The following is a 142,938-nucleotide window of genomic DNA, read 5'->3' as shown; positions in this document are numbered from 1 at the left end:
CACACACACACACACGGGCTGCTTTCTGCCGCTCGGTGTGCATTACTGTGGGAATCAAACGAATCTTTGTGGTCGCTATCTTCGCCCCCCATCTCACCACTTAGTGCATACATGTACCTGCTCTAGGGTTACCAGACGTTCGGGGCTCCTGTTACCTGCAGGGTTAGAGGCTGGCGGGGAGTGCTGGGGGGGGGGGAGGGTGACCCCCGAACTCCTCGTGCTTTCTCCCACTCAGCTGCCTGCTCTCACTTGGGTCTGCAGAGAAAATCCTCAGGCCAGTGGCAAAGGCTTACGCTAAGCCTCGATGAATCTACTATCGCTTCCCCCTCTGGATGCCACAGCACACCTCTAGTTAACAACAGATGTGTTCCCCGCCCCTCTTTTCCCACCCTCTGACATCTTAGACACTTCTCTGCGGAACAAAGAATTCCTCCTAAATGCAATTGGCCCAAGTGAAAACAGACCATACTGGGTTGGGTTAGGTTTCCCTACCACCTCCAAGGCTCCATTATATAGTGGATTTGCTCCAATTTACTATGGTTGTTGAGAATAGCTTTAGATAAACTTTGCTGAGCTCTAGTTTAATGTCCAATATATATCTCCTTGGTCTCGGGAATATTAGTGGTCTGAGTGGACAGCACACACACACACATGCCTTTAGTCCCAGCATTCAGGAGGCAGAGGTAGAAGGATCTCTGTGACTTCCAGGCCTCTCCAGGCCTATACAGTGAGACCCTCGTCTCAAAAACAAAAACAAAACAGCCGGGCACCTTTTATTCCCAGCACTCGGGGAGGCAGAGGCAGGCAGATCTCTGTGAGTTAGAGGCCAGCCTGGTCTACAAAGCTAGTCTAGGACAGCCAGGGCTACACAAACCCCGTCTGCAGGGCGAGGGGGAAAGATGTTTTCCTAGCACCCCACTAGCAAAGTGTGGCTTCCATTTTAGTGTGGCACTGTCAATATTTTCTAGCACTGGTCCTAGCCCATCTGCCCACTCTACTAATTTTTTAGACTAGGCTTACTCTAGTTACCCACAAGAGAAAAATGGGCCCAAGTGAGGCTTCCATTTGAGCAGAGTGGGAAGTTATTAAACAGCCACAGGTTCAAATCTACCATCCATGTCCTCATCCTTAAAAGGGATGCTGAAGGCTTAGTGTGAGGGTTACATTTTATTTTTTGGATATAGAGTCTTGCTTTGTAGCCCGAGCTAGTCTCAGTCTTGCTGTCCTCTCACACTTTAATGTGTACTTTTGTTTTGGTTTGGTTTTTGCTTTTTTAAAACAGGGTTTTGTGTGTGTGTGTGTGTGTGTGTGTGTGTCTGTCTGTCTGTCTGTCTGTCCCTGGCTGTTCTAGAATTAGCTATGTAGACCAGGCTAGCCTCAAACTCACAGAGATCCACCTCCCTCTGCCTCCTGAGTGCTGGGATAAAGATGTGTCCCACCACTGCCCAGCCCAAAAGTTTTAAAAATAAACACATTTAAAATTACAATCTGGCAGGTGTACATGAGGCAGAGCACTGTATGCATAACAAATAAATCTTAAAAAATAAAATAAAATAAAATTACAAAGTGAGAGGTGGCTCAGAAGTTAAGAGCACTGGCTGTTTTTCCAAAAGTCCTGAGTTCAATTCCCAGCAACCACATGGTGGCTCACAACCATCTATAGTGAGATCTGGTGCCCTCTTCTGATCTGCAGGCCTACATTCAAACAGAGCACTGTATAAGTAATAAATAAATCAATCTGGTTTTGTTTGTTTGTTTTTGTTTTTTGTTTGTTTTCGAGACAGGGTTTCTCTGTGCGGCCTTTGGCTGTCCTGGACTCGCTTTGTAGACCAGGCTGGCCTCGAACTCACAGAGGTGCGCCTGCCTCTGCCTCCCGAGTGCTGGGGCTAAACGCTTTACTTAGTTCTTGGGTGGTTTATTCCAATTGACATCATCAAACTGGGAAAGTTCTCACTGTGCAGCCCAGGCTGACCTAGAGTCCTCTTTCCTCCTGCCTCTGCCTCCTGCAGGATGGGGTTGCAGGTGTCCTTCAGGAGCCTGCATTCTGTTCCGTCTTTGGTATTCCTGGGTGAATGAGGTGCCTTTCCTCCTTCACAATCCCATAATATTCTGCTTACGAGTTCCTGCGCTCCCGACTGTAACTGCGTAGTCATTCCTTCCCACCCGCGCATTGCCTGTCCGCTATGGGCTGGCTGGGGCTCACCTTCGGTTAGGATCCCAGGCACCTACCACGGTACCCGGCGTGTGTGCCATGGAGCAGGTGCTCAAATGAAGCGTCTTGAACAACAAATTACTAGCAGAATGAGTACTTAACTGTGCATTTATTTTAGTTTTTCTTTTCCATCTTTGGGTCTAGTTCTTATGCCTTTTTAAATCAGAAGACGAGAAAGAATAGAGTAACAACACGTTGTTATTCGCAGAGCATAGGTGTAATGTAATTTATGCCTAATCTAAATTGCATCACGTATCTCTAAATGAGGGCTGGGGGTCAGGGTACACATCTTTAATCTTAGCTCTCAGGAGGCCGAGGCAGGCTGGTCTCTCTGCGTTTGAGGCCAGCCTGCTTAGAGAGCTCCAGGCTAGCCAGGGCTACACATTGAGACGCACCCTCTCTCTCAAAAATGAATGAATGAGGCTGGACATGGTGGCACACGCCTTTAATCCCAGCACCCGGGAGGCAGAGGCAGGTGGATCTCTGTGAGTTCGAGGCCAGCCTGGTCTACAAAGTGAGTCCAGGACAGTCAAGGCTACACAGAGAGACCCTGTCTCGGAAAAAAAAAAAAGAAAGAAAGAAAAGAAAAACCAAAAAAATGAATGAATGAATAAGAAGGGGCAAGCGCTGGGGAGACGGCTCAGTGGTTGAGACCCCTGGCTTTGCTCCCAGCATCCACCTGGCAGCTCATTATCACCTCTAAGTCCAGTTCCAGAGGATCCAGCATCTTCCTCTGGCCAACTAGGGTACCAGGCCTGCATGTGGGACACAGACATCCATGCCAGCAAAACACCCATACACATAAAATTTTAAAAATTAAATGATAATAAAAAACGAAGAGGCAAATCGGGAGGTGTGTGTAGATCCAATATAAATGGATATATATAATATTGTTTAGTTTGGATTTATTTTTATTTACTATTATTGTGTGTATGTGAGTGCACGTGTGGCAGCCTATATCATGGAAGCTAGGTGGCGGCCTCTCTCTCTTCCTCTCTTGTTTGTTTTTGTTTTTGTTTTTGTCAAGACAGGGTTTCTCTGTACATCCCTGGCTGTCCCAGAACTTGCTCTGTAGACCAGGTTGGCCTCGAACTCAGAGACCCGGCTGCCTCTGCCTCCCAAGTGCTGGGTTTACAGGCACGCACCCCCACCACCCTGCTGGCTGAGGACTTTGCTGGAGTAGATTCTCCCCTTCACCAGGGGCTCCGGGATGGAACTTGGGTAGGCAGACTTATGCTATGAGTGCCTTTACCGTAGTGAGCTACGGCAGACCAAATAAGCATTTATCATAGGAAACTGAACGTGCATGCTTGCAAGTAGTTTCCAAGCACAGCGTGTAGCACACCCTTCAACCCCAGCACTCAGGGAGGCAGAGGCAGGTGGATCTCTGTGAGTTCGAGGCCAGCCTGATCTACGGAGGGAGTCTCGGAGAGCCAAGACTAAACAGAGAAACCCTGTCTTGAAAAAAACAAACAAACAAAAACAGCTCTTGGGCTTGAGAGTTGGCTCAGAGGTTAAGATCACTGCCTGCTCTTCCAAAGGTCCTGAGTTCAATTCCCAGCAGCCACATGGTGCCTCACAGCCATCTATAATGTGATATGGTGCCCTCTTCCAATATGCAGGTGTACATGCAAGCAGAACACTGTATACATAACAAATGAATAAATAAAAAAAAAACAGCTCTTGGAAGCATAATAGTTAGAAGAGAGGAAACGGCAAAATTCCGCCACAGAGCTAAGAGGTCATAGCTGAAGAGCAGAGTCTCGGAAGGAGAGGGTCCCAGAGCAGTCAGGGAGCCCTTGCTTTCCTTGTCGTTTCTGAAAGCAGGTGACCAGTGATGCTGAGCGCACCACTAGGGCAAGTCCCCCAGGGCATGGGATACACATCGACCAGCCCCGCTCTGGGGAGGCTGAGGCAGGAGGGTCCCAAGTGTGAAACCAACTATTACAGACATTACTCCAAAATCTGAAAAAAAAAGCCAAAGGATCACACAAACGGGAAAAAAAAAAACGAGAAGGTTGAAAATAAAGAAGACATGATGGAAGGAAAGAGTAAAACTAACGACTAAGGGCAAGAAGTTGTAGGACTTTTTTTTTCCTCCTTTGCTGTCTGTATCATTGAAAAAAACAAAGCAACAATCAAAATGTAGCTGGGCCATGGTGCCTTTAATCCCAACACTCAGACAGAGGCAGGAGGATCTGAGTTCGAGTCCAGCCTGGTCTACAGAGTGAGTTCCAGGACAGCCAGGGCTACACAGAGAGACCCTGTCTCAACAAACAAACAAACAAAAGCTTATATATGGAGATTTGTCTATGGGGAGGGGGCAGGGGTGCTGGGATTACAAACATCCGTACCTTGCCCGGCCAAGTGAAGATTTTTTTTTTCCAAATGAAGATTTTTATGCACTTTCTTCTTCTTTTTCTTTTCCTTTCTTACTTTCTTTTTCTTTTCTTTCCCCTTCTTTTGGTTTTTTGAGACAGGGTTTCTCTTTCTTTTTTGAGACAGGGTCTCTCTGTGTAGCCCTGGCTGTCCTGAACTCCCTCTAGAGACCAGGCTGGCTTCGAACTCAGAGATCCGCCCACCTCTGTGAATGAGTGTTCTGCCGGAATGTGCGTCTGTGTACGACATGGGTGCCTGATGCCCAGTAGATCCCCTGGACCTGGAGTTACAAACAGTTGTGAGCCACCATGAGGGAGCTGGGAATTGAACCAAAGTCCTCTGGAAGAGCAGCCAGTGCTCCTAACCACTGAGCCACCTCTCCAGCCCCTTTATATACTCTTTTAAAGAAAGTTCTACTTATTTTTATTTTTATGTGTATTTGAGTGTAGGTATGTCTGTGCACCACGTGCACACATGGGGCCTGGAGAGGATGTTGGATCCTGGGATTGGAATCAAATGCCTTTGAGCCCAGCTTCAGTGTCCTATACAAGAGCAGTAAGGACTCTTAACCACTAAGCCATCTCTCTACCCGGAAACATGTTAGGTTAAAAATAGTAGGTATGAGGGTGTGGTGACATACACACCTTTAATTCCAGCAACTCGGGAGGCAGAGGCAGGCAGATCAATGTGAGTTCGAGGCCAGCCTGATCTATAAAAGTGAGTCCAGGAAAGCCAGGGCTACACAGAGAAACCCTGTCTCAAAAAAAAAAAAAAAAAAAAAGTAGGTACAAGCTGGGTGGTGGTGGTGGCCGGCACCTTTAATCCCAGCATTCAGGAGGCAGAAGCAGGAGGATCCGAGTTCAAGGCCAGCCTGGTCTACAGAGCAAGTCCAGGACAGCCAGGGATACACAGAGAAACCCTGTCTTGAAAAAAAGAAAGAAAGAAAGAACGAACAAAAACAACAAGCAAACTACATACAGCTAGCATCTAACATGGTTACCATTTATTTCCTGAACTCCCTTCATCTTCATATCTGTGAGACATAATTATGTAGCCTAGGCTAGCTCACACTTGCAATCTGCCCCTCTCTACCCCATTAGGGTTAGAGGTGTTGGCCATCATACCCAGTTTTTCTTTTTTCTTTTTCCTTTTTTTCCCCCCTAAGACAGGGTCCCTCTGTGTACCCTGGCTGTTCTGGACTCACTCTGCAGACCAGGCTAGCTTCAAACTCACAGAGATCCTCCTGCCTCTGCCTCCAAGGGCTGGGATTAAAGGTATGTGCCACCATGCCTGGCCACCATGCCTAGTTTTTTTTTCCCCACCGTGCCTAGTTTTAACATTTATTTTGAACTCTTTCTGATTTAGACACATTCAAGTTCTTAGCTCCAAATATGAGAGAAAAAGATTAGAGCCCGGCGTGGTAGCAGACGCCTATAATCCCAGCACTCTGGGAGGCACGGGCAGGCAGATAGAGACCAGCCTGTGAGTTCGAGGCTAGCCTCGCCTACTAAGTGAGTCCAGGACAGCCAAGGCTACAGAGAAACCTTGTCTCAAAACAACCTCCCCCCCAAAACAAACAAACAAACAAACAAACAAACCTATATGGACTGGAGAGATGGCTCAGTGGTTAAAACTAGAAGAAAAAGATTAAAACAATAGTTTGTGGAATCCTGCCTAGAAGCAATCACCCTAATTTCCACCACCACCACCACCCCCAACCCCAACTCCTGCCATACTGGGCTCTAGTTGCTACTGAGGCCTTTGCCCAGCCTCTCCGCAGGGGACTGCCACCACATCGAACATGAAAGGATGCTCCATTAGGTGGGTGCAGAGACAGACGTGGGAGAAGCGGAGCAGGGTGGCCGAGGGGCAGCTGTGGGGAGCCCTGGAGCCCTCTGGAGCCACCCCAAAGCCTCTGCCATCAGCTGTGGCAGCAGCAAGGCTACCGAAGCTATTTGTGCCATTACTTTCCCTGAAGTAGAACCCTGGACCAGTTAGTAAGGGAGAGAAGATGGGGTCTTAAACTGAAGGGGAAAAAAAGGTTTTATTACACTTATTTATGTTTATGTGTGTGTACACACACAGGTGGAGGTCAAAGATCAACTTGTGAGGTCAGTCCTCTTTCTTCCTGTGGGTCCCAAGGATGGAACTTACGTCATCAGGCTTGGCAGCCAGCACCTGTACCCACAAGCCATCTTGCAGGCCTCTGGTCTTTCCTTCCTGAGATCAGAGGTGTGTGTGTGTGCATGTGTGCGCGCGCGCGCACGTGTGTGTGTGTGTGTGTGTGTGTGTGTGTGTGTGTGTGATTTCTAACAGTTAGTCCAAGACCAGTGGCCATGAAGATTTCGAGACAGACCTCAGCAAAAGTCCTCACGGAAGAGTAATCTAGGCTCAGGAAGGGGCTCGCGAGGTAGCTCAGGAGGCAAAAAAGCACAACTCATGCAAGCCTGACTCTGACTTCAGTCCCCAGAACCCCCAGTGGAAGGAACCATGGACCAGAAAGTTGTTCTCTGATCCACACATGTATGTGCACACTCTTACACCAGCATTGCCTGTAAGCAGGCGCGTGGGAGCCAGTGGGGCTCGGCTCTGAGGTGCCAACCTTTGAAGGGTCTGCCTGCCCCCCCACCCCCACCCCAGCATGCTCTCTGTGATCAGTGTCTCGGGATGCGGCCAGCTTCTGCCTCAGTTTCTCCAGCCAGTAACTCAGGCGTCCCTCTCTGAGGGAAGTCACAGCAAAGCCCTCTGCCCTTGTTCCTGCCAGGCGCTTTAGTCACAACATCACAAACCCAGGGCTGCACGTTTTGAGAAGACATGTCTGCTTATGTACAAAGGTAGCCATAATAAAATAGAGACACAGACAAGTGAGGGCGAGCGTGTGCAGGAGTTAGAATCCGGATACACTGCTGACAGGAAGAGAAAATGACGGAGGGGACTTTGGGAAAGCGCCAAAGCTGGACCTCAGAAGGCTCAACACACAGAGTTAGCGCAGACCCTGGCGCCTTTACTCAGGAGAAATACACATGTCCACACACAAACTTGAACACAAACACTCACTGCAGGTTTTTAATTTTTTTTCTGTTTTGTTTTTTTGTTCGAGGCAAGGTTTCTCTGTGTAGCCTTGGCTGTCCTGGACTCACTTTGTAGACCAGGCTGGCCTCGAACTCACAGCTATCTGCCCGCCTCTGCCTCCTGAGCGCTGGGTGTGCGCCACCACGCCCGGCTCACTGCAGTTTTTGTTGTTGTTGTTTTTATATACCCCGAGGTGAACAAAGCTCACTTGTACATCATCTAATGAGTTGATAAATGTGGTATATTCATACATTTGGGGGTTTTCTCAGTAGATTTAACTTTTGCATGTAGGCACCCCTATCTTTTTTTGTTTTGTTTTGTTTTTCACGACAGGGTTTCTCTGTGTAGCCTTGGCTGTCCTGGACTGGCTTTGTAGACCAGACTGGCCTCTAAAACTCACAGCGATTCACCTGCCTCTGCCTCCTGAGTGCTGGGACTAAAGGCGTGCGCCACCACTGCCAGGCTTTTTTTTTTTTCTATGTGTCAAGGTATTTTACCTGCATGTATGTCTATATACCACATGAGTACCTGGTACCCTCAGAGGCCAGAAAAGGGCACTGGGTCCCCTGGAACTAGCATTGCAGGTGGTTGTGAGCCAGCATGTGGATGCCAGGTCCTCTGTAAGAATAGCAATAGCAAGTACTCTTTTTTTTCTTTCTTTCTTTCTTTCTTTTTTTCTTTCTTTCTTTTTTTTTTTTTTTTTTTGTTCTTTCTTGGTTGTTCGAGAGAGGGTTTCTCTGTGTAGCCTTGGCCATCCTGGACTCGCTTTGTAGACCAGGCTGGCCTCGAACTCACAGAGATCCTCTGCCTCCCTAGTGCTGGGATTAAAGGTGTGCGCCACCACGCCCAGCTGCTGCTGCTGCTTCTTCTTCTTCTTCTTCTTCTTCTTCTTCTTCTTCTTCTTCTTCTTCTTCTTCTTCTTCTTCTTCTTTTGCCTTTTCAAGAGAGGGTTTCTCAGGGGCTGGAGAGATGGCTCAGAGGTTAAGAGCACCGTTTGCTCTTCCGAAGGTCCCGAGTTCAATTCCCAGCAACCACATGGTGGCTCACAACCACCTGTGGCTCACAACCACCTGTCATGAGATCTGGTGTCTTCTTGTGGTGGGAAGGCACACATGTGGGCAGAATACTGTATAAATAATAAATAAATCTTTTAAAAAAAAAAAAGAAAGAAAGGGTTTCTCGGGCCGGGCGGTGGTGGCGCACCCCTTTAATCCCAGCACTTGGGAGGCACAGGCAGGTGGATCTCTGTGAGTTCAAGGCCAGCCTGGTCTACAAAGCGAGTCCAGGACAGCCAAGGCTACACAAAGAAACCCTGTCTCAAAAACAAAAAAAATTAAAAAAAAAAAAAGAAAAGAAAAGAAAAAGAAAAAGAAAAGAAAGGGTTTCTCTGTGTAGCCTTGGCTGCCTAGGTGCGATTTGTAGACCAGGCTGGCCTTGAATTCACAGAGATCAGCTTGCCTCAGCCTCCCCTACTGCTGGGCTTATAAAGTGCGAGCCACCACACCTGGTTCAACAGGTATTCTTTCTTTGTTTTTGTTTTGTTTTGTTTTTGAGACGGGGTTTCTCTGTGTAGCCTTGACTGTCCTAGACTTGCTTTGTAGACTAGGCTTACCTTCAACTTACAGTGATCTGTCTGCCTCTGCCTCCCAAGTGCTGGGATTAAAGGTGTGCGCCGTCACTGCCCTGCTCAACAGGTGTTCTTAAAACACTCTAGCCCCTATTTTTGATTTTTTGAGACAGGACTTTCAGGAAGGCCTGATTGGCCTGTAGTTCACTGTGTAGACCAGGCTGGCCTCAGACTCACAGAGATCCCCTTGCCTCTGCCTCCTGAGTGCTGGGATTAAAGGCAGGTGTCACTACACCTATTTGTCTTAACAGTTTTAAGAGAGTGAGAAAAAGGCTCAATGAAACCTCATTTCAAACTGCCTCTCCTCTCGAGCAAAAATTAGTTTTTTTGAGACAAAGTCTCCCACAGGAGGTTACGAAGGCTGGCCATGAATTTATAAACCACCTAGCTCACCTGTTTAAGAAGCTGGGTTTATAGGCCTCTACCATCAGGCTTACCACAGTCAGTCAAGGGCAGCAAGGGCTGAAGAGATGGCTCTTGGCCTACAACAGTGAAGGCCACAGTTCACTCATGTAGAAAGCTGGACTGGTGGAGTGTGTTTATAATTGCAATGCTGGGGGCAGGAGGTTCACTGGGACTGTGAGAAGGTTAGCCCACCAAGCCTAATCAGCAAGCCCCAGGCTAGTGAGAGACTCCCCAAAACAAGGACACTTCTGGCAAACACCCAAGGGTGACCTCTGACCTCTCTGTGCTTGTGAACATGTGCATGCACACACACATTCATACATACACAAGCCAGGCGTGGTGGCACAAGACAAAAAACAAACAAGCATACATACACAACACACACTACACACACACTAGGGCACATATACACACCACACTAGGGCACATACATACACACATCTGAGGGCACACATACACACATGAGGGCACACATACACACATGAGGGCACACATACACACACACTAGGGCACACATACACACACGAGGGCACACACACATGAGGGCACACATACACACATATACACACACACACGAGGGCACACATACACAGAGGAGTAAAGTCTAATATAATCCAGAAGGATAAAAGGTTTTGTTGTGTGAAAGAAGCAGACACAAAAAGGACACAAACCACGTGATCGCCTTTAGTTGTGCTAACCAGAGTAGGAAACCAGTGGTTGCCTGGGGTTTGGGGGAAGGGGAGCCCCTGGACTGAGTATGAGGCTCTCTTCAGGGCGACTTCTGCAAGAGTTCTAAAATTAGACTGTAGTAATGGCTGCACAGCCCATGACCCTGCCCCAGACCGCAGACTTGTGCGCTCTAAGTGGGTAAATTGTATGTCCTGTGAATTACATCTCAAGGAAGCTGTTTCTTAAAAAGGAATGCGTGTCTCCTGAGCAGTTCTGTTTAAGCATGCAGTCAAAGCTGGGGGGGGGCATCAAGATCCCCAATTGACAGTTTTCCAACAAACAAACAACCCCCCCAAACAAAACAAAACCAAAACAACCCCTGCTGTCTGGTACTTGACACTGTGTGAAAAACACTGGGTACAGATTTCACCTACGATTGGCGCTTGGAGCTCTGTGCGTAATCTATATATTTGCTACAAAGCAGTAGTCCTCAGAGGCACCCATATCAGGGACACTTTGGGAGATTTTCCATGAGAGCTGGGGCGACCCCAAGAGCAAAGTTAAGTGACTAAGGGTCAGCAGAGACAGTACAGACATGCACCCTCCTTTGTGCTTTATTTGAATAAATGTGGTTTGGTCTCTGTTGTTGGTTTGGTTTGGTTTTGGTTTTTCCAGACAGGGTTTCTCTGTGTAGCCTGTTCCTGGTTCTGGCTACAAAGCTAACGTTTCCATGCCTTCTCCATGTGACCTCACAATTGCATTTCCCTACCCAAATATATAGCTCATCTCTTCATAGGATGTGCACATGTGAATACAAGAGACGCAGCTTTGGGCTTTGTGATTTTTCAACGTGACCCACATAGTTTGCAAAACAACCCTAAAAACAGCATTGACTGTTAGTTCTACAGAGTTGGTTGTTTGCTGTTTTGCTTGTGTGGCTGTGTTGTCTGCCTGTCTGTCTGTGCACCACTTATGTGCCTGCTGCAGGCAGAGGCCAGAAGAGGGCATTAGATACCCTGCAACAAGGAGTTGCGGATGGTCCTGGCTGCCATGCTGGGTTCTGGGACTGTGCCTGCCATACACCCAGCCAGTCTCTTACCCCAACAGGCTGATTCTCCCCCTGCTAATATTCACGTTTACTTTCTGACCACCAAAGGGTTGTGCACTTTGCCAAACGCTGGATTACAGTGGTAGGAAAGCCTTGCTTCCTGGCCCGGGGTAGGATCAGCCGAGGGCTATGGGATGGGGCAGTGACCGAGGACAGGAAGCTGCTCAGTAGTACCCAGGCCCACACTGGCTGAGCTTCAGGGCACATCACCTGAGGCTGCTGTAGGTTGGTCCTGAGGCAAGGGAAGGGGGGGGGGGGCGCGGGGGCTTGCCTCCATGTACCAAGGAGGCTGACCACAGCAGGCCTGCTAGGCCTTCAGGGCTATGAGAAGACCCCACTCACTGCCCCAGCAGCCAGAGAACTCCCCACTCACCCGGCCGTGCATTCCCCCAGCTTGGATTTGCAGACAGCCAAACTCACCAGTCAGCAATGGAGGAGTCTTGGCTAGTGGTTCAATGGCCTCATCATGCAAGGTACCAGGCTTTTAGTAAATTGAGTATCCCCAGCCCTAAAGAACAGGCGGCCAAAGGAGTTTAAGGTCAGCCTGGACTACCTAGTTAGGAGGTCACAAACTGAAACAAAACACACATCCCTAATGAACAAACAAACAAACAAGCAACCCACCCCACAGATACCAAACAGACAAACAGACAAAAAGCCTCAGGGCATAGTTTGCACTGGCCCAGCACTGCAGAAAGCAAAAGAGAGCAGTAACGCAACCCTGAACTATGGCAGGGCCCAAAGTGGCTCCGAGAGAGGCGGGGAGGAAACGGGCAACCAACCGGGGTCCTGGCTGTTTATAACGGTGTTAGTGTGGAGGGAAAGAAAAAAAAAATCACAACAAAGCTCGCCTGCCTTTTGTAAAATACTGCTGCACATCCAGTTCTGAGGTTTCCTTTTGACTTCCAAGAACGGAAATGAGGAAGTAGCAAGGCTCCGCGCACTCTGGTGGGAACACACCCGGCAAACGGCTCATCACCTACAGACCCGCCACCGGTGACTTTGTGTCTGGGAAGCACTCAGAAAAGTATCGGTAATTTTGGTCCCCACCTCCGCCCCCGCACACACCCCCTCCGCCTAAGATGTGAACCTGTTGCTGTGCTGCTTGTGGTCCATGGCTCTGCCGCTAGAGCCTTCTGAGTTCTGGGAGATGGGGCTAGCTGCAGGCTCTTCAGGGTCCCACTATGGACATGTGTGTGTGTGCCAGGGGTGGGGGAGATTTTTATTTATTTATTGTTTATTATTTATTTTTACTCTCCACATTTATTGAGGTGGGTTTTTTTTTTCTTGTCTCTATCTTTCCGGGTCAGTTTAGGAACGCCAAGACTTCAGATGCCCACCATGCCCACCACCACCACCACATCTTGCAGGAAGATGAACAAACCATCTCCCTGGCCTTCCTATATTTGAGACAAGGTCTCCCCTCCCCCCCCCATCCCCCAGTGTGGCCCAGGAGTTCAAGGGTATTTTCTATTGCATAGTAAAGCCAGCCTAGGTTGCATATGACCTTGCCTCAAAACAAAGTAAAATGAAGTTATCTTTTAAAAAAGAGCTGGGCCGTGGCGGTGCATGCCTTTAATCCCAGCATGTGGGAGGCAGAGCCAAGTGAATCTCTGAGTTCAAGGCCAGCGTGGTCTGCGGAGTGAGCTCCAGGACAGCCAAGGCTACACAGGGAAACGCTGCGGGGGGTGGAGAGGCCTGTGTGTGTGTGTGTGTGTGTGTGTGTGTGTGTGTGTGTGTGTGTGTGTGTGCGCGCGCGTGTGTGTGTGTGTGTGTGTGTGTGTGTGTGTGTGTGTGTGTGTGTGTACTGAGGCCTGAACCCAAGGCCTCAAGCTAGTTTTCTACCATTCAACCATACTCCTAGGCCTTTGATCCTTCTTAATGTAATTTAATTTAATTTTTTAAGGCTTGACAATTTTATTAGCATTTAAAGGAAAACCCCCAGGGCAGGCAAGCTGTAAGTCCTGGTTGAGTGTCTGGGCATTCCAGGCTGACTCACTGGGTGCTCTGCAGTCCAGGGCAGAGAGTTCCGAGAACTAGACCCTCGCAGCTTCGAACCCTGAGACCAAGGTTTCCCTGGCCCTGCCACCCCTAGCAACGTGTAAGGAGGCATGTGTTCCTTCTCCAGCTCTCCTGGAACTCAGTGCTCATGAGGCAGGAGGATTTCCAGAGTTAGAAGCTAGCCTGGGCTACATACAATGAGTTCCAGGCTATCCTGAATACAGTGAGACCTTGTCTAAAAAAATAAAAATAAACAAGCAAACAAATGAGAAAACAGACACAAAAGTCAACAGTTCTTTTAAAATGGATATTTTTTTTTCTGCTGCACAGAACTCTTCTGCTTTAGAACTTGTTTTATTGCACTGTGCACTGACAGAGCATTCCCTCTCTCCCTCCCTCCCATTCCCTGCCCGCTCCCCACCCCTTCAGCGTCTGCCAGTGTGGACCTTGTATTTTCCTGCCTTTGGTTCCGGGACAAGCTGTCTCTTTGGACTATGAATGTCCTTTCCCCATCCTGGGGCTGCAGAAGTCCAGTCTGACCTTTGACCCTCCCTGACCTTTGTAATTGTCAACTCAGTAAGCTTTCCTTAGTTTTGAGTTTCCTGGGTTTTGTTTTGTTTGTTTGTTTTTTGTTATTGTTGTTGTTGTTGGTTGGTTGGTTGGATGGATTTCTCTAAGGGCCCTAAGGGTGTTGTAATAACAATTTACCATTACACATATTATAACTATATTAACATCTTATATACCTTGCTCTGATCATGTTTCTCTCTCTTTCTTTCTTTCTTTCTTTTTTCTTTGTTTTTGAGACGGGGTCTCATTGTGAAGCCCTGGAGGCTGGTCTTGAACTCACAGAGAGAATCTACCTGCCACGGTCTTCCCTGTGCTGGGATTAAAAGCATATGCGGGTGTGGTGGCACACACCAGCTTAAAAAAGAAAAGGCATATGCCACTAAGCCTGACACTCTTTTTTGTTTTGTTTGTTTGTTTTTGTTTTCAAGACAGGGTTTCTCTGTGTAGCTCTGGCTGTCCTGGACCCTCTTTGTAGACCAGGTTTGCCTTGAACTCACAGAGATCTACCTGCCTCTGCCTCCCAAGTGCTGGGACTAAAGGCGTGCGCCACCATTCCCAGCAAGTGTGACACTCTTTACAATAGCTGCTAATGATTGTAAAGGTGATTTAAACTTTTTTGTGACATATCCATTGGATTATTTGGTATAAAATTTGTTTTGTTCTGGGTTTGTGCTTTGTTTGTTTGTTTGTTTTTTTTCAAGACAGGGTTTCTCTGTGTAGCTTTGGCTGTCCTGGACATGCTTTGTAGACCAGGCTGGCCTCAAACACAAAGATCCGCCTGCCTCTGCCTCTGCCTCCTTAATACTGGCATTAAAGGCGTGCTATTCAATTTAAAAATTATGTCTAGGAGCTAGAGAGGCAGCTCACAGGTTAAGACAATCCAGTGATCTTTATAGAACCTGGGTCCAGTTCCTAGCACCCATAAGGCAGTTTGCAATCACCCATGACTCCAGTTCCGGGGGATTGGAGGCCGTCTTCTGGCCTCCTGAGGCACCTGCATGCATATAGTGCACACACAGATAACCAGGCACAAACAAGTATGCAGGGAAACAAAATTTAAAAATTATGTCTAGGGCTGGAGAGATGGCTCAGTGGTTAAGAGCACTGCCTGCTCTTCCAAAGGACCTGGGTTCAGTTCCCAGCACCTACATGGTAGCTGGCAAGTCTGTAACTCCAAGATCTGACACCTTTACACCAATGCACATAAATTAAAACTAAATAAAAATATTTTTAAAAAATTATGTCTAGGGGCTGGAGAGATGGCTCAGAGGTTAAGAGCACGGACTGCTCTTCCAAAGGTCATGAGTTCAATTCCCAGCAGCCACATGGTGGCTCATAACCATCTACAATGAGATCTGGTGTCCTCTTCTGGCTTGCAGGCAGGATACTGTATACATAATAAATAAAGAAATCTAAAAAAAAAAATTATGTCTACAGCAGGGTAGTGGTGCTGGCGCATGCCTTTAATCCCAGAACTCCAGAGGCAGAGGCAAGAGGATCTCTGTAAATTAAGGGCAGCCTGGTCTACAGAGTGAGTTCTAGGACAGCCAAGGCTACACAGAGAAACCCTGCTTGGGGTAGGGGGAAGGCATCAGACCTTCTGGGACTGTCACACACGGTTGTGAGTGCCATGTAGTTTCTGGGAATGGGACCCATGTCCTCCACAAGAGCAACAAGATCTCCCCACACCTAAAACAACACAAAAAAACCCAATCAGAAGCCGGGCAGTGGTAGCACACACCTTTAATCCCAGCACTCGGGAGGCAGAGGTAGGCAGATTGCTGTGAGTTTGAGGCCAGCCTGGTCTACAAAGTGAGTCCGGGACAGCCAAGGCTACACAGAGAAACCTTGTCTCAAAAGAAAAAAAAACCCAATCAGATTTATTTATTTTTATGTGTATGAGCATTTGCTGGCATGTCTCTGTCTGTCTGTATACCACGTGCCTGCCTGGTACCCAGCGAAGCCAGAAACGGACACTGGTCCCTGGAATTGGAGTTACTTGGAGGTGCTTGTGAGTCACCATGTGGTGCTGGGAATTGACCCTGGGTCCTTTGGAAAAGTAGCAAGTGTCCTGAACAGCTGAGCCATCTCTCCAGGCCCTCAGCTCTCAGTGTTTTGAGGACAAGGCCTCCCTTACAGCCTCAGCTGGTTCTGAGGCCTGTATGTCGCTGAGGCTGGCCTAGAATTCTGGGATTATAGCATGCCCCACAATAGCTTTCCAAATGATGTCATCTGTGTAGCAACAAAAATGCTTTCTCAGGTTAAAATACATTTTTTTTTCTACATACCAGATATTTAAAATAAAATAAAATAAAATAAAATAAATTCCCTGCATGCATTGCTTTTCTTGGGCAAAATATTCACTTTGAATTTAAAATGTGTTCTTGGATTCAAAGAATCCTATCCACGTTTTGGATTCGGATAAAACCAGTTTAGACCTGCATGAACACTTCCCAGCCCGTTGGGAATTGGCGAGTGGGATGGGGCTCCCAGGCTGGACCTGGCAGAAGTTGAGAAGGAATCTGCTGTCCGGTGTCATCTGCTCCCAAACCCTGCTGGCTCTCAGAGTTGAGGGGCCAGGCTGCAGCTTGCCACCCCACCCCCAGGACTGGCTCTTGCTTTGTATTCATGGAGCCCAAAGTGCCCATGTTCTTGGAATTACGGGAACTGAAGTGTTTGGGGAACATTTTTTTCCTCCCTCTCAAGTCCAAGCACCAAAAGGCATTTCTTTCAACACTCTAGGGGGAAAAGAACAACTAAGAAAATTAATAGTCATATCTCAAGCAGAAGAAGAAATTTGGGTGAGGTTTGCCCCCTACAGACTCCATCTATCTTTTAAAAAGAGCAACCATGGCGGGAGGCAGAGGCAGGCAGATCTCTACGGAGTTTGAGGCCAGCCTGGTCTACAGAGTGAGTTCCAGGACAGCCAGTGAGTGACTTTCTACATCCAGGTGACAGTGACGATGATGGATCACATTCCCGTTTCTTCAAGGGTCTCAACCTGGCTCCCTGTGCCCCTCGTGACAGTTCAAACTCCTTAGCACAGGTCGCAGGCTCTGTGTGCACAGGTTTGCTGTGCTCCCCCACCCAGGGTCAGCTCCCAGCAGCCACTGGGAGTGGGGTGGGGTGGGGTGTCCTAGTTGTCCATTCCTTTGCCCCCTCAGTTCCTGAAGACAACCATTCTCCCACCCGTCCCGCTTTTTCCTCCTGGCATCAGCGCTCAGTGGCAGGCTCTGAGGACAACCTTCCCCACTGTGCCGGGCACTCTGAAGCCACTGCCTCCGTGTTTTCTGTGGCCTTCCGTTTGTGTCTGCTTGCCATTCTGCACCGAGCCTGCCACCTGGCCTACAAGAGTCGCTTGATCCACGAGTAAACGTTTAAACATCATAAGCAGAGATAGTGTTGAAGAGGTGAGAGTTTCACCTCGACCTTGCTCCCTACTACCCCCGCTCCCCACGGCTCCAGACGCTGTGTGCCTTTGCTGAGGTAACACATGGCACCCAATGAGTATGTAAAATTATCACATGTTAAAATAAATAAATAAAGGGCCGGGTGTGGTGGCGCACGCCTGTAATCCCAGCACTTGAGAGGCAGAGGCAGGCGAATCGCTGTGAGTTTGAGGCCAGCCTGGTCTACAAAGTGAGTCCCAGACAGCCAAGGCTACACAGAGAAACCTTGTCTCAAAAAAACAAAAACAAAAACAAAAACAAAACAAAACAAACCACCAAAAATAAATAAGCAAGGAGGGGAAGGAAACTGCAGAATCAAGCTCATAGGAAGGTCAGACTCAGAGTTTCTCACCTCTTACACAGACGTTTGTCATCTCCTGTTCCCTGCTGTCACTCTTTCCCAAGGACCAGGACCTATCTAAGAGTTTGGCCAACATTTGCTTGATTGCTGGGCTAAGGTCCAGCCCAGGGAAGTAGCATGCTAGGCTAGGACCTTATCTCTGAGCTCCAGTCCGAGACCTGTCTTGTTTTGTTTTGTTTAAAAAAAAATATATATATATATATATATATGTGTGTGTGTGTGTGTATTAATGTATATGAGTACTCTGTCTTCACACACACACACACACACACACACACACACACACACACACACACACACACACACAGAAGAGGGCATCAGATCCCATTACAGATGGTTATGAGCCACCATGTGTTTGCTGGGAATTGAACTCAGGACCTCTGGAAGAGCGGCCATTGCTCTTAACTACTGAGCCATCTCTCCAGCTTCTATCTGTTTTGTGTTGTTTTTTTTTTTAATTCGCTGCTCAGCCCTTAGTTAAGTAGATGGGTTTTCTTCCAGGAGACAACACAGTAATTAGTCAAAAAGATCTCTTAAAACTGCTGTCCGTGTTGGGTGTCTGAGGTGTTCAGTGGTGCGGAGCTCTGGCCCAGGTCCCACCTGCCCCAGCCCCCATGCCTCAAGGGACTTCACTATGACCAGACAAACTTCACGTAGCAAAGAGCAGAGGGCCTGGGAAAAACAGTTAAAGGCACCTAGAGGAGGACAGAATTCAAACTCCTGGTCACAATACTTGAGAGGCGTTCTGAGATACGTTGGGTTCGGCAGTCCAGGCTGCTGCTGTCACCTGAGAGCCACTAATCAGTGGGGGCGTGAACAGGCAGTAGGCAGGAGCCCCACTGTCCCACCACGAATACCACTTTCCCCAGAGCCAGGGTCTCCCTAGATACGGGGCCAATTATGCTCTGGAACACAGCAACTCTCTAAGTACAGGCAGATTAACAGAGGGGCCAGGACGGACGGAGGTGCGGAGGCCAGGAGAGCTGAAGGGCAGGCACACAGCAGGGCAACACCCACGAACCCTCAGGCAGCACAGCTCCTCAGCGCTTGCTCTAAGCAGCTGGAGGGAAGTTGTATAGAAACTGCCATGCCACAACAGTTCTGTTCCTTCCTTTGTTTATTTTGTTTTTAAGGACTGGAGATAGAAGCCAGGCAAGTGCTCTCCCACTGAGTTACACCAACATTTAAAAGATACTGTTTGTTGGGGCTGTAGAGGTGGCTGGGCGGTTAAACACAGCCAGCTTCTTCCACAGGACCACTTCGGTTCCTCGTACCTGTGCCAGGTGGCCTGTCATCTCATTTCTAGGAGAGCTAATGCCTCCAGTCTCCTCAGGTATGTGCAGACACACATAACTAAAGTTAAAATGCTTTTTTTTTTTTTTGAGACAGGGTTTCTCTGTGTGGCCTTGGCTGTCCTGGACTCACTTTGTAGTCCAGGCTGACCTCGAACTCACATTGATCCGCCTGCCTCTGCCTCCCGAGTGCTGGGATTAAAGGCATGCGCCACTCTTTGAAAGAAAATACTATTTTCTTGTTCTTACACTATTAAGTGGTAGTTTAAGAACGCTGTGGAACGTCGGAACACAAGGCCAGCGTTCTGTCAGAGAGAAAGCAGATGCCAGTTCATTACAGATTCCCTGGAGCTGGAGTTAAAGGCAGATGGATGTTAGCTGCCTGGTGTGTGTGTCTTCCGACCCGAACTTGAGGTCTCTGCAACAGCCAGTAGAAGCTTTACATTTCTCCAGGCCACTATCAAGGTAAGCCAGTAACACTGCAACACTGCCTGTTGAGACATTTCGGTTTATACACTGAGTCTCTGAGAAGGGGGGCGGAAGCCCCGCCCCGAGGTGGAGGGCGGGCCAAGCCGGCCACGCCCTGCAGCAGGACCTACCCCGGGGTTCTGCAGCCCGGCTCACCCGAACTCACTTGGGTTTCTTCCTCCGACCGTCTAGTCCCTCGGAGCTCGAGTGACTCATGGCCAGCCTCACTCGCTGCATTCCTTCCACACTGACTAGTCAGGCCAACTCCAGCCACTCCAGGAATGCTGAGGGCCGTGGAATCCTGCAGCGACCGTTGGGTGAGGAGAGCAGCTGCTCCTGAAAGTGGTTGTGGGCCCTGGGAAATCCTAGGACATCCTCCCACGGTCCCCATCCTCCGGCTGCTAAACTCCCAGGAAGGCGGGGTGTGGGCTTACCCCAAACATTCCCTTCCTGCCTCTCGCCATTATAGAGGCTCAAGAACCAGCAGGAGTTCCCCTAACCTGTTGGACAGGAAGGGCCAGGCGGCTTGCGTTTGCTTCAGGCCTCCCGCTACCAGGAGCAGCTTAACGGGCCCTTCCTTTCCCACGGGGAGGGTGGCGCCAGGGCGAAGGGACCAGAGGCTTGTTTGACAAGACCTCCCAGGAACGCAGCAGTGAGTGCAGACTTGAGCCGTGGTTTTTCTGGGAATGGAGTGGGGGAAAGGGGAGGAGGGAATTACCGTCCTCTTCAAGGAACACAGTTATACTGGGCGTGGTGGCGCAGTTTTGCTCACAGCACTCCGGAAGCAGAGGCCGGCAGATGTCTGTGAGTTCGAGTCCAGCCTGGTCTACATAGAGTCTGTCTCTAAGCTGGCAAGCAGGCAAGGAAACAAACAAACACGGTTACTGGAAGAAAAGGAGGTTTCTCTGATGCCACTGCTGAGGGCGGGGTGTGAGTGTGTGTGTGTGTGTGTGTGTGTGTGTGTGTGTGTGTGTGTGTGTGTGTGTGTGTGAGTGTGTGTGTGTGTGTGTGTGTGTGTGTGTGTTACTAATGCTTCTTGAGGCAAGGAAACCCTGGTCACCCTGTCGTCCATGCCAGTGTTTTGTACTTTAGGGTTTTCAGCAGGATTTTGCCATTCTCCTGCCTCAGCTCGCTGAGTGTCGATGTACAATGTTTGTCTTCTTCCTGTTTGGTTTCAGGCATCCCAGGATCCCTACCTGCTGCTGCAGGGCATGGCTGGCATTCCCCGCCCTGTACCCTGACTTCCCTAGTCCTGGGCATAGGCTCTTCACTATACAATCCAAACATCTCTCTCTCTCTCTCTCTCTCTCTCTCTCTCTCTCTCTCTCCCTCTCCCTCTCCCTCTCCCTCTCCCTCTCCCTTTCCTCCTTCCTCCCTCCCTCCTTCCCTTTCTTTGTGCAGCCCTGGCTGCCCTGGACTCACTTTGTAGACCAGGCTGTACTTGAACTCACGGAGATCCGCCTGCCTCTGCCTCCCGTGTGCTGGGACTAAAGGTGTGTGGTTTTTGGATCATTTGTTCCTAATTATTCATTTTTAAATTATCACCATAGCAATTTTGGTCCATATTTTATGCTGGAGTAAATGATATCCAAATTAGAAAGGAAAAACTAGTGGTAATAAACATATTTTGGTTTTTTTTAAGTGTCTCATATATTATTGCTTTTACATGATTGTATTAGTGGGCCATAATGGATGGCGGCCATGTTGGACACATTTGGTATATAAACCATCTGGTATATACATTTCTGTAGACAAACCGGTCCATGTGGTTGCATCCAAAGGAGGTTATAAACAAGGCTTTGGCAAAAACATTCTTCATTAGATTTTAAATTATTGTTTGTATGAAAATTTGATTAACAAAAATGTTTCTTTTCTACGTGAGGCCCATCCATTGAGCCGATAAAGAGTTTGTTTGGAAATAATTCACAGCTTCTAGAACTCCAGAGAGTATAATTTTTCCCCTTTAATTAGTAGCTTAGATTTTTTTTTTTTAAGCCAATGCCAAATGCAATGTGAGCTCGAGTTTTTCAGATCATCTCTAAACTTAGAACCCGTGATTTTCAAGTGGGTTCTAAATTTGGCAAAATACTTCCCCCTCGCCACGGTAGCTAACGGTTTCCCATTCTTAAGAATTTGTTTGTCTCATTTTCCGAGCAAGAAACACTTCTTCTTTTTTTTTTTTTTTTTTTTTTGGTTTTTCGAGACAGGGTCTCTCTGTGTTAGCCTTGGCTGGCCTCGAACTCACAGCGATCCTCCCGCCTCTGCCTCCCGAGTGCTGGGATTAAAGGCGTGCGCCACCACGCCCGGCTACACTTCTTTATTTTTTAAATAGTTGTTTTGGGGCCGGAGAGATGGCTCAGTGGTTAAGAGCACTGACTGCTCTTCCAGAGGACCTGGGTTCAATTCCCAGCACCTACATGGTGGCTCACAACAGTTTGTAAAGATATGACATCCTTACACAGACATACACACAGGCAAAACATCAGTGTATTAAAAATAAAGTAATTACAAAAAAAGAAGTAAATAAATATTTGTTTTTACTTTCCCTTTGGGTAGGGAGTACCAAATGCCACACAACCTCTTTTAAATCATAAAATCAATAATATAGCAGCGTTTGAAAAAAAGGGGGAGGCAGGAGGAAAAAAAGTCATTTACCTCTTTCTCCTTTTTTGGGGGGCCCATAAAGCATCTCACTAAGAAGCCCCAGGGAGGCCCGGGGGATGACTCAGTTGGTAAAGTGCTCACTGTACAGACGTGAGGACTTGAGTTCGGATCCCATGACCTATGTGAAGAGCTGGGCATGGGGCACAGGCCTGCGCTCCCAGCACAGGAGACAAGACAGGAGGTCTCTCTAAACTCACTGATCTCAGCCAGCCCAAAGCACTGAGCCTCAAAATATAATCCCAGCACTCGGGAGGCAGAGGCAGGCCCATCTCTGCGAGTTCCAGGTCTACAGAGCAGGTCCAGGACACCCAGGGCTACACAGAGGACCCCTGTCCTGAAAAGAAAAAACACAAGGTGGAGTGTTGGAGGGAGTACATATGGATATGTACAATATGTGCGTATACCACACACACAAACACACACACACACATCACACATTCATATCACACACCCACACATACACATCACACACCCATCCCCACACATTCATCATCACATGCTTATCCACACATATCTTTCTCCACATACACACACACACACCTCACACACACACACACACACACAAATCACACACACTACTTGTATCCACATATCACATGCACACATTCACCACACACACACTTCACACACCTATCCACACATAATACACACACACACACAAATCACACACAATACATGCATAGACATATCACACACACACACACACACACACACACACACACACACACACACACACACTCCAGACTTGATAGCTTGAGTGACGTCAGCACTTCTCTCTCTGAGGAAAGTGCACCGCTAATACTTAGGAAAGTGGTACAATCCTTGTTCGTTTGTGGGGCTTTTTGTTTTTGTTTCTGTTTTTTTTTTTTTTTTTTTTGAGACAGGGTTTCTCTGTGTAGCCTTGGCTGTCCTAACTTGCTTTGTAGACCAGGATCGCTTTGAACTCATAGAGATCCTTCCTCTGCCTCCGGAGTGCTGGGATTACAGGCGTGAGCCACCCTGCTGGGTGACATCTTTAGTAATATGCCTGTGGGTTCAGTGACTGTCGCTCCTGGCAGGAGGGTCAGGCTACACTACCTCCCTTCAGACTTTCCTATCTGCTGCTCCCCAAAGGCTATATTTAAGGCTATATTTCAAAATTATTAATGGGCTTTCCACCAGTCAGCCTGGGCACAGTGTGTCACTGTGACAACGGGCCACCTCCTGCTTAGTCAGCCCTGTGGGCACTGGCGGTAGTTAAGAATGGGCAGAGATGGGAGGCAGAGGCAGGCGGATCGCTGTGAGTTCGAGGCCAGCCTGGTCTACAAAGTGAGTCCAGGACAGCCAAGGCTATACAGAGAAACCCTGTCTTGAAAAACCAAAAAAAAAAAAAAAAAAAGAATGGGCAGAAAAGCAAACTTGTAAACACCCTGAGGCCCAGATGCAGATACACAGGAGCCGGTGACAAGAGGGTCTTTGGCCGACCCATCTCCTCAGTGCCCTCTTTGGAGACAGGATCTTGCTATGTAGCCCCAGATAGCCCCAAAGTTGCTATCCTTCTGCCTCAGCCTTCAAAGTGCTTGCATTACAGGAAGGTACCACATATTGGGGTCTTGTTTGTTTTTGTTTTTTGTTTTGTTTTTCAAGACAGGGTCTTATATTGGGGTCTTTATTTTCATTAAAATGAAATATATATATATTATTTTCATTAAAATGAAATACACACACACACTTCTAAGGCGAATTTAGAAATTTTTTTTTTGCAAATCTGATCATCTTTAAAAGTTGTCCTTACATGCTTAAAAAAAAAAAGCCAATGCTGGGGCTGGTGGTGCACACCTGTAATCCCAGCACTCAAGGAGGCAGAGGCAGGAGGATCTCTGAGTTTGAGGCCAGCCTGGTCTACAGAGAATAGTCTAGGACAGCCAAGGCTACACAGAGAAACCCTGTCTCGAAAAGCCTAAATAAATAAATAATGGTTTATTATTAACTACACATGTATGTGTGTGTCTGTGTGGCAGTTCTTGGAGTCAGGAAGGTGGCAGATCCCCGTGGGCTGGAGTTGAATGTGGTTGGTTGTCAGCTACCTGGGGTGGGTGTGGGGAACTGAACTCAGGTCCTCTTCACCGCTGAGCTACCTTCCCAACCCCCACATATTTGTTTAAACATACACTTATGCTGGATGTGGTGGCGCACACTTGTAATCCCAGCACTTGGGGAGGCAGATCGCTGTGAGTTGGAGGCCAGCCTGGTCCACAGAGTGAGTTCCCAGACAGCCAAGACTACATAGAGAAACCCTGTCTCGAAAAAACCATAATAACAAAGCAAAAAAAACCCCATTTGTTTATTTATATTTATTTATTATTGTGTATGTAGGATGTGTGGGTGGGTGCTTGTAGCATGGGGCAATAGGGAGGTCAGAGGTCAAGTCTGGGGTTGGTTCCACCTTTTGCGCAGGCTCCAGGTATTGAACTCAGATTGCTAGGCTCCATCTGCCGAGCAGCCCCCTGACGCAGTCTCCCATCCTCGCGCTGCTGCTGGAATCTGGGAAGAGTGGGCAGAATTGTAGGAAGCGAGTGCTGCTGCTGTGGCCTTGGAGAGCGCTGGGCTCTTCAGCATCCTCCAAGTTCCATGCAGGGTAAGCTTGCTTCCCAGGGTGACACTTTTAGGAGGTGAAGCCTAGATGGGGGCTCTTAGGTGTGTGTGTGTGTGTGTGTGTGTGTGTGTGTGTGTGCGCCCGTGCGTGCGTGAGTCCATGCGTGCGTGAGTCCGTGCGTGCACGCGTGTGTGTCCCCTTGAAGAGGGCTGGCTATGTCCCTCTCTCTGTTTAGTGCCCATGGTCTTCTCTGGGTGCCACTATACCTGCTCCTCCTGCCACTAGGTGGGGCCTGCCTTGTCACTAGCCCAGCAGCAAGATGCAGGGGACCATGCAGCTGTGAAACCCTGGGACCAAAGATACCTTTTCTTTTTCTTTACAGAGACAGGCAGATCTCTGAGTTTGAGGCCAGCATGGTCTCCGGCGTAAGTTACATCCAGTTCACCTGCCAGGGTGAGACAGAGGGACCCTGTCTCAACACACACACACACACACACACACACACACACACACACACACACACACACACAAGAAAAGAAAACATTGATCCCTGTTCTTTACATACCTGCCGCCATGGTACACACACATATATCACACATGAATACGTACCACACACGAATACACTGGCACTCAATAAAATTAAAAGCTTTAAAAAGATATTTTATATATTTATAAGGATATTAAATAATAATAGTAAATACTTTTCATTCACTTATGGATAGCATGTCAGATTATAAATGATCATCACATGTTTAGTGACCAGATTCAGTCACTGAGATGAGCAACACATATTTATCCTCATGGGTATATAACAGTAATACAGACAGGAAAATGATGGGAGTGTTCAAACAGATTTTAAACTAGGGTTGCAAACCACCAATAGAATGACCTTCACCACTGTCTAGGAAAACTTTCAGTTAGGTGATTTAAAAAGGATGATAAATATGAGCCAAGCTGTTAGTGAGCATGGCGCTTTGGTTCCAGCACCTCTTTATTTTTATTTATTTATTTATTTATTTATTTTTGTTTTTTCGAGACAGGGTTTCTCTGTGTAGCCCTGGCTGTCCTGGACTCACTTTGTAGACCAGGCTGGCCTCGAACTCACAGTGATCCGCCTGTCTCTGCCTCCCGAGTGCTGGGATTAAAGACATGCGCCAAGACCGCCCGGCCCAGCACCTCATTTTAAAAAAGGTTTATTTCATTATTATTATGTATACAGTGTTCTGTCTGCATGTATACCTACAGAAGAGGGCACCAGATCTCATTATAGTTGGTTGTGAGCCACCATGTGGGTGCTGGGAATTGAACTCAGGACCTTTGGAAGAACAGTCAGTGCTCTTAACCTCTGAGCCATCTCTCCAGCCCCCTCATTTTCATATATAAGAAAAAGAAGCTACTGCCCATGCTTTATAGCAGCCTGATTAGAAGACAGACTGTGGGAGCTCCTTTTATATCCAAATTCTGCAGCCAAAAAATCAGAATCTGATCGTGAGCCTTGAAAGCCAGGATTCATTCAGAGCATTCCAAGAATAGTTCTCAAATTGCTGGAAAGCGTCACTTCCGCACGCTCTCCCCGAAATGGATTTTAAAACCGAGAGGAAGGTAGAGTCAGCCTAGAACAACCCAACCCATTTGTGTGCCATGTTTAAAATATAGTCCACAAAAAGTACAATTGACTTATGCGTTTCATCAATTTTCCTTAGGTCTGCAGCGGCAGGCACTGGTCTAAGAGCTGGGAACCCAGCAATGAACAAGACAGATCAAAAATACAGTGTAGGCAGCACTGGGCCCACTCAGATAGAGAAACACACAGTGTAAGACCAGCTTGTGCTACTGTTTTTGTGTGTGTGCACATCTCGGTGTGTGTCTCCATGTCAGTATGTGTGTGTGCTTCTGTGTGTTGGTATGTGTATGTATGTGTCGATATGTGTGTGGGGTGTGTGTGTGTGTGCGTATTTATGTATGTCTATGTCTGTGTGTCAGTACGTGAGTGTGTATCTGTGTGTCGGTATGGGAGTGAATGTGTCTGTGTGTTGGTACGTATGTGTGTCTGTGTTGGTGTGTGTCGATGTGTGTGCATCTCTGTGTGTCAGTACGTGTGCATCTTTGTGTGTGTCTGTGTCGGTATGTATGTGTGTCTATATGTGTGCCTGTGTGCCAATCTGTGTGTGGGTGTGGGTGTGGATGTGTAGCAGCGGGAACAGTTTGCATGCTGTGGCCCGAAGATGACCGCAGGTGTTGGCCCTAGCTTTCCACCCTGACACAGGGTCTCTTGGGTCGTCCCGTCTCCCACTGCCACGTCACTTAAGAGGACGGAGGCCATAGCCAAACCAGCTTTATCGTCAGAGGACGATGAATTCAGGGCCTTATGTTTGTGCGACACATGGCTTTGCCTATTGAACAGTCTCTCTCAACACTTCTCATTAAAAAAAAAAAAACCAGTTTCCTTGTGTGTGGGAGGGGCCACAGGAACCCAGCAATCCTCCCGCTGGGTCTGCTGGATTACAGCTGTGCCCCTTTGTGGTCATCCAAGCTGTCCCACCTCAGGTGTCACTGAATGGAAAACCAACAGCAGTGAGGACATGACTGCTCCCGGGTATGGCTGAGGCGTGTTGTAGGCATCCAGGAAGGTCCAAACTGAAGCAAGCCAGGAGCGGGGAGAGGCAGGGGTGTGGGTGTGGGGGGGGGCAAGGCGTGCTGAGAGAGCCAGGACAGTCACAGGTATTGGTGATGCTGAGCCTGGCTGCCAGACTTTGGTTTGACATGGTGGCTCTCTCCAGTTCAGCAGAAAAAAGACATTGTTTACTTCCAAAGAGGGAAACAATTTGTTCTCAGCGAAAGCACACTGCACAACCACTCCGGGTAGGCAGTTTGCGGCGATCCTGGCTTTCAAAGGCCAAAAGAAGATTTCAGGGTTCACTTAGAGAAAGCCTCAAGAGTTCACAAAATCCAGGTGGTTGTGGTAGTGCACGCCTTTAATCCCAGCACTCGGCATGATCACTGTGAGTTCAAGGCCAGCCTGGTCTACAAAGCAAGTCCAGGACAGCCAAGGCTAACGCAGAGAAATCCTGTCTCGAAAAACAAAACAACAAACAAACAAACAAGCAAAAAAGTTCACAAAATCAACTGGGGGGTAAAAAAAAAAAATTTAGAGAAAAATACTTACAAATCCAGCCGGGTGTGGCGAGCGTGTCTTGTCAATCTAGCATCTGGGAGGCTGAGGCAGGGTCTGTGAGCTCATGCGGATGCTGCCTCAGAAACAGAGGCAAAGTTTACACATGCAGAGGCACACACTTGGAAAGAGGGTTCCTGTGTATCTTGAAACAACACCAACAGCTACAAGTTCTGTGACCTTTGCTAGTGGCAGCTGTGACCCTGGACATAGGTAGTGACTCTTTTATTTTCACAACTCCATGAGGGGTTTCCTACGACGGAGCCCATTTTACAGATGGGAAGAATAAGGCCCAGAAGTCAGGGGATCCACCCAGGAGAGGGCTGCGGGGGGGGGGGGGGGGAGTAGGGGTGGGGACAGCTTGGGCTGGGGCTTTACATTCAGAGAGACGCACTTTGGGGTCCACCCTCTACTGATTCGACAGGAGGCAGGGTGAGTGGAGGAGCAGGGGTCACAAATAAATAGTGCAAAACGCAGTTAAGTGCCGAAGTAGCAGACAGCTTAGTGTGGGGCTCAGCGGGCAGGAGTGCTGGAAGCTTCTCTTGGAGTTTCCATCCTGGGATGAAACATCATGTCTAAAAGCATGTTGGGGGAGGAAAGGGTTAATTTGGCTGACACTTCCACACTGTAGTCCATCACTGAAGGAAGTCAGGACAGGAACTCAAGCAAGCAAGGCAGGACCCTGCAGGCAGGAGCTGATGCAGAAGCCAAGGAGGGTGCTGCTCACTGGCTTGCTCCCCATGGCTTGCTCAGCCTGCCTTCTTTCTTTTTCTTTCTTTCTTTCTTTCTTTCTTTTTTTTTTTTTAGATTTTCAAGTCAGGGTTTCTCTGTGTAGCCTTAACTGTCCTGGACTCCCTTTGTAGACTAGGCTGGTCTCGAACTCACATCGATCTGCCTGCCTCTGCCTCCCGAGTGCTGGGATTACAGGCATGTGCCACCACGCCTGAAGGCCAGCTTTCTTACAAAAGCCAGGACCACCAGCCCAAGGATGACACCGCCCACATGGGCTGGGCCTTCCCCCATCAATCACTAATTAAGAAAATGCCCTACAGCTGGACCTCATTGGAGACCTTTCCTGAGGCTCCCTCCTCCCTGATGACTCTAACTTGTGTCAAGTTGAGGTAAAACTATCCAGTCCCCTACTCTTCCAGAGAACCCAGGTAGGATTCCTAGCACTGGCAAGTTGCCTCACAACCACCTCTGGTTCTAGCTCTGGGGGATCAGGCATTCTCTTCTGGTCCCTAGGGAGACTGATACCTGTGGTGCACAAACATGCATGCAAGGAAAACAGCCATACACATGAAAATAAAATAAAAGCTCAGCACTACAGCGGCTTAAGTAAGCATGCAACAGAAATGCACTCATCAATAGTAAATATATCCCTGGCCTTTAAAGCACCATCCTTCTGCCTCAGCCTCCCAAGTGCTAGGCTTACCAGTGTGTCACTTGGTTTAGCTAGCGAGCTTCATTTGGGGCTGCAATCCTGCAGGGCAGTTGACCCACCATCCTCTTGAGGAGTCGTCTAGGTGGTAAAGCCAGGCACTACCCGAGGCTGCATGTGTGTTCAAAGGCCCTGTAGCAAGGAGGTCAAGAGGGACATGAGACTCCTTGCACAGGAAGGCTCTGGAGGCAAGAAATCAGCCCGGTGGAGAATCCAAGCAGCGGGCCAGGGAGAAGGGCGGGGAGGGGCGAGGCGGGGCAGGGCGAGCTTCCAGGTAGAGGCCCCTGGGCAAAGCAGAGCAGGAGGAATTTTAGATGCATCCCTGCGGGGAATGGGCAGGCCTGAGGGGAAGGACAGCCACAACACAGTTGTACCCAGCCCCAGCCCGGGGCCAACCAAGCTCCACCCTTGGACGCCTGCTGTCCTGGCAGCTAAATGGCTTATCTTTTGACTAACAAAGTTCGTTATTTCCCTGTCACCGAGTGGTCTGGCTCGGGATCACCTTTTCCATCTGAAACCTGCTTTTTCTACTTAACCTTACTCCGCATCTTTCCTAGCAACCTTGTAGCTACTTCTTTTCAAAATGCTTAGGAACTCCACTCCCGGGCCCCTCCTCTTTAATAGGGCACGGAGGGGATCATTTACAAGTGAGAGAATCTGCACACACACACACACACACACACACACACACACACACACACACACACACACACACTCGCCCGAAGTCAGGAGCTGGGAGCAGAGCAGAGCTTAGCTGAACAGAGAAAGGTCATGAAGTTATAAAGTCACTGGGTAAAGCCAGGAAATGCCGCAAGATACTTGTCCAAGCTGGGAGCTGGAGAGAGAGGAGGAAAAACCAGAGATGTTCTGTATTCTTGCTTTGTTTTACTGTGGCAAATAATATATGCTTATTCCATTAGCTGGCAAAAAACAAAAAACAAAAAAAAACCCAATGCATTGAGGAAAACTCACAGCTTAAAAAAAATAATAGCCATTGAGTTGTAATCTGAATAAATTAATTAAATAAAAGAAAAAAAAAAGAAAATAATAGCCTGCGCTTACCCCTGCTTTCTAGACGTCAAACGCAGGGCTTCTTCCATTGGTCCCCAAGAGTTCTTCCTCAGCCCCAAATACTTTCATTTTCCCCCCAACTTTTTCCAAAGGAAGACACATGCAAATGCAGAGAGGGGAGTCACACTTAGGTGCGATGACACCTCCAGGCCTGGTCGCCTGGCTCCCCACCTCCCGCACTGCTCAGAAGAGCTCCGCAGTCACCCTGTGAGGAGAGCGCTCTGGCTCACCCTCCGCGCCTCCCCCCTCCCCTTTTCCCCCTCCCCCGCCCCCTCCACTTCTCGGGAAGCCTGAAAACCTTAAGGAGGCAGAAGTAAGGGAGGGAAAAGCACCAACAGGAGCACCAGAGTACTGAGCAAAGGGAGGGGAGAGAAGGCAGGCGAGGCTCCTGCCCCCCCCCGCCCCGCCCCCGGCGAGGGGCGGGGCTTAGGATCGGGTAAGATCCCAGAAAGGGTTTACTGTTATTTTATCCTTGTGCAAATGCTTCAGGGCACCTCTGCCACCAGGGAAGTGCAGCCTGCTGTACCTGAGGCCCTCTTAATATACACTTCAGTGTAGGAAAATGCCCCCATAAAAAGTAGCTCAGGTAGCCGGGTGTGGTGGCGCCCGCCTTTAATCACAGCAGAGGCAGGCTGATCCCTGTGAGTTCCAGGCCAGCCTGGTCTACAAAGCGAGTCCAGGACAGCCAGGGCTGCACAGAGTAAACAAAACAAAACAGTACTCAAGTAATAGGAAATTTTCAGCCCCATTATAATGTCTCCATAGACTTGAGTTACTTTGGAAGTGTCAGTGGTTTGCCTAATCTTCTGTGTCTCTATACCTGAACATATCTTTTTGTTTGTTCGTTTTCGTTTTTCAAGACATGGTTTCTCTGTGTAGCCTTGGCTGTCCTGGTCTCACTTTTGTAGATCAGGCTGGCCTCAAACTCACCGGGATCCACCTGCCTCTGCCTCCTGAGTGCTAGGATCACAGGAGTGCGCCACCACGCCCAGCCAACTTTTCTTTTGTGTTTTCAAGACACAGTTTCTCTGTGTAGCTTTAGCTGTCTTGAATTAGCTCTGCAGACCAGGCTGGCCTGGAACTCACAATGATCTGCCTAGCTCTGCCTCTGCCTCCCGAGTGCTGGGGTTAAAGGCATACTCCATCACTACTAGGCAGGGAGTCCTTTCTTTTCTTTCTTTCTTTCTTTTTCTTTCTTTTTTTTCTCTTTTTTTTTCTTTTTCCAGACAGGGTTTCTCTGTGTAGCCCTGGCTATCCTAGAACTCGCTCTGTAGACCAGGCGGGCCTGGAACACACAGCTAGCTATCCGCCTGCCTCTGCCTCCCAGGTGCTGGGATTAAAGCCGTGCACCACCACGCCCGGCTGTGAGGGCCTTTCTTAAACACCCCTCCGGCTTCAATTCTGCCCTACTTGCCGTGTGCACCCCAAGCCTCACAGTCACAGGAAACTCATCTGTACCCCAGCTGAGTTCTGGGCGTTTCAACCCTAGTCTAAAGCCCACTTACTGGCTGACGGCCGGGCTGTCTACGTCTTAGTTTTAGTGTCACTGAGAGTTAGAAGTGAACCCTGGGGCTCCAGCAGTCACGCGTTCAGCACCCTCCACAGGCATTCTGAGGGGATGTCTGGACCCCAGGGGCGCCTTCCCCGCTGGCTTGGGAGAGTCCAAGAAGCAGGTCAGGTTTCTCCATTCACGCGTAGTCAGCAGTCAACACAGTGTGGCACGTCTTAGCGCCTCCATAGGTGTTTTGATGGATGACTGAATAAAATATTTGTCCTTTTCCTTGCTGTCACTCCAGAAATACAAATCCGCGGATGCATGCTTCACGGCCGTTGCAGTCTGTGTACTGCGGTGTGAAATTCTGGCATCTCAAGAATTAAAACCACCCCACTTTGTCTTTTTGTTTGTTTGTTTGTTTTTGAGACAAGGTTTCTCTGTGTAGCCTTGGCTGTCCTGGACTCACTTTGTAGACCAGGCTGGCCTCGAACTCACAGAGATCTGCCTGCCTCTGCCTCCCAAGTGCTGGGATTAAAGGCGTGTGCCACACGCCCGGCCACTTTGTCTTGTTGGCAGAGGAATAAGCCAATTGTTAGCGCCAGGAGAGTTTGACAGAGGAATAAGCCAACCGTTAGCACCGGGAGAATCTTCCCTTGAGTTTGACTTCTGAGAGGGGCTGGCTTTTCCCGCCACAGACACCTGCAGATCGAGCCCATCAGTTTATTATAGAGACGGAAAACTCCAGTGGAGGGTGATCGAGCAGCGCTGTGTGGGCACACATACCTGCCACCCAGCACCGGGAGGCAGATGCACGGAACAAGCAGCGCACCCCTTAAACTCACTCAATGAGTGATAGTAACACCGCCCAAACAAATATTGAGAAAGGCACCTTTTGCCTGGTGTGGTAGCAGCGTGTGCCTTAAATCCCAGGGCTTGGGAGGAGGAGAAACATCTCTGTGAGTTTGAGGCCAGCCTGGTTTGTAGTGAGTTCAGGACCTTATCTTGAAAACAAAACAAACAAAAAAGATCAGGCGGCAGGCAGAGGCAGGCAGACCTCTGTGAATTCAAGGCCAGCCTGGTCTACAAAGTGAGTCTAGGACAGTGCTACACAGAGAAACCCTGTCTTGAAAACCAAAAACCAAACAACAAAAAAGAAACACCCTTCCCCCCGCCCCCATAATCACCTTTTACTACCCATTTTTTTTTTTTTTTTGGTTTTTCGAGACAGGGTTTTCTGTGTAGCCTTGGCTGTCCTAGACTCGCTTTTGTAGACCAGGCTGGCCTCCTCACAGCAATCTGCCTACCTCTGCCTCCCGAGTGCTGGGATTAAAGGCATGCGCCACCACGGCCTGTCATTATATACATTTAAAATTTCACACTTGTGCAATGTAGAGCAGGCTGGCTGTGAGTTTACAGAGAACCACTGGCCCCTGACTCTCAAGTGCTGGGTCTAATAAATAATATAGAAAATAAATACTAGGCATAATAATAATAATAATAATAATAATAATAATAATAATAATAATAATCCTAAGCACTAGGCCTAATAATAAACTCTGTGTGTGTGTGTGTGTTTGTGTGTGTGTGTGTTGAAAGGACTGAAGTCAGGCCATCAGGCAGGCATGCCCAAATAAGTGCTCTTCCACAGTGAGCCTCCTCAGGGGCACAGTGGTGATATTTCAAATGTATATAATGCTGGATGTGGTGGCGCATGCCTTTGCTCCCAGTACTTGGGAGGTGGAAGCAGGTGGATCTCTGAGTTCGAGGCCATCCGGGTCTGCATAGTGAGCTGCAGGACAGCCAGGGCTACACAGAGAAACCCTGACTCAAAAAAGAAACAAAGAACAAAGGACAAAGTATTAAACGTATAAATAATAAATAAACAAATACATAAATCATATTAAAGCAGCTGCATCGAAGGCTTATCCTCTCCGCAGAGGCTGAGACAGGGCTGGACGCTCGTGAGGCACAGCTCTGTTTGCCTGTAATCCTTCCACACTGGGGGAGCTGAAGCAGGAAGATGGAATGTTCTAGGCTAGCCTGGCAAACCCTCCCCCCAAGACTATGCCTCCAACAAAAGAACCCCAGCATGGAGATACTGCCTTCATCTCCCAGGAAGATGAAGTTCTGCGCTGCCACTAAGACCCTTCTCCACCCTTTTGTCCGCCCCGGGCTCACGCCCCAGCCCCTGGGCATGCTGGTCAAGCGCTCTGCCTCTGAAGCATACCCTGACTCCTCTGGGGTTTCTTTCACCTTCAGGTTATAGTCTGTTTCTATCCTCAGACTCCTATAAAACAGAAGTGTCAAAAAAAAAAAAACCCAAACAAACAAAAACAAAAACAAACAAACAACGTGTCAACTTTTATTGAGCTTGTTGTTTCGAGATAGGGTCTTAAGTAGCCCAGGCTAGCCTAGAACTTACTGGGTACTTGAGGCTGGCCTTGAACTCTTGATCTTTCGGCCTCTACTTCCTAAGTGCTGGGATTACAGGAACGCACCAAGGTATTCTATCCTCTATGTATCTATCATCTATCTGCTTAGCTACCTGTTATCTGTCTGTCTGTCTATCTGCCTAGCTACTTACCTAGCTACCTATCAACCTTTCAGAGTTGGGAGTTGAATCTACAACCTTTAACCCAGGCAAACATTCCACCATTCAACTACAGCCACAGCCCTAGAAAAACAAAGCAAACTTTTTTTTTTTAAATAAAACGACCTACTTGTCAAGGCCACCTGGGCACCCCATCCCCCAACCCAGACTAACCAGGGTGGGAATCAAATGCCCCAAAGTTTGAACAACCACCTGTGCCACATACCCTCCTTCGGCAGTCTCCCGCTTCAGGCGAGGGTACCGCCACCTGCCTGGTGGCCCCAGCGGGCGGCCTGGAAGCCCAGCAGGCAAGGGCACCATCACAGGCAGGGCGTACAACAGAGCCTCTGCGAGTATTGGCTGTGGGAGTGATTTAAGCAGGAGCCGTGGACCTCAGCCCGTCCCTCGCTCTTAAGCAGAAGATTAATTGTTCATAAAGTCCCGCATCATAAATCTCTCTCTCAAATCCTCTCTCCCTTTCTGGCCCATGCTTGCTCCCCCTTTGCTGGGTTTTGTCAGGGCTACAGAGAGATTAGGACAGACATAAAAACACTTCTGGTGGAGAGGGAGGAAGGAAGGAGGAATCCCCGAGGGACCTGGACTGAACGTACCAGGCCCAGGCGGCTCGTTCTGTTCCAGCTCTGATGTTCCTGTCTTCCTGACTCTTGTTTTCTCTGCCGAGGCTCGGAGATGCTCGTCCTCATTTGCTGGAGGAAAAGCCACCAGGTCTCCCGGTACCTACTGGCACCTCATCACACCCTTTTATGTCACCCACTCCAAGTTATTTCTTGGAGTATGACTCATCTACCAGGAAGACCCGCACAAAAGGTGCGTCTGTTTAGTTTTCCTAGCTCCCAGCGCACCCCGGGAGACCCCACGCACAGGGCGAGTGCTTAGTAAGTGTCTACTGACTGTAGAAAAGAAGTGATGTAATTCTGTAATTTGTGACAACACAGATGGAACCCGGCGGCGCCGTAGTGTTAAGTGAAATGAGGCTCCCCACACGGAGGCAAAGCCGTGCGTAGCCTCACTCACAGGTGGAGCAAAGCCAACTCGGTCTCACAGAAGTCGAGAGCAGAGGTTAAAAGGGGCTTAGGGGAGCAGGAAGTAGAGGAGCGGTGGGCTCCCTCTTTGTGTGTATGTGTGTGTGTGTGTGGCAGAGTCATGATAGGTAAGTCACTGTACATTTTAAAAAGCTACCAAGAAGCGACCTGATACCCTATGAGCATATACAGGGGAGGAGGTCTCCCTCATTCACAGTCATAGGGGAGGGGAGTAAGGGGAAAATGGGAGGGAGAGAGGAATGGGAGGATAGAAGGGATGGGATAACAATTGAGATGTAATATGAATAAATTAATAAAATATATTTAAAAAGAGCTACAAGAGGGGCTGGAGAGATGGCTCAGAGCCTTAAGAGCCCTGGCTGCTCTCACGGGGGGTGCGGGGGGTGGGGTGGGAAGTACAACCTCGGTTTGGTTCCTCGCACCCACAACCGGTTCTAGCTTCTGCTCCAGGTGATCTGGTTCCCTCTATTGGCCGTCTATGGTACTGCAACCAACCAACTGGTACACATACAGACACCCAAACTCTCACGCATATACTGTTAAAATAATAGTTGGGGGGAGGGGGGAAGACTTCCCAAGGTTATTGACTGTAAGAATACTGTTTAAAAATCTGAAGAGCTACTTGATTTAAACGTCACACCCAGATTAACCTGACTCAGGCTTTCCTCCACTCACATGATCCAGCACAAGTGGGTTATTCAGGAATTTCAGTGCGCGTCTGCTCTCCCAGGCTAATCCCCTGATGGTGGTGCTGTGTGTCTTTTAAGACAGGAGTTCTATGGGCACAGAGAACACAGGGGCCATAACTGCAGGAATGCTAAGGGGACATCAGCTCCGTCACTGAGGGTCTGGAGAATGTGGGGTACCAGAAACTCTATCCAAAACCTGGGAGGGGCACCACAGAAGTGAGGTTCAGACAGGCTTGTAGCTTATGCAGCAAGGAACACACACTGAACTTGGCTTAGAAAAGACGTGTAGGGGCTGGAGAGACGGCTCAGAGGTTAAGAGTGCTCTTCCAAAGGTCATGAGTTCAATTCCCTGCATCCACATGGTGGCTCACAACCATCTATAATGAGATCTGGTGTCCTCTTCTGGCCTGCAGGCAGGATATTGTATACATAATAAATAAAGAAATCTTAAAAAAAAAGAAGAAGAAGAAGAAAAGAGAAGACGTATAGCTAGAAGATCAATTAAAGGGAACCCACGCAGTGAGACACACTGAGACAACAGCTCGAGTGAACCAGCTGATGTCTAGCTGGGCCTAGAGGATCCAGGGGATGGTGCTGGCTGTGACAACGGCACACGCTGACACCGTCAACAGCTGCCTTCGCTATGGCTGTCACACGCCAGTCAGTCTACCGGGACAGCTTCCCTTGGCACGGGCTCCAGCTAGCCAGGCACTCCTCGGGCTTCTCTGCAGACCAAGGGCTTGCTGTGTGCCTATGTCATAATCTGCCTGGGGGAGCTTGGCAGACACAAGGCAGCCGCTGGGAAACAACCGTGAGAGTCCAGTTCGGAGCGAGATTCCCCGGAGGGCTTAGCAGCAAGTGCTCAATTACACAACATCTGTGATTTCTTCTTTGGTGAGGCTGAGGCAGGAGGTTGGAGAGTTCGAGGCCAGCCTGGGCCATATAGCAAGACTCAGTCTAAAACAATCAGAGTCTGGAGAGATGGCTCAGTGGTCAGGAGCTCTGGCTGCCCTTACAGAAGATCCTGGTTCAATTCCCAGCACCCACACGGCAGCTCATAACCATCTGTAACTCCAAGTCCGGGGGATCTGACGCCCCCTTCTGGCCTCCTGAGGCACCAGGAATGCACAGGGTACACAAGCATGCAGACAAACACTCATACACATAAGATTAAAAATAAGTAAAATCTAAAAAAAAAAAAAAAAACTACCCAAAAATAAACAAAAAAAATTTATTAGGAAAGAACGACCAGTAATTTCTGAAATTGCCCTAAACACACTTCTGCTATTTTGTATTAGGAATTTATTTGAAGCAATATTCTCAGCATTACTGATTATAAAATCAAAATATTGATCCACTTTGAAAAATGTTGAAGTTCTCCGTGTCTTGCAGCATCAAATATGCAGCCAAGATTTAATTCTTTACATAAAAAAGATGCACAGCTATTTCATTAGTATGCAAATTAGCTTTTGTCTTGAATAAATGTTAAACACACACACACACACACACACACACACACACACACACACACACACACCAGTGAACTGTTATAGAAGTTCTTTTATAACATAGAATTTCTTTAGGGGCTGGAGAGATGGCTCAGTGATTAGGAGCACTGGCTGCTCTTTCAGAGGTCCTGAGTTCAATTCCCAGCAACCACATGGTGGCTCACAACCATCTGTAATGAGATCTGATGTTCTTTTCTCTCTGATGCTCTCTTCTGTCATACAAACATACATAAATCTTTTTTTTAAAGATGTATTTATACGGCTGGGCAGTGGTGGCGCACGCCTTTAATCCTAGCACTTGGGAGGCCGAGGCTGATGGATCTCTGTGAGTTCAAGGCCAGCCTGGACTACAAAATGAGTTTAGGCCAGCTAAGGCTACACAGAGAAACCCAGTCTTGAAAAACCAAAAAAAAAAAAAATGTATTTATTTATTTATGTATAGTGTTTTGCCTGCATGTACACCTGCAGGCCAGGAGAGGTCATCAGATTTCATTGCAGATGGTTGTGAGCCACCATATGGTTCCTGGGAATTGAACTCAGGACCTTTGGAAGAGCAGGCAGTGCTCTTAAACTCTAAGCCATCTCTCCAGCCCCAATTCTTTAAAAAATATTTCGTTAGGATTTATTATTTATAAATGCTTGATCTGAGTCAGGTATGGTGGTGCACTCCTTTAAACCCAGCACTCGAGAGGCAGAGGCAGGCAGTTCTCTTGAGTTCAAGGCCAGCCTGGTCTACATAGGGAATCCAGGACAGCCTGGGCTACACAGAAGAAAATCGTCTCAAAAAGCCTAAATAAATAAATAAATAAATAAATAAATAAATGTTTGCTCTGTATGTCTATGTATACCTATGTACTACCTGGAGTCATGCAAAACTTTCAAAACACGTGAAGAAGGGCCTTGTATGGAAAGAGTTTAAGAAACTGTATCCTAGAGCCGGGCGTGGGTGCGCACGCCTTTAATCCCAGCACTTGGGAGGCAGAGGCAGGCAGATCGCTGTGAGTTCGAGGCCAGCCTGGTCTAAAAAGCGAGTCCAGGACAGGCAAGGCTACACAGAGAGACCTTGTCTCAAAAAACAAAACAAACAAACAAAAGAAACCTTACTCTAGACCAATGCTGTCTTCCTGGTCCTCACTGTGATGTCCCTGAGCAGTGCTCACGTCTTTCCTTGGGGACCTAAGAAAGATTTGTCATGTTGGACTAGGCAAGAAGCACCCTAGCTTGGCTGTGCTATCTAGTGCTGCAAACGTGTTCTGCAATGTGTGAAACGGGCGGGAGACGGGTCATTTGCATAGCGGACAGAACAACAGGAAAAAACCTGTGAGGCCCGCGGTCCCAAGGGGGTTAAAACCCAGCAAAGGCCGGCCATGGCTACCACCGCCTACCGTCTGGCATGCACGGGCTGGTGTGATCGCCTACGTTCCACAGGATCTCTTCGGTCCAACTGTGTCCTTGGATGTCACCCTTTAAAAACACCACAGTGGGTGCTGATTTGCCATCAATGTCCATCCGTCCTTCCTTCCTCCCTTCCTTCTGTCCGTCTGTCCCTCCTGGAACTCACTGTGCAGACTGAGGTGATTTTCAACTCACAGAGATCCATCTGCCTCTGCCTCCTGAGTGCTGGGATTGAAGCCGGAAGTCATCCACCTCCCTCTGGTGTCAAGTTCATTTTAAATTCATATTCTAGTCTAATGTGTACATCTATGTCTCCGTTTTTAAACTTTGAGGACCAGAAAGTGTCTTCTGTTTTACCGTAGGCAGAATTCCAAACCCCGCCCCGACCCAGCGTGGGATGGGGTGAGGGGAGGGCGGGGGGCTGTGCAGGGTGTGGTAGGGTGGCATCAAGCGACTGTAGCGATCAGGCCCACCTCTAGGTTATGTGAGAAGCACAACTGACTGGTGGTGATGGGGCTTTTCCTCTGAGCCCGAATCAGTCACATGAGTCATTAAGAACCCAGAGTTTCAGCCTGGAAGTCGTGGCAGAAGCAGAGGCAGGCTCATCTTCGTGAGTTCAAGGCCAGCCCGGTCTACAAAGGGAGTCCAGGACGGACAAGCCTGTGCCGAGAAACCCTGTCTCAAAAAACCAAAAAATAAAAGAGCCCAGAGTTTCACAGGCAGATTGATTGATGTAAGGTGTAGTTACATGGGAGAAACGGGCTCTGTGACGAAGGGTGATTTAATGATGGCAGAGTGTACAGTTCAAAAAGCTGGAAGAAAGGATTTTGAAATTTTTTTTCTCATGAGAAGTGATAACTGAGCCAGGCGGTGGTGGCATTGGCGCACATCTTTAATCCCAGCACTCAGAAGGCAGAGGCAGGCAGATCGCTGTGAGTGCTGGGATTACAGGTGTGCAACACTGCCACCACAGCCCGGCAGTAGGTACAAATTGTGTGTGTGTGTGTGTGTGAAAAAGCTTAAAAATGGGACCTGGAGAGAGGGCTCAGGTGCATACAACCCTTCCCAAACGAGAAAGTGGACGCGAGTGCTTTCCTCACAGGAAGAAATGAGAGCACAGACGCCCCAAGCCTTTATGGAGGAGTGGGCTGTAGGCCGCTTCTAGGACGGGAGTGTGGTACCGTCCTGCTGACAAGCATGGTGGGCAAGGCCTTCAGCAGACAACAGAAGGGGGCAGCTTCTGCCAACACAAGCTGGAGGGACCTGGGAGCTACCCTGAGCACAGGGGCACGCACACCCACGCTGGCTCTGTCACCTCAGTCACCCCCACAGAGCTGTGCATCCCCGGGGAGCCTCATCTCAAGTCCCTGTAGCCATTTTCCTTGTGTAGAGATCAACAGTGTCGTACATCCTTTCCAGTGCCTTTGGGGGGCGGGGCAGGGGTCTTTTGGAACAGGGTCTTACTCTGTAGCCCAGGCTGGGCCGGATTGCAAAGTCTTCCTTCCTCAGCCTCCCTCATGCTAGGAACACACATCTGTGACCACGAACAGCTCTCCAGTAACCCCTCTATTGCTCAGGACAGCTGTCATATTCCATCACGGTAACCAGCCTTGCCAAGTAAGTGACTCCATGTGGCCACCAGTGAAGCATCACTGTCAACTGGCCTCTGCCACCAACGTCTCTTGACTAATACCTGTGTTGTGCTTGGTTTACCTTTAAATTGCTAAAACAACTCACTGCGGATCTGACACTCCCACACAGAACGGACATAAATTAAAATTAAATAAAATATTTTTTAAAAAGACAGGAAAAGAATCATTTGAAGCAGAAATGCACCTAGCTGCATACCACATATATACCGCATATGTCCGGGGGCTACACTGTAGCCTTAAGACACGGAAACCAGGTAGTGGGATATTTTCCAACCTAATCATCGAATATTGGTAACATTTCTTTTCATAAACTACCATTGCAAGAAGCATAACTCGTCTGTCTCCATATCAATGCCGAAACTACAGCGCTGTGCACTCTGGTTTCTTTCTTTCTTTCTTTTTTTAAAAGAATTATTTATTTATTATTTATACAGTGTTCTGCCTGCATGTGCACCTGCCTACCAGAAGAGGGCATCATTGATGGTTGCGAGCCACCATGTGGTTGCTGGGAATTGAACTCAGGACCTTTGGAAGAGCAGTGTTTTTAACCTCTGAGCCATCTCTCCAGCCCCTGCACTCTGGTTTCTTTTCAGATCCTATAAATGTTTTGTCTTTTCCAAAGATTTCCATGGAAAGAAACAGTGCTTTGCTAGTCACCTTCTCCCACCCTGACCCCCCACCTTCTCTCCCTCAAGACAGGGTTTCTCTGTGTAGCCCTGGCTATCCTGGATCTTGCTCTGTAAACTAGGCTGGTCTTGAACTCAGACATAAGAGTGTCTCTGCCTCCTGAGTACAGAGATCAAAGGTGTGCACCACCACTCCTGGGCTCAAATTTCTTTCTTTTCTTTTTTTTTTAATTAGAAAAAGTCGAGGATCTGCAGAGATGGCTCAGCAGTTAAGAGCACAGGCTGCTCTCTCAGAGGACCCAGGTTCAGTTCCTAGCCCTCACATAACAGCTCACAGCTGTCTGTAACCCCAGTTCCAGGGGATCTGACACCCTCTTCTGGCATTCTCAGACCCTGTATGTGTGGGCGCACAAACCTACACGCAGGCAAAACACCCATACACATAATATAGAAATAGCCTGACAAACGCTTTGTTTTACATACCGACTCTCAAGAGACGCGCAAGGTAAATGACTGCATCAAAACCTGTAAGATGTCACGGTACGACTCTTTTTTTTTTTTTTTTTTTTTAATTAAAAACATTTGAGGGCCCTAGCTGGGCTGCCTCGTCAGGCCCCAGTGGGAGAGGATACATTTAGTCTTGCTGCGACTTGAGGTGCCAGGTCACCTCTTGGGGGCCTTCCCTTCTCTGAGAAGGAGAAGGAAAAGAGTGCAAGGAGGGGCCATGAGTGTGGGAGTGGGAGGAGAGGAGGGAGGGGGCTGGGATGAGGCTGTAAAGAGATTAAATAAATAAATGAATGAGAAAAAAAATCGAGGGGAGAGTGCTAACAAGTCCCCCACGACCACAAGTTATGCAGCGAAGTTTCCTGGATATGGGGCCATTGCCGCAGTCAGCTCATCTGGGGTGCCATGGGTACACCTCGCCCTGGGAAAACCACCTTTGTGGTCGCCGTGTCTCCCTGCCAGGTAAGTATCGCTCCTCGCGTTCCTAACGCAGCATTTCCCAGATACATTTATCACAGACTCTTGTCCTGGAGAAGCAACTTTTGACATCTTGCCAGAGAACCATTTAGGAAATGCTGACCTAAACAAATCTGCTCTCCGCTCCCAAATACGGTCTCCATGAAAATGCTAGCAGGAAAGGGAGTGTCTCGGGCGTCAGGTTATTGAGCTGGGGACGCACTTCCCTCTTCCATCTCTGGCTGCACTAGCTTGTTGTTCGCTGTTTAAACAAGTTAAACCGAGAAAGGGATTTTTGACAGCTGTATTAGTTTTACAAACTACCCACGCAGCGGAAATGAACACCCCAGGCACCCCCAGCTTTAGCCGGTCCATTCATCTAAGTGTGAATTGATCGTTGAGAGATAGGTAGATGAATAAATAAAGTGGCTTTGTAAGTAATGCTTCACAGCTGAATGAAGAAAACACTTAGGGAGCTGGGCGTGGCGGCACAAAGTGTCTGTGAGTTCAAGGCCGGCCTGGTCTACAAAGCTAGTCCAGGACATCCAAGGCTACACAGAGAAACCTAGTCTCAAAAAACAAAAACAAAAACAAACAAAAAATCCACTAAACAACAACAACAAAAACCCCAACCAAGCAAGCAAGAAAGAACAGACTTAAGGCTGACAAGAGCACCGGGTCCGCGCACCAGGGGTGAAAACTGGAGGCCAGGGCTCACGCCTGCCTGTGAGACAACACTGTACCACTGTCCTTGGTCCCTGATAAAGTTTATGAAAAAAAAAAAAACTTTAGTACATGTTAAGAAGAATAAGAGTGTAGCGCTCTTTCTTTTCTTTCTTTCTTTTTTCTTTTTCTTTTTTTTTTTGTTGTTTTTGGGTTTTTCGAGACAGGGTTTCTCTGTGTAGCCTTGGTTGTCCTGGACTACGCTTTGTAGACCAGGCTGGCCTCGAACCCACAGCGATCCGCCTGCCTCTGCCTCCCGAGTGCTGGGATTAAAGGCCTGCGCCACCACACCCAGCTTTAAGTTCTGCTTTTATTTGGGGTGTTTAGGCTTCAACTTCCCTTCCAACCTCCCAACCCTACATAGGAGAGAGAAGGTTAGCGGGGAGAGGGAGCCCCTTCAGTTCTCCCAGCTGCTTAGGGTCAGTTGGGTTCTTTTGGGCTATACCGGTCTCCTCCAAGCTGCTGACCCCCGAAGCGTCTCACTCACTCCACACCATCCGTTTCTGGTCTCTTCAGAGTGCTACATAGCACCAACACTGCATGCCACGCCACACTCTCTCTGTGCTCCTAGACCATGCCCCTCTAGCATGCCACACTCTCTCTGTGCTCCTAGACCACGCCCCTCTAGCATGCCACACCACACTCTGTGCTCCTAGACCACGCCCCTCCAGCATGCTGTAGAAGGCCAGTATCAGCTGGCAAAAGCCACGCCTCTCACGAGACAACAGGTATCGATAAGCTAAAATTCAAAGTAAATTCCACACTCAGGATTAGAACAAAAACATATTTACACAATACAACTGAGTTTACAAAGAAACCAAAACTTGCATTGCATAAGAGAGCCAGGCATGGATGGTGACCCATTTATAATCCCTGAACTTAGGAGGCAGGGACAGGCAGATCTCTGTAAGTTTGAGGCCAGCCTTGTCTACATAGAGAGACCCTCTCTAAGAATAAATAAATAAACAAATAAATAAAATAAGTAAACATTTGTGTAGGAGGGTGGACCTATACACACCTTAGCCTCAGTCCTTTTTTTTTTTTTTGCTTTTCGAGACAGGCTTTCTCTGTGTAACAGCCCTGGCTGTCATGGACTCGAACTCAGGAGATCCGCCTTCCTCTACCTCCCGAGTGCTGGGATTAAAGGCCTGCGCCACCACGCCCGGCTAGCCCTAGTCCCTTCTTCTGTAATGTTTTATACATATATTATACTTTTTATATATAAATATATATATACATATATATTTTTTATGTGCTTGGGTGTTTTGCCTGCATGTTTGTCTGCACACCGCGTGCACACAGTACCCAAGGAGGCCAGAAGAGGGCACTGGATCCCCGGCAACTGGACTTACTCATGGCTGTGAGCTGCCGAGCCGGCGCTGGGAAGCAAGCCGGGGTCCTCTGTGAGAGCAGCCAGCGCTCTTACCTACCAAGTCATCTCGGCAGCCCCTAGCTGAGCCTTCATAACCTCTGAACCTTCTGCAGACCGAAGCTACAAAACATTAAATTACCTTCTCAAAGTCCTTACGGCAGTAACTGACGGGGCCAGGACTTGAATCGGCCTCCTTCAGAAGCGATGGGCGAGGCCACTCAGTAGGCCACCTTCACGTAGGTCTAAGTGGAGTTTAGGGTCCAGCACAGTGCTATGGAGGCAGGAGGGGCAGGAGTTTGGGCTCAAAGAGAGACCTTGTGGCACGCATGTACGCGCGCGCGCGCACACACACACACACGTGTGCACACACGGAAGAGGAGGAAAACGGGGAGAGAAAAGAGAGAAGAGGGTGGGTAGGGAAGCTACATGAGAGCAGCGAGCACCTGGCCTTTCTCTCATCCACGCGGCCCGCTCTGCCATCCTAGGGCCTTGAGACACGCTAGAGGAAAAGTCTTTTCCTGAATTGTCTACAATTCTACAATCCCCTTTATTTTGAGAAACAGTTTTTGATAAATTGCCCAGTCAGGCCTTGAAGGTGCCGCCGCCTTCTCTTCCTCCTCCTTTTTTAAAAAAAGACATTGCAGAGGCTAAGGTGTGTGTAGGTCCTCACAAACTATCTTCAGCAATTACTAAGTAAATCCCAGATGCGACGGGGCTGGCACGCATAAGCTGAACGTCGTAGCTCAGCAGCATGTTCCAGCAGCAACTCTGGTGGAATTGCTGGTCTGCTGAAATCCTGCCGACGACACCAGGGAAACCAATGCCAGGAACTGAGTCTAAAAAGGTCTATCTGCCCGGTTTCCACAAACCTCTTTTCTCTCCTCTCTAGGGTCGGTGGGGTTGGAAGGGAGGTAGGTCTGGCAAAGGTAAAGCCTCCAGTCCATGCTTTCCGACACTGCTGTTTTCCTCCGGTTCTTCCTGCTGACTCTCTCGTGTGTGTATGTCTCTCTCTCTGCACACACGCAGGGGATGATCTAGGCAGGCAGGCTGCGTTCTTCACCTGTCCCTCACACTCAGAGTCCTGCCTCCTCCTGAGTCGCTTGCATGACTCAGAGTTCCTGCTGTTGCTGCTGACTCACCCTTTGTGCTGCCCAGGGTGTCTGAAGCGTACCCTCAAGTCCCTCACGCGCTCCAGTCGGCCTGCTCCCTTGCAAAAGCCGGCTGCCAGGCGCGTGATCATCCATCCATCTCCACAGCTCTTCCTCCAGACGCACCTGTTTCTCAGGAAGTAAAAGACTGCCCCCAGGAGCTGGGGACCTTGGGAGCACACACCGCTCCCCCAGAGGACCCCAGGTCAGTCCCCAGCACCCAAGTCAGGTGGCTCACGATTGCCTGTAACCCCAGCTCTTGGTGATCTGATGGTCTCTTCTGGACTCTGTGGGCCCAGCACACACTCATGGCCTGAGCAAGTGCATGAGGCACAAGTATGCGGCACACACTCTTGGACACACACAGGCGTGCGCACAAGCACACACACATGTACACTCACGCACACGCATGTGCACGCACGCACACGAGGATGCACTGCACACGTATTTGGCACATGCTCTTGGGCACACACTCACACATGAGTGCGCGCAAGCACACACATGCATATGCACACACATGCACACGCACGTGCGCGCGCGTGTGCACACACACACACACACACATGAGGATGCACTGCATTCTTCTTCGTGGCATACTATTCCGAGCAATTAGCAGGCAGTTCTGAGTTTGGACACTGGTGTCTCTGCTGGCCATGACTGTGGCCTGGCCAACAGACTGCGAGACAGCTTCAGTTCCAAGCTGTGCTCTGGATTGTAATGTATCCATTTAAACTTCAGTGTTCTGTAAACTCAACTGGAGCACACCGCTACCCTGAAGCCTGTGGGCAGCTGGTACCTGTTCTAATTCCCGCCCTCCTGGCCCCTCCTCCTCCTCCTCCTCCTCTTCTTCTTTGTTAGCATTATGTTTTCTCTTCCTTCCTGCCTTTCAAGACAGGGTCTCTCTGTGTAGCCTTGGCTGTCCTGGACTCACTTTGTAGACCAGGCTGGCCTCGAACTCACAGAGATCCGCCTGCCTCTGCCTCCCGACTGCTGGGATTACAGGCGGACACCATCGCGCCCAGCTGATAGCATCATGTTTTCAATGCTCATGAGTGTTGTTGAATATATGAGCATTTGTGTAATTTTCTCATTTAAAGTTATTTTTAGGCCGGATGGTGGTGGTGCATACTTTTAATCCCAGCACTCGGGAGGCAGAGGCTAGAGATGCTTTCTTGCTGTCAGAGTCTGAAACAGCTCAGAGGATCACATGCTAATGGGCATCTGTGTGTGTGTGTGTGTGTGTGTGTGTGTGTGTGTTGTGCATGTACCAAATGGATTTATTCCGAGACCTCTGCTCTGAAGACTTTATTAGACCTAATCCTTCCCGAAGGCCGCACCACTGACCCCTGTATTTGGGTTAAGCTTGTCACTCACTCAATACCGCACACTGGGAATTAAGTTTCAGCGTGCGGATCCCTGTGGGAGTAGATGAAACCACATCCCAACCACAGCGATCGGAGGCATGCGCCGAGCTCCTGAAGCCTCATCCTTACATCGGGATAGTTCCAAAAGCTGCGTTCCCACTCTGAGCATGCGCGAGGCATGGAGGCGGCTCTCCACAGGCGGTGGTAGGGCTGAAAGGCCTGCACCCCAGACACCTTCTGCGGACCTCATCACAGCATCTAGGAGGCTTTACATTTTATAGTTTGCTTCCATGTCTTCTGTCTACACGTTATACAGTTGTAATCTGAGCATATACACTATTTTTAAAGTTTGCTTTATTGACCTAATATTGTAATATTGTAAATATTTCTGACTTATTTTCAGAAACGTTATAATGGCTAAGTAATATTTTGTCATAATCTACTAAGTCTTTCCCTGAGTCAGGAGGTCATATTATGGTTCGCCTGAGAAATAGTCACTAGGGGACACACACACACACACACACACACACACACACACACACACACACACACAAAACTACAGCATCAGAGGAACATATAGTTGTGTATTTCTGTACCTTTCTGTTCACACGCTACACAACAACATCTTGGCCAAAAATGGACCAAATAGGACAGCTGCCATAGGAGACTCCACTGCAGTGGCCAGGCTTAGCTTCTGTGAGTGTGCTCTGTGGTCGTCACACAACAAAGTCACCAAACCAGGCACTTATCAGAACCTATCCCTAGGCATTAAGTGTCTCCGTGGTGTCACAGAAATGAGTACTGCGCTGGCTTCCAAGCCTTTCTTCTTTTGTACTGCTTGTAGGACCCCTTTATGCTCGCTGAACACCCACTGGTGTTTATGGGGTTGATTGACTATTTTTCCAGTTTCATAAGGTAATAGCTTTTCTCCCGTGGTGCTAGGACTTGAGCCTGGGGCCGTGTACCAGCCAGGCAGGTGCCCCACCACTGAGCTACATTCCAAGCTCGAGGCAGGGTCTTTGTTTATTTATTTATTTATTTGGTTTTTCAAGACAGGGTTTCTCTGTGTACCCCTGCCTGTCCTGGACTCACTTTGTAGACCAGGCTGGCCTCGAACTCACATCGATCCCCCTGCCTCTGCCTCCCAAGCGCTGGGATTAAAGGCGTGTGCCACCATGCCCGGTGTTTGTTTTGTTTTTGAGACAGGGTTTCTCTGTGTAGCCCTGGCTGTCCTGGATAGACAGGATTTTTAAAAAAATATTTTTAGATCTATTGCAGGTATACGAGTGTTTGCCTACATGCATGTAAGTGCATCCCACGCACTGTCACACCCTCGAGGTCAGGCTGCTGGAACATGGGTGGGTGGCTGTGAGACGCCGCGTGGGTGCAGGAAACTAAACCCAGGCCCTCAGCAAGGGCAGCCAGTGCTCCTCACCACTGAGCCATCTCTCAACCCCATTTTTAAAAAAGTATTTCTTCTTCTTCTTCTTCTTCTTCTTCTTCTTCTTCTTCTTCTTCTTCTTCTTCTTCTTCTTTTAATTTTCATTTTGTAGAGGGGCAATGAAGGCTGTGGGACTCATCAGAAATAAGATTTGTGTTCCCTGTAGGTGCACCGTTTAACTCAGGTCCTTCATCTACAAAACCGAGAATAACAGAGAATTACAGGGCGGCCGGGAGATGGTGTCTGCACAGAAGGCGCCATCGTTTGGACCACAGCAAGATCTGGATACAGAAAGGCAGGGACTGCCACCATTCTGCTAGTCCAGAGACAACGGAGGGGCTCCTGACCTCTGATCCCAATCCCATGATCCATCACTGCACCCTGCCTTCTGGAATATCTGTATTTTCCTTGCCGGTTTCTACGCTTCTTGGAAAGATCTAGAAGCAGCCGGCACCTCGTCGTGTCAGCACCTCAGATCTGGCCTCGGTGTTTGCAACAGGACCTGCCCCTGTCCTTTGACTAGGGCTGAGAGCTGACCTTTCTAACCTGTAGCCCCGTGGCTATGGTGGGATGCTCAAGGGTCCCCACTGGGCGCAGGGACCAAGGTGGCTACGGATCTGGCACCTTCTTTCTCTCCAGGGAGTTAGGGGGAGGAAGCTTGGGAGTAGTGGGGCCTAGAGGAGAGGGCAGCCTCTGTGGGAGGTGGAGGGTGGGGGGATGCAAACTGGGGGACCCAGGCCTGGGGTCTCTTTGTTCCATGATCTAGAAATGAAGAGAATTCAGAGGAGAGGGAGAGAGAGAGAGAGAGAGAGAGGGAGAAAGTGCGGGGGTGCGGGGTGGGGGACAGGGGGGAGGAAGTGCAGGGGGTGTAAGAAGAAGGGCTGGGCTGGTGGTGTTGGGAAGGCATGGCCAGAGGGGTGGCCGACAGTCCTTAACCTTCTTTTTTCTTGGCCTCCAGCCAGCAAGGAAGGGACTTTTTGCCTTTTGTTTCCTCTAGGGAAAGGCTGTGTACGCCCCCACCCCCACCCCCACCCCCACCCCCACCCCAAGGTGGCCTTAGGCCAGGGAAGGAGTCCTGCCTCTGGGGTCTGCTGGGCGCCTGGCAGGGGGTGGGGGTGGGACGGGACAGGGTGGGGAGCGAGGTGATTGGTAAACAGGACTGTTTAAGTACCTGACCTTTCCCCAGAGTCAGTGTCACCATGACATCTGGGCCGATCTGAGCCGCAGTTGGACTAGAAGGCTGCGGTGACACACTGTGACATATAAGTGACCGGAAGGGAGCCAGGCAGCTTTGGAAACAGGGCCTGGCCTGGCAGTTCACAGGGCCTGCCTTCTCCCCCCCCCCCCCCCGCCCCTCCCTCTTTAAAGTTTTGAGGCTCCAGTTGGGCCTGGAGCTGGCTGTTAAAATCCAAGTTACTCTCAAACTTCGATCCTGACTGGACGTTTTTACAGCCATTGTGGCGAGTCACAGGCGGCCCTTTAAGGTGGGTGGCTCCTTCCTAATCCCTTAAAGAAACTGAGAGCCAGGAGTCAGCATTCTCAAGGTCACACAGACCCAAGGTCAGGCTTGGGTCAAATGTGTCTTGCTTTCAAAAGCTTGCATTCGAGTTCGAGGCTGCCCTGGTCTACAGAGAGAGAGTTCTAGGCCAGCTGGAGCTGTTACACAGAGAAACCCTGTCTCGGAAAAACAAACAGAAGAAGTTTGAGTTCTTCGCTCCCTAGCAATGGCCGCCTTCTGTAGGCTCCAAACCGGCGGCCCGCTCCTCCCGCACCACCGACAACCGAAAAGCAATAGGGTGCTTATCCTTTTTAAAGTTTTATTTAAAACTGAGAACACCCGTTGGAAATCATTGGTGGGCTTCCGCGCTCCTGTAACCTTGCGTGGATCAGGAACAGACAACACCCGGCAGAGGTTCCCTGGGAGCTGGGAGCTGAGTGGGCCGCGGTGCGTTTGCGCAGACGGTTCTGACCCAACAGCTGTTGCCAGCGGCCCACGAAGAAGCCCGGGGCTTCCTGCAGATGGCTGTGAGGCGGGCGATGCGGGGCCGCTGACCCTCTCGCACTTGCGTTGCCATCCGCGGAGTAACCAGAAAAAGCAGAGGGGCAGCAGCAAGGAGAGCTCTCCCACGGACCTGGGAACGCAGCGAGGCATCCCAGCCCACGGCTTCCCTTCTTAGGAAGGCACAGGCGATCAAATAATGAGGTGTGGGAGGGAGGAGCCATATTTACCCACCAAAGGACTAGCCTAGGATGCTGCTTGCCCCTCTCTCTCTCTCTCTCTCTCTCTCTCTCTCTCTCTCTCTCTCTCTCTCTCTCTCTCTCTCTCTCTCTCTCTCTCTCTCTCCCCCTCTCTCGTTTTTGAGACAGGGTTTCTCTGTGTAGCCTTGGCTGTGCTGGACTCACTTTGTAGACCAGGCTGGCCTCGAACTCACAGCAGTCCTCCTGCCTCTGCCTCCCAAGTGCTGGGATCACGGGCGTGCGCTACCACCATGCCCAGCTGTGTTTCCTCAGTTTTAACTGCATCGTCCTTGTAAGGTTATGCTTGCTGCCTGGGGCTGATCAGAACACGCTTGTGAAAGCCAGGCGTGGTGGCGCACGCCTTTAATCCCAGCACTCGGGAGGCAGAGGCAGGCAGATCACTATAGTTCGAGGCCAGCCTGGTCTACAGAGCGAGTCCAGGACAGACAGGCCTACACAGAGAGACCCTGTTCCAAAAAACAAACAAGTGGAAACAGGGAACTGTAAAGTCGGCACATTTGCGTGACAGATTACAGTTGTGAGTCCGTGGGGGTAAAGCTAGTATGTTTAAAGGTTTGTTGTTGGGGTTGGGGTGAGGCGGGTGCAGAGATGACTCAGCGGGGGAGAGTGCTGGCTGCTGCTGCTGCAGAGGACCTGGTTTCAGTTTCTAACGTCTCCTCCGTGACTCACAACTGTCTATTAACTCCAGTTCCAGGGGGATCTCTCGCCCTCTTCTGATCGCTGTGGGCACTGCACATGTGGTGCACAGACCTGAATGCAGGCTGACGCTCACTGGAAGTTGTTGATCTTACAGCATTGCGTAGGCTATGTATAATGGCCTAAGGATGGCCACAGTTAGAGTTTCTATTGCCATGATGGTGGGGGGGGGGGGGGGAAGAAAAAGAAAAAGAAAGTCTGATCAACAGCAGCTTGGGGATGGAAGGGCTTGTCCCAGCCCCACAGGCTTACAGCACATTCCCTCAGCAAGGGAAGTCAAGGGACTCATGCAAGCTCGCCCCCCTATGCCTCTCACCTCGTCTCTTCATCCCACCCAGGACCTCCTGCGTAGGGATGGCACCACCCACAGTGGACCTGGCCCTCCCTCATGGATCATCAGTAAAGACCACCCCCACTCCCTATAGGCTTACCCACAGGCCAACATGGGGGAACATTTCTTTTTTTTCTTTTTTTGGTTTTTCAAGACAGGGTCTCTCTGTGTAGCCTTGGCTGTCCTGGACTCACTTTGTAGACCAGGCTGGCCTCGAACTCACAGTGATCTGCCTGTCTCTACCTCCCCCCCCGAGTGGCTGGGATTAAAGGCGTGCGCCACCACCGCCTGGTTTAGACTTCTGTTTTGTAAAGAACAAAAATGCTCTATACTGAAAGTGTATAGCTTTCGTCAATTCCGGGAATTCCTGCTCCGACTGTGTTTTCTTATCAGTAGTAATTTTGTCATTTTTGTTTCCATTTGCTTAGATTTCTACACACTATCCATCGGCAGACCACTCCCCCCCCCCCCCCAGAAGAATCTTCACTTCCCGCAGACTCTGGGGTCACCTGTCAGGAGGCCCCTGGCCCCCTGCTCCATTAGCAAGCCTCTTACCACCATCTTGGAAACTCTTCCCTCTCCTGTTTTCTAGACCAAAAAACACCCTCTCATTTTCATGATATATCGTTGAAAAACTTCCCCAGAAATTGTGGTAAATTTTTTTGTCTCTTACAAAATAACCTTATATTACTGGTCCCCCCCGGTAGGTCAGGCATAACTCTCCAAGCTCCTAAAAGTTACAGGTATTTCTCTCACATCTTTTAGTTTCCAATATCATTTTGAAGAAGTTCAAATTCATTCATTCATTCATTCATTCATTCATTCATTCGTCCGTCCTCTTTCTACTTCCCCTCCCTCTTTATTTGACCAAGATGCTTTTATTCAGTTGCCCCATCCAGCCGTACACACAGATTTTAGTCTCTTTTGTAACTGGCTCTAAATTCTACCACCGTGGGTTGAACTTTAGAAAGTGTAAAGTTTTTATTGAAAAGGCACATGCTTACAGAAGAGAACATAGATCATAAATAGCAACCCAATGGATTTTTTAAAAAAACCAAAACAAACCAAAACAAACAAACAAAAAAAACACACACAAGAGAATGTATCATGTAATTGAATACTCCCGAGGGCCTGTGGCAGCCGCTGCCCACCCCCTAGCAGAAACCACTGTCAGTCATGTCTAATGTTATGGATTGGCTGGTCTGCTTTTGGGTTTTGGTGGACACGGAATTGCAAATATGCCTTTTTCTTCTTGTTTTTGGTTTCCCATTAAGCCTGTCAGATTCACGCAGGGCACAGCAATTCATCCATTTCCCCAATCCATTTACGTGAACATCCTACAATTAATTGCCCGATTTTAATGTTGATGGACTTTTGACTGCAGTGTGTTTTAGCTGGTACACACAGGCTGCAGAAATGCGTTTGCACCTGGTCTTTGAATAAATGTATGCAATACTTCTGGGTTCAGGGGCCCTTTTTTTTTTCTCTCCTCAATACTTCACTGAAGAGTCTAAGACACCCACCCCCCTCCATTTTTTTTTTGTTTTGTTTTGTTTTTAGAGACACTGTTTCTCTGTTTAACAGAGCCCTGGCTGTCCTGGACTTGCTTTGTAGACCAGACTAGCCTCGAACTCACAGAGATCCACCTGCCTCTGCCTCTGCCTCAGAGCTCTGGGATTGCAGGTGTGCGCCACGGAGACCAACCTTGTGTTTATTTTTATATCTGATGTTGGGGATTGGACCCAGGGCCTCAAGGCTACTAACAGGCTCTGCCATTGAACTACACCTCCACCTCCAGCCCATCAATGAACACTCTTAGTCTCCTCCTCCTCCTTCCTCCTCCTCCTCCTCCTCCTCCTCCTCCTCCTCCTCCTTCTCTTCTCCCTGGGACCATGCACATTCCTAGGTAAGCATTTTCACTGAGTTACATCCTTCAACAGGCATTTAAAAATTAAAAATATTTATTGAGGGCTGGAGAGATGGCTCAGAGGTTAAGAGCACTGCCTGCTCATCCACAGGTCCTGAGTTCAATTCCCAGCAACCACATGGTGGCTCACAACCATCTGTAATGAGATCTGGTGCCCTCTTCTGGAGTGTAAGCACACATGCTGACAGAACATTGTATACATAATAAATAAATAAATCTTAAAAGAAAAGAAAATTATTTATTAATTATTTATACAATATTCTGTCTTCATGCCAGAAGAGGGCACCAAATCTCACTATAGATGGTTGTGAGCCACCGTGTGGTTGCTGGGAGTTGAACTCAGGACCTTTGGAAGAACAGCCAGTACTCTTAACCCCTGAGCATCTCTCCAGCCCCATCAGCAGGCATTTTTATTTTTTAATTAAATAACTGTTATTGTTGTTGTTGTTATTATTATTATTATTTTTTTTTGGTTTTTCAAGACAGAGTTTCTCTGTGTAGCCTTGGCTGTCCTAGACTCACGTTATAGACCAGGCTGGCCTCAAACTCACAGAGGTCCTCCTGCCTCTGCCTCCCTCAGTGCTGGGATTAAAGGTGTGTGCCACCATGCTGGGCTAATTCTCTTTTCTTAAAAGTTGCCCATTTTCTATTATTCTACCTTGAGTATATAATATCCATTTAAAATATTAATTTTCGCTAGGTTGTGGTGGCATACACCTTTAATCCTAGCGTTCAGGAGACAGAAGCAGGGGCATCTCTGTAGCTTCTAGACTAACCTGGTCTACAGAACTCGTTCCAGGACAGCCAGGGCTACACAGAGAAACCCTGACTTGAGAAATAAACCAAACCAAAATGAAATATTTTGTATGCATGACTACTTTGCTTATGTGTATGTACGTATCTGCACACCTGGTACCTGTGGGGGCCAGTGGATGGCATCAGATCCCCAGGCCAGAAATTACATACGGTTGTGGGTTTGGGGAACTGAACTCAGGTCCTCTGCAGGACCAGCCATTGCTCTTAACTGAACCGTCCCCATCATCATGCTTTTATGCTCTTTTTCTTTTAGAACCACTTTGACTTCATCTTTCAGTCCTTCTGTTGGTTTTCCTTGTTGACCCTATTTATAATTTCTAGAGAGTTAAAACGGAGTCTGACCTTTAACCCTTTAACTGGCCCCCTTATATTGTCTTGTGGGTGCCACGTCGTCACTCTGTAAGTTTTAAATGACACTCCCATGCCATCTGCTATGCTTTGGTGCCCTCTCTTAGGTATTTGTCTTGGCCGGTTTTCTTTTGCTGGAGTCAGGCACTGAAGCCCAGGTAACTTACTTAGGATGTAGTCCCAGAGCTGGGAAGTCTGTTATCAAAGTGAGAGCATCTGGTGAGGACCCAATACCATGACAGGGGGTGCAGGGGCTGAGCATGGCACCCCTTTCATCCTAGAATAATGGAAGCAGGAGAATCAGGGGTTCCAAAGAGAGGTCCTGTCTCAAAGAAAACACCAACTCCACGTCAGAGGGCATCACATGGCAAAACTGAGCAACCGTGTTCACTCAGCCACAGTTCTCAAGTGCCTTTAACAGGATTTGGGAGTTCTCTTTCCAACTCATGTACTCCTTGGGGGCACAGTCAACCTATAGCAGTGTTTACAGTGCTGACTGAGAGCACTGGGGGAATGCTGTCTAGGATGGGGAGGCCAAGCACCAGCCATTCTCTGGGAGGTTGACCAGATGGCTGCGTTTATACACTCTCTCTCCTTTTTTTTTTTTCAAGACAGGGTTTCTCTGTGTAGCCTCGGTTGTCCTGGGCTCACTTTGTAGACCAGGCTGGCCTCGAACTCACAGCGATCCACCTGCCTCTGCCTCCCAAGTGCTGGGATTAAAGGCGTGCACCACCACACCCGGCTTATATACTCTCTCCTTAAAAGATCAGTCAGCATGCTCAGAAAGGAATCCTCTTATCTGAGTCCTAAATAGTAAGTCCTAAAAGAAGTCAAGCGCTGCACTGTCCAGGACAGCGTCGTCTTGAGTCACACGTGGCCACCCGAATGAAAAGTAGAGATGTAAGCTCTCAGTCTCACAGGCCACATTTCGAGTGGCAGCTCAAGCCACCAGGCAGTGGACATGGCCGACAGAAAATATCTCCTTACCTCAGGATGTTTTGGGGTTTTATTTTGGGGTCAGGCAACAAACTGGAGACCTGGGGCATGGAACCCAGAGGCTCTCCCCCTGAGCCACACCCCCAGCCCTGTCCCAGGGTTTCAGGCATTGATTGTGTGTGTGAGCCCAGGTGCATATGGAGGCCAGTGGTCAATCTCCAATGCTAGCTCCCATGTTTTGTTTTTTCGAGACAGGGCTTCTCTGTATTAGCCTTAGGTGTCCTGGACTCACTTTGTAGACCATGCTGGCCTCAAACTCACAGAGATCCTCCTGCCTCTGCCTTCCAAGTACTCGGATTAAAAGGCATGCACCACCACACTTGGCTTTCCACCTTACTTTTCCAGACAAGGTCACTTTTTGCCCTGGAACTCCCTCATCAGGCTAGACTGACTGGCCAGCGAGCCCCAAGGCTCCTTCTGTTTCTGTCTTCCTTTGTACTCTTAGAATTTCAAGCCTAGGCCAAGAAATCTGCTTTCTTTTAAATGTGGCTTCAGGGATCGAACTTGGGTCCTCGCACCTGTGTGGTGAGCGTTTTCCTGGCTGAACTGTCTTCCCCAGCCTGGTTTTGAAGACAGTGAAATTAACACATATTGCTCAGCTCTGACATCCCTTATGTGGCTTTCTTTATGTCCTAATAAGCTGAGACTGTTATACCAGTTACGCCAAGATCTGTGTGCCTCTTTCTCAAAAGATAATTTGTAAACACCATAAAAAGAGAGTGTATTGCTTCCAGAATGCTTGTGAGAGAATCCCTTCTTTCCCCAAACTCATGCTTGCTTGCATCTCAGCGTTTCTATTGAGTTATGATAAAATGCCACCAGGGGCCTGCAGCTTCTGCGGAGGGATATTGCAGGCATCGCTTCACGGAAGCAGGTGTCCACAGAGCTTGGCTGTGTATTGAATTCTAAGTCCTTGGTGTGGGTGTCAAGGTCAAATGGACTGCTGTCTTGGAAACGCTGACCTTAGGAAGCAAAGAGCATTGTGTAGGGCAGGAAGCAGCCCCTGTCAGCACTTAAACGTCCTTGAGCTGCATGAAACTCGGCAGGTCAGAACTTGCCTGGCGCATGCAAAGCCATGGCCCCATCCCTAGCAGCAGCGGGGGATGGAGAACGTCCTTGATCCAATAAAGGGACAGTGTAAGCATTCTTGTGTGGTGTCAAATTTTAGTGTTGATGGAATAAGAAGACTCAGAAAAGACATTATCACCCAGGTTTGAAATGCCCTCCAAATGCCCATGTGTTCCAGGTTAGGCGGCTGGCGTTAACTCCTCTGGTTGTGCAGGTTTGAATGACACTGGCTCCCAAGGCTCCTGTGTTTGAATGCTCAGATCCTAGTTGGTGCAAGGACTGTTTAGGAAGGAAGCCGAGGTGTGTCACTGAGGGTGGAGGCTCAGGCTTTCTTCTGCCTCCATCTTGTGGATCAACTGCGAGCCTTCAACTACTGCTCCAGCGCCATGCCCCACACCATGATGACCATGAACCAATAACCCTGAAACTGGCAGCAAGGCCCCCATTAAGTGCTCAGAAAAGCGGTGAAGACACAGGCCAACGGAACCCTTAGGAAATGGGATTAGTGGGGAGGTAGGGCCATTTGGGCTGGGCCCTAAGGGAGGATCTGGGGCCACACTTCCTTCCTCTGCTTCTTGGCTGCCACGAGGGAAACAGGCCTCGTCAGCCAACTGGATGTACCCTACCACCGCAGGAGGAAAGCACCGGGGATTGGAACCTCACAAACGGCAAAGCAAACTTTCCTCCCATCTAACGTTGGTTAGCACAAGTGTTCTGCCACTGACAGGGTGCTAACGCAGGCATGGCCACAGGAAAGCTTGCAACCGGCAGATCTGACAACACCACCTAAGCAATAAGCAGAGCCTCAAAAGCATGTGAGGTTAAGTTATTTCTGTTCGTATCCTTGAGACTGAAATGTGCACGTTAGAGTGTGTGTCTGCTCCTTACAAAGCCCGGAGAATAACAAGCCTGGGTGTTGTAGCATGTGATGAAAACCCCTAATGCTCGGTAGCCCAGCCCAGGAAAGGAATTATTTCAAAATAACAGGTGTTGTGGACTTTGAATGTTTCTAACACAAAGTAATGATCAACGTTTGAGGTGATAACTCGTGCTAAGCACCAGACAGGATCATTATATTCTGTGTGCGTATATTGAAGTATGACCGCACCCCATAAAAGCAAAGGCGAGCCAGGATGGTGGTGCACGCCTTTAATCCCAGCGCTCGGGAGGCAGAGGCAGGTGGATCGCTGTGAGTTCAAGGCCAGCCTGGTCTACAAAGTGAGTCCAGGACAGGCAAGGATACACAGAGAAACCCTGTCTTGAACAACAACAGCAACAGCAACAACAACAGGCTATAAATAAATTAAAAATAAAAATGCCATCTGATTCAGAGCCAGCTTCTTGAGAGGCACAGCCTCCTCCTTGTCTGGGTTGACTTCTGCTAACCTGAGCACTCTAGTCTCTTAAAAATGCCATGATTTTTCTCAACATGGTAGGACATATCTTTAACTCCAACACTCAGGAGGCAGAGGCAGGTGGGTTTCTTCTGGGAGTTCGAGGCCAGCCTGGTCTACAATAGCAATTTTTCGGGCCAGTCAGAATTACATAGTGAGACCTTGTCTCACCCTGGCCTGCCCCAACCTCCCCACAATTTCTTTTAAAAAAAATATATGTATATATATATTTATAAATATATATATGTATATATAAAATATGTATATATATATAAAATATATATGTATGTATAAAAATGTATATATATATATACACACACACATGGCTGAAATTCAACACAGAGAAGAGGGTAGAGACAGTTGCTGTTACCATCGTGGGGTGAAGGTAGGGTTGTGATCATTTCAGGGAGCTGCATAGGCTCGTCTGTCTCTGTAAACACTGACCAGCAAGGGCTGTCTTCACGGTGCCACCTACGGGGAACAGAAAGACAGGCAGCAAAGCAGACAGTTCTAACCTATTCCCACGCAGTCCATGCTATGGCCGGGAGATGAGCGGATCAGGTCTCCCTGACATGCTGCAGGGAGGCGGAGGATTCTCTTTCCACAACGACTGCCTGTCACTCACCTGCCCAGCCAGAGAGGGGCTGCTCGCATCACCTTTCCTCTGCCTGAGTGCTTGCAGTGTCTGGGAGAGAGAGCCTGGCTTGGCTTCAGGATGATGTTTATCCCTGTTTGTTTTTGTTTTGTCTTTTCTTCCCTCCCCCGCCCTCTGCCCCCCCCCCCCGCCCCCCTGCCCGAGACAGGGTTTCTCTGTGTAGCCCTGACTGTCTTGGACGTGCTTTGTAGACCAGGCTGGCCTCGAACTCACAGCGATCGGTCTGCCTCTGCCTCCCCGAGTGCTGGGATTACAGGTGGGTAGCACTATGACAGGCGAAATGTGTAGCCCAGGCTGGCCTCGAATTCTCCATCCTCCCGCTTCCGCCTCCTTCAGCAAATCCTACCGAGTGCCACCACAACCGGCTGTTCCTGCCTCGTTCTTGCTCCTGAGCCGGGGACTCGATCCCACGAGGGAACTTTAATGTTTGGAAACTCATGTCGTATGAAATATTAATGCTTTCCTAGTTTTCAAGCTCATTAAATTCATGTTGCATGCATTAAATGTACTGAGAGAGAGAGAGAGAGAGAGAGAGAGAGAGAGAGAGAGAGATGCTTTCCCTCCCTTAAGCAAGGTGATGGACCAGTTGGTGGGAGAAATATATGGTCCTAGATCCTTCCGACGGGGTGTTGGAAGCGAAGGAACGCCAAACGCCATCACCTTGGCATGTGTTCATTTCAGACTGCGGGTGTAAGCCAGCCCAACAGGTGTGAGCAGACAGATGTTCGCCGATCGCTCAGCCTTCAGGGAAGACGCTAACAAACACACAGCATGCTTCCCAGGAGCATTGGCAACAGAAGAGAGAATCTACCATCTAGTCCCGTGGTTTATAAAATACACGCCCGGACTTGTATTGAAGACCTACTGTTGGGCCAGCTGTAAGGGACGTAGAGCTGAGGGAGAAATACACTCGCGCCACATCCCACAGCCTTCCTCATTCATGGACGCAGCCCTCAAGAAGTCCGGTGGCTCAAATCCCTGTTCAGGTCTTCTTCCGTTTGGGTTTTAGAGACTTGCATCTCACATACACTCCAGCCTTCTTGGGAACTTCAGAGACGCATTCTGCTTGCAGGCCCAGGGACGGGACTGACTGAGCGTGACTCAGTGGTTTGGTTGGATCTTTTGTCCTGTGAAGTTTCCGTCCTGTCTTCTTCTTTATATTTGACAGTTTTCCAGGAGGATGACAGGGTTTCTGGCTTTCCTCCTGTATGCCTGTTTGATGTAATCTTCTTGCAATAGTTCTGCTCTGTCCACTTCCGATTGCGTGTGCGTGTGTGTGTGTGTGTGTGTGTGTGTGTGTGTGTGTGTGTGTGTGTATATATATATATACACATTATACATACACACATATATTGCTCAAAAAGTTGTTAAGATCAGTACAGCCAGTCTTCTGTATTCCTGGGTTGCACATCCTCAGACTCAACTGATCTCAGAAAAATAATTCCATTGGTGTTGAACGTGTATAGATTTTTTAAACTGTCTTATTCTGTAAACAACACAGTAAAACAGTATTTAGATAGTGTTGTATTGGGCATGCTAAGGGGCCCAAAGGTATTTTAAAATAGGAAGCTATGTGTCTGCTCTGTGCAAATAGCATCACGTTAAAAGAGACTTGAGCATCCTCGGATCTTGGTACTGCGAGGGTCCCTGGAAGACAAAGGGGCAACTGTCCTGTAGACATTTGTACACCCTTGAACTGCTAATCACCTGCTGACATCGGGCCATGTCAGTGTCCCTTTGCTGAGTCACCTGAGTGCACTGCAGACACGACAGCTCATTTCTCTGAGTTTCCCCAGCATCTGCCTCCTAAAACTAGGACGGCTCCAACACAGCTGCAGCAGGGAGCAGACATCCGGGGAGCCAATATCAAAATATCAGAGTTCCATTTAAGCGTCAATGTCCGCTTTTATTTCCACATCAAGACTAATCTCAGGAAAAAGCGGGACTTTTCAGCACACACACACACACTGCATCCTCGATAAAATGGAGTCCATCCGAGCATTTATTATTATATTAGTTCACTTCCTTTTATATGGCATCTGAAACCTATGACCTAATAAGGTTCATTTTGAGTCCTCAGGCCCCATCTATAACTCCTTGCACTAGCTGGTGACTGGACAGACAGACGGACGGATGAGTGAATGAGTGGCCATGTTGAATCCTCTTTCTCCTTTCTGGTTACAGCTGCTCAGGGTGTGTCTCTTTGAGGTTTTGAACTACTACCCTGCGTTCTCAGGGTTAACCACCTCAGAGTTCCAGGCCCGGCACGGCGTCTCCGAGGCTGGTGCAGAGGCAGCCAGCCAGGCACCCAGCTTTGGGCCCTGGGAGCTCATTTCCAGCCCCAGGACCACTGTCACAGGGTTCCAGGGAAGCACCTGGCACTTGGCCATGCACAAGCTGGAAATGGTCACCCTCAGCATTGAGGGACAGGGGTCCCCAGGAACGTGACCCCAAGTTGGATCCCAGAGTTCCCAGTTCTGAGGTGCGCTTCTTAAAGTCCCTCAGGGGTTCCCTAGGGACCAAGGAGCAGATGTCTGTAATGGTTGCCTTGCCTCGCCTCCTTTGCACGGGCCTTTTTTTTTTTTTTCCTTTCCCGCCCCTCATGATCTGCTCCGGGGCGGCGCTCCCACGCATCTTTTGCCTCTGCTAGCTTTCAGGAAAGCCTGGTCTAAAACCAACTGCAATGACATCAGCCTGAAGCTGAGCTCAAGACGGACCACTCACCAGCCACGACTTTGGGCAGATAATTTAGCTGCTCTCTGCTTCACTCTCAGTACATGAGGAGGTCCACACCTACTTTGTAGGATTTTGATGAGGACGTCTCCGTTTCTGCACACACACACAGAATACACATAAGCTTCTGGAGGAGGGAGTGACTGCATTTCCCCTCAGACCAGGAGCCGTCCTTGCGGAGGAAGGATTTCTCATAGGATGAGTACCCGCCTCTTATTTTCCTAGGGCTGAGCTGAGGTGCTCTTGGTTAGCCATTGTCAACTGTCAACAGCAAGAACTTCCTCTTACAAAACGTAGGCGGTTATTTTCTCCCGCATGTATGTCTGGGATCTTTACAGTGACTTTATTGACATGTGGATGGAACAGCACAGAAGTCTACAGGGTGACAATAAGGGAGCATGGTCCGTCTTTGTCCTGTTTCCCAAGGCCCTGGGGATTTCTTTGCTGAGAGCAGCGCTACCCTCCTACCTGAATGCCCTTTCCGTTGGCTAATTTTAGTGAGCAGCTTCTATTAGCAACGGAAATCCAGGGAATGCACTGAGCATTACAATAAGGGAGTCAACAATGAGTAGATTTATTGTACATCTTTTATTTGGTCCAGGGTCTCCATATGTAGTCAAGGCTGGCCCTGGACTTGCGATCCTCCTGCCTCAACCTCCTGAATGCTGGGGTCACAGGCATGCTCCTCCTCCATGATCAGCTTTGTAATTATTTTTAAAGATAATCATCTTTGATGTAGCAACGGCATCCTCCATTTATATAACATGTTAATCCTCAAATTCAGGGGAAAAAAATCTGGAACCCTTGGATGGGAAAATAGCTAAAATGGCATTACCATCCCACGAAGACTATACACTGTTTTGTTTATGAGTCATCGAAACTGATTTACTCACATTGAATTAAAAACAAATTATTTTTATGCTGATGTTTCCAGACATCTCGGTTTTTATAATCTTAAGTACTTTTGTAAAAAGTAGCAGTGATTCTATAATATGTTTGTACCTTAATAAAGTTGGCACTGGGTTCTGTGTGATTGATTTTTTGTTTTTGTTTTTGTTTTGTTTGAGGCAGGGTTTCTCTGTGTAGCCTTGGCTGTACTGAACTAACTTTGTAGACCAGGCTGGCTTCGAACTCAGAGAGATCTGCCTGCCTCTGCCTCCCGAGTGCTGGGATTAAAGGTGTGCCCCACCACACCTGGCTTACAAGTCATTTTAAAGAGACTTTTTACCCTAACCCCGGCACTGGGGTTGCAGGCCTACACCACCATGCCTGTAAGGCAGTGTTGAACCTGGTTAGTTTGAGAGAACCTGTCTGTTCAAACGATTGGGCTTCTGTCACTGGCAGCCATGGGCTATGAATCCCCGTCCAGACATCATGGCAGGAGCAATCGAATCTTTGCGGGTTTTGCTTTGCTGCTGTTATCTTGTTTGTTCTGAGACAGGATACCCTTTATCCTCTGCTACCAGGAACCCACTTTGTCACCAAGGACAACCTCAAATTCTCAGTCTCCTGAGTGCTGGGATTCTAGGTGTGCCCTCAGGCCTGGCTCTGACAATCAAATCTTTTAAGTGTCCCACAAGTACTGCAAATGCTGACTTCCCAAATCACAGGAGACTATTTCTTCTTCTTCTTCTTCTTCTTCTTCTTCTTCTTCTTCTTCTTCTTTTCCTTCTCTTCCTCCTCCTCCTCCTCCTCTTCCTCCTTCTCCTTCTTCTTCATTTCTATGTGTAGCCCTGGCTGTCCTGGACTTACTTTGTAGACCAGGCCTTGAACTATAGGGATCTGCCTGCCTCTGCTTCCCAAGTGCTGGGATTAAAGATGTGTGCTACCAAACTCTGGTTTTTAAGTATGGCCAGAGCCAGATTCATTAGCACTCCTGGGAACTGGCTGGAAACTCCAAGCTTCCGTACCACCAGGGACTCTGGGGTGGCCCAGAGACCACACCATACGCCATGCCTTCATCCTGACAGGCTGACATCTAGAGAGCATCAGTCCTGACTGGATGAAAACCTTGAGGCAGAACCAACGTTGCTGGAGTTTACTTTGCCCATAGTGGGTATTTACAGCAAGCTGGATGATGACAGCCTAACATATTTTACCTGTGGCCTCTGAGTCCACAGGTTATTATTCTTTTAATTAAAAAACACTTTTTGAAGAATCTTTAGGATGAGAAGAATTTCTTTCTTTCTTTTTTGTGAGACAGGGTTTCTCTGTGTAGCCTTGGCTGTCCTGGACTCACTCTGTAGACCAGGCTGACCTCGAACTCACAGTAAGCCACCTGTCTCTGCCTCCCGAGTGCTGGGATTAAAGGCGTATGCCACCGCACCCAGCTAAGAATTTCTTTCTTACATCGTTGAATTGTTAACATTTTTACTGTCCCTGAGCTCAGGATGTCCCAACCTCGGTGGTGCCACTCTAGAGTGAGGGATGTTGTCTCAGACCTTAGCTGATGGTCAGTGATGCTCCTAGCTAGCTTCTACTTATGAGGTGCTGGATGCGCCAACCCAGTACTGAGAATCAGAACATCACCAACTAGTGGCGGATATCCTAGGATGGGGTGGGGACCAAACTGGGCACTGTAGAGAATCACAGCCTCAGATCGCTTCCAACAAGCTTTGTGTGCCTGGAGGACAGCTATGGGAGCTGACCACGGGAGGGCTTGCCACACTTCCACGGTGGCCCGTGTGCAGACAGACGATGGGCTGTTTAGCTACCAAGCCGCATCAGATGCTCCAGAGTTTTCACGTCTGCTTACTTACTAGCTTTGTTTCTCTGGGAGAGGATTTAAGCAACTCGTGGAAATTGTGGAGTGATGGGAACCCAACCACGCACTGTGTCCAAATGGCACCAATATGGCAAACCAGGAAGGGATGTGCTCATGGGTGTGCTGTGCGTAGGCTGCCTACACGAAACGCACGGCATCTGACTTTAGATAGCTACGGGGGGGGGGGGGAGGGGAGGGGGGGGAAGGGGGCAGGGGAATCTGAGTGTTAAGAAAGTGGGTGAGGTTCAGACTCAAATAGATGGGGTACCTGAGATTCTGTAGCATCTGCGCCTGCTTCAGTCTGAGAAGGGAGCTCAGCATCTGCAAATATGTATTAGAGCCCAAGCCACTACTCAGATACTAATTGGGAGCTAAGGAGACTGTATTATTAAAAGGCTAAAAATATCTCCACTTGGAAGCGGCAGATTGTAGAAGGGCTTGTGACTGACAATGATTAAATAGCTAAGAGCATGAGTAAGACGGATACGTAGTCATTCATCAAAATCGCTTATTGAAAAGAGTCAGAAAGGCAGCGTGGTGTGACAGGCAGGCCGATGCGTGATTTGGGTGTCAGGTGGTCCCTGCCACCAATACGAGAAGCACCTCCCTTGAGGGGGCTCTCACAGCTCTCGTCAGAGACAGCAATTGCGTGTAGCATTTTCTCCCGTGATCTGCTTCTCTCTCCTTGGGTCCTGTGGGCTCTGGGAGGGCACAGCGTGCTCTGTGCCTATCGCTGGAGCCCCAAAGGTCTACATCGGTAAGGATTTCTTGAATAAGTTAGGGAAGTGGGACCTCCAGCCAGGCTTTCCCGGAAAATGCTAGAATACAGTAAATAGAAGGGGCAGGAAGAAGTGGGGTTGTGAAGTCAAAAGACGTGTTGCGGTGAGCCCAGTGCGGTGGCGCACGCCTTTAATCCCAGCACTCGGGAGGCAGAGATAGGCGGATCACTGTGAGTTCGAGGCCAGCCTGGTCTACAAAGCGAGTCCAGGAAAGCCAAGGCTACACAGAGAGACCCTGTCTCAGTAAAGTGTGTCGTAGTGGACCTCAGGATCTCACAACACTGAGACACAAAGTAAGACCTTTTTGTGTGTGGAAAGGCAAAGCATTGGCAAGAACCCCCTCTTGGGGCGGGGGTGGTGGTGGGGTGATCCGCAGTGGGCGGAGTTATCAAACAGGCATTGATTAAGAAGCAAGGACAGGCCTGGGTTTAAAAAAAAGAAAAATGGAGCCGGGCATGGTGGCGCGCGCCTGTAATCCCAGCACTCGGGAGGCAGAGGCAGGCGGATCGCTGTGAGTTCGAGGCCAGCCTGGTCTACAAAGTGACTCCAGGACAGCCAAGGCTAACACAGAGACCTTGTCTCAAAAAAGAAAAAGAAAAAAAAAGAAAGAAAGAAAAAGAAAAATGTAGACAACAATATGTATCTATTCTTCTCACGTATGAACTAACGCACTTGCTAATAAGTAAGAAGAGTGGGGCAGGCAGCGGCGGCAGCCTCCCCGGAGCTTGAGTCTGAAGTGCCGCAGAGTCAGGCCAATTAATGGCTGGAAAGGAGATGCTGGCGCAAGACGTTAGCCCACCCAGGAACGGAATAGATGGAGCCACTTGAGAAGTGAAACAGGTTCCTGGGGGGAGCTGGGAAGAGCCTGGGTGAGGCAAAAGCTCACTTCTTCCCCTGCATGGAGAATGAGGAGCCTGCGGAGGGAAAATCCAAGTGTACGGAGGCCTGGCGAATAGCTGACCTCACTTCCGTTTTCTCCCGGGGAAGCAGGAGCAGCCAGGATTCTAAGTCTGGGCTGGCCTCTGTTCATATAGGTAAACGTGTTGGTCCAGAAACAGGAGGGCAGAGGGGCAGGGTTCGACTTCAAGGAGACGGCGGCCGAGGCTAATGGGCCTCAGCAACTTCTGGAAGTTGAGAAAGAAAAACAAACCAAATCTGTGAAAGGATTTGGGAAGAGACACAAGATATGCATCCTTGGAGAGGTGAGGGCAGAGCCACCACATTTAAAGATGACCGAGGGGCCAGAGACGTAGTGCAGGGCCCAGGGGCGCAGGGGCGCAGGGCTTGCTTAAGGCGAGTGAGGCCCTCGGTCTGACCACTAGCACCGGCTAATACGTAAGTGGATAAAACCGAAGCGCGAGGCGGCGTTCTGGCTGAGGGATACTTGGAAGAGCAGGGCTTGCCCTGGAGCTCGGGCATGAGGCAGGAAGCGTTTGGCCTCCTGGGTTAGCGCCTACACCGCTACATCTCCCACAGGTAAAGCTGCAGAGGTTTCTAGAAAGCACACGACTAGGCAACCACAGGGACTGGCTCCGCAAAGCAGAGACGGCTGCATTGCGTGGTCATGACAAGGCCACACAGAAGCTGCATCCCAGATGCTGACTGTACAGTTCGGGAGATAAACAAACCTCACAGGCGGCGCCTGCATCTGCAAGGAGCCCGCTACCCAGCATTCCAAGGGCAGTTATGTGCGGGATGAAAAGATCTGCTTCACGGCCCAATTCTTGTATTTATAGCGGTATCTAGACGTTTTCTGTTTACAGAGCAGTGGGAAATCCCCACAAATTTAGTTTCTGAAAGGGTGTCTCTGGCTAATATGGATAATTCCTGGCTAGTCATAAATGAAACGTTTTCTTTCAATTGTCGCATTTTAGCACTTCAAAGCGAACAGAATTATTATTATTTTCTATACTTCTGTATTTAGGCACAGAGGCAAAGTAACGGGGGACCCTCGTTTTAGCGCGATCAGTGGCGGTGTTGACCGGTCGGAGGCTGATGAAGTGGAGACTCAGATGTCCCACTGCTAAGACGTGGTCTGCGGGCTTTAAGTATCCAGTGCATCATTAACAACCTGGTTAAGCGTTTTATGAGCTGGCTTCCACTTTATAACAATGCCCTTTCATTTACAAGGCAATAAAAATTAAAAGATTAACTACAGACCTATCTCAGTTTTTCAATAAAGAGCTTATTTTTAAAGCTGAGTATGGTGTGGCTCGTAACTGCGATCCCAGCATTCAGGAGGGCAAGGCGGAAGTGTTGCCTTTAATTTGGAAGCGGCCTGGCTTGCCTCAGTGAGCTGTAGACCTGCCTGAGCTATATACAGCGAGACACCCGTCTCAACAAAACAGAATAAAATAAGGTTTATTTTAGTAACAGGTATAATGTGGCCAGAATAGCTTAGCTGTGGAAACTAATTAACTTCAATTAAAACGTATATATTAGCAGGGCAGTGGTGGCGCACGCCTTTAATCCCAGCACTCGGGAGGCAGAGGCTGGTGGATCGCTGAGTCCGAGGCTAGCCTGGTCTACAAATTGAGTCTGGGACAGCCAAGGCTACACAGAGAGACCCTGTCTTAAAAAAACCAAAAAAACCAAACAACAAAACAAAACAAACAACCCCCCCAAAAAACCCCGTATATATATATATTTTAAAAGATTTACTTATTTTTTATTTATTGCATATGAGTGCTTTATCTGCAGAAGAGGGCATCAGATCTCACTATAGATGGTTGTGAGCCACCATGTGGTTGCTGGGATTGAACTCGGGACCTCTGGAAGAGCAGGTGGCGCTCTTAACCACTGAGCCATCTCTCCAGCCCAAAATGTATATATTCTTAAAGAAAAAGCAGAGAAATGGCCAGGCCAGTGCATGTCCACAAAGCTGGTCACTGTCTAATGCTAAATCTTGGTAGGTTTCTGACAACTACGAGAGATCTTCTTTTCCCTGAGACGTCCCTGTCACAGCCACTAGCGACAGTGCTCCCCGAAGTCGTATTTCTAAGGACCTATCAGCTAGTCTTCTGCTTTTGAAGCTGTGCTCAGAACCTTCTCATAGTCACAGCTGCCTTTTCTCGGTGGACTCAGTGGTATAAACACTGTGCTCTGTGCTGCCTCGAGGCGGCAGAAACAGGAGGCAGGAACGGAAATTGGGCGCCTAGGACTCTGAAACTCTATAAACAACACAGAGTGTTCTGGGAGCCGGCTGTAACAAGCCCACTGCAGGATGAACTAAGGACGGGCTGCACTTTGGTTAACTAAAGCATGAAGTATCAAACAAACCAAACCCAGTGATGACAGCTGTAAGAACGCAGTTCGAGTCCTGCTGGGCGCCGGGGCATGCCTTGCACAGCTGTCCGCCATCTTTATATTAACAACCTTATTTTAGAGATGAGAAAAGCGAGGCCTGGAAGGCAGTCTGGATTTTCACTCAGAAGTCCTAGAGGTGAGCTTATAAATTTATGTCATTTATCTTAGGCCAATAACTCACCTTCTCTCTTTAGAATAATCGCTAGGGGGCTGTAGAGATGGCTCAGCAGTTAAGAGCACTGGCTGCTCTTCCAGAGGATCCTGGGTCAGTTCCCAGCACCCAGATGGCAGCTCACAATTATCTGTAACTCCAGTTCCATGGGATCTGACGCCCTCTTCTGGCTCCTGAGGGTACTGCATGCACACCGTGCCTCGATAGTAGCGGCAGGCAAGCACTTACACACATAAAATAGACATTAACACAAACCTCAACAGGAAACCATTTCTGACAACATAATTGGCACATGCAGGTGGACATTTACAAGTGAGCCACATGTGTGGGCCACTGTCTGCTGTCTGCCTGGGGTTCTGGGGCTGCCATCCGAAATGCTGTGACTGTGGAGATTTTTAATCTGAGGGTTTAAACAGGAATAAGCTCTGAGAAGCAGACATAAACTAGGCGAGTAGGTTCTCAGGCAAAAAACACAACCTACGGTGTCTGAATATTTCCTTTCACTGCATAATATTGCCTGAAAAATAGACAATAGAGGACTTTATTTCAGTTTTTTTCTCCTTTTTCCCCTTCCTTCCTTCCTTTCTTCCATTTGAAACAGGGTCTCTCTGTGTAGCCTTGGCTGTCCTGGAACTAACTTTGTAGACCAGGCTGGCCTCGAACTCACAGCTACCCACCTGCCTCTGCCTCCCAAATGCTGGGAGACTTAAGGCATGCACCACCACGTGAAGCTCACTTCAGTTTGTGTGTTTGGGGGTGGGGTGGGGGGGTTGTTTCTCAAGACAGGGTTTCTCTGTATATCCTTGGCTGTCCTGGGGTCACTTTGTAGACCAGGCTGGCCTCGAACTCACAGCGATCCGCCTGCCTCTGCCTCCCTGAGTGCTGGGATCACAGGCGTGCGCCATCACGCCCGGCTCATTTCGGTTTTGAATACACCTAAGATCACCTGTGGAACTTGTCAAAATTGTCATTCTGATTCAGTGGGTGTGAGGAGGGGACTTCTGAGAAACTTCTTTAAAAAAAAAAAAGAGGTTGGGGGGGGCCCAGGATAGGTGTCCCACTGTGCAGCCCTCACTATGTAAGCCAGATTCGTTCAAACTCACAAAGTTCACTTGCTTGGCTCCTGAGAGCTGGAATGAAAGGTAGAAACCAGTGCGCGCCATCGTGGGAGGCATGGCTGCCAAACCTCCGTCAGTGACACCTGTCACCTGCCGCTCCCTTACCTTCTAAGTACAGAGGTGTGGTCACATGACTTAGGTCTGGCCAACCAGGGACTTCTTCCCAGGGCCATGAGCTTTGAGGCTGTGTGGCAGCAATGCAAGGCGATGTAGACAGATTCTCAGCACCGCTGATGACAGTGTCCTGCCTGTGGCTAGCCGGCCTGGCCCTTTCAGCCATGGGGCATCTGTGTGGGGGACATGTGCCTTGCTCACGGTTCGCAGGAGGAAGCCTGAGCTATTTGCTACAGTGAGCTCCTAATTTCCTCAAATCTAACTAGGGTATAAACTGGGGCATTTTTTTTTTTAATCAAACACTGTTCCACATCTGGAATCAAAAGATGTTTTCTGGCAAGGGCCAAAGAACCAACATTTTAAGTTTTTTTTTTGTTTTGTTTTTGGCCTCGAACTCACAGTGATCCGCCTGCCTCTGCCTCCCAAGTGCTGAGATTAAAGGCGTGCGCCACCACACCTGGCAACATTTTAAGGCTTTTTTTGGACCACAAAATACTATCTGCCATAACTACTTACCTCTGCTGTGGAGAGGACAAAGTGGCCACCGACAACACTCAAGGGAAGGAGCGATGGCCCAGTATAGCTTTCCTTATGAACCCTGAAATGTGCGTTTGGTAAACCTCTCCACAATCAATTTGCTTATTTTCAGCCATGTAAAATGTTAAGAACCATTTTTAGCCTGTAGGCCACGGAGACCATAGGTGGCAGGTCAGGTTTGGCTAAGAGGCCACTGCAGGGTTCAGTTTCGTGGGCAACAGTGACTTGGTCCAGTTTATGCTTTGCTGTCATTTGAATGTGGCCTGTCCCTTCCCGGCTCACGTGCTCAACCACTTGTTCCCAGCTGGGAGGGTTCCGAGGTTGCAGAACCTTTTGTCTCTGGAGGCCACCTTGTGGATGTAAGCCTCTGGGGTACAGGCTGGGCCTGCTTCCTGACATGCTGTGTGTTCAGATGCCAATTTCTGTGCCCCCGAGATCTGGTTGGGCGTGGGCATCGTTCAGATCACTGATCGATGTTCTGTAAACATTGCTCTCCAATCATCTCTGATTGGTTAATAAAGAAGCCTGTGAGCAAGGTCCTTATGAAGAGGAAGACAGAGAAGAGAGTGACGGAGGACCAGTCGTTGACATGGCCAAGGGCGTCCAACAGTGTTCAGCAGCCCAGAGACATGCAAGAGATGTCTCCTCAGAATCTGGAGGGACCAGCCTAGAGTTTGGACCTTGAGTTTGGACTTCTGGCCCTCAGGACATTAAAAAACTGGTATCTCTTGTATAAAGGCACCAAACATAGCTAGAAGCTATGGTATATGCCTGTGATTCCAGCACTCGGGAAGCAGAGGCAGGAGGATCGCTGTGAGTTCAAGGCCAGTCTGATCCAGGACAGCCAGGGCTACAGAGAGACCCTGTCTTGAGAGCACCCCACCACCACCACCAATAAACCAAACCCGTGTGTAATTCATTGCGGCATTTAGGAACCTCTTGCACAGTATGGACAAAGGAAAAAACAAACAAACAAAAAACCAAAAAAAACAAAACAAAACCCAAAACAAAACAGTTCAGCTTAGGCCATGGCCTTGTGTTAAGTAGCAAAAAAGAGGTTGATAAAGGTCTATAATTCTGAATTCAGCAAAACAGTCGTGTCCTAGAAGGTATGTGATTATGGGGTGCTGGCACAGATACACCGGCTCTATCCACCAACTTTGTAGCGCTGCTAACTCTGTAATTAGAGGTTCTGTCCTGACAAACGGGTCTTACTTCACACCTGGCCTTGGGCTGTGGGCATGCTAGGCAGTAACCTGGCCCCTAAAATAGACCAATTTGGGTGGCCTCTACAGATGTTTGTGAGGTAGCTCTTACCCTCGGTTCACAGACGAGGGCCCTGAGAAAACGGTGGCACTGCCTGGGTGCCAGGAGCTGGCCCTGAGCAACCCTGCAAGGGCCCCCGACGCCCCTGTTCTTACGGGGTACGGAGCCTTTCTCTACTTTGATGCGGGAAGAACAGAAAACACGGGTAACTAAGTCGGTGAAAACTGTAGGGGAGGAAAGCATACGCGGAGGCTCTAAGGAACTTTCCGGCCCGAATCAGTACCATGCTGAGGAGTCGCGCCATCGGGCCATTTCGTTTCTGTGAGTTCGGTTTTTCGTGTTCCCGTCTATGGCAGATCCGTAACCTGCCAAGAAGTCTGCAAACGCCTGGGCCTGATTACAAGGAAGAACAGATGATTAGCAAGCCGGCGAGTACCCCGGACGGGTCAACAGCCCTCTCTTTGTGTGCGAAGAACGGTGGCATGCTGGTTCTCATGACTCACGGAGAGTGGGAGGGAGAACCCGGAGGAGCATCGCCTGCAAGCAACCCTTCAGCTTCCACGGACAATTAAAGCAACGAGCCAATGACTCAAACCCTCCTCAGCTAACACGTCACCAGATGGGGCGGGAACTGCTCGGGGAGTAACTGGGGTTCCCCCTTTATTCATCAGTCTTAAGTAACTTTCTCTCATTTTGTGATCACGAGCTTTCTGGAGGAAACTTCTGTGAATGCTAGTCTAATCTGTACCCGCATCCAGACACTTGGGACCCCACCGTGTGTGGCATTCAAGAGGCTGGACCACTCAAACCTTCCTATTAGCATATATTAATTCTACACAATAATATAATATTACTGGGACAGTTTTCACATATGTCCATAACGCATTTTGACTATATTCACTCTCTTTAAAAAAAAAAAAACACCTTATTTTAAGTACAAATGCATAATTATAAGGAAATTCCTTATGTACACAGCATAATATTTTCCTTTGATTTTGGTAGGTAAAAAAGTCAAAGATGCAGGCAGTCTAACAACTTAAATGTGGGAAAGCACTCTCCCACATCATAAACAAAACCAGATTAAAACAGAAAGCCAAGACGACACTTCTTTGGACGATGCAGCCATCGGGTAAAGATCCACTCTTGGAAGCTGGCACGGTGCCTAGTGGCTCTGAAACCACAGAGAGGTTAATGAAAATCTTCCAATCTATCTAAATCTGCAGAAGATTAGGACTGTCAAAGAAGAGCAAAAACAGCTCCTGGGGTAGCAAGAACAACCTGAGGGACACACACACACACACACACACACACACACACACACGCGCGCGCTTTAGTGGACACACATCTGCAATCCCAGCTCTATAAGGGGCAGAGAGAGAGAGAGAGGCGGGGGGTGCTGAGGTTCACCCAGGCTCCAGAGTGAGTTCAAGGGCAGCCTGCGTACCTTAGTGAGATGCTTGTCTCCAAAACTACTAAAGACCTGGGGATACAGCTGAGGGCACTCTGCTTGTGCCCCAGGAACTGGATATAGCCCAGCAGCACAAACACACGCACAAACAGATGGAAAATAGTGGGAGCTACACCTCTCCTCGCCATGAGCCTACCTCTCATGCAACTGTTCTGTTGATACATATCCCCAGATAGTAAGGGATGGGGGCACTGGGGGATAAGTCTTGGGAGCTTCAGACAGGATTCTGGGTGTTAAAACTTCAAGGGTGACTCTAATGTCACCGAGTATGGCGCTGTCTGCCTATGGGGTGAGTGGTGTTCTAGACACTCGGATTAGGAAGTCCCACGTGACAGAGCCGAACTGCAGCAGGGTGCCAAGACCGCCCAGGGGTGCCGTGTCCCCATGGTCGGTTAGCTGTTTAGTGGTGCAGCAGCAAAGAGTACTTCAGTGTGACAGCGATTCTAAATCAGACTTGCACTTTCTTGACAGAAACTGAGCTGTCTGTCAGGACCATCTACAAAGTAAGAATCTACGTAGTGTGATGGCAGCAAAAGTAGAACCCAAGACAAGTTCTCTTTTTTTTTTTTTTTTTTTTTTTTTTTTTTTTAATTTTTCGAGACAGGGTCTCTCTGTGTATCCTTGGCTGTCCTGGACTTGCTTTGTAGACCAGGCTGGCCTCGAACTCACATTGATCCGCCTGCTTCGGCCTCCCAAGTGCTCCCAAGTCCCAGCCCCAACAAATTCTTACTATATAGGCTCAAACTCATGCTCCCTCCTGTTTCAGCCGTGTGTGGCATGCTGGGATTGCACTGTCATGAGAGGCTGTTTCAGCCTTGTATGGCATGCTGGGATTGCACTGTCATGAGAGGCTGTTTCAGCCTTGTGTGGCATGCTGGGATTGCACTGCCACGAGGCTGTTTGTGTGGTTTTGAAATACAACTTTCCGATGTAGCCCAGACTGGCTTAAAACCTGTAATCCTCCTGCCTCAGCCTCCTGGGTGCGGGGGATTAGAGGCGCACCACAGGCTTGGGAGTCCTTTAGCTTTTTATTTCATCTTTCACCCCTATAGTACTCCCTAAAACTTGAGGAAGAAAGGAACCAACAAGCTTTCCTCATTCTTAGGAAGTCTGGCAAGGGGGCCGGGAAAGCTGAATGGAATATCCTCTCACACCCCTGTTCTCTCTACAGCCACACTGAGGAATACGCCTCCGCAGAGGTTTCCAGAGACTATACTTGTGCCTTACAGAGTCTAGCGAAACATAATAAAACCTTCACCAGGCTGCCTCTGCCGCCTTGCAGGCCCTGCTCTTACCAGGAGGGAGCCGGCTGTGAAGGAACCAGATGTTTCCAGATGCGGGGGTGGGGCAGCTGGCACTTTCGCTTTCTGTTTTTTGGGACAGTCTTGGCTTAGCCGTGTGAGTGCGTCCTACCCCTAAGGTAGCTGAAACCGCCTTCTGGTGTGGCAGCTCAGACAACTAACTGCCTCTTATCAGACGGAGTGTGAAGAGTAGTCTGAGGGCTCCCTGAATGTCCGAGAAGGCTCTTTGCAAGCCTGACTCAACTAACTTCAGTATCCTGTGATGCAGGCTCCTCTGAACGGCCGCAGAAACGTACTACTGTCTAGAGACGCCACAGCAGTGCTTAGATGCAGGGCTGTGTAGAGATAAGGGCAGAGCAAGGAGATTCATTCTCAGAACAGCAGCGTTATTTAAAGTAAAAACACAGCCAGGACTGCACATCTAGATAGTTCCTCTGGGTACTAATGCTGTTGCTCTAAGTGTGCTGCTTAAAACAGGAATCGTGTTGGATTCACTGTGAAGCAATGCTTCAAAATAGGGACCTTTGGAATCTAACTGAACAAAACTCAGGTGTGTGACTAGGCTTGTGGCTGACTCAGCGGTTCTTACGTAAATGCTCAGCGTGGAAAGAGAGCTGTAGACCGAGACGCCGTCTTATGCAAGGTCCATGCACAAAGCTAGCAATTGCTGAAACTGGGAACTAGGCAAAACGTCACTACAAAAACCAAAATTCACCAAATTAACACCGGAGAGGAAAGAGGTCCATAGAAGATTCCAGAAAGGTGGCTCTGGGGTGGCGGTCCTCACTCTCAGTCACCATGGTCAACATCTTCAGACTTTCCAGTTGGAGATGAAAGGGAAGACAATGGAGATACATACAGATACGTGAATTTCCGAAGCCAGTGCTATAGCCTTCAAAGCTCCACGTACCACATCCCAGCGCGATAGCCTTTGAAGCTGGACCACGTGCTGTTTCCCAGTGCGATGATAGCCTTGAAAGCTGGACCACGGGCCGCTTCCCCTCTGGAACCAACCAACCAACCAACCGAACCCACCACCTCCAACTGGAATGTCTTTTCCAAGTGCTATAGCACATTGGGTTTTCGTAGACACGTGCGCGTGTTGTTTGTAGGGAGCTCTGCGATTACATCTTTATCTCCTACCTATCTTTCAGCGTCTCGCCTGGCACCGGCCCACCTTTGTCTTTACACGGTCTCATTCACTCCTACTCCACAGCTTCCTGCTAGCTCCTCACTTCACACACCCAGTGTGTACAGACAGAGGCCACGCAGCAAACAGCTGCTGAGTGAGTTAGCTGACAATAGCACAGCCCCACTAATGAACGTTTCTTCCTAATGTGTGGGCAGTTCGACGAGGACACAGCCCCTGAGCTCCATGGACACTAATTCCGATGGACGAAGCTAGGAATCGGGATACAAATATAAGGTTCTTTTTTGTTTGGTTTGGGTTTTTCAAGACAGGGTTTCTCTGTGTAGCCTTGGCTGTCCTGGACTCACTTTGTAGACCAGGCTGGCCTCGAACTCACAGTGATCCACCTGCCTCTGCCTCCCAAGTGCCGGGATTAAAGGCGTGTGCCACTACTTCCAGGCCAAATATAAGGTAAAACAACAGACAAGAGAGTCTGAAAAAGACGTGTGTGTGTGTGTGTGTGTGTGTGTGTGTGTGTGTGTGTGTGTGTGAGCAATCTCTATCTTCTAGAAAGTTCTCTTCCCCACGTCTTTACTTCCTACCTCTCCACATATGATTTCCCTATCTTTTTTAAAAAAGATTTTTATTTATTGTGTATACAGTGTTCTTTCTGTATGTATGTACCAGATCTCATTAGAGATGGTTATAAGCTACCATGTGGTTGCTGGGAATTGAACTCAGGACCTTTGGAGGAGCAATCAGTGCTCTTAACCTCTGGGCCATCTTTCCAGCCCCTGACTTCCCTATCTTAGTCTCCTTTACCTCTCAAGGCTGAGCAGTAAAGGCATGTGGATTTTGAAAACTGTGCTGCAAGACAGGCAATGATTTAATCCCAGCACTTGGGAGGCAGAGGCAGGCAGAAGATCTCTGTGAGTGTGAGGCCAGCCTGGTCTACAGAGTGAGTCGAGGACAGCCAGGACTACACAGAGAAACCCTGTCTTGAAAAACCAAACCAAACCAACCAACAACCAAACAACAACACCAAAGTCAGCATTATAAACCAGATGCTGTGGCACACGCCTGTAATCCCAGCCCTTGGAAGGCAGAGGCAGAGGCAGAGGCAGAGGCAGGAGGATATCTGAATTTGAGGCCAGCTTGGTCTACACAAAGTCCAGGACAGTCAAGTCTACATAGAGAAACCCTGTCTCAAACAAACAAACAAACAATTTTTAAAAATCAGCATTATGCTGGACATGGGAGCGCATACCTTTTTAGTCCCAGCACTTGGAAGCAGGAGGCAGGGGCACTCGGATCCTGCGAATTCTAGGCTACCCTGGCCTATACTGTGATTTCCAGGACAGTCAAGGCTGTGTAAGGAGACCCTGTCTCACCCCTGCCACAGAACCCCTTAAGGTGCATCCTGGTAATTCTGACAACATTGCTATTCCCATCCTTCCCATGCCTGGAGCGCATCCCGCCTCCGTGTCCTCCAGCAGTTCTGTTTTTGTCACTGGTCAAAACCAACACAGTGACTCTCTGCTACTCCTCTCCAGGCACATATAAAAGTATGCTGACACTCTGTTTTCTCCTTCAGCGGTTTGTTTAATTTTTAACAAATAAGGACCACCGTTTCAAACACCAAGACGGAGCCTGGGGGGTGGGGGTGGCACACGCCTTTAATCCCAGCAATCGGGAGGCAGAGGCAGGTGGATCTCTGTGAGTTCGAGGCCAGCCTGGTCTACAAAGTGAGTCCAGGACAGCCAGGGATACACAGAGACACCCTGTCTCGAAAAAACAACAACCTTTCCCCAAAACAACAAACAGCAGAACAGAATGGAACCGAACTCTTATGGCTTGAATATGGGATATTTTGTGCAGGCTCACAGGCTCAAACACTTGCTCTCCTGTTGTAGGAAACTTGATCCCATTGTGATCCCTGAGATTGTGAACTGTAAAACCTGTCTTTTGTTTGGTGCGGTGGAACCCTAACACCCACCTTTAATCCAAGAACTGTTTATTGTAAACAGGTAATTAAGGTATGGATCAGTCCTAGAACACACCTTTAATCCAAGAGCTTTCTGTACCCAGGATTTAATAAAGTTAACCCTAAGTTGGCGGAGCAAGAAGCCAGCTGACGGGGATTAAAGAGCAAGAGGGACTGTGGGTTGGGAGCTATTTAAGACGGCCTGTAGAAACAGAAGTGTTTAGATTTTTGAGCTTTTGGTTTTTTTTGTTTTTTGTTTTTTTTTCCTTTTCCTCCTGGGCTGTCAGCTGAGCCTTTTTGGGCCTTTTCCATCGGGATGTTGAGCTGAGTAGGAAGGTCGGCTGGGTGCTTTCAATGCCTCTCTGAGCTAGTGGGTTTTCACCCTAGCATCTGGCTCCTGAGTCTTTTTTGGTAAAACAGAAGGATTGGGATTTTCTTTTAAAACAACATTGGACCGTGTTCTGAGCCTGGTTTCTCCTTATGTCACTGACCGCTGGCCACACTTTTCAGCTCTCTGCCTTTCTATGCAGAGTCCCTTCTGTCAGGAACACCTTCTCTCTTCTCCTGAGAAAGGCTCACTCACTGCACATGACCCAGTCCCTGGGTCACTCTGCTACCAAGCCCTCTAGGTCATGCTGTGAGCTCCTCTCTGCTGGCACACACTGTCTCTTCCGACAGCACGGTGCCTGCTGAAGTTATTATCTGCCATCTTAGCCACTTGAGTCCAAAAGCTGGGGCTAAATCTTACTGCCTTGGGTCTCAGGGAGCCTGGAGCTATATGCAACATATAAAACCTCAACGCATTTGTCCTTTTCAAGTTAATTAACCTATAGAATGGCTAGAAAAAGTGAGAATCTAGCTGTGCACCACACTGCCACACAAAGAATACAAACTAGGTGGGGTTAAATTGTTATATGCCCAACCATATGCTATGATCCACTTTTGTTTTAAAAGAACCACCGGAAACAGCAGAGGTCGCAATTTTTGCTGAAGTTACGTGTGTGTGTGTGTGTGTGTGTGTGTGTGTGTGTGTGTGTGTGTTGTGTGTGTCTTGCTGAAATGTGAAACACATTTGTCCACCATACTGTGTGGGTTGAAACTTATTGCACGAGTCATTTTTAGGTCAGCACAGCTAATTATTAGGGTCTTGCTATGTAGCCAGGCTTGTGCCCGGCTCCCGTCCCGCTTGCCTCAGCGTTCCAATGCTGGCTCAGCAGGCACATGTGCCACCACAGCTGCCTAAAGTGAGTAAATAGTTATTTACAGTCATATCTCTCTCTCTCTGTCTCTCTGTCTCTCTCTCCCTCTCTCTTTCTCACACACACACACACCACCACCACCACCACACCCAAAATACAGAAGGAACCATTGGAAAAGAGGAGAAGCCCCTAGTGAAAGGCAACCTCGTGTATTATGAAGACTAGCTATGCTCTCTCCACGCAAGGCCTTGCTGACGTAAAGCGGGGGGGGGGTGGGGGTGGGGGGTGGGGGGGGGGGGTGAGGGCCTTCCCTCAAACAGATTCCTTCACTTCTCTTAGATTTCATTTTTTACAACGTCGTTAAAGTTTCCTGAGGGGGAAGTCTCATTCCAGTGTCAGAAGCTGGGCACTTAGTAGGGCTCATAAAATGTAAGAGTTAACTCTTGTTCTCCTGGCTCAGTTGTTGTCTGGGAGGCTGACTGCCTCCTCCTGCTAACTAACCTAGGCTTAGTTCTGGAAGCTTCTAGCTTCTATATGATCTAACCTCAGGCTAGATAATTTCAGCCTCTGAGACTTGCTGCTTAATGAGCTCACCCTTACTTGTGCTTTCTGAGCTCTGGGCCGGCTGGCTCAACTCGGCTGTTCCGGTTCAAACTCCTCTCCCAGCTGACTGACTTAATTTGGCTTCTCTCTCAGCCTGGAATTGCTCTGCTGGACCTCAGACTAACTCAGCAACCTGCTCTAAACTTTTGGCTTCTCATTTTCTGGCTCATTCAGCCTTCACCTGAGTTCTCTCTCTCTGCAACCCATCTCTCAATTACGGTCCTGGTAAAACTGCCTCCCCTCTCTGTAAAACTGCCTCTTAAATAGCTTCCCTTTCCTCTCTCTTCCCCTGAGAGTTGGGTGTTTCCTATTCTATCAAATCTCTGATTCGCCATCTTTTCTGCCACTCAATTGAACATCCTTTTCAAAGATGAGTGCTTCCTTCTACAAACTACTTTTACCTTCGTTGTATGGGATTAAAGGCGTGTACCACCACGCCTGGACCTAAACTTTTCTTTTCTTGATATCTGCTCCATACCAGGCTGGCCTTGAACTCAGATCTGTTTACCTCTGTCTCCTGGATTATAGGCACGTTTGTATTCTAGCTGGATCACACAGACCTAGATGTTTGGATGTGATCTCCTGCCGGAGCAGCCATGTTCTGGATTAGCATTTTTCTATAAAAAATGAAAACAAGTTCTACATTATCAGCCGGCAAACGCCTGCCTGGTTCTAGCCTTGAACCAGCTCCCAATATTTTGTTTTGTTTTTTTCTTTCTTTCCATAAATAGATGATGACATGAGAAAGGACAGAATATCTCACAGTTCTTGTTAAAATCATTAGACGCCATAGGAGGTTTAGACTCTGGTTGGATACCAGCTTTGCCTGTTTTGTTTTGTTTTTTTACCCACTCCTTCATGTTTAACTTCATGAGAGCAATGAGCAAGCAGTAGTATATATTCACATTAGTGGATGGTATGATCAGCCAGATATTTTCTGAGCATTTTCTACATGCCGGGAACGGGCACTCTGTGCAGCAGAATTTAATTATTTCCATTAGACAGGTTTTTTTCCCCCTAGAATAACATTCTGGGGAGAGAATGCCAGCATCAGGCTTTATGCTCGGGAGACCTTTAATAACCTTTAATAACTGGATGAAACCAGAGACTAGGGTGGCATACGGAAGGCAAGGATTACGGCTGAGTGGCCTGGAGCACTTCTAACATGCTTTGACTGACAGGTGGTCTTTGTCCACGGCCGGCGCTGTCCCGTGTGGCTAATTCCACAGCGGTCAGAAGCAGGGCACCTCCTCCTGGGAGATCACCACAGCACACACCCAGACTCTCGGCCTGTGGGGAGGGCTGGGCTACAGCTTTGTGGGGACAGTCCTCCCCAGATTTCACAATACCCCCGCTTTAATGTCTCTTTTATTTTCCTGGTACTGAGGATGGAACCCAGAGCCCCAGGTGGGCGCGGGAGGCAGGCACATCACCATCTGAGCCCCAGCCAGAGATCTGATCACTGCTTAATATTTTTTTCTTTTTTAAACAGTCAGAAGAGGGGCATTATCAAGGAATTGGGATCTTATTTCTCGGATTATTTAGAGCCAGGGGTGGGTAGCGAATGATTCCTACACGGAGCCCACAGACAGACAAGACTTTCTCGCCTCAGCTTTCTGTGACCGCTGAGCCGAATCCCCTTCTGCCTGACACGAGATTCAGGAGGGTGAAGCAGCCTTTGTCCTTCAAGCTGCTGCAGGTTGGGTCACTTTCATCCTGTCGATGGCCACCTCACACTACACCTACAGGGCTAAGCAGCTGTGTCAGGGGCCACATGACTCACTGGGCTGAAAGGACCTCTCATCTGACCGCTTTAGAGCGTATCTATTGTTGGAGAGTCAGGACAGCACAGCCCGTCATAGCTCCACACACAGAGGAGAGATGCTGTCATCGACAGTGGGCACTGAGGTTCCCGGTCGGAACCCTTGCTTTGACAGAAGGTCACGGTTATTCAACAAAGAGGGGGACACCCTACAGGCAAAATCAGGTTTGTCTGCAAGAAGTTCTTGAGTCAATGTCTTTCCAAGGTGCTCTGACATTTAAATTCCTTAACCACTTTCACGGCCTGGCCACCTTCTAAAAGGTGGGGAAAATGGAAAAGGGCAGTAAGAGAGGCCCAGGACTTGGAGTAGAAAATATAACATCACTAAGAAAAGTGGGGTATTTCAGAAGTGAGGACTCTGGCTACCCTGGTGCGTGTCCATGCTAGGGGCTGGACATGCCAACAGCACATGGGGGGACCACAGCGTGCACACTTTTCGGGGAATGAAGCAGCTTACCTATTTTTCACTCTGCAGCCAGAGCTTTACAACTTTAAATTAATCCATTTTACATTACCTGAAAATGAAGATCAACTGTGACAAAATCTAGGTGGCTTAAAAGAAGAAAAGGAAACAAATAAAGCAGCCTGGTGTGCTGGCACACACCTTTATTCCCAGCACTCAGGAAGCAGAGCCAGGAGTTTGAGGCTAACCCGATCTACAGAGTGAGTTCCAGGACACCCAGGGCTACACAGAGAAACCCTGTCTCAAAAGAAAACAAAAAAGAAAGGAAGGAAGGATGGAAGGAAAAAAGGAAGGAAGGAAGAAAAGAGGGAAGGAAAAGAAAGAAGAAAAAGAAAAAAAGCCACTGGGTTCGAGTCCCAGAACCCACTGGGCCTGAAAGGCGACTCAGCAGTGAAGATGGCCATCTGCTCTTGTAGAGGACCTGGGTTCGAGTCCCAGAACCCACATGGTGACTCACAGCCACCTGTAACTCCAGTTTGGGGGGGATCTGAAACACTTTTGTGAACGCCGAGGGCACTAAGCATGTTGTACATATACATCCATGCAGGCTGAACACCCATACACTTAAAATAAAATAACAATAAAAAACCCACAAGCTGGAAAAGCGATTAAAGACTATGTCTGAGAAGGAGGGCTACAGCTGCTCAGTCAGATCGAGGGGGGAGGGGCTGGGGGGGCGCTCAGTCCCCGTGCTCGCCCATCAGTCCAGCCCCGACCGTGTCCCTGCAGCCGTCCTTACCGTCCCACAGAATACCCAGACCGACCTCTCTGATGTCCCAGCCTTGCTTGATTAAACCCTTCAGTGAGCTCTCATTTTGAAAAGACAAAACCAAAACCTAATCCAATACCCTTCCCGGAGCCACAGGGTTCAGGGATACTGTGCTGACGCGCTCTGCCAGGCTCCTCCCATCTGCTCCGGGACCGCCCTGGTCCAGCACACCAACTTCTCTACTCTTCTCCTTTGCCCGGGGACCTCCGCGTGTGGTCAAACTTGAACCCATTCCATCCGAGCTAACAGTCGCCCCCAAGTGCTTCTAGTGTTTGTCCTGGCATTGTATATGGCTCGCGGGACTTTCCAGTGACAAGAGTGGCCTCCTCCGGTGCTTGAGCCCCCCCCCCCCCCCTTCAGCTCCTGCACTGGACGTGGCTCGAGGCAGAGCTGTTTCCACTGAGACCGCAGCAGGTGCCTGGAGAGCAGGGACCGCGCTCTCGGGCCATGTTTCTTGTGCCTTTGTAACGAAGTGCTGATGTTTTACAGGCATTTACTATTTTGATGAAGTATTTCTGTTTTGGAAAGCATTTTAGCAACTGGATAGCTTCTAAACACGTCCCCAGTGCATGCAAGTTTCTCTGGCAAAATGTTTCGCTAAACAGAGTATTATAAACTCTTTCCCACAAGTAAAAAGCAAGGTCCTGTTGGAAGTTTAAATCCTGTGCAAAGTGAGACTCCAGCTGATTCTGTAGAGAATTCTAAAATACAAATCCCTCTGTTAGTATCTTAAAATTTTTTTATTTTTACTTCGTGCGCGCTGGTGTTTTGCCTGTATGAATGAGGGCGTCAGATCTCCTGGAACTGGTTGTGAGCTGCCATCTGGGGGCCGGGAATTGAGCCTGGGTCCTCTGGAAGAGCAGTCAGGCTCTTAACCTCCAAGCCATCTGTTCACTCCCTGTTAGCATCTCCAGGCCTCCTGCTCCTGTTAGCTTGGTCTCATCTGGATGGAAACATGCATTCCATCCACTGCAGCCCCCGAGGCAGGCACTGTCCTGTGGTGTCTCTCCAACCTGCTCCACTCCTTCCCTTTCTCCACACAGCAGAGCCTCTCATAGCTGGGGCCTCCTCCCAGCCACTGACCTTTACAACACTCCCCCACCCAACACCAGCTCGCAGCCATTTCCCACCAATACCAGCTTCTCGGTGCTCAGCAGTGATACCTATGTTGCCAACTCCAGAGGCTGTTTCCTGTCACCTCAGATCACAGAAGCCATCCCATGTGTTCTGTGATTTTTCTCCCAGAAACACACAACTTTTCAGATCCCTAACTCTGCTACTGTCCTCTGTGGCCAGCTCTCGTGTTGATCTCTGCCAGGTAAGAATGCTAACGGGGTGACGTTCGTTACACCTGCACCCGCTCCCTGGCCAGGAACAGGGCAGCTGTGCTGCTTTGAAACCAGGGCTGCCCTTTGTGACCCATTTACAATTATCTCTTTGTAAAAAACACTAAGCCAAATCAGTGTTACTCTCCAGGAACCCATAACCCTGGACCCTTGATAGTATAATGACTAACCAGGGATTTCCCCTCCTTGCATTGTAGTACCCGTTTAATCTGGGCCATGGCTGCTGACATATGAATGCTCAGCTGAGTCACTAAGCTTTGACTAAGGACGTTAGGTGGAAATGCCATGCGACACCGTCACAGCACCTACCCACGTGCACAAGATGCTATTCCCTCAAGCCTGCCTCCATCTGGATTCCTGGGGTGCAAACCCTCCAAGGACCGCACAGCAGTGAGGCAGAAAGGCCGGCTCCCGCTGTTAATGCGGTACAACCAAGCCCACATCACACCACGTCCAGTCTTGTGTGGTCAAACAAACCAATTCCCAGCTTGGTAAGCCAGTGGGAGCGATGGTTTCCTGGCACCCGGAACTGAATCCATCTCCACACAGTGCGATTTGCCTTCCATGTGCCACTGTGACAGGTTAACAACCTCAAAGCAGATATGCTGTCTTCTCAGAAAGAACCACTGCCCACGCAGACAGACAGACAGACAGACAAGACCAAAGCGGCTCCCGTGAGAGAAGCGTCACCAGCATCACTGTGCCCAGCCTTAGCTCTGGTTACCTTGCCTTCTCCTGCTGGAGGCTGAAGCTGTGGTCTGCTGTCCCCTCTGCCTAGTGCTGCCCCGCCTTTTCTTCTTTCTTTGTTTTGCTCCCCCCCCCCCCCCCCCCGCCCCAAGTAGGATATCATGCTATGTTGCCCAAGTTTGCCTCCAATTTATTATGTAACCCAGGCTGGCCTCGAACCCATGACACAGCCGATGATATGGTGGACCACAGCTATGTGCCCCCACCCAACTCCTTCCTTCTCTCTCTCTCTTTTTTTTTTAAAGATGTATTTATTTATTTATTATTATGTATACAGTGTTCTGCCTGCATGTACATCTGTAGGCCAGAAGAGGGCGTGAGATCACATTACAGATGGTTGTGAACATCTGTTGTGAACAGATGCTGAGAATTGAACTCAGGATCTTTGGAAGAGCAGGAGGCACTCTTAACCACTGAGCCACCTCTCCAGCCCCCCCCTCCCCCACCCCCCCACCCCCCACCCCCCCCCCCCCTCCTTCCTTCTCTTAATTACACTCTGAGGCAGGGCCAGCAGAGTGCCTTTGTTTATGTTCCTAGAGAGCCACACACACCTCTAGGCACGCCAAGGCCATTACTTTCACCTCAGGTTAAAATGACTAGCATTTGCGGCTTGGCGCAAAGCTGCACGCACTTGTGTTTCCAGCGCTCGGGAGGCAGAGGCAGGCAGATCTCTGAGTTCGAGGCCAGCCTGGTCTACAAAGCAAGTCCAGGACAGTTGAGGCCACACAGAGAAACCCTGTCTCGAAAAACCAAAACCAAAACCAAAACCAAAAAACCTTGTTTTAAATTAAAAATACTTAGATTTAGGGTCAAGAGTCACAGCTGAGAAGCCTGTTCTTTCATTTAAGGCCTAACAGATTTTAGAGAAAGGCAAACTTTCTATTTTGAGGATGGGGGGAACAGTCTCCTCGCTGTGAGGGCTGTGTCAGGCAAAGCCATGAAGACCGCAGCCTCTGCTTGCTAACACTCCTTACCTTGTACACAGTGCAGTGTTCAGTTAGCTATGAGCTCATCGAGCAAGTCAAACTCAAGAATTAGAAACATTCAGCTTTCTACATTTAATTAGTTAATCAACTCACTAGTATTGTGTGCACGTGGATGATGTGTGTGTGTGTGTGTGTGTGTGTGTGTGTGTGTGTCAGGGCATGCGTGTCCCCTGGCTTGTATGTGGAGATCAGAGTGCAACTTTGTGGGGTTCGTCCTCTCCTCCCTTATGTGGGTTCTGGGGCTCGAACTCAGGTTGCCAGGCTTGAGCAGCAAGCGCCTTTTCCCGCTGAGTCATCCTGCTGGCCTGGCCTACTTTCTTATCTAAATAAGACTGTTGGGATCCTTAAATAAATTCACATTGTTCTTAGCCATCTATTAAACCAGTGGACTTGTGGCTCCCAGAATGTTCTTTGGGATGTGGGAGTATCCTTCACATTTCCTGACAGAGTTCATTATAATGCTGATACTAGGAAATAAACAGGCCCCCATCAAAACCCCCAAACTATCTACTTCTCCATATACAGCTGCTAAAGAGTCAGCTCTGATGTCACTCTGTCCTTAAGAACAAAAACGAAAGGGCTCCCTCTCACCTTGAAGAGCCCGGAGAAATGAGGAATAAACAGATAATGAGAGGAGCCACAGAGCCCAGCACAACACCTTCCCGGATGCACACGGAGGATGACTAATCTCTCCAACAGTGAGAGCGAGGGAAGGGGGAGGTTAGCCCCCCCCCAAACCACGCGAAGCAAGCAAGCCAGCCGAGAGCATCAGTCAGGGGCAAACGGAAGGCCCGTGAAAGTCACCGCCATGTGCTCTCATGCATGTCTGCCCTTCTAGCCGTCATGAATATTATTTAACAAACAAACATTCGTCGGGTGCTTAGCGCGAGCTCAGCACTGGCACAGAGAAGAGGAAACTGCGTAGTTTCTATTGTTACAGGATACCATCAACACGAAATAGAATGCAAGACAAAGTGTAGCTCCATAGTCAAGCAAAGACTCCAGAAGCCGTAGCTATGAGAGACAGGAGAGCTAGATTCTGAAAGCTAAAATAGTCATGTAATTTATGTTTCATCATCGTTGCCATCGTCGCCGTCATCGCTGCCACTACTACAGCGCAGGGGACCAGACCATGCGTCGTCCCTCCCGCCGGCCCCTACCCCTCATCCATCCCCCAACGCCCCCCCATGCGCCTTCTGCATGCACGCTGAGTGTTCTAGCACTGAGCTGCATCACCACACCTGCGTTAGGCTTCAAGGGCCAGGAAGGCAACAGGTGCATAAGAAAGGGAAGGAAGACAGGCTTAGTGATGTGTGTGCGTAACCCTGGTAATGGGAGGCTGTGGCCGAAGACTATGAGGTCCACCTTGGCTGCACAGTATGGCCCTGTCTTAAAACCAAGGAAAGGATGTGGCATAAGATCTGAGAGCCAGGAGGCAGGACTGAGTGGAAGGGTGTGGCAGGAAGGGCATACGGCCTCTCCAGTACACACACAAAGATGGAAGGCACGTGGTTAACTAAACTAACAGGGTAGAGCCACTGACCGGGCAGTGAGGTGGGGTGGCAAGGCCTTCAATCCCAGCATTCAAGAGGCAGAGGCCAAGCTGGCCTTTGAGTCTGGTCTGCTTCACCAGGTGAGGTCCCGGCCAGCCACGGCTACACAGTGAGACCCTGCTTGAAAAGCAACACTGATTTCAGGGAGAAGGGAACCATGACACCATAAGGAGACGGTTTTTTAAAAAGTGGACCCGGGTGTAAGAAAGATTTGTGAACACGGCTCCGTGCAGGGGAGTCGGTGAGAAGAAGGCACACCTGTGAGGGGTGGATTAGGGTTGGGGGCGGCAGGGACGGAAACAGATGGCAAGGGCATGCTGGCTTCCAGGACAGAAGCATGCTGGGAATGTGTCCAGGTGTCTTTTCAGATCACAGATGGGGGCCCCTCTGGCCTCTAAATCGCAAGAGTTCCCGTGAAACTCAGAAGAACTGAGAAGGCAGGCATATTGGCACGGGCCTGGACTCGCAGCTCTCGGGAAGCAGGGGCGGGAGGGGTCGAGTCCTTCTCCGGCTACACAGCAAGATCTTGTCTCAAAAAAACCAAAGATAGACACCATGTCTGTCTGAGTCATCATGTGAGTTTACATCTACAATCCTGGCACTGGCGAGGCTGCGGCAGGAGGTCAAGAGTTCAAGGCCACCCAGGGCTACACACAGCAAAATCCTGTCTCAAGAACAACAGAAGAAACCGAGAACTGGCCTAGTTCTGTGTGTAGGAGGGGTGTGTGGGTACGTGGGTGCCACGGCACACGTTTGAAGGTCACAGGATACTTTCAGGAGACAGCTTTTTCCTTTCACTGTGGGTTCTAGGGACTGAACTCAGGTCAACAGGCTTGTACGGCAAATGCCTTGACCCACTGACCCATACTAATTAGTTCAATACAAACTTTTGTTTTGTTTTGTTTTGTTTGAGACAGGATTTCTCTTTGTAGGCCTGGCTGAGCCGGACTCCCTCTGTAGACTATAGGCTGGCCTCACAGAGATCCCCTGCTTCTGGCTCCGGAGTGCTGGGGTTTAAAAGCGTGTACCACCACGCCCAGCTTCAAGACCAACTTTTAAAACATACGTCAGGAGAAGAAATAAGCCTTATCCTCATGTGTTCCCTCCTTTGGCTGGGCTTTTATCTGTTGGGTGTTTGTACACTTGCAAGCTCTCAACGTCCCTTTTCTAACAAGGTCCCTCACAGAACCTTTAGCTCGCTGACTGCTGACACCGGCTGCCCAGTGAGCACTCAGGGTTTTCCTGCATTAGCTTCCATGGCTGCAACTACAGGACCATGCGCCACACCCAGATTTTATGTGGGGGTCGCATTAGGGACTCAGATCCTTAGTTTCTCACAGCAAGAACTTTAGCCGTCTAGTCTTTCTCCCCAGCCCTGCACTCATGGTTAAAAAGCAAGCAAACAAACAAACAAAACAAAACAAAACAAAACGTTCATTTGTAATTACACTGATCTGGCCAGTGGAAAACACACTGGGAAATGAAAACTTGCCAGCACTAAAGCTGTCCTGAGTCACAAGGACGGTAAGAGGAGGGACCAGAATTTGATCTACTCTTGGATCCCTTTTCTTTGCTTGTTTTTGAGACAGAGTCTCTCTATAAAGCCCTGGCTGGCCTGAAACTTGCTACATTGAGCAGGCTGGCTTCGAACTCCCAGAGACCCACCTGCCTCTGCTTTTTAAGGGCTAGTACCAAAGGTATGTGCCACCGTTCCAGGTCTGTATTTCTGATCTTCAGTTTGTCCCGTTTCTATTATATTTGGAGGGAAGCGGATGGAGCCAAGTGTTTAGAAGGCGGCAAGAGGGGCACTGTCTCAAAGTTAGACGTACAGCAACCTAAATATTCACATAGGCCCAATAATAAAAGTACAAGCTAACAGCCGGGTGTGGTGGTGCACACCTTTAATCCCAGCACTCGGGAGGCAGAGGCAGGCGGATCGCTGTGAGTTCGAGGCCAGCCTGGTCTACAAAGCGAGTCCAGGACAGCCAAGGCTACACAGAGAAACCCTGCCTCAAAAAACAAAACAAAACAAAACAAAAAAATACAAGCTAAGTCATGTAGCCCAGAGAGTGGAAATGAACACAGAGTTGAGCTGTATTCTTCTCAGCAGATTATTGGTATCTTAAATCTTGGCTTCAGTTTTAGTATTTTCAGCGGCCAGTGATGTTTCCCAGCAGGTGCGAGCTAACTCAGGACGTCTTAGTGCCAGGATGAAATGCACTCTGGAGGACCCTACACTAGGATAAAGCCTGCGTCACCATGGGCTGCTGGACTCGCTGGAGAGATGGCTTGTGCTTAAGAGCTCTTGCTGCCCCTGCAGAGGACCAGGATTTAGTTCCCGGCACCAACGTGGCAGCTCATGACCATTTCAAACTCAGTTCTGCGAGATCTGATGCCCTCTTGTGACTCTGTGGGCAAAGGCTTGCGTAGGTTGTATGCATACATACGTACATATGTACATACATACACACACACACACACACACACACACACACACACACATATACATGCAGGCAACAAACTCATTCAGGTAAAATTTTAAAAATCCTCAAATTGAATTTCTTTTTTAAAAGTTGTCTGGCACTCAGACTTAAGTTTTTCCTCCATCAAAGAAGTAGCTCAGGGTCCACATCCAAGCCTGACAACTTGAGTTTGCTCCTCGGGACCCAAATGGAGGAAAAACAAGATTAATTCCTGCAGGATGGCCCCTGACCTCAACACATGCACACACGAGATAAAAGCAAATGCAACCTAAGACGGTTTCCTATCTTACAATAATATTTACACACTAATCCATACCGTTGGGAAAGATGCACAAATAAAGAGACGAACTCAAATTCAGTGCTACCAATTTTCTTCAGACAGTGAGACCCTGCTGCAGATCACAGATCACAGGACAAGTGCAAGAGCTCGGAAATCCCCGGGCTGAAGAAATCTATCTTATCACACCATCTCTGAGAAAGATGCGAGTTAGTCATTTTTAATGCAGCAGAACAGCAAAAATGCCAAGTCCGCATTTTTCTTACAGACTGGCCGCTTCTCTCATAGTGACCATGGGGACGGCCTTCAGGGGATGGGGATGCAGTTAGGCCATTCCCCTAAGGGCACAGCTGCAGGCCACCCTCGGTGGGAGCACCTGCCTGCCTGCCTGCCTGCCCGCCTGCTGCCTGTCTGCCTGCCTGCCCGCCTGCTGCCTGTCTGCCTGCCTGCCCGCCTGCTGCCTGTCTGCCTGCCTGCCCGCCTGCTGCCTGTCTGCCTGTCTGCCTGCCTGCCCGCCTGCTGCCTGTCTGCCTGCCTGCCTGCCCGCCTGCTGCCTGTCTACCTGCCTGCCTGCTGCCTGCCTGCCTGCCCGCCTGCTGCCTGTCTGCCTGCCCGCCTGCTGCCTGTCTGCCTGCCCGCCTGCTGCCTGTCTGCCTGCCTGCCTGTCTCCCTGCCTGCCTGCCCGTCTGCCTGCCCGTCTGCCTGCCTGCCTGCCTGCTGCCTGCCTGCTGCCTGCCTGCTGCCTGCCTGCTGCCTGCCTGCCTGCTGCCTGTCTGCCTGCCCGCCTGCCTGCCCGCCCGCCTGCCTGCTGTGGCAGGCCCGCCACTCTGACTGTCGTTTAATATAAACTGTGGAGCGGGGAGTGTGTTCTAGTCTCCACTGTGTTGCCAGCACCCAGCCCAGCGTCTGGCAGATAAAAAGAACTTGGTAATGTTTGTTGAACATGCTTAGCAGAGCTTGGGAGAAAATCTCCTACTGCTTTCCCATGAAGGCTCCAATGGCATTCTGGGAAACAGAGGTCATGATAGACCCAGAGAAAACCAGTTAAGGTCACTTAAATACCAAGAATTTCTGACATTTTTTTAAAAAAAAATCAGGTGCTGAATCAAACATCTATAACTGGAAAGACTGAAAAATCACTGCACCTAAATTTTTCTTGGAAGTTGATCTATAGCAACTTTTTCTTTCCCATTTCAACTTGTACCAGTTCTTTCAACTTTGACCTAGATTTTCTGTAAATTGATCTTTTGGACAAGATACTAGTTTCACATTTTAAGAACTTTTAGAAGAATTTTTTTAGACTATATAATTCTAACCGAAATTGCAAGAACACAAACCCAAATTCCATTTAAAAGCGGGGGAGAAGGAGGCTGGAGAGATGGCTCAGTGGTTAAGAGCACTGGCTGCTCCTCCTGAGGACCTGGGTTCAATTCTCAGTAACCACATGGCAGCTCACCACTGTCTCTAACTCCTGTTCCAGGGGATCTGACCCCTCACACACGCAGGCAAATGTACATAAAATAAAAATAAATACATTTAAAGAAAGAAAGAAATGGCCACAATGGAAAAGTGAGTGGGTATGGCTTTGTTTTTCTAAAAATAGCAATGCCATAGAGGCCGTGGACACAGTCTGAGAAGCCTGGGGAAAAGACTCCAAGCAGGAGCCAGTGCTACAAGAAGGAAGATGGCATGAAAAGTTGCCAACCATAACACATCGGAGAATTTACAGGTATGGAGGTATAATACATTGAAACTATGTGGAAATGACGTAGAGAAAGTCTTACATATGAACATATATTGCAGGTATATATGCAACGTGAACATATAGCGTATACACACACGCTTGCGCGTGCACGCGCATGCATGCAGTGAAGGAACAAGCAATGCGCTCACGAGCTTAGGTCATAAGGCAGTTAGCACAGGATTTGAGTGACATGAGGATCTAGGGAGAAGGTATACAGGTGTTCTTTGCATGTATTTCTTTCTTATTTTTAAAATTTTATTTATGCTCATTGCGTTTTGCCTGTATGCATGCTTTGCATGTATGTCTGTGTGAGGTGTCAGAAGCCTGGGGGTGGAATTACAGGCAGGTGTGAGCTGCCATGTGCGTGCTGGGATTGAACTCGGGTCCTTAGCCAGTGCTCTTTACCGATGAGCCATCTCTCCAGTACCCCTCTCTCCTGCACATGTTTTTTTTTTTCTTTTCTTTTTTTCTTTTTTTTTTGGTTTTTTTGAGACAGGGTCTCTCTGTGTAGCCTTGGCTGCTCTGGACTCACTTTGTAGACCAGGCTGGCCTCAAACTCACAGCGATCCGCCTACCTCTGCCTCTCGAGTGCTGGGATTAAAGGCATGCGCCACCACGCCCGGCCATGTTTTTTTTTCAAACTTGTAAGTTTTAAATGATTTCTAAGTAAAACACAAAAATAAGGAAGTAAGCTGGGCGAGGTGGCGCATGCCTTTGATTCCAGCACTCGGGAGACAGAGGCAGGCGGATCACTGTGAGTTCGAGGCCAGCCTGGTCTACAAAGCCAGTCCAGGACAGCCAAGGCTACACAGAGAAACCCTGTCTCAAAAAACAAAACCAGTGAGACAAAACAAAAGCAAAGCAAGTATCCAATTTTTCTTGATTCTAGTTTAAGTCTGCTAAGGTTCATATAAACTTTTGTTTCACTTACACACTTCAAATACTCAAAATTATTTTTAATGAAAGTTCACTAAAAATTCTGAGTGTCCTGGTTTTTCTGCAAATGGTGCCTAAAGAACTAAGAACTAAAGAACTAGGTTGTCTTGTGGCCTCTGTGCGCGCATGCACACCCCCCCCACACACCCCAAGTTAGAGGAAGCCTATTCACAGGTTTCAGAGTCCCTTAAAAGCACAAAAGCCATTATAGCCGGAGGGACGTATGAACGCACATCTCCTGCCACACCCAAGTCACAGGGACCTCAGCATCTCAATCCAAGGACCAAGCCGAGCACTAAAGAAAGGCCAGTCTCAAGGCCGGGCGTGGTGGTGCACGCCTTTAATCCCAGCACTCAGGAGGCAGAGGCAGGCAGATTGCTGTGAGTTCAAGGCTGGAGAGATGGCCCAGTGGTTAAGAACACTGCCTGCTCTTCCAAAGGACCCGGGTTTAATTCCCAGCAACCACATGGCAGCTCACAGCTGTCTGTAACACCAAGATATGACACCCTCACACCAATGCAAATAAGTTAAAAATTTTTTTAAAAAAGGCCAGTCTCCAAGTTGGCAGCCTTTCCAGTTTTCTTTTAGCCTCTCCATGAGAGGGATGCCTCTGCAGATGACTCTCCGGAGCCCCTGCTCTCCGTGCTGCCCAAGAATCTCTGTAACAGACCTCCGCCTCCTTCACCTCCCCCAGGGTGCTAACATCTAGAGACTCAAACCTTCTATCAGGCAGTGTGAGCTAAACAGCAGGTTAAGTACAGAGAAGAATAGGCCATGGCCCGAGACGGAAACGTTCTGCTTTTGTTTGTTTGTTTTTTCAAGACAGGGTTTCTCTGTGTAGCCTTGACTGTCCTGGACTTTGTAGACCAGGCTGGCTTTGAACTCACAGTGATCCCCCTGCCTTTGCCTCCCAAGTACTGGGATTAAAGGCGTGCGCCACCACCGCCCGGCTGAGATGGAAAGTTCTAAAGCGAGGCTGCAAGCCTAGCAGGCCACCTTGTAAACTATCAGTGCAGTAGAACAGAGCAGAACTGATGTGTCTCAGACAAGGCAGCGAGGCCTTAGAGCTCTGACCTTTGTGATCTTGGAACTTTCATTCCTGCCACCATGTTTTCAAACCCTGGAAGGGGCTACAAATTTGGCTCAGAGGTAGAATGTTTGCCCAGTGCGTGAGGCCTTAGGTTCAGTTCCAAGTACCACAAACAACAAAACCCAACCCCAACCCAAGCCAGGAGAGCATAAATGAGGGGATGAGGGAGGAGGCAGGGCGAAGGGGGAGAGGCAGGGTGAGGGGGGAGAGGCAGGGGGAGGGAGGAGGAGAGGCAGGGGGAGGGAGGAGGAGAGGCAGGGGGAGGGGGGAGAGGCAGGGGGAGGGAGGAGGAGAGGCAGGGGGAGGGGGGAGAGGCAGGGGGAGGGAGGGAGAGGCAGGGGGAGGGAGGAGGAGAGGCAGGGTGAGGGGGGAGAGGCAGGGGGAGGGAGGAGGAGAGGCAGGGGGAGGGAGGAGGAGAGGCAGGGGGAGGGGGGAGAGGCAGGGGGAGGGAGGGAGAGGCAGGGGGAGGGAGGGAGAGGCAGGGTGAGGGAGGGAGAGGCAGGGTGAGGGAGGGAGAGGCAGGGTGAGGGGGGAGAGGCAGGGTGAGGGGGGAGAGGCAGGGTGAGGGGGGAGAGGCAGGGTGAGGGGGGAGAGGCAGGGTGAGGGGGGAGGAGAGGCAGGGGGAGGGAGGGAGAGGCAGGGGGAGGGGGGAGAGGCAGGGTGAGGGGGGAGAGGCAGGGGGGGAGAGGCAGGGGAAGGGGGGAGAGGCAGGGGGAGGGGGGAGAGGCAGGGGGAGGGGGGAGAGGCAGGGGGAGGGAGGGAGAGGCAGGGGGAGGGGGGGAGAGGCAGGGGGAGGGGGGGAGAGGCAGGGCGAAGGGGGAGCCTGCTGACACCCTGCAGCTTCACACAGCCCCATACACTTCACACTCTGGCCCCAGGCCCGAGCTGACTGAGATGGGTCTCATGAACAGGCTGTGAGAACAACGTGCCAGTCTCCTCCCACAGGGCTGTGACAAAGCATGGTTTCAGCCACAGAATTTTGGGGGTGTTTGTTGCACTACAGATGTCTACCACAGTTAGCTAAAAGCCCATTCACACACAACCCCAAATTAAGAGCAAAGACTGAGGGAAAACACTTCCTACCCCTTTATATGCTTCCCCCCACCATCCAGGACCTCTAATTATGAAAACTATTTTTTCTATAGCACAAAAACTAAAACAGTTTTAAGACATAACAGAGTAGCCATGTCCAGCAGCTACAAGTGTTTGAGTTTTTTGTTTGTTTGTTTGTTTGTTTGTTTGTTTTTGTTTCCTTTTCAACACAGGAGTTCTCTGTGTAGCCTTGGCTGTCCTGGAGTCACTTTGTAAACCAGGCTGGCCTCGAACTCACAGAGATCCACCTGCGTCTGCTACCTGAGTGCTGGGATTGAAGGTGTGGGCCACCACACCCTGCTCAAGTGTCTGGTATAATCAACAATTTAGTAGTTCCTAAGGAAGATGATTTAGCATAAAACACAGACCAGCATAAGGGAGTCCTGAAGTCAGGGTGACCGAGTGACTTCATTTCAGGTGCTCTCTCTTCTCACAGTTTGTCTTTTGTGTATGAGTGTTTGCCTACACCTATGCATATATACCAAACGGGAGCCTAGTCCCACAGCTGCCAGGAAAGGGTGTCGGACCCTCCGGAACTGGAGTCACAGGTGGTTGTAAGGCACCCTGGAGGGACTGGGAAATGAGCCCAGATCCTGTGCAAGAGCAAACAGTGTTCCAAACTGCTGAGCCACATCTCCAGCCCTCTCAGGACTTCTTGCCTTAGAGAGACACACCTGCCGGCTGCCACCTTCTTACATTTTCCGTAGAGCTTTGTCTCGTGTACCCGATTAGCAGATGTAGCCTCAGGCATCTCTTTCAGTGCTGGCAGGCAGCATTCTTTCATTTCTGCTCGCTTGATGGAGTCTCAGACCCGTCTGGACCTGCTGTCTATAAGCCTGTCCTCTCAAAGCGGCAGGACGGGAGATTCTGTTCCTGGAAGGACCCGAGTGTCAGCTCCAAAGTGAATCTACCGCTCTCTTGTCTTTGCTTTACTGGCTAATACCGTCTTCTCCTTGGTACCTTCAGACCAGCTGTGTCCAGGCTTGCTTTCCTCTGGGAGAGTCCTACAGAATCTTGGCAATAGGTACCAAGCCTTTCTAGATAGTCTCAGGCCAGGCTAGGACTCATTGCAGTCACTTAGAAACTACCTGTATTACCATGACTGAAGTGGTGAAAGATGAAAAAAAGGAGAAAAGCAAAGCTCGGGGTGGGACAGTGTCCACGTGATGGAAACGGATTTATACAAGAAAAGATGCTGTCAAATTGCATGTGCATGTGTGTCTATGTCTATCTGTATGCTGCATGCGTGTGTGTGTTTGTTATTGTTTGTTGTTTATTTTTGAGACAGGGTTTCTCTGTGTAGCCTTGGCTGTCCTGGACTCACTCTGTAGACCAGGCTGGCCTCAAACTCACAGAGATCCGCCTGCCTCTGCTTCCCAGAGTACTGGGATTAAAGGCGTGCGCTGCCACCACCCAATTGGGATATGGTTTTAAAGAGCTGAGCACAGTTGCTGAGGGGATGTCTTGTGAGAAGTCAAGGTGACAGAGGGGTCAGAGTTGAGTGGAGGCTTTTCCGCTTGAGCAATTAAGAGACTAAAGTCCATTGTAGTAAAGAGTGCAGGAGGCAGCACCTGCCTGAGGGGTGGGGCTCATGGGGCGGGCCACTGTTTTACACACATTACTTTTGAAATGTCAATTGAACACAAGTTGAGATGATCAGGTAGGTAGATGGACAAGGCAATGGGTGCATACACGAGCCTGAGTCTCAGCGTCTGTATCTTTATTATCAATAGTATTTTGTTCTTTGGTTTTTAAGACAGGGATTCTCTGTGTGAGCCTGGCTGTTCTAAACCTCATTCTGTAGACCAGGCTGGCCTCGAACTCAGAAATCTGCCAGGCACCACCTCCCAAGTGCTGGGACTAATGGCTTGTACTACTATGACCAGGCCAAATATATATATTTAAAGCTTTAGGACAGCATGAGATTCCTCGTGGAAGTTCAGAGCCCACCGCAGTCCCGAGGCATGCTAATGTTTCAGGAGGGCCAGCCAAGACAGAAAGGAGAGGCCGGGGAAGAGCAGGGAGCACATGAGAGAACTGCCAGCCACTCTAATGCTGCTCAGGCGTCAAGGGAGATCACGGCCAGACCTAGCAGCAGGGAGGCTGACTGGACATGCCTGTCCTGGTGAAGAGGCAGTGACAATGGCCTAACTGAACTGGACCCAAACTGCCTGAGAGCTGAAGGGAGCCTCAGTGACCTCAAGCAGTGGTGTATTTTCTTGAAGCTCTTTCTAGTAAAAACTTTAATATACCCAATCATTCAGAAAAGCTCAAAGAACAGCATAACATTAAGTCCAGTGCTTGATGCCATGTCACATTTGCTGTACCTGTATGTACTTAGGTGAATGTATACACTATTTGAAGGTTAAGTTTCCTTCTAAGCACACTTTGGACATCCTAAATGTAGTCCACTGTTCCATAAGCATAAGCACCATTAGTACTTTTATACAGAGCAAGACTGTATTATGTGTTTTATTCTGTAATTGGGCACATTCAAGTTTTCCAAACATGTTTCCCCCTCCCCTTTTTTTTTGGCAGGGGGTGAGGGGACAGGGGAGGAAGGGTTTGGTTTTGAGACTGGGTTTCTCTATGGTCCTGTGGATCAGGCTGGCCTCTGCCTCCTGAGTTCTGGGATAAGAGGCGTGCACCACCAGCGCCCAGCTTCCTAGTATGTTTTGCAAACTAGGGTGTAATCATCCAAGTCCTCATAGTTCACTTGCCTGTTATTTTTCTCTCTTTGGTCTCTTAAATTCTTGATGAGATCTTTCTTATAGGATGGAATCCTATAAGGACCAATCCTTTGTCACACAACTGAGCTTATTCCACGCTGGGAAGAGAGGGTTTGAAAGCAGTGCACAGACGTTACACTGCCCAACTTTTCTGTATCATGTTGCCCTTTGGTTTTCAGAAAAACCTTCTTGGTTTTTTTTTTTTTCTTATTTGTTTTATTTTGTTTTTTAAACTTACCCACTATCCAGTAGTCCAGAAGACCGCAGGGAGAACATACCAGGGTTTCTGTGCTCCGTATTCACCGCCTATGTGCCTTCACCTCTCATTAGCATAAGAGACGCAGTCCTAAAGCCAATCAGCAGGAAACCAGGCAGCGCTTTATTGATTAATCACAACAAATCACATTTAGGAAGTAAAACGAACTTCCCAACATTTCCTTCTTGATTAGCGAACTGGTCCCTCCTAATCCTTGAGGGTGAGCAGGCTGTCATAACTGCCTATGTGACTGGAAATTAGCATAGCCAAGTGGGCTGAGCCTGGGCTGCGACAGTCTGTGCACTGCACTGCATGCAGATGCAGACAAGACTGCATTAAGTATCTGAGTTTCTGGTGCTGCTTGCTCATGGTGCTGTCCTCCAGGCCACGTCATGGTCTAGTTCCTACCACAGTCTTCAGAGTGCTGGAGTACAGGCCTGCACTCAGCCTCTAAAAGACACTGAAGACGCCAACGGGATCATTAATGCTGAAGGTCACAAGAATGCTTTTCCACTGTCACTTGTGCTTGGGCTGCACAAATGGAGGGTAAATGAACGGTTCAAGTTTGCTCTCACATTATTATTATTATTATTATTATTATTATTATTATTATTTGGTTTTTTGAGACAGGGTTTCTCTGTGTAGCCTTGGCTGTCCTGGACCCGCTTTGTAGACCAGGCTGGCCTCGAACTCACAGAGATCCGCCTGCCTCTGCCTCCCAAGTGCTGGGGTTATAGGTGTGTGCCACCACGCCTGGCTTTTGCTCTCACAGTATTATTTTACTAGATTACAGAACTTAAAATTACTTAGTGTTGTATCAAAGGAAGTTACATTCTTAATTGCTTTATGTCATTTTCTTGGACTTCTTTAATGATCTGGCATTTGGAGTTTAACCAAGCCACCAATCCTTAATGACTGCTTCCCACTCCTTCGGGCCTGAGGATGATGTGAATTAGGTAAAGACCTCCATCAGCCAGCTACATTTACCCACTTCATCCTCATCACTACTGAGAAAACAAAGCAAAAACCACACCAAAAGCCCCTTACTTGAATAAGTCAGAACATGGGAACCTCTGAGGGAGACCAGAATCACTAGTTTGTACTAAATTAAATATTGTAGCTCTCCTCACCGTATAAGAAGCCTGTTTACAGAACACCCGAACTTTCACGCTTGTCTGGAAGACCATGCAACTGAGTAGACCTTGATTGTATAGATGCTATGGATTTAGCCACTCAGCCAGACAGGCAGGAAGGGGATGTCCCGTAGAGAGCCGCGGATGATTTACACCTCAGCTAGATTACTCTATGTAATATATAAAGAGCAATTATTTCAGGACTGCCATTAATATTTTAATACGCTTATAACGAGATATTAAGCAGTACTGAATTACTTGCTCTGTCAAGTACAAAACCTACAGTATAATTGTGGCTGCCAGGCCACAGTGAGGCCTGCCTCCTGGTACTCATACCCTTTTCGAGGTTCCCTCCCACACCCTATTAATCTACAGAACCCAGCGAAGGATGGGGTGCCACTTCGGCGGCAAGGCTTCAAAGGGGTGTGGTTTCTGCCTCTCAGATCACTTGTTCTCTAGAAGGGATTCAGGTGCCACGTTAGGAGGACACAAAAGTAGCCTTCTGATGTCTAGACCCATAGGAGACCAAACCAGAACCATCAGGCTAAACCATTCCCAGAGGATTAACTAGCGGAAACTGTATAAATTAATCAGTGTCTTTGTTTTAGTCTTCTTGGGAGATGATAATACTATAACATGCTTCATTTAACTGGTATAATTAAAAAAATAAATGTTATTTTATGGCTATGGGTGTTTTGTTTGCATGTGTGTTTGTTCATAATTTGCATGTAGTACCTGCAGAGGCCTAAAAAGGGTGTCCGTCCCTTGGAACTGGATTTACGGATGGTTGTGAGGCGCCATGTAGGTGCTGGGCATTGAACCAGGTTCTCTGCAAGATGGGCCAGTGTTCGTAACTACTGAGCCATTTCTCCAGCCCCAACTTTCTAACTTTTAATGTAGATATTTAAACAATCTTAGTCTTAGCATCCTGATGTGGACCCATTGCCAGGCACAGTGAGGAGGAATGATTTCTGGCGCTGTGTAGCCTAGGATAACTATGTGTGAACACGAATGACTACCTCACAACAGCAAGCAGACAGGATGCTAAGAAATGTCTGTGGAAAGTCACGAGCTAGCCTCATCTACGCATGTACTAGAATGTGGCACCCACTGTGCACATACAAACGGCCCCGGGGCAGGAAGTGCCTGTTCTACTGCACATGCTAACATCCATGCTGACCAGAACGTTCTTGCTACATCTGGGAGGAGGCATTCAGAAGCTAGCTCACGGTTCTGTTTCCCTGGATCTCGAGGGCTGAAGGAAGTCATTTGCTGAGGGCTGCTCTGCACCCTCTAACTGTAGGGGATACGCCATGTTCCTGGAGTTCTCTTGAGAATGCCTGAAATCTGCCTGTTTCTGAAGTGTGGTGTCAATCAGCTCATTGCTGCTGCAAAGTGTAGCCACATTTTCCAAAAAACGTTTTTTGGGGGTGGGTCAACTTACGTTTCATGGTATATAAGGTAATTGGATCCAAATGTATGAAGAGGAAGAGAGAGACGCCTTAGCTGCCTCTCACTGAGTATTTCAGGCCCCACGGAATTTAGAGCACCTCTGGGGTATGTCTCCAAACACCGGAAGGGGGAAGGTCTAGACAATGAGAATCACACAACAGACCGGAAGAGCACGTTTATTAACAGTGGGAAATCATGGCCATTAGCATTAGAATATGTGAGGAGAAAATACACACATGCTCAGACCCCACCCGAACCCTGGGCTCAGGAGAGGCCCATGCATTTACAGTTTTAACAAGTTCCCAAATAGAAAGCGGACACATCGTTATTTGAGGACCCATTCAAGTACCTGGGCAAGCATACCTACCTGCTATGGGCAGGAGACTGCGCAGATCCAGCAGGAAAATGTTCAGCGGCAGCACTGGAACAGTCAGGATGTGGAGGCCAGGAAGGACTGCCATGGCCCGGGGGGGGGGGGGGCAGGGGGCTCAACTGCCCGCCAGATGCTATTTTGCATATTACTTTACTTAAGATAATTTGATTTCTATATGGGAAATTTGAGCTCAGAGATGTCCCGAGGTCACAAAACTCGTTAAATGACAGAGCTGGGATTAGCAGGTATTTTCATTTTCTAGATGAAATTGAGCCGTGGAGAAGTTAAATATTTGGTTTGGAGTAAGTGGCCCAGGTGAACTGAAGGCTGTGGATCTCAGCCTATGCCTCCCTGCCCCTCTAAGAGCAGGACTCGACATTGCTTACAAAAACAGAAGTGGCAGAGCAGGAGTAGAGAAATTGGAGCACACCACTGAAAAGAGGCCAGATTTGAAACTTGATTTAAAAAAAAAATTTATTATTATGTATATATGCAGTGTTTTGTCTTAATGTAGGCCTACAGGCCAGAAGAGGGCATCCGATCACATTATAGATGGTTGTGAGCCACCATGTGGTTGCTGCGACTTGAACTCAGGACCTCCAGAAGAGCAGACAGTGCTCTTAACCACTGAGCCATCTCGTCAACCCAAACCTGATCTTTTTTTTAGTCACCTTTCCAGCCCCCACAGTCCAGATCTTGACTTGTGATACAGCACACAGTGAAGATTACCAATGACTTAAAACTACTTTCATTTTTAAAAAAGAGAAGACAATTTCTTCTATTCCCATGGTCTTACTTCATTTATTAAATCATTACGAGCCTTGAATTATGGTGAACTAGAACCCACTCATAGACTGACTTTGCTTTGCTACTTGTTGTGTATTACCAACCTAGTTACAACAGTCAAATTGATTTTATGGGACGTTTCAATTTTATTTGCTCATTTACTTTTACTTATTTTTTCTTGGCAATTTCCTGGCTACCCAAATGAAGGCATAAGACTACCTACTTCTAAGTAGCCCTAAACTCAGTCAGTGCTTCTGACTGATAAAGTCATCTTGAAGTGACAACTATGTCCCAATTCCAAAAGTGTTTCTCTATACAGGTTTAATTGTTTAGTGTGGAGAACTCTTAATCGCTTAGCAGCATGCTGCGGGATGACTTTCACTAAATACCTACAGGATGGAAATCAGAGGGTACCGCCTCAGGTCTGATAGTTTAATATGCCAATTTAAGTAAACCGTTTCCTTCTGGGCTTAGTTTTCTGTCTTAAAGGCACCCAGGAGAGGTGGCTCAGCGGTTAAGAGCATGTACTGCTCTGGCCCAGGATCTGCATGAGCTGCCTTACAACCTCCTGTAACTGCAGCTCTGGGGAACACAAAACCTCAGGGCCTGCACTTTCAGGCACCACCTGTAAAAGTAACTCTTATTCTCCTGGCTCCATTGTCCGGGAGGCTCACTGCCTCCTTCTGCTAACCGAGGCCTAGTCCTGGAAGTTTCTAGCCTCTGTACAATCTAACCTCGGCCTAGATGTGTTCAGCCTCTGAGACTTACTGCTTAATGAGCTCACCCTTACTTGTTCTTTCTGAGCTCTGGGCTGCCTGGCTCAACTCAGCTGTTCTGACTCTTCTCCCAGCTGACTGATTTAATCTGGCTTCTCTCTTGGCCTGGAATTGCTCTGCTTGGCCTGAAAATAACTCAGCAATTTGCACTAATCTTCTGGACTCTTCTCATTTCTGGCTCATTCAGTCTTCACCTGAGTTCTCTCCCAGCAATCCGTCTATTACTGTCCTGGTAAAACTGCCTTTCCTCTCTCTTCTTCTGAGAGTTGGGCGTATCCTATTCTGTCAAATCTTCTCTGATTTGTCACCTTTTCTGCTACTCGACTAGATCTCACTACAAACTAACTTTACCTTCATTGTTTAGGATTAAAGGCGCGTACCACCATGCCTGGATCTAAGCCTCTCCTCACCTAGTACTTGCTCTAGACCAGGCTGGCCTTGAACTCAGATCTGTTTGCCTCTGGCTCCTGGATTAAAGGCGTGTTTGCATTCCAGCAGGATCACACAGACCTGGGTCTTTGGATGTGATCTCTTGCCAGAGCAGCCATGTTCCTCTACAACACCTGCCCCCACGTAACTAAGAATAATAAAAACAGTAAAGTGGCAATACAAGGAAGTTGTATTCTAAATCCAACTCCAGTGTGGAGCAAAACTGCTAAAAAGCAGCATTAAATTTAAGTAGCATTTGGTGAGTGTGCCCTTGACGTTGGCTGCTGATCCGTCTCCACCACACACGCCTGGCTGTCAGTCTTGCTGTGCAGCATGGCTGTAATGTTCACAGAGATGTAAGTTGTCTGCTTGCATCAAGGTCCCTAAACACAGGCCACCCTCTTTCTTCTTCTAGTTTTTGAGCAAGAGGTCACTGGGGTGATGTGAGTAATCTATTTTGTTTAGAGTAGAGGATGCTAGCATGACTACCCAACTACATGACCTGGCCCAGGGATGCAGACTCCAAGGCACACAGGAGCCAGCTGTGCTACTGTTTAGGGCACAGATTCCTGCATATGGGAGGCGATGAATATATGATATAATTTATTGTACACTGCCTTAAGACTTTATTCCATTTTAACTTATCTACTTTGTGAGTGTGTGTGCATGCAACTGCACATTGTGGAGGTCAGAGGACAACTTCTGAGAGTTAGCTGTCGGCTTCACCATGTGGGTCCCATGGACTGAACTCGGGTTGTCAGGATTAGTGGCAAGTGTCTTTACCTATTGAGCCATCTTGCTGGCCCTACTCAATGCTGGCAACTGAATGCGATTTAAAACAGCTCTCTGCTTCTTGAGGACTGTGCATGCAATGTGACCAGCAACCTCAACCTCCTGCTGCATGACTTCCCCACTGCATGTACTAACCTTAAAGTGTGAGACAGAATAAGCCCTTTCTTCCTCATGTTATCAGGGATTTTATTACAGCAACAAGAAAAGTAACCAAGATAGGATCTGAAAGAAACCAAAATATCCAAAACTGGAAGGCTGACACAAAGCTAGAAAACCACCTCTGAGACAGGTGAACATGGAAGGTAGACAGGGCCATATAATACAACCCTCACATTAAAAGGGGCCACAGACGCATCCCAACAGTACTTCCTTGCTTCCATAGGCATGCACCCACCCCACTCCGCTTTTGTTATTCCTGGGCAGGGAACTGGGTGATGGAGAGACAGACGTAGCAAGAAGCCTTTCCTTGTGTGAAGTCAGAGCTGTGTACTCAACGTAAACAGTAACTTCTGACCGGCAAGGTAGCAGTGTGAGATGAGCGGGATGATGCCCTTGGTGGGAGACAGTCCAAAAGGAGGTGGGGGTCCCAAGAGTCAGCACCCACAGGAAGTGTCAGGGCTGTAAGGGACTTGGCTCAAGCTATTTATCTGCTCCCACTTGTCACTCACTGTATAGATGTTCTCAGGGCACTGAAATTAAACAACATGTACACAGCAAATGAGACAGAATTAGATGTCAGATCCTCCAGGGTCCATGCCGTGACTCTTGCCTGCTCATCTGGGAAAGGAAAAGTGGGTAAGTGTGGGTGCATTATGAGGTACAGGGTCTACCTAAGGCTTTAAGAATACAGACACCTCCTTGGGAGAAACGATGTAACGCCTGGCTCACTCTATGGCTACACAGGCAGCAGCTCTGTGCATCCCCGTAACTGCAAATGGGCAGCATGCTCCCTGTGTTTAACTGACAACGAGTAATGGCCCCAATTAATTTTCTAAACAAATGCCTTGCACAAGAAGACTTACCAAATATAAGTACAGGCTCATACTTCTTTAATTAAAATCTGAGAGTTGGGAATTTTAAACATTACAGTGGGGGGGGGTGGTACTACAGGAGGTCAACAGTACCAACTACCAGGGAGAGTGAGACGGGAGGGCCACAGCTTTAAGGTCGACCTGGGCTACAGGGTGAGTTCAAGGCCAGCCAGGGTAACTTTGTGAAACTGTGTCTCAAATTTAAAAAAAAAGAGGACGGGGAATATGGTCAAGTACTTGCCCAGCACCGGTGTGAGGCCCTGAGTTCATTGCCTAGCGCTAACAAAATGAAGAGAAGAAAGTTATAGAGTGCACAAGCCATTATAGAAAACCCCACATGCTAGAGGCCAAGGGGCGCACACAGCAGCCAAACCCATTAATGTTGTTTGAATAAAACACAGAGGACACAGCTTACTTGTCTCATTGGTTTGTACCAGTTTTTAGGACCAAGGAGCTTCTGGTTTCCCAGCTTTCTGAAAATAAGATTTAGAAATGGCATTACACACAGACTGTACTCATGGGTGCTACTGGAACGTCAGGTGGCCTGGTGCTGGTGGAGCGTGTGCCATGAGTAAGCAGGTGTACGATGAGGTCAATGCTAGGTATCTTTCTTTCTCTCCGATTCTGGGGCTCACAGATTCAGGAAGGCTGACTGGCTGGTGAACCCCGGTATCCACAAGTCTGCACCCTCCCAGCCGTGCACACAGCTAGGCCAGGCTTTTTACACGAGTGCTGGGGATCCAGTTCAGGCCCTCACTACTGCGGGGCAGGTGATTTACTGATGGAGTCATTTCTCCAGTCTAGAACGTGTTTAATGAGACTAGAACAAGCAATCACAGCAGCTAAGGTCATGGGTTTGATTTTAAAGACAAGGTCTCAAATCTGCTATGGACTCATTTGTTATATAGTCCAAGCTGCCTCCAACCCGGGGCCCAGCTGCCGGCCTTCACCTGAGTGCTGTGATCCCACCATAACTGGCTTAGAGGTGGCATTTATATCCCGGGTTGGGGCTAAAGGTTTGTTTTCACTTAAGGAACAAGCGTACAAGAGTATAAGCGCTCACGAAATGACTCGCAGGGCACTGATTTCCTACTGCAGTTTAATTATTAACTAAACCAAGGCCTCCTTTTATTGAATGTGAGTTTCTAGGTGCAAACAGTCAAACTCCGGGCTCTCATCTACTGGAGGTGACTATACTCTGTGGGACCAGCATCTCTAAACACGACCCTGAACACACAGTAGGGAACAGGACAATGCATAGTATGGTCTCAGCTGGGGACCGTGAACCTCTGACACACAACCAGGATTTTCTTCTTTGTTCTACATCCCACCTCCATTTTGTTTGTCATTATTAATTTTTTCTCCTGGCCAAGCATTTTTTAAGTAAACATTTCATTAAAGACTGCAATAATCATTGGGCAGTTTTGGTGCACGCCTTTAATCTCAGCACTTGGTAGGCAGATACAGAGGATCTTTGTGAGTTCGAGGCCAGCCTGGTCCACAGAAAGAGTTCCAAGACAGCCAGGGCTGAAACAGAGAAACCCTGTGTCGGCGGTGTGTGTGTCTGTAATAATCAATTTTTATTTTAATAATAATTATCTCAAAAGTCTGGTTACATTTTAACTGGACCAATTAGATCCTTGAAATTATGAATTGATATTCAGGAAGTGTTTTATTGAGGGAGAGGGAAAAGTGTACTCCATCCTAAAAATGGAAATAGCATGTTCAACAACAACAACAACAAGAAAATCCTATTAATCTTGGACACTACTCAGGACGAAATACTTTCTCAAAATTAAATCCACACAACAAGAATTTTTAACTAGTTCGACCTTACGACAACAAACACAGCAGCACATGAAGGAGTGCAAACACAAAACGACAAGAAGGGAAACCTAACCAGTCTATTTCTGTCTTCAGGGGGGTAGAAAACCCCCCCACCAGTGCCTGTTGGTCCACTCAGGGATCTGCATTCCCAAGTACCACAAACTGAAAATCTTTTATTGAATCATTCCTTTCCCTCGGCGGACTTGTTTCCTTCCTAGCACGCTACTAATATCTTATCAGCAGTCTGCCAGCACACAGTCGTTTTTAAGAACAAGGGAACCCCATAGAACCGCAGTCCAAAATGCCAGTCATGATGCCAGTTAAGAAAAAGGTCCAGAAACTTCTATCTGTTGTCCCAGGCCACGGAAACAATCGACCCAGAGGACTCCAAGGAATAGGAACGTCCTTGAGAACGCCTCCAGTCACGACGTCCCTCACACCACATGACCTTCGGGGGGGGGGTTGGGGGGGGGAAGCAGCCCTTACAACTTAGCAACTCGAGATCTCCCCCCTCTTCTCTCTGGAGGGAGGGCTGCTGAGATGCGCAGGGCGGCTGCTGGGTGCCACCCCGGGTCAAGGCTAACCAACGGCCCTGGGCTTGCCTTTGGAATCTCCCCTTACCGTGAGCAGATCAGTGAGGGAAGGGAAAACCCCGGGCCTCCAAGGAGGGGGGTAGGGAAGGGAGGGACGGCTCCGTGTGTGGTGATCGTTTGTGAACACAAGAGAGCGAACTATGGGTGCGGGGCGTGAGGACGGGCCCCGGTCACGCCGGCCGCCATGATGGCCGGCGGTGAGGCCCACACCCGGGTCACCGGGCTTGCGCGCCACTCCTTCCCCGGCCGCGCAATCCCTCCGCGGAACGCTGCGCACTAATTTTAATCACGCCCCGCCCTCCAGTCGCTGGCGTCACCTCTGTCGCTCCAGCGCTTTCCAGTAGCTTCCAGAACCGTCCCCTCCCTCGCCTCCCCCCCAACTCACACTCAGCACGCTCTGCAAGCCATGAACCCCGCCCCTGCTGGCGCCGCAGTTCCGACTGCGCCTGCGCCGGAAGAGCGCCCAAACCACGCCTCTGCGGAGCCCCGCCCCGGAAGCGTTCTGGTCTTCCCCTTCCCTCCCGCCCGGCCCGCGTGCTTTTGAGCGAGGCGCTCTGCAGGAAGGTGTTGGGAGGGGATCTCTTTGGCGGCGGACTCCCCAGGCGGAAGTTGCTTTCCTTAGCGGAGCCGCTGGGAGGGAGGAGCCGTCCGGGGGAACGTGGGTTGAACGTTACTGGTGGATGGTGTGGCGCTCAAGGTGGAACAGGAGGAGTTCGGGCCGATTCTGTATGAAGAAGGGGTGTTCTTCGGGCCGGTAAGAGAGAGAGCAATCGAGCGAGCGAGCAAATTCCTCGGGAAGTAGAAATTGAGGCGGCTGGAGCCCGAGGTAGCACGCTGGAAGGATGATGGGCTGGGCGCAAGGTTCGGGTGGGAAAGAGTGGAGCGTGAGGGTGCAGGCTGGGGGGGACTGAGGGCTCCGTTTGCGTTCAAAAGAGATAAACGCTGAACAGAAACCAGAGTGTGTGCCCGCCCCACCAAGAGCGTGGAGGTGGGCAGGGTAACGGGACGCCGCGCCTCTTGCTGGGCTTCCTCGGTTGGCATTTGTAGATCGCCTCGCGTGGCATTGTCCATCTCAAATTTCGGGAAGCTGGGTTGGGTTACCAAGCCGAACTGGGCTCTGCAAAGCAGCAGTCCCCTTGCCTGGAGTCTAGGTCTGTTGGCCTTGGCTTTGACAGCTCGTGTGCAGAGCCCGGGAGTAAAGCGGGAAGGGTTCCGAGACCCTTCTTTTGAGAACCTGTTATAAGTTTCCACGGTACATATGCAGTGAATTAAATTGAATTAATCACGTCCCTCTTGTGATTGCCTGCCAAGAGGATCCATTCTGGGATGAAAACTCCCTTTAGGGTCTCTAGGATGTCGGTGACTTAGCGACCTTGCAAAGGGGTCGGGAGTGTAAGAGGAAAAGTGCTGGGGGCGAAGACTGGAAAAACTTGGTTGGTCTCACCTTGTAATAAGCTCAAGTCATAATCCTTAGGTTAGGTGAAGCTGTTTGGGTGGACTTTCTTATTTGTTGTTTTTTAAAAGATTTACTCATTAATTACACAGTGTTCTGCTTGCATGCCAGAGGAAGGTATCAGATCTCAGGGTACATGGTTGTGATCCACCATGTGGGTGCTGGGAATTGAACTCAGGACCTTTGGAAGAGGAGTCAGTGCTTTTAACCTCTGAGCCATCTCTCCAGCCCCGGGTGGACTTTCTTATAATTCTATTGGATTAAAAGGTGGGTTGAAGCTGGACTGTCGTTTTGACAGTGATGTGAATGGAAAGAGAGACTGGTTCAGAACATTTGTAAAGCACGGTCCACAAGTTTAGATGATGCTTATTATGCAAACATGAGAGATTTTAGACGACACAAACTTTCTACTTTGTGTTTTGAAGCCTCGAGATGTCAAATTTTAGGTACTGTACAGAAAGGAGCAGGTTACCTTTGGGGGGGGAAAGGATAGTAGTTATTATGGGACAAATTGAGATTGAAGGACCACCCTCGGATTGTGTATATAAGGCAGAGTGCTTGAAAGACCTCAACAGCTTACTTCTGTTATTTTTAACATGGATATTCTTTGGGAGGGGTCTTAATATTGTTTGGTGTTTCTACTGCTATCTTGCTGGGTCTCCCTTCTTCCTTCTTTCCTTAGACATGGTCTCACTATGTAGCCCTCCTGGCTTGGAATTCACAGAGAGCCATGGGCTGGAATGAACGGTGTAAATGTGCACACCATGCCTTGCCTTCCTATTGAAATAGCGGATGATAGGATGAAGAGAGCAGATTTGAAGGATTCTTATTTTTCCTTCCACATTGAGAAATAACCTTTCCAGTTTCCTAGATCCTCGGGCAGATAAAAAGGGTCATTAACAATGTGTTGAGAGGCCTGCAGGCTTCTCTTCTGAGAATGAGTGCAGAGTCAGCACTGTAACGTAGGTGTCAGCATCTGGTCAGCTTGGCTTCCTTTGCTTTTGTTGTTGTCACACAGGGTTTCTCTGTGTAACAAGGTCTGGCTGTCCTGAACTCGCTGTGTAGACCAGGCTGGCCTTGAACTCACAGAAATCCGCCTGCCTCTGCCTCCCAAGTACTAGGATTACAGGTGTGCACCACAAACACCCTGTTCATAACTAGTTTTTCAAAATGAATCTGTGAGCGGGAAGATGGTTGACCTAGAATTACGGATCCTCGGGTTTTGGAAAGATTTATGCTCGAAGTTTCAGCTCCCTTGCTAAATGATAACTTCCCTTTGCCCAGAGGTCTTTTAAGATCTGGTTTTGGGGGCTGAAGAGATGGCTCAGTAGTTGAGAGCACTGACTACATTTCCAGTGGACCCTGGTTCAGTTCCCAGCACCCACATGGCACCTCACAACTGCCTGTAACGCCAAGATCTGACACCCACAGACATACATGCAGGCAAAACACCAATGCACATAAAATAGAAATAAATTATTTTTTTAAAAAGATGTGGTTTTGTTGTATTTTAAGTCTATATTTAACCTTTTTTTTTTTTAAGCATTTTTTCCTTCTTGTGTTGAGCTGTGTCTCAGGTTTTCACTCTCCCGAATCTTTGCATGGGGTCTGCTCTGTGGAACTACCCTCCAGGCATGCTCGCTACGGTGCATTGTCCTATAGAAGTACTTGTATTTTTGTTCTGATACAGATCAGAACAGATTACAAAGAATGTAATCTTTTTCTGGTGGTTTTTAAATGTATTCTGCTGGTTGTGGTTGCATGCCTTTAATTCCAACACCTGGGAGGCACAGAGAAGCAGAGGTCAAGGTCAGAGGGCTCTACATATGCAGCCATATGCAGCGAGTTCCTGGCCAGCCAGGCCTGGTTAGTGAGACCCTGTCTTCCAATAAGCAGAGACATATTTCAACTGGTGAAGAACTTAGTGGTTGAAAACAGAAAGGAGGGCGTATAAAATGTGTGATTCTCAGGGCATGGTGGTGGCGCACATACGCCTGTGATCTCAGCACTCAGGAGGCAGAGGCAGACAGATCACTGAGTTCAAGGTCAGCCTGATCTACAAAGTGAATCCAAGGCAGCCAAGGCTACACAGAGAATCCCTGTCTCGACAAACTTAAAAAAAAAAGTGATGGAACATGGGTATAGAGGGTTTAGGAACTTTCTGACATGGTCATTTCAAACTGTGAACCAAACTTAGTTGGATAGCTTGCTTTATCCAGTAGCCGCCTGTATGAAAAGCTTCGCTTAATTTTCTGTGTTACGAAAATGCGTCTTGTGATCACTCTCTTCATGTATTTGTGAATATCTTAATACATTCAGGTATTTCAAGACTACAGTTTTAGAATATGTTCATCCAAGGCCATGTACCTCACCAATATACTTAATGTCTCTTGTCTTATAAGGTAGCAGAGCTCTCTTTTTAGAGTAAGTTGGATTTTTATTTAATTGTCTGTTGACTTTTTTTTTCCAGGGTTCATTGAAAAATCCTTAGTGCTATTGGCATGTTCCAAGTGACATAAAATAGCCAATGACTCGGAATGATGGATTCTCTGAAGATTGGAAATGGTTGGCCACTGGTTGGACCAGGGACTGATGTAGGGACATCTTCACTCCCCGTGCGGGGGTGCTTGGGAAAAGTTAGTGAACTTATTCTTGGCCTCAGTGCAAAATTAGTTTTTTTCCCTCTTTATTTGAATTTTAAATTGTAAATGAAATTTTAAAATTTTAAAACGAAGTCCTAAAAAAATTCTATCTTCCACGGAAATCTTACAGCAATGGCGAAAGATTTTTATACTTTGTTTACTTCTCTGTTGTTGACGTGTGAAAGTAGAAACAATGCCTAGATCGTATGGTTTGCTAGTGTGGACTGTGTACATTTCCCTTGGCAATTAGTGTTACCTTTTCTTTTGTGATTGAAACCGATGCTATTTTTAAGTCAAAGTTTAATATGTAAAACTATAAATGTTTGTTTGGATAATAACTGTTTAAGACCTGACATGATAGGAGCTGGGCGCAGTGGCTCATACCTGTAATCCCAGCAAGCAAAGCTCTGTGAGTTCGAGGCCAGCCTGGTCTACAAAGCGAGTCCAGGACAGCCAAGGTTACACAGAGAAACCCTGTCTTGAAAAACAAGACAAACCTAAACAAAGGACCTTACCTCATTTCTTTTGTTTGCTGTGTTTAATCTTGGCTTATAGTAGCTTATACTTAGAGTGGAAAATTGTGCATTTTTTTTTCTGGTCACCCACCCATTTAACTCTTTTGTAACTTAATATAATTTAGGAATGTCTCTTAATTTGCATTATTTCTCTTTTAGAACTATGATTCAGCTAAAGTTCCAACAGATGGCCTTTGTCCTGCTTGTCGAGCAAAAGGCAAGCTAAACGCTTTAAAAACTTACCGAATTAGCTTCCAAGAATCTATCTTTTTGTGTGAGGATCTTCAGGTAAAGTATTAATATTATTTACTCTATAGGTTTTAGCCTTCTGCTTTTTCTTCATTGTTTAAGTTACTCATTTTGTATGTTTCTGAGCATAGACTTTAAGTGCATAGACAGTGTGAGTTTCCAAATCTCTCCACAAACAATTTTAAATACATTACTGTTTTCCAACTGCTGACCTTATGGGGATCTTTATTAAGCCTCTAGCATATAGTGTGCTATTCCTTCCACCCTATCCTGGACAGGGTCTCACTGTGTAGACCAAGCTGGCCTCAACTCACAGAAATCTGCCTGCCTCTCCTGAGCGCTGGGGTTGAAGGTGTGCACCACTACACCTGGCCATATAGTAGTTATTAATCTCCATTTTTACCTGGAAAGGTATTCAGTAGTTGGTTATATCAGAAATAGTGTACATGCCCTGAGCTACTTCTTCTATAACTAAAAGCTTTAAGATGGCCAGGCGTGCTGGTGCGTGCCCACAACCCCAGCTTTTGGGGGCCTGAGCGCAACTGCCACAGTTTTGAAGCTAGCCTGGGCTGTATAATAGACCTTATTTCAAAATGAGCTTGTCATTTATAATGAATTGCAGTTTGTATCCATTGTATCCACAGCTCTTGTGTGGAATGGATTATATTTCATAATTTGTATCTTCAGTGTCCACGGTCTAAGTGAGAGCAGCAGTGAGACACTCACACACACTCACTTTATACTGTGTACACTGAGAGCAGCAGTGAGACACTCACACACACTCACTTTATGTTGTGTACACTGAGAGCAGGAGATGCTCACACACTCACTTTACACTGTGTACACTGAGAAAGCTCATGGTCATTAGATTTTTAGCACTAAAATGATCCTGCTTGGTTTTGTTTTACAATAAAAGTTTGTGGTGTTAAAAAGACCCACAAATTAATTTGGCATTTAAGAAATAACCACCCACAGCTCCCAAAATGTCCAAGATAACACTTTCAGATCCATTTTTGGTTTTGGTTTTGTATTTTTTCCTCACATATGGAACCTTATACATCATATTTTTTGCCACTATAAAGCTGTCATTGTATCCCTAAAATGTTGTCAAATAAAAAATAAAACCGAGGGCTGGGAAGGGGGCTCAATGATTAATGCTTTGCAGAGGATCCAGATTCTGTTCCCAGCATTCACACAGTGGCTCACAACCATCTGTGATGCCAGTTCCTGGGTGCAGGTACATAGATGCAGGCAAAATACGGGCATAAAATCTAAAATAAAAACGATTAGCCTGTGTCAGTCCCATAAAACATCTATAGAGTAAGCGGAGTGGCAGTAGACCACATGGAGAGCCGTACAGTCGGGCTCCCAGGCTGCTGCTGCTCCTGGAGGCCGGAGGCTGCGCCTTAGAGGACACCGAGCACAGTGCTGCGTGCAGGCCACACCTAATCACAGGTGGCTGTGCTTTCGACGCTGGCTTCTGGTTTGTGATCCTTGGGATTGGGGGTCCCATGCATGAACAGTTGATGCTTGTTTAATTCTCAAAATAGTTATTTTGCTAAGTAGATGCTCCCTGTTTTAAACTACCTAAGCAGGCTCATGGGTTCTAGAAACAGGGCTTTGCACAGACCTGCAGAGCCCTGAATGTGGGCTTCTGATTTCAGACCTGTCTATTCCAGATCGCCTCAGCCTAGCTTTGGCTCTCCCTTCCAGGTACTGATTAAAGTTTGCCCAGAATTCTGTCCATTTGTCATTTGCTGTCTGATGACCAACCAGTTAGAAAAACAGTAGAGTAACTCATGTGGTTGATAATCGATACTAGTGTTGTGTACGTTGCAGGGGGAGGGGGTACGTATCGTATTTATAAGACTTCTCTTTGCATTTATTCAGTTAAATGTGTTGCTAAGTTAGGTCTATTCTCTTACAGTCCTGGGATACAGTGACAAATACAATACATTTTCTGTCCCAAAGAAGCTGATGATCTAGACAGACAGGAAAGACAAAAAAACAAGGAGGGGGAGAAGTGGGGGATGGGGTAGGGTGCATGCGAAGTCGAGCTCTGAAGTCTCTCGCAGTGGTGCGCTCCTGTAACCCTAAGAGCCTGGAGGATCTCAGTTCAAGCCTGACACTCAGGACCCTGTCTTAACAACAACAAAAGTTAGGGCAGGAAACACAGCAGTGGAGATTGGAATGTGAGGAAAGGAGGAGTTTGTGATTTTGAGTAACTAAATCCTTTATGTGTATGTGCCAGAGTGTTTGTATGCATGCCTGTGTGCTGAGCCAGCAGAGCACCAGCTCCGCTGGAGCTGGAGTTCCAGGCAGGTTTTCTGTAAGAGAGTGCTTGTAACCACTGAGCCATTGCTCTCCAAATTTGGAATAGAGTAGTGGGAGGAATGCCTCATTAAGAAAGTGAGATTTGAGCAAAAGCCTAAGAGGAGGAGGGGGACAGGAGGAAGAGGAGGAGGGAATCTTCAGGTCATGGGGAGAAGCAGGCCCACCTGAGGCTCTGGGAGCCTTGAGGCTGTGCAGCATTTGTGCTGCTACATTGAGAGCCTTAGCCCTGTGCTTGGACAGACAGAGCAGCAGCACAGTGACTGCAGCAGGAGGGCAGAGCCCGCCCTTCCTAGCAAGCCTGGGTGAGTTTAGGCGGCGGCAGGGGATTATCTGAGGAGTGGCATGTTCTCCTGTTGTAGGATATCTGACCCCGTTATGATCCCGGGATTGTGAACTGTAAACCTGTCTTTTGTTTGGCATGGTTGGGCCCTAACACTCACCTTTTAATCCAAGAGCTTCCTGTACACAGGATTTAATAAAGTTAACCCTAGGTCAAGAGGCGAAGCAAGAAGCCAGCTGACGGGGATTAAAGAGCAGGAGGGACTGTGAGTTGCAGGGTGGTTAAGACTGTGTAGAAGTAGAAGGAGCTTTTAGCTCTTTAGCTCTTCAGCCCCTCAGATCCCTGGCCTTTGGCTTTGGGGGCTTTTTGGACTTTGAGCTAGCAAGCCTTTGGCCTTGGGTTTTTTGGTCTTTTCCTCCTTGGCTGTCAGCTGAGCTAATGAGCCTTTTGTGCCTTTTCCGTCTGGACGTGAGCGGAGTAGGAAGGTCAGCTGGGTGCTTCCTCTGCCTCTCAGCAGGTTTCACCCCAGCATCTAGCTCCTGAGTCTTTACTGGTAAAATAGAAGCTTGGGGTTTTTTTGGTTTTTTTTTCACTTAAAACAGCAGTCTCCTGTCTGTGTGTCGCTGTGCTGCCATGCGACAGTCTAGGTAATGGCAGGGCTCTTGCCTTCTCTGTGTGCAGTCTCTGCCAGAGTTAACAGCTGTGCTTTCTCAGTGACTGCCTTGTCTTGTCATTCATAATGAGCACCTTTGACTTCTCATTGGGTGACTTAGGGTAGTGCTCCAAGGTAGCTTTAAGACACCCCAGAAAGACCAGATGCTTCGACGGTTGCCACTCTAAGCTCATCCACCAACCTGCAGGAAGGGGCGGGATGAAGACCAGGTGCCGCAGAAGCGGGAGTGGGCACTCCCTGCCTGCCACAGTCAGCCCGCACGGCGCTGCCTGTGCTCTTGTGCTCGCTAGAGTATATGAGGAGCAACTTCCCTGACTTCTCTCAGATCCTTCAGGTACAGTTGTCTGGAGTTGCTAGCTGGCTTCTGTGGAGGGTGTTTGCTGTCTTGGGGTCCATTTCAGATACATGTGGCATCCAGCTAAATTATAGGATGTGTAGTTGACGTCTACAGGAATGACTACCCACAAATGTTCAAGGTTCTGAGAGCCGTGCAGAAAGCAAACAAGCTGGTTTTTCCCTCTGCCTAGTGCAGAGGCAGCTGCAGTATTCCAGGGAGAGCGTAGAAGCGGAGGTGACAGGCCACGGAGGATTCTGCTACACAGTCCCTCTGCAGACTGCCTCTCCTTAAACAAGTGACACTCAAGTCCCTTCTATAAAATGCTGTATTGCTCAGGGATTTGACAAGGACGTCTGGATGTGCTCAGTACAGACACAGCAACATAGGCCCAACTGCGTAGCTGTGGAGCCCATGGGTACAGAGGGCCAGCTACTGTTTGAAGGTAAAGCTGACAGGATTTGCTGGAGGTTTGGGGAGCAAGGATGATTTCCACGTGTTCCTCCTCATCAGCTGGACAAATTGAGTTGCTAGTTAGTGAGCTGATCAGTGTTGGGGAAAGCTAAATTTGGGGAAGACTGAAGCCAGGCTTGGACAGGTGGACTGAGCAGGTGGAGCTATACATCCCACAGCTGCTGGGGAACTGAGATTGGAGATGAAGACCTGGTAGGCGTGGGTACCACACGTGGCTAACCGAGCTAGGCATGTGACTGGTGAGCTACACTAGGGCCAGGGCTGAGCCTGGAGCCAATAGTAAGAGGTTGGAGACATTAGGAAGACTCAAGAGTCAGATTTTGGGAAGAATAAAGCCAAGAAGGAAACCACGTTATTAGGGAAGTCAAATGGAAAGGCGCTCAGGGCAGCTGAACACTCGTTTCACCCGGTCTTGGTAACGGAGTTGTGATCGAAGGGAACTTGAGCGCGGTGAGAGAAGGAAGAGGCTTCTTCCTTTCTTTCTTTCAATTGGGAAAAATATCTGCTTGTTGATCCTGTCAGCAGGGCAGGGTGAGTGGCTAAGGCTGCCCTGGAGCAGACAGTGGGCTCCAGTGCCCAGGGCCGCGGTTACCTTCACTGCAGTTCCTCCTGTTGTACTGACCCCCAACCACAGCTGTTTTTGTTACTGCTTCATAACTGTAATTTATGACTTGTAAATATGTGTTTTCTGGTGGTCTTAGGTGACCCCTGTAAAAGGGTTGTTTGACAACCCTATAGGGCTTGTGACCCACAGGTTGAGAACCACTGATCCTAGGCGCTTTGACACCACACTCAGAGTGATGGGACACACACAATACCAGTTAAGTCAAAGGGGTGGGCATGGGAGTTTTCTAGGCGGAATGACAGCCACCCTTGGACCCCAGCCCTCAGGAAGGAGGCTTTGGCTGTTAGACATAGATGTATTGACTCTCACACCTTTGATGCATGCCCTTTGTAAGTGATAGAGAACACTCTGGAACGTATAACTATCCACAGTGCTTTGCCTTTGGTTTGTTTGCTTGTCTTTTGAGATAGGTTTGGCTTTCATTTTTGAGACTGGCCATATATAGTCCACACCGCCCTGCATTTACCATCCTACTTTAGCCTTTGAAGTGCTAGGACGGTAGGCTCAGTGCTGCTGCCGTTCCCAGGCAACTCTGGGGTGGTGAGGGTCAGGGCCAGGTACTGCTGACCTCAGGTACAGAAGGCGTGTTTTAAACAGCGTTTAGTATGCAAGTCCTTGAACTTCTTTAAAATGCAGGATATAGGGACTGGAGCGGTGGCTCAGGGTCTAGGAGCAGGTACTGTCTTGCAGAGGACCTGAGTTCAATCCCAGCACCCCCACCAGGCAATTTACAAGTGCCTGTGACTGTGACCTGCTAGGGCTCTGACGCCCTCCTCTGGCCTCTGTGCATCTGCATACACTCATAGGTACATAGGGATAGTAAAAACAGATCTTAGAGCATAGAAAGTACTCAGTAAGTTTTTTATTTAAAAATAATTCCCCAGTTTTTAATGCTATTAATTGCTTCTCTCTCCTAAATGCATTCATAATCTTTCTTTACATTGTTGAAAGTTTTTGAGACAGGGTCTCTCTGTGTAGCCTTGGCTGTCCTGGACTCACTTTGTAGACCAGGCTGGCCTCGAACTCACAGCGATCCACTGTCCTCTGTCTCCCGAGTGCTGAGATTAAAGGCGTGCGCCACCACGCCCTGCTTGCATGATTTGGTGATACAAATTAGCTAGGGAAAATACTCTTTGGGGAGGATAAACTTTGGTTAGTGTTGTCTTGTTCTTTCAAATTTAGGTTGGTAGAGATACTTGCTGTCAAATGAGTAGACCATGAACTGATCTGAATTATGGAGGTTGTTGGGGAGTTTTGGTTTTGGTAACAAGATTTATTTTTTCTTTCTAGTGCATTTATCCTTTGGGCTCTGAATCACTTATTAATCTAATTTCTCCTGATTTGGAAGCTTGTCACATTTCAAATAAGCCTCAAAAAAGAAAGAGATTGGAAACCAGCTGTAAGAATTCACCTGTCCCAGTACATTCTAAAAGGACTAGACGGCACGTCGTCACTGCTAGTGAGCAGGCTTTGAATGGTAACTATAATGGAGAAGTGTGTGGTGGCACCTCATCAAACTTACCAGATAGCCCTGGGCACCAGAGTCCAGGCAGGACGGCTGCTCCTGTGGAGCCGAGGGAGACCTTGGAAGCTGATGACGTGGACGCGGCTGCTGCTGAGAATCCTGCTCCAGTCAGCGTCTCTGCCATGCTTCCCCAGAATGAAAGACGTGTGCTGGAGACGCCGTCCCAGAGCAGATGTTTGCCATCTTGCCAGACTGCCTGTGTGCAGTGGAGGAACACGCAGGCGCTCTGCTGGCTAGACTGCATCCTCTCCGTCCTGGTGCACTTGGAGGTGCTGAAGAACACCGTGGTGGAGGCCTGCTCCAGAGAGGAGTGCGTGTTTGCCAGGCTGTTGGAAGCGTACCAGCACGCAGAGAGGCTTCTGCACACCCATCAGCGGCACGGCCTCACAGGTCTGTGTGACTTCCCTTCTCCCGGTTCAGCCTCCTTTCAGCATGTGAAAAGGATGCCGTGGGTGGTCACTGTTGTCTGGAGACCTGGGGTTAGTGCCAGTTACGGCCCGTGACTGCCCAACGCTGCCAGTGAAAGAGAAAGGGACAGCCGTGTGTCTTAGCTCATCAGGGTGAGCGGTCATCATAGAAGCCATCAGGCTGAAGTAATAGTAAGAGTCACCTGTGACCCCAGCACCTGCCCTGGACACTCAGGGACATGCAGGTGACCTGAGAGGTGTCTGTACGTCTGTGTGTGCGTGCACATGCCTGCATTTATACATGTGGTCTGTGTTCACTTTGAGACGGTGTCTCTGTCTTCCAGGCCTGGTACTGCACCCACCCTGCCTTAGCCTCAGGCGTGTGCCACTGCACCCTGTTGTGATTTATCCAGAGCAGGCCACTAAGGAGCCCTAACTTCCAACCCAAGAACTAAAACACCCTCAGGCCAGTGAGACGACTCGGGGGTAAAGTGCTTGCCACCAGCCTTGGTGGTCTGCTCTCAATCCCCAGAGCCTGTGTGGTGGAAGAAGACAGACCCCTGATGACAGCATGGTGTCCACATCCAGCCCACCCCAAGCACACATGTGTGGATGGGTGGGGGGAGGGATGGACGGAAGTAATAATAGTAGGAACACATCAGTACAGTCTTCCCTAAGTGTCGTGGAAGCTTGGCTCTAGAACACCCTGCACATATGTCCTAAAGAAACAGCATAATGCTTGGATGCCAGTGCACTAGTCCCCTATGCTTATACTTTAGTAAGCTCAGGGTTGGTGTATGTCGGCCTGTTGCCCATGTTGAAGTCACATGTAACTTACTGTGTGATGCTGAGGTCAGTCCCAGGGCTTTGCATGTGCTAAGCTGGAGCTCCACCCTAAGCAGCTCTAGGTTCCGTATCCTAATGTCCATGCCAATAGTGATGATCGTGTGTAGGCAGCACTGGCAAGGAGCTCTGCTTGGTTAGCACACACACCATTTCCCAGCCTGTGGTTGGTTGGGAATGCCATGCAGGGACCTGCTAGTGTGCAGGCCGGGTGTGTGTCGCACCTGCACCTACAGGCCGGTATCAGTACTGCTCCGCAGAGGATAGGGAACCTTCCCAGTCCGTGGATTTCCTGGGATGTTGCCACAGTTCTGCCGTTGAAGTGCACAAAACGGGTCTTCACACTTGCTTTGCCTCTCTCCAAATTGGAAGAGATGATCTGTTGCCTCTTTGTAGGTATTGACAGATATTTTCTTTTCATTCCCTCTCCCTCTGTGAAACACCTATTTGTTCTATTGATCATGTTCTTATTTGGATGCATTTTCTTGTATTTTTGTTGCTATTTTATGTCAGATACATAGTGCTGCTTCTTCTCTCAGTTTGTAGCTTGTAATTTTACTAAAGAATATTCTTATTACACTCATTGACTCATTGTGTTTGTAGGAGTCTGTTTTCTCCTACCCTGTGGGACCTGGGGTCAAGCTCAGGTCATCAGGTTTAACAGCATGTGGCTCTATCCTCTGAGTATTGTGCGGACCCTTTTTTACTTAAAGGACGTCTTGAATCACAAGAAGGTGCTTATCCTTCCTTTAGACTCTAGTAATGCTTGTGGCATTAAGAAAAGATGTATTTATTTATTATGTACACAGTACCCTGCCTGCATGTATGCCTGCACACCAGAAGAGGGCACCAGATCTCATTATAGATGGTTGTGAGCCGCTGTGTGGGTGCTGGGAGTTGAACCCAGGACCTCGGGAAGAGCAGCCAGTGCTCTAAGCCATCTCTCCAGCCCATGTTTGTTTTTTTAAGAGCAGTTTTCATTTTCTTCATTTAGAAACTCCTCTACTGACTGTGTTCTTGGAGAAGTCATAGTTTACTTTCTAGCACTGGATTCTTTTATACATTTTGACTGTTATATTTGTTTGTCTGTGCATGCATGTTGTGTGTGGAGTCCAGAGAGTAACTTGCAGAAGGAGGTCTCTCCATTCCCACATCGAGGCCACCGCCCTGTAGCTTTGAATACCTTGCCCATTAGTATCCTAGTGGGTGGTGAATGTGCGTGACTATGGTTCTTGCTGAGTAGGGTTTAAAAATAACTGTAAAATAGCTTCTTGAGTCAAAACAGTAAGCATTGGCTGCTGTTGCACGGTTCAGTTCCCGGCACTCACACAGTTTTGTTTTTTGGTATTTTGTTGTTGTTGTTTGTTTTTCAAAACAGGGTTTCTTTGTATAGTCCTGGCTATCCTGGCCTCATTTGTAGACCATGCTGGCCTCAAACTCACAGTGATCTGCCTGCTTCTGCCTCCTGAGTGCTGGGATTAAAGGCGTGCGCCACCACGCCTGGCAAGTAAGACTTCTTGTTTCAGTTTGAGTTTGAGAACTTCCCCCCCGCCCCCACACAAATCAGTCGGTATTTTTTTTTCCATGACTTTTCCACAGCACTGTTGCCTTTAGCATGCCTGCTGTTTTTATAATTCCTGAACCTTGTTCTGGGCAGGTGACACTTCACTGGTGATCTGAGAAGAGTGTGTTTAGTTTATATAGCCATCTACAGAAAAATTAGAGCTTTTCTTATCTTGCTAACTGTGTGGGGGCTTCGTTCTGTATTAGTGTATATTGTCTTTCCTTCCTTTGCTTTTTTCCCCCTCAACTTTCCAGAAACAAATAGTCTTGGCTAATGTTCATTTCATTGAGAATGTATTTTCTTTCATGAGTCAGCATGTGACGAAGCTGTAGGAATTATTTCCAAAGTGAGGCCTGAATGTCAAACACTCATCATTCTAATGTGCGTTTATTACCATGTCTGTTGTTTTTACTCTTAAATCAGGATTTCATCCAGGTAGTAAGGGCAAATGGTACTCTGCCCATGACAGGTGTCAACAGAATGTATGGCGTGTCACAGGAGAGGCAGGGTATGAAGAGTGTTTTGCTCTTTGTTTCAGTAAAACTGTTAGGGTCCTGAACGTGCTGAAGGAAAGACCCCAGTCTCAAATCGTATGCAAGCAACAAAGAGCATTTATTCTGCAGAAACCCAGCATGCCGGGGTCACCACTTAGGCACAGTGGTGACCCTGAGATGAGCTCATAGGTTCTTTTTAAAGACATCTCAGCATTTCAAGGGGTTAGACAATCTTTAACATGATTGCAGCATTCAAACTAGACAGCACGGGCCAGCTGAGTGGACATGGATGGTCATCGGTCATGCGTTAACCGTAAGGCAGGAGATTTCCAGACCAGCAGTAAATCTTCCTTAAGCAATCAGACCAGCAGTAAGCCAGCCTTAAGCAATCTTATTTTCTCTGGCCAGATGACCAGGCTGTCCCTGATTGGCTGCCCTGACTGGCTGCCTTGATTGGCTGCTCTGGTTGGCTGCGGTATGTCCAGTGACTGCTGAGCTCATTTGAGGAATGGGGACTTAGGCTCATTCCTAACAAGAAACTGAAGCCTCTTGTACAGTTGGCTTGGCTCCTAGATCAAGTCTTTTGGGGCCTCAGTGTTCCTCAGTGGTCTTGAATAGGGTCCCTCTGGGGCCCCACAAAGCGAGTTTCATTCTTATTACTGTTTCAGGTTTTGGTTTTTTTTTTCCTGGAAAGATGCATTGATGAGAAATGATAATATTCTTTTTTTTTCTTTTTCTTTAGGTGAAGATTGTAAAAAACTGACTTCAGAAATATTTACAGAGATAGACACCTGTCTGAGTAAAGTGAGAGGTGAAATTTTTACTAAACTTCAGCCTATGCTTAGGTGTACATTAGGTAAGTAGGTGTGCAGCTCGACTGATCCACTGTAGAAACGGGAACCATATAAGGAAATGCGTTGTGTCAGTACTTGAGATCTAGTGTTTTGTGGGAGAATCTGGGTCGTTTCCTTAGGAATCTACCACCGGTTAAGTCATTGCTATCCACGACTGTTCTGTGTGCACATGCGCGCTGGTGCTCTCTTTCTATGTACATATGTGTGCTGCTGTTCACTTGAGTTCTCAAAGCTGAGTGAAAATTCTGAACTTTGAAACCAGATCTCCTCCTCCACAAGACTAAGCTGTGGTGCAGGTCCAGCCAGGGATCCGTTAGGATATCAGGTGCATGCTACCAGTTGTTAGGGTCCAAGCCCGGGGCCTGGGAGCCCCAGTAGGCTAGGCTCAGCCACCAGCCGTTTACATGGGAAATAGGGAAAAGCCGAGGAGAGGGGTTTGTTCAGCATGGTCCACTTTCAAGTTTTATTAGACAGAAAGGGCCCCACCCATCACTTGTCCGTCCTTGTTTGGGCTTGGGCTTCTCTCAAAGGGTGGGCTAGCAGGTTGTCAGATGTAGTGCAGTCTCTTCCTGAGAGACCAGCTCGTGTGTGTCAACACCAGAGTGTCAGCCTTTCCCTCCCCCAGCACAAGAATCGGGAGGGAATTCCTAGTCCCTGGAGAGCACGGCTTCAGTGTTGTCATAGCAACAATCTTCAGGAGATCTTCATTCTGCAGCCCAGGATCTCCCTCTCACATGCAGAGGAGCGCACGCACGGTTGCATGTGTACATGCATGCGTGCGTGCATTTGTGTGTGTGTGGACTTGCTCTGTCCGCTGAACTGATGTCTGGCTTATGGGAGCAGAGTGAGGCGAGAACTAAAGTCTCTGTCCAGGTCTCTCCAGAGTTTATAGTGTGGAAAGAGGAGAGTGCTGCTGTGTTTATTGAGGTGGGTGGATCCTGCTGATTGCCCAGGCTTTTCTTTGAACTCATGAGTCTTTTGCCTGGGCCTCTGAAGTAGCTGGGCTTAAAATATGCATCATAACACACTATCTGCTAGTTTTTTGAGAGGAATTTCTTTTATTACTCTTTCATATTTGTATTAGCTCTTTGTGTGCACATGTATACACTTGCGTGTGCATGCCCGTGCCCACAAACCTAAAGGACAGGGGTTAGCACACCAGATATTTCTCCACATTTTTAAGTTTGAGACCAGCTTGGTCTACAGAGTGAGTTCAGGACACACAGGGTGATACAGTGAGACCCTGCCTCAAGATAAAAACAAAATTATATAAATGTCAAATATATATTAGATCTGAAAATGTTATGTGTTACAGTGAACTGTAAATTGTTTGCCTTCTTAGTTAATATTTTGCTGCAGTGGGATTAGAATTTAAAGTCTGGTAACTTAATCACAAATGTGTGCTTAAATATCCACAACTCATACAGTTGTCTTTCCTGGAGCCTGATTTTTATCTTTCTTTATAAGAAAGATTGTTCTGACTTGTAAAAACAGCCATGGCTGGGTGTGATGGCCTATGCCTTTAATCCCAGAATTTGGAAGGCAGATGCAGGCAGATCTCTGTGAGTTCAAGGCTAGCCTGGTCTACAGAGTGAGTTCCAGGACAGGCAGGACTGCCCAGGGAGACCCTGTCCAATGAAAGGGGGTGTGGGGAGGAGGCTGCAGGGCCGAGTCACCAAGAGGAAGCTGTCTGTCTGCTGCTGCGGGTTCTGACTTACCCTTTCCTTCTTTTACAGGGGAGATGGAAAGTCCTGTGTTCGCACTTCCCACGCTGCTGAAGCTACAACCTCTTGTTGAAAAGCTCTTTACATATTCCTTTTCTTGGAATTTTAAATGTTCCCATTGTGGGCACCAGTATCAGAACAGGTCAGTTTTGTGTTTTTGATGGATTCACCTGCTGTAATGATTCTTGGCAGTGTGGTTTAAGTGACATGCTTTGCACCTATCGTGCCCCCCACCCCCTTGGAGACAGGACAGGCCGAGCTTGCTGTGTAGCCCAGGCTGGCCAGGGTGCCTCAGGGTCCAAAGTGATGGTGGCAGGAGCGGGCATCACCACTGCCTGGGCTCCGCCCGTTTTGTTTTTGTTTTTCCTTTCTTTCTTTTTTTTCTAAACAGGGTCTTGCTAAGCAGGTCAGACTGACCTCGGCTTTGGCACCTTCTTGCTTCACACTTCTGAGTTCTAAGGATAGAGGCATGGGTCACAGCTGGCTTCCACCGCTGAAGTCAGAGGACAGTTTGCCTCACAGGCGCCCATAGTCAGCTTGCTGTGTAAATTAGCTCAACAAAACCCGTGGCTTGAAACATGACTAAAAGCAGTTTTCTTAGTTGTCTTGGTGGGGAGCGAGGAGCAGCTGAGAGTAGCCCCCTCACTCTCTGGGCCTCTGCTCTGATGTCCTTGGCTAGGTTTTGTCTGCCTTCTGGAGACCAGGCCTCTGTTTGTTCGCTCTAGGCCGCTGTCTGGAGCTGCTCTTGGTGTATGGGGGACCCTGAGCACAGTCAGCTCTACTTCCTGTTGAGGGGAGCTATCCGTCAGGGGCTGGGCGCATGTCTGCCATGCCCTCTGCCGAGAAGCTCCTGCCCACAGTTAGAAAAGATGGCCTGCCCCGATGGTCATTCCTCAGAGTATTACAGTGCAAATCAGTCTTTCCCACTGCAGCGTACCTACCAGCAGCCTCAAAAGTTAGAGGGTGTGTTGAGGAGGAAGGTGATGCATAGGTACCCATCGTCTCCGCAGGACGACATGCTCAGAGGTCGAGTCTGGGAGAATGCTGTAGGGACGAAGGCAGCAGAGTCCACTGTGAACTGCTCGGGAGGGCCGAGAGCTCACACTGCCACTTGAAATGGTTGTATAAGCAAGTGAGGATGCTGTTCCCAGGCCCCATTGGTCTGTACAGTGGTCTGCTTTCCTCCTCAGGGGCACTCAGGGAGGAACTTACTTGGCAGTAGCAGATCAGGGGACTCTGGCGTGGTTGGCTTTCCTCGGAGGCTCCCTCACTCCCTGTGCTAAACTCCCTAATCACTACCTGTGCTTTGATGATAGCAAACAGGGTGCAATTACAGCTTTTCTAGAATGCGTAGGCTAGCAGTTTTGCAGCTCCTCATTGAGTGTGCTGTGTCCCAGGAGCTCACCTAGCCACTGGGAGTGACTGCTGTGGCCAGTACAGATGGCTAGCTGCTCAGGATGGTAGTTCTGGACTCCTTGGAGAGGGCTGGTGATTGACATTTGGCAGCTTCATACATAGGTGCTGAGTGGGCTCAAGCAGCCTTTACACAGAGTGCAGAGGGGGGGGGGCAGGGGCAGCGGCGCACCAGTTCGCATCTTGTTTTTATTTCTTTAATCTTTCATTCTAAAAATGAAAAAGCTACAATATGGTGGCATTTAATCACTGTCCACTAGGGTCCGATGGAAGCTCTCCAGCAAGTACTCTTATCTTAGCGTCTCTGGTTCTCCTGCCAGTGTCAGGACTTACATTTGATTCAGTAGTTATTTTCCAGAGAGGATAAAGGCCCTGGCCTGTAGCGGCTGGTGGTCTTGATTCAGACCCCCCAGTTTGTCTGCCTCTTGTTGTCATCAGTACAAACGCCGGAGCACCTGCCACTAGAGAGTTGTTTGCCAGGGGACTGCCAAGCTCTGCCTCGTACATACTGAGCGCCCAGAAGTCAGCCAGCACGTGGAGCATAACATTTACCTAGAGACGTCCTTATTGCTGTTGAAAACCAGAAGTCTTTACTTAACAGCATCTTTTTTCTTTGGTTTTTGAAGATAGGGCTGTGTAGCTGTGGCTGTCCTGGACTCACTTTGTAGACCAGGCTGGGCTCGAACTCACAGATATCTGCCTGCCTCTGCCTCCCCGAGTGCTGAATTAAAGGTGTGCACCCCCGCCACAGCATCTTACAGACCGATGCCTGGGGAACACAGTCCGAGCATTTACTGAGACCTATCTGTCAACTCTTCAGCAGACTGGTCACTTGTTAGCTGCCAGTGCTTGCTTCACTCATGTGCTATATGCCAATGCTGTTTGTTATTTAGAAGGGAAAAACTTGTGTTTCTTTGGCAGTATGCTAGTTTTTTTTTCTTTTCTTTTTCTTTTTTTTTTTTTTTTTTTTTTTTGTTTTGTTTTGTTTTTCAAGACAGGGTTGCTCTGTGTTAGCCTTCGCTGTCCTGGAGTTGTTTTGTAGACCAGGCTGGCCTCGAACTCACAGAGTTCTGCCTGCCTCTGTCTCCCAAGTACTGGGATTAAAGGCATGCGTCACCACACCCAGTGATGGTTGTTTTAATTAAAGTCTTTTTATTAAAGTTGATGCAGCTAAGACTTAGTATACACCATTGAAGATCATCTTGACTGTTGCTGTCAGGTGGTCATACTGAAGTGAATTCAGTACTTGAATAGCCCGTGTAGAGCAGAAGTGTTCTGCAATATATTTGAAAACAGCACCGTCTTTGTTGTCAGTGATGGTTAGCCAGCTTGCATTGCACACTCTGAGCAGTGGTTCAAACCTAAAGCCTCTGGCTTCCTTGTTGGGTGATCCTGGAATGCGGTAATTAGAGACCAGAAGTGACCCTAAGCACCCAGTGTGCACAGTAGGGCCGCAGAAGCATTCTCTAGAATGTCAGTGTGAGTGGTGGGAAGCGTGGACTCCCCACAGTTTCTCCAGCCTCGCTGCGGAGGGAATTGCTGCACTAATGTGTGATTGGGAAGCAAAGTGTGAGTGAGCAGGAGAATGTGTTAAATTAATACGGTTGAATTTAGCAGATGGATTCAAGGTGTGCTTGTTTTTGCAGGTGCTGCAAGAATCTGGTCACCTTTACAAATGTTGTTCCTGAGTGGCACCCGCTCAATGCTGCCCATTTTGGTCCATGTAACAGCTGCAACAGTAAATCACAAATAAGAAAAATGGTGTTGGAAAGGTGAGTTTTAAATTTGCCTATAGTTTCTAGGATATGATGAAGATGCATTTACGTGTTTTCATGTGTTGGAAATAGTGGCTGCCGTGAGAGCTGCCTCACCGCAGGTCTGGAGCCTGGCTCGGCTGCCCAGGTCCTGCACAGGCTTATGGGATACTTAAACAGCTGATAACTCTTTCTGCTCTCCCTCAAGCTTAGGTGACCACATTACAACACAGTTTTTTTTTTTTTAAAAAAGGTTTATTTATTTATTATTATGTATACAGTGCTCTGGCTGCACATACACCTGCTGCCAGAAGAGGGCATCAGATCACATTATAGATGGTTGTGAGCCACCATGTGATTGCTGGGAATTGAACTCAGGACCTCTGGAAGAGCAGTCAGTGCTCTTAATCCCTGAGCCATCTCTCCAGCCTGCAACATACACTTTTTAAATATATAAATCTGATGCTTTTGCTTACATAAAAGATGCACGCTCTGATTAATCAGCAGATGTTTCCATTGGATGAAACTATGCTTTAAATTCCAGCTGAGTAGTTTAGTTAATAAACCATATTTATAATTTGGACATTGCTATCTTTAAAACTAAACTGAATTTAAGTAAAATTATACTTAAGCTTTAAATGACAAAGTACTTTTTTTTTCTTTTTTGACAAAGTACTTTTATAAGACGATTTTTATTCTGAAGTTAGTACAACTTGACTTGCTGGTATTTAGTACAACTTAGGAACAAATTTAATACAGACTTTAGGGATAATGTCAGAGAAATTTCATCAGCTGGATGTGTTGGAGCACGCCTTTTATCCCAGCACTGGGAGGCTGAAGCAAGCTGATATTGTAAGTTCAAGACTAGTTTGGGAGCCGGGCGTGGTGGCGCACGCCTTTAATCCCAGCACTCGGGAGGCAGAGGCAGGCGGATCGCTGTGAGTTCGAGGCCAGCCTGGTCTACAAAGTGAGTCCAGGACAGCCAAGGCTACACAGAGAAACCCTGTCTCGAAAAACCAAAAAATAAAAAAAGACTAGTTTGGTCTACATAGTGAGTTGTACATCAGCCAGGATAGATGGATGGATGGATGGATGGATAGATAGATGGATAGATAGATGGATGGATGGATGGATGGATGGATAGATCGATCATGAGACCTTACTTCAATCATACATCATTCTGAGATCTCACATTGTTACGAGTTCTCCCGGGGTCATGTCTCAGATCACTCACATCACATGTATAATACATACCCTATGGGAAAATGCAGTTGTGAATCATGCCTAAATCATGCCTCCTGCTTGCTGCCCACTGCGTCTCTGTAAGGAGCTGTTTGGTGATTGTACTCTGAGTATGGTGACCCACAGGCTCAGGACCCTACACTCCTGCTCATACGTGCTCCAGGCTGGCGTTTTAGCTTCAATTTTAGCATCTTTTATTGTTCTGCTTATTTGTTTCGCTTTTCTGTTGTCTGTTTTTTGTTGTGTTCCAAGATAGTCTAATCGTATAGTCCAGGCTAGCCTTGGAGCTAGAGTGCTTTTGGCTCAGGCTCTGGAGGGCTGAGATGGTGGGCGCTTGCTATCGTCTTAGGCAGTAACATCCTGCTGGTGGGTTTTGTTCGAGTTGTTTTTGTTTCTGGTGGTTTTGGTTGGTTGGTGTTTGTTTTGATCTGTTTTGTTTTGGGACAGGGTATGGGGTCTCTATGCAGCCTTGACTGGTGAGGCAGGGTTTGCTTAGCTTTGACTGACCTGAAATTGTGTGTGTAGCTTAGGTTGGCCTCACACTCAAGAGCTGCCCCTCTTGGCCTCCAGAATCCTGGGATTATTACCACACCCACTCGTGGCCTAAGATTTTTTCTCAACTGAAGTCTTTATTGCTTGGTAGGAAGTGCCTTAAAGCGTCTTGGATTATCTCCAGAGGACAGTTGTGTTCCTCTGTGGGACAGTTAGGTTTTCTGAAGATACACTTCTTTAATTATAGTTCTAATCACTTAAAATGCACCTGATTTGATTCAGAGTTTTTATTTCTTTTCTTTTTTTTTTAATATTTTTATTTAACTTTAGTTTATGTGCATTGGTGTGAGGGTGTCAGATCTTGGGTTACAGACAGTTGTGAGCTGCCATGTGGGTGCTGGGAATTGAACCCGGGACCTTTGGAAGAGCAGACAGTGCTCTTAACCACTGAGCCAACTCTCCAGCCCAGATTTTTTATTTCTTATTATCTGATTGGAGATGATACAAGAAGACTGGCTTAAAAATAATGTTTATAGACCTTTCTTTTTGCCTGAACCTGCCATTACTGTAGTACAGACTTAGGATTGCTCAATCTGCATTGTCTAAGACCTGAGTTATTAGAGAAGGTTTGATGAGAATCAGCTCTGTGGTCCAGCTCTTCCTGGGCAGGCATGGCTCGTCCCCTGTGGGATGTTCTCAGTGGTTTTTCTGAGGCGCCTCCTTCCAGAGCTTGGGGTTAGCTGGGCTGCATGTGGATGAGTCTTAGCTCCGCGGCCCCTGTTGACTCTGGTTGCAGGTCTGTTGGTCCATTCTGTTTCCTGTGGGGGAGGCAAGGCTGCACCTGGCTTTCCTCAGATCTGAGCATTCTGTCAGGCTGGCTGCTGCCTCAAGGTTGGGTTAGGAAGAAAGGAAGCTTGGGAAGAAAACAGGGCTCTGTGCCTGAGAAGCTGGGAATGGGACAGGCGGGGGAGGGAGGAGGGACATTTTCAGAGGAGGAAAATACTGAGCCTTGTGAGGGACCCAGGAGCAGGAAGGAGTGGAGCACACACATTATGCCACTGTTTGTAGCTGTGTGGTTTCTTTTTCTTTTTGCTTTTAACTTTTCATTGATCCTTTGGGAATTTCCCATCATGCACCCAAGTCCAACTCATCTCCCCATCCTCTCACATCTGCCTCACAATCTCCCAACCCCAAAAGAAAAAACAAACAAAACAAAGCATCTCATTGTGGAAGCTGTAGTGTGTCACAGTGTGTGTCGCACAGTCTATCCCTCTGTCCACACATCTTCACCTGCAAATGTTCATTGCAGTGAGTCATTGGTCTGGTTTGAGATCTCTGGCTTCTGCGACACCATCAATATTGGATCCTCACTGGGCCTCCTCTAGCCTATCCTGTTGTTGCCTGTGTCATGGAGATCCTGCAGCTTTGGATCAGCAGGACTGGCCCTTTCACACATCCCAGCTGTTCTCAGATGAAACAGATTTTGAGATGGACCAACTGAGAGCCCTGGATCTGGGCCTGGATGGTAGCCGAGCTGGTCAGCACGTCAGCTCTCTCCCTTAGCCACACCACCAGGGCAGGCTCCAGCACTGCTCCAGCTAGGCCACCTATTGCCAACACTGACAGGAGGCAGGGTCAGCTCTCCTGCTCTCAGGCCCTTGGGGCCAGCTCCATTGTGCTACCTAGTCAAGGCTTATGAGCACACTCTCCCATGTGCTGCATCCTGCAAGGGGCTGGGCCAGTGCTCCCACTCTTACACCCTTGGGGCTGCCTCATCCATGTTTTTGCCATCAGGGTCAGTCCTCCGAGTGCTATAGCTGGTGAGGTGGCAGTCAGAAGCCAAGGAAGGGAATGGGAAGGCATCACCCCCTCACCCAGGCCACCTAATGGCAAAGGAATGGCCTGGCCAGCTCTCCCACACTCTGCCCTTGGGGCCAGCTGCACCTACTCCACTAGGGCCAGCTCTACTGTGCTGCCTAGATGAGGTGTAAGACGGTGTTCTGGAGTGCTGCAGTGAGCGAGGGGCAGGGCCAGCTCACCTGCTCTCATGGCACCATGTCAGCTACTTCAGGTGGCCAGTGTGCGGAGGACAGCCCATCCCAGGGTCAGCTCTGCTGTGCTGGTCAGGATAGATGCAGGGCCACTCTTCTGAGTGCTGCAGCTGGTGAGGGGCGGGGATAGCTCTCCTGTGCATGGGCATCTTTCCCAGCTGCCCAAATGGGATGGGAGATCACCTTAGCACCTGTGCCACCCCATGGCAGTGGAGCACAAGGTAGGTCTGTGGATGTCTTTCCCCACCCGCACTGTGGAATGCTGCCTGGAGTGGAATTGAGTTTAGTTTGGACATGGGGCATTGGACATTTTCAGCTGAATAAGTTTTGATAAGCTAAGTTCTGACATCCTATTAGGAAAAGGGGTACCGCCCACTTCTTAAACCCCCAGAGTTTTGTTACTTACTTGAGTTAGTTTTTTGAAGCCTGCCTGTAGGTTTGTTTCTAGTTGGACATGTTCCTGTAATACTGATATATATATATATATATATATTTGAAATTATAAGCATCTTGTAGTTTATAATAAATCAACTAGTATATTTTTCTTCCTTTCCTTAAGTACAAATTAAGTTTTTCTTAAGTGCAACTTTGAATTTAATGCCTCTTCTAATTTCTTGAGGTGAGGGAGAAGCTGGCCAGCTCAATGAATATTTTCTGCATAAGGGTTTCTCTTACTGCTTGTTCCACATAACAGAAGGGATTGATTTGGGTACCCGATAGCAGAGGAAATCTAAAGGCACTGGGCTTCTCTCTACAGAGCTCCACAGTGTCGTGCTACAGCTGTGGAAGTCAGTCTTCCTGCATCGAGGCTCCCAGCTGCCAACTGTGCCCTTCCAAGGGGTTCAGTGTCATAAGCTTCTCAGAGCCACTTTCCCCTTTCCAATCAAGGTACACGTCTGGAGGCGCTGGAGCAAAGCTAGTGCCGCTAGCCTTGATGTGCTGTGTGCCTGGACGGTCCTCTGTGTGGGCAGGCATGTGGCATGACATCAGTTTGACTTCTGCCTCTTCCACAGGGCGTCGCCCATATTCATGCTGCACTTTGTGGAAGGCTTGCCGAGGAAGGATTTGCAGCACTACGCATTTCACTTTGAAGGTAGTCTTTATCAAGTCACGTCTGTAGTCCAGTACCAAACGAATGACCATTTTATAACGTGGATTTTAGATGCTGACGGTAAGTGTTTAAATTTTTTTTTTTTTTCAGAAGTGAGCATGAGAAATAGAGCCTTGTGGATTTTGTTTTAAAGGCAGACTTCACATGAACTTTTTTTCCTGTATTCTTACTTTTGTCTTTAATTTTGCTCCTTTTTCATCCTCATAAAAATGTGGTGGTTAGGTATCCTTCCTGCCTCTGTGCCCTATGTCTTAGGGTTTATGTACTGACCCTTTGCTTGTTGTGTTTCTTAACTTCGTTTGTTGTTTCTGTAGACAGTTTCTCACGATGCCTCCCAGCCTGTCCTTTTCTAACTTACCCATCAACAGCCCGGAACCCCTAGTGTCTGCATCACCCACTGAATTCACGTGCATTAGCTATCTATGTACCTCCCGTGCCAGATGGAACACATGTTAAGTGAACCTACAATAGTACATTGTTACTCAAAGGCCAGAGCTGTAAATGTGCATCCATTACTAAATGTGTGCGTGTGCCAGCATGGATCTGCTGTTGTGGCACCCGTAGCTTCACTTCCCTAAAAACACCTCTGTCCTGCACCCACCCGCCCTCACTTCCATCGCATCATCTAAGTGCTGTGGTGGCCAGGCTCTTTCTAACGTGTTAAAGACTCATGGCAGCCTTCTCAAATGCTAAAGTCTGTGTACAGTCACCACCTGGAGAAGATGCCCTGGGGCCCGGGGGAATGACAGATGCTTGTCATGTCATGAGAGTGGTCAAAACTCAACTACAGAAAGCTGAGCACAGTGTACCTAGGTGTAATCCCAGCAGTGCAGAGACAGGCAGATCCTGACAGCCTGCTGGCCAGCTAGCCTCGCCCACTTGGAAAATGAGAAACCATTTCTTCCATTAAAGGTGGACAGTGCCTAGGGAATGTCACCTGAGGTCACCTGAGGTTATCTTCTTGTCTGCGTCCTCCTTCACATGTGCGCATGCTTTAGCACCATGTGCGCCCACACACAGAGAGGGAGCCCATCTTGATTGTTCCCACGTTTAGGTAGATATGAGTAACACTACTTAAATATTTACAACCTACAGATAAACTCTGCAGCCCAATTGTGTAAATAGCAAGGAGTTTGGTTGCTAGATTAAATGGCAGAAGCTTAGTTTTGTGAGAAACTGTTTTGTTGCCTTCTAAGGGGCCAGGTGCCATCGCACATTCCCACAAACAGTTAAAGAGGCGCTGCTGTTCTCAGCATGGTTAGCCCTTGGCGGTGCTGACGCTTCGGCCGTTCCAATAAATGTGTGTCTCCTTGTACATTCGTGCACGAGACCCACAGTCCATTAATGATGCAGCACAGAGGGTTTCTTTGTGACATTTTGCCTGTGTACCATGTGCTTCCTTCCTGTCACCCACACCCACCTCTCTTCCCAGCTCCCGCAGGTCACAGCGCACTTCACTAGCAGAATTTTAATCTTGTTTTAATTTTTCTCTTTAAGGGACTTTTAAAAAAAAATCTGGCCGGGCATGGTGGCGCACGCCTTTAATCCTAGCACTCGGGAGGCAGAGGCAGGCGGATCGCTGTGAGTTCGAGGCCAGCCTGGTCTACAAAGTGAGTCCAGGATGGCCAAGGCTACACAGAGAGACCCTGTCTCAAAAAACCAAAAAAAAAAAAAAATCTGTTGGGCCTTAGACCTTCATTTGTTCTTAGTCACTAAAGTGAGAAGAACCTTTGACTGGCCCAGGGCTGGCTAAGTGTCTCTGAAGCTGCAGAGGGGGCTTGCTCCTTCCTTAACTGCCCTGCTTCTCAAAGCTGTTTCTCATGGGGCCTTGAGCTTTCAGGGGGAGTGCTTTCTGTGTGCTCCACAGATGTCTGGAAACACACTGCCATGCTGTATGAGAGTGCTGTGGGTTGTGACATCACTGCTGCAACCGGGCTGTCTAAAATGACATCACTACGCTCTAACGTAGAGAACAGGGAGTGTTGTGTGGTGCATATGATGACACTTGGCACCACGCTTTCACCACACCTGACTCTACAGCTCCTGTATTCATTGTTGAAAAGCTGTCAATCGTCCAGATTTGCAGTTGTTAGCTTTCCCTAAGTTATGTGGCACAAGTAAAATGTGAATAAATATAAATTACTCTAATCCTGCTATCTTTCAGCATCAATTCCATTTTCCTTCCTTTCCAGTATGGTTTTTGTTTACTTAATTTTTTTATTGTAGTAGGGTAGATATCATGTAAAATTCTCCATTTCAGCATTTCAAGCATATAGTTTACTGAATTAGCTACATTTATAGACTCATTAATCCATCCCAGGCATCTGGCCGATCGCTCATCACTCAAGATAAGCTGTGCTCAGTAGACTTCAGCTCCCGATCCTACCCTCGCTGGCTGTTGTAGCCACTGTTGTCCCTGCGTCTCTGAATGTGACAGCTCTCTAAGCACCTCGTGCAGGTGGAACCAGGGACTTGGTGTCTGGCTTGTTTAGCACATTGTTGTTCTGTGTTACAGTGCTCTAAGTTTCCTACTTTCTTGGCACTGAGTAACGTCCCCATTCTTCTGTTTGGGAGCACCGATGGGCAGACTTCTCCGGGCTGTGCTCTGAGAGTGGAGTCACCAGCTCTTGAATGACTAGATTGTTTCTGTGCCATTTTATATTCCTACCAGCAATATACAAGGCTCTAGTTCTGCCGCACCCTGCTAGCATTTGTTATTTACTTTAAAAAAAAAAAAGCTACCTTTCTTTTCCTTTTCTTTTTTTTGGTTTTTCGAGACAGATTTTCTGTGTAACAACTCCAGCTGTCCTGGAACTCGCTGTGTAGACCAGGCTGGCTTTGAACTCACAGCGATCCGCCTACCTCTACCTTCCTAGTGCTGGGATTAAAAGCGTGCGCCACCACCGCCCAGCTGAAAAGTAGTTATTTTTCTAAGGTGTCCCTTTTTCCTTCTCCTTTTAAGGACAATTTACTAGTACCTGATTACTTCCTTACTCCTGTTCCATGCTTAGCCCACTTCCCACGGCCTTGCCCTACTACACCTAGCACGTCTCTGACATTGCAAACGGGAAGGGCTGCCAGGCACCCCAGCTTCTCCCCACAGCGCAGCAGGGCGTGCTCCACCCTGCAGACCCCCTGCTTATCCCGACTCCTGCCCTTCATAGCCCATGACCTCTGTGCTAGAAGGAAACCCTTAGTAGTTTCTGGCAGATGGGGGAACAAGGAGAAGGCTGTGCTCCCAGTGCTGCCTTTGTGGTGCTCGGTGACACAGCTGCAAGGAGGAATGGTGGCACACAGTCTAACCTGTGGCTTTGTTTCTGTTCCCTAGGGAGTTGGCTGGAGTGTGATGACTTAAAGGGTCCGTGTGCTAAAAGGCACGTGGCGTGTGGCGTGCCTGCGTCAGAGATGCATATTGTTGTTTGGGAAAGGCGGTCTCAGGTGCCAGCTGCGGAAGCTGCCTGCCTTGCACGCACAAAGGCGGCCGCACAGCCTGCGCCAGCTGAGGAGCCGCCGACCTCTCCCTCCACTTCACAGCCCTCAGTTGCCCAACCCACACACACGCCAGTCACTCCTCAGACTCTTCCAGAAGTCCAAGCTGGAGCTCATCGACAGAGTGCACTTTCAGGAACAAAAGACTTGGTGGAAAGCTTTTTACCCTCAGCACTGGAAGAGCCTGTCCAAGAAGCTGCCTCTGTTTTTCAGATTGACTCCACAGACTGCCTGTTGGAAGACACACCTGTGACAGGAAGCTCAGGGCTCGTGAGAGCACCTGCCCTGCCAGCACAGGCCTCACTGGGGACTTCCTTACTGTCTAACTCCTGTGAAGGAGAGCCCGTCGCCCTGGGTGTGGATTCAGGTTTCACATCCCACTCTGGGAGTGCAGACCTGCAGGGAGGTGCTGCTGTGTGTCCTAACCCTGGGACTGATGCCCAGGCTCCCATTCCTACTCAGGAACTGAAGTCCACGGCACCTGAGAAGGACGCTCAGGTACAGTTGATGCCAGGGAGAACTGAGACGTTAAATCCTGAGCAGCCTGGGAAATCTCAGGCATCTCATTTGAGAAAAAGAGAAACCGCAGCCAGGTCAGCACAGAGTCAGCCCCCTAAAGACAGTCAGAAGAAAGCGTTCGTGGGCAGTTGGGTGAAAGGGCTGTTGAACAGGGGTTGCGCCTTTATGCCGCCCTGTGTTTTAGCTCAGAGCAGAGCAGTAACTGACCTGCAGCCCTTTGTGAAAGGAGCCAATAATTTTGATGGCTTTAAGACGAAAAGTGTAAACCGGAAAGCTAAGAGGGTGTCCCGGAAAGCTAAGCATGTGGACAAGCCGTCTCCAGGCAGCGGCTCTCCACCGACAGGTGGCACAGCTGCCCTGCCCCATGCTGGTGGGAGCACCTCACCAGCCCTGTTGACAGGGCAGGAAGGCTCTTGTGCGGCTCCCCCCAGCCTCAGTTCCCACAGCGGTGAAAGCACCATCTCTCCAGCAAGCTGTGGAGACGCAGCTGAAGATCAGGTCCATAAGCTTCGGCTCAGACTTCTTAAAAAATTAAAAGAAAAAAAGAAGAAACTAGCTGCCCTTATGTCCTCCCCACACCATGAAACACCCACAAGTGACCATTCAGAGCCTGTGTCCCATTGTGGCTCTCCAAATGACTGTGAGTCCATAGAAGACCTCCTAAATGAGCTGCAGCATCAAATCGACCTCGCAGATGGCAAAGCCGGGTGTGCCTCTGCTCCTGGTGGCACCTCATGTGGCAGCCAGAGTCACGAGGAGATTTTAGCAGAGTTGCTGTCACCTACAGCCCTGGCAGAGCCCTCAGGAGGTGTGAAGTCTGAGCTGAGGTACTTGGAAATGGGGGATAGCGCCCCATCACCAGGATTCAGTGCTGCTCCCCAGAGCACATGTCTGAGGCAGGACCATACTTACTGCAGCCCCAGGAAGAGCCAGTATGCCACTGAGCTGTGCCCGGCCTCAAACAGTGCCTGTATAGGAGCCTTGAACTTGGGGAGCCCCATGAAGAGTGATCTTTTTGATGACTTTTTCCCCTCTTTGCCAGATGACACATTAGACATACCTCATTTTGATGACTCTCTGTTTGAGAGTTGCTGAGCACGTGCAAGTGTTTTAGTTGAGTCCTGACCACTGCTGCTAGGAGGATGTGACTTGTGGTGCAGTCGCTGTAGTGCACAGCCTTGTGCCCTACCTTGGGAAATCTATAAGCTGCTGGGGTCTCCCTTTGGTTCTGCCTGTGAACATGGGGTCTGCTGCAAATTAAAGCCTCGGCCTTTTCTCTCCGTCTCAGTCTGTGATTGTAGAAGAACAGCAGTTTGGGGCGATGGCTCAGGTGGTAAAGTCCTCACTCTGCAAGCATGACGGCTTGACTCAGTTCCCAGAAGCAGGGTGAAGAGCCAGGCATGGCAGTGCACACCCAGGAGCTCGCTGCCTGGCCAGTCCAGCCACATCAGTTACCATGGAGACCCCATCTCAAGCAATGAGGTGGACTTGATGGGACATCCAGCACTGACCTCTGGCCTCCAGGCCGTGCATGTGTACTCACACAAACATACATGCATGCAGAAACGAAGTGCCTTTTAAAAATGTATGTTTGGTTCAGAAAAACGCCAATTTACACAAACAAAAGTTGTTGAGTGCAGTGGGTGGACGCCTGGACAGCTTGCTTCTGATTGAATCCAAACCTATTGAATGCATCAGTGCCACTGTCTCCCGCTTCTCTCCCCACAGAGGGTGACAGGAGGCCTTGTCCCTCTATGTTCAATGTGTGAATGTGCCGGGCTACCAGAAATACTAGTCGGTGAGCCTGCCCTTAGTCCTGTAGGTGAAGGGCTAACTTGTGTAAGACTGTGCCTTCCTGTGACTCAGGCAATGTGGAAAGTCCAAATTATAGATGGTGGGTGACTTAGAAGTACTGGGCTGGTCAGCCTCAGGTTCCAGATAAAGTTGGCCGCTCAAAAAGGCTTCCCTAGGGCTGGAGAGCTGGCTCAGGCTGCTCTTCTAGAGGTCCCACGTTCAGTTTCCAGCACCCACATGGCAGCTCACAGCATCTGTAACTCAAATTCCAGTGGATCTGACTTCTTCACACATATATACATATATGCAGGCCAAACACCAAATGTGCATAAATCAACACATTAAAAAAAAAGGTGTCTCAATCAAAACTTGAATTTTAGTGTGGCTGGTTGGCAGTGGTAAACACTTGGCTGGCGATGTTGTATTTAATAACTTACTTTTCATATTTACTCTTAAATCTCTTTCCCCCCGCTGATTATATAAATAATGTGTGTTCTAGGGGAAATGTTTTACTCTGTGTTATGGTGGGATACACCTGTAAGTAACACTGGTGTGTGAGTCCCCAAATATGTCTTCTGAGAGTCTTGCTCTGTCACTCTCCTTCACTGAGGCAAGGTGCGAGTGGCTTGCGTGTGTGTGTGTGTGTGTGTGTGTGTGTGTGTGTGTGTGTGTGTGTTGTGGCAGTGTGAGTACTCTCTCTCTGCCTCTTGAATTCTGAAATTGCTGGCAGCCACTGAGCCTTTCCAGCTCCTCTGAGATTCCGAACTCTGATCCTAACTCTTGAACAGCAAGCGCTTTGCCTAGGCAGCCATCTCCCCAGGTCTGCAAAAACTTCTGAAATAGAGTCTCATGTGGCCCAGGCTGGCCTTGAACTACTGATCCCTTGAGCCTTCTTCCTTCGACATTCTGAGTTTGGGTTCCAGGCTGCAGCCACTGGGTTTCTGTATGGAGTTGCTTGCTCAGCCTTTGCCTGTTACTGCCCATTCACAGCTGCTGCTAAGTGCCAAGCCCTGTGTGTGAGCCTGAGATGAGCTGGTAAGATGAAGGCCCGCTGCTCTGTGAGGAGCTTCCACACGCACAGGGGTGTGGCCCGTGATTGCTGACAGCCTTGGCAGTCAAGGTCTATCAGCTCAGCAGGAAGGAACTTCATTACTGCTGTTGGAGAACCCAGGCGTGCGCTCCTTTGAGCCTTACTCATTCTCACGGTTTCTAAGTTATGCAGTGTTTATTAACAGTGGACCCCTGACCAGCGTGCTGTAACTCAAGCTTGAACAAACTTGTGATACACTGATATTTTATTTTATTTTAATGCAAGGCAATTCATACTGCCTGTGCTTAGCGACACTGTGCTCAGGACCCAAAACGTGAAATACCTCCGTGACAGGAACAAAACGTGGTCACAGTGAAAAGCTGAACTGGGAAGGGGAAAGTGTTGACCTCTGACCTCAGCTGGGAATGTGTGTCTTTAGCAGCCTACGGTTTTTTTCGGTTTTTTGGTTGTTTGTTTTCCCATTACTCTGAGCATAATGACCATGGAACTTGCAACTACTGATTTTTAGGGATACCCTCACGGGCTCCTGTTTCTGAGCACTTGGCCCCCAGCTGATGGTTGCATCGGAAAGGTTGTGGGACTCTAGAAGGTGGAGCCGTGGTGGAGGGAGTGGGCCGCTGTGGTGGGCTTTCCGAGCCTGCCCGCATTCCCTGCCCACCCTGCTTCCTGACTGGATACAGCTTGCCCACCCCACCCCTCACCTTTCCACTTCCGTGCTTGCCTGCCATGTCCAGCTGTACACCCCACGCACGCTGTGAGCCGAAATCTGTCAGGTAGTTGTGGGTCTGTGCACACAGGGCCTCTGAGGGCGCCACACTCACGCACACATACCCGTCTCTTCACAGCAGGAGGCCTTATGCTCACACGTAAGCCCTGGGGAAACCAGGAATATTAGCATGTCTACAAAGGTGTATAAACTCTTCCAACCAGAAGGCGGGGGAGGAGGGCTGTAGCCTCCATGTTGTGTCGTGGCGAGGCCACACTGGCTCCCACAGACCCTTACCTTGAGCCTGTTTCTCTGGTTTGTCTGTAGCACTGCCCTTCTGTACACCCATATGATGAGCATTGTTTGCCTTGAGCCTGCTTCCTTATGGTCTACAGGACGCATCGCTGTGGAAGGTGTCACTTGTATTTTGTCCTCAGCTTTGTCAGGCCCTCAGGATTGGTCTTGTTATCACCGGGGAACCTGAAGTATGCCTAAAATAAACCATCCAGTGCCTGAGTCTCAAAGATTGACTGACACTGGCTACAGACTCAAGTTGGAGCGGATTTCCTTCTTGTCTCCCCTGGATCCACACTGCAGGCTGCGGTGTTTGCAGAGACCCTCACATCCGGCACACCTAACCAAACAGTGAATACTGCCTCAAGCCCAGTGAGTGGTGTCACTGAAGCAAACCAGAAAGGAAGGGATGCAAATCTGCGTCTGCTGATGTAAATCTCCACAGAAGCCACTGAAGGGGTCACTGTTAAAGTCACCGACCCAGTCACTCCACAGTGTAACAAGGACGCATTGTGTTAACATTGCCTCAATTCTTCCATTAACGGCTTCAGTTTTTTTTTTTTTAAATCAAAATGGCTTCTTTTTATTCTACTCTGGTTTTTGTATGACCTTAAAACTTTTATATTAGTTATTTCCCATACCCTCATGAAAGACAAAGACACTAAGTCCCATTGGGGAGGGAGATAGCTGCCCCCCAAAACCTAGCTTATCTTCCTGCTGAGAGTCCGGAAACTCCCAACACTACTCATGGTTAAAGCCAAAACTGCCTTCGCAGATCAGACTAGATAAAGCCGGCAGTCACCCGCGCCTTGTTTGGGATGGAATGTTTGCAGCCTTGGGGTCCCTCGCCTGTTTGCTCTCCTCTCAGCCCTGAGTCTAATAATACAGCCTGTGAAACCACTTTCCAGTCTCATTTACAGAAGGCCGTTTTTGTTTTTTGTTTTTGTTTTTCAAGACAGGGTTTCTCTGTTTTATCCCTGGTTGTCCTAGGAACTCGCTTTGTAGTCCATGCTGGCCTTGAACTCACAGAGTTCCACCTGCTTCTGTCTTCTGAGTGCTGGGATTACAGGCTTGCACCACCATGCCCGGCCTGAAGGCCATGCTTTAAGAACAATCAGTAAAGTAGCTCGGTTTTTTTCCCTTCGATCTTCATCATGACACGTTATAACTAACATCTGAGCGATGTAACAGCTACAGGATTATGCACACACACAGTGTAATGACACTCCAGGACAGCTCTCCGAAGCCCACCCTAAGTCCTATGGGCTATTACCTACCCTGCTCTGGCTCTGTCTACATATTAATAAAGTAACTTTGCTTCCTGACTTGTGCTGACATGCTTTTCTGCTGTGTAGTCAAGGCTCTAGCTTTCCCTGAGTGAGAGCCTTGGGGCTGTGGCAGTGTGGAGCCATTCAGCACTTAGAGATTTGACATGCTTTTGGCCTTTGTTAGAACTCTGAATACAAGCTCACTAAACAAAAGCCAAGACTTCAAGCTTTGGACGCTAAGAAGTCTGTGAGTCTCTGATCCCCTTGCACATCAGAACAAAATTCATCAGAACGTATTTGGGGGAAAGCCCTTAGCTTCCCACTTGGAATTTTCTCAGGGCTCCATGAAACCCTGATGTAGTCTTTCAGGAAGCTTGACTTCAATAAATAAAATTTAAAAGGAAAATTAACTTCAAAGGGGGGCGGGGCCGGGGGAGCATAGCTTAGTTGGCAGAATGGTTGGCCGGCATGCATAAAGCCTTGGGCAACGGGGGCGGGGGGGGGGGGTGCGGGGGGGGGGTAGGGGAGGGGGCATCTCATCCAAAGGAAGAATAAAGTGAGACCGAGGACCCCACACCCGTGCTCTCAGTGTGTCGTACTCAAAACCCTCGTGTTTGGAGGTTCAGTGGGATGTAATGGCCGGGCTTCATGGTGCAGGCCTGTAACCTCAGCGCTCTGAAGAGGAGGTGGGGAAGAGGCTCAAGATCATCAGTTACAGAGTCAAAGTTAGCTTAGGCTTTAAAAAGAATTCCATGAGCTGGTTGTGGTGGTGCACGCAAATCTCTGTGAGTTCGAGGCCAGCCTGGTCTACAAGTGAGTTCAGGGCAGCCAAGGCTACACAGGGAGGCACTGTCTCAAAATAATGGTAATAATGATAATGATGATGATGATAATAATAATAATAATAAAAGAATTCCATGATGCTGGTCCACAAAGCTAGTCCAGGACAGCCAAGGCTACACAGATCAACCCTGTCTCAAAATAATAAATAATAATAATAATAAAAGAATTCCATGATGGAAAATCAGACATAACTAAGCTAAGCTGAGTACGGGCAATTTATAACTTTTCATATTTCCAGGTTTCTCTAAGACCCACTCAGCAACTTTGGAAGATCACTGTAGCCCAGCCTGTGAGAACAACCAGAGCAACAGCTAGAAGCCCAGTCTAAGACAAACGAGTATTCCTCACTCCCGCCACACTCCGCTCCAGATTCTGAATGTTTCCTATGAAGGCTGCGATGATGCAGTCCCTACCCAAGCCATCCTGTGCCAGCCTTCTGTAATCACAGGCATCACATGCGTTTTAACAATCTTCTGATCCCCGACTGGCCACACCTCACCCTTCACATGCAGTGGCATCAGCCACTCCCGATCTTTAGTTTATTGCCCAACTAGCCGTGTAACCCCACTTGACCTCTTGTTCCCAAAGCAGAAGCCCCCAGCAGTCCCTGACTTCACCTGGTGACGTGTGGTCACACCCTGAGGCCTCCAGGGCTTGTCCAACAAGCAGAGTGAGGGACATTTGTCCCACATGCGCCCCGTGTGCTTGTTGCATTCACACATACACACACACACACCCCTCACCTGCTCACTGGCCTTGAGTCTTCCGGCCTTAAATATCCCTCCCTCCTCCTGTTTGGTCTCAATGACTTGGTTCACATCCATCAGGAAGATACAGCTCCTGCCATATTGCCTGCCTCCTTACGAGCCTGGAAAAATAGTTCTATGCCTCATGCTGGCCATCAGTCACG

The 142,938-nt window shown here is 48.5% G+C and overlaps 1 protein-coding gene and 1 long non-coding RNA gene across 8 annotated transcripts; one reads left to right on the top strand and one right to left on the bottom strand.

Moving 5' to 3' along the window:
- Positions 1-24,223: 24,223 nt before the first annotated feature.
- On the bottom strand, positions 24,224-30,717 carry LOC311586677. 3 transcript variants are annotated; one of them, XR_014775617.1, is made up of 5 exons: positions 30,528-30,717; positions 29,460-29,597; positions 28,019-28,100; positions 25,119-25,297; positions 24,224-24,800 (listed from the first exon to the last, which is right to left on the bottom strand). It is a non-coding gene; the product is annotated as an uncharacterized lncRNA (long non-coding RNA). The 3 variants fall into 3 exon arrangements; XR_014775616.1 differs by having other exon boundaries at positions 24,224-25,297; XR_014775618.1 differs by lacking the exons at positions 24,224-24,800; positions 25,119-25,297 and having other exon boundaries at positions 25,318-28,100.
- A 25,512-nt stretch (positions 30,718-56,229) lies between these two features.
- Positions 56,230-137,353, top strand: USPL1 (ubiquitin specific peptidase like 1). Of its 5 annotated transcripts, none has more exons than XM_084763183.1 (9): positions 56,230-56,240; positions 110,935-111,100; positions 111,781-111,909; positions 117,881-118,505; positions 122,166-122,279; positions 124,014-124,143; positions 127,061-127,186; positions 131,967-132,124; positions 135,393-137,353. In XM_084763183.1, the coding sequence occupies exons 2-9, from the start codon at positions 111,002-111,004 to the stop codon at positions 137,165-137,167; spliced, it is 3,156 nt and encodes a 1,051-aa protein (XP_084619309.1). In that variant the 5' UTR covers positions 56,230-56,240; positions 110,935-111,001; the 3' UTR covers positions 137,168-137,353. The 5 variants fall into 5 exon arrangements, with proteins under 5 accessions (XP_084619309.1, XP_084619311.1, XP_084619307.1 ...); XM_084763185.1 differs by lacking the exon at positions 56,230-56,240 and adding an exon at positions 107,617-107,765 and having other exon boundaries at positions 110,935-111,058; XM_084763181.1 differs by lacking the exon at positions 56,230-56,240 and adding an exon at positions 107,618-107,765.
- The last annotated feature ends 5,585 nt before the right edge of the window (positions 137,354-142,938 follow it).

The sequence above is a fragment of the Acomys minous genome (assembly GCF_964271855.1).
Source record: "Acomys minous genome assembly, chromosome: 16".
Taxonomy (NCBI): domain Eukaryota; kingdom Metazoa; phylum Chordata; class Mammalia; order Rodentia; family Muridae; genus Acomys; species Acomys minous.
Note: the sequence above shows the minus strand (reverse complement) of the source record. Positions and strands in the feature narration are given on the sequence as shown.

Coding starts and splice junctions, on each gene's coding strand:
- USPL1 (XM_084763183.1), top strand. CDS start 111,002: ATGATGGATTCTCTGAAGATTGGAAATGGTTGGCCACTGGTTGGACCA. Junction 111,101..111,780: donor TGCGGGGGTGCTTGGGAAAA/GTTAGTGAACTT, acceptor TTTCTCTTTTAG/AACTATGATTCAGCTAAAGT. Junction 111,910..117,880: donor TTTTGTGTGAGGATCTTCAG/GTAAAGTATTAA, acceptor TTTTCTTTCTAG/TGCATTTATCCTTTGGGCTC.